A 144,179-nucleotide genomic window follows, 5' to 3' on the forward strand; every position below is an offset into this window, starting at 1 on the left:
TGCCCATTCTGACTCTGCGCTGTGCCCCAGAAGCGGACAGCAGGTCCGGCTCCTAGGTGGAGGCGTGGCAGGTTGCTCTGCATTCTGCTCTCGCCTGCAGGCACCACCCCCGCAGCTCCCATTGGCTACAGTTCCCAGCCAATGGGAGTGTGGAGCCAATGCTTGGGGGGGGTGTAACGCGTGGAGCCCCGTGGCTCCCCCACCAAGGAGCTAGACCTGCTGGCCACATCCGGGGTGCAGCGCATAGCAAGGACAGGTAGGGACTAGCCTGCCTTCGCTCCGCAACACTGCTGACCGGACTTTTAATGGCCCAGTTGGTAGCGCTGACTGGAGCCACAAGGGTCCCTTTTTAACTGGGTGTTCTGGTCAAAAACTGGACACCTGGTCACCATGCCCATATCCTGACCTACAGTCTATGGCAGTTCTTTAGAGGACCTGGGGGAAGAGGCTCAGAGAACTAGCAATGGAATATAGAGCCTTCCACTGTTTTTGCATCAAACACAAGCCAGCTAGGCCTTAAAATGGTTTCCATTAAATTGGCTTTTTTTTGGCCGTGTCATGGGGTCCCTGTAGCAGGGTGGCCACCCGCTCCTGCCCTGAAGGGCTGAGAACAGCCCTGGGGGAGGGCTGTGGTAGGGGAAAACCTGGGCTGATTGGGGAAGTAGCCACAGCTGGGCCATGCCCCAATCAGGCCACAGCTGGCCCTATAAGGAGCACAGGCAGTCTCTCTCTAGGTGCAGAGAGAGAAGGGCTTGACTGCCTGGGACTTGAGTAAAGTACTGGAGTAGAGCAGTGCTGGGGAATAGGGCAAGGGAGCCGGGGAGCTCCCACCTGGAAAACCCCCAGGCTGCAAGCCTAGCCAAAGGCCTGAAAAGGTACTGGGGTTGCAGGGGTACAGCCTGGGGGTAGGTGGAGGCAGCAGGTTCAAACCTCCCTTGCCAATGATGAGTGATATGGACTGCAGTCTGCCCCAGAGTGTGGGGGCTAGATGAGGACTGGCAGTGAACACTGAGGCAAGATGGGGATAGAGGGTGGGAATTCCCCTGGGAGGGGAGCCCAGAGAGAGGGGGTACTGCCAGGGGGCAGCACCCAAGGGAGAGGGGCACCAGGGTCCGGGAGGGACATGGGGCCAGCGACAGCAGGACAGTGACTTGCAGAGGGTGCTCCAACGGCTGGAATGCTAATTCCCTGGGAGACTAGCAGGGGGTGCCGCAGGGGTGAGTCCCACATCGCTACAGTCCCACTCATCATTAGGGTTCCTCCTCCTGGCTGCTCTGGGGATTAGCTTTTCCCAGATCTGCTGCTCATTCATGTGTCCTGCTGCGCCTCTCTCTCTCTCTCTGTGGCGTGGCCCTTCTGCCAGGTCATTATAGTCCTTTCACTCTTGTGGAGTATCAAAGTCTTTCCATAGCAACTGCATAGGTGCTGGAACTACGGGTGCTGGCGGTGCTTCCACATCCCCTGGCTTGAAGTGATTTCCATTATATGCAGGGTTCACAGATTGGTTCAATGGCTCTCAGCACCCCCACTAAACAAATTGTTCCAGCACCCTTGAGCAACTGTCTTTGTCAATCTTCTCATTCACTGCCCAGGTGGTGCCATTTCCCCTGTGGCTGGTATGGAAATCCAGGCCCAGTCTGTAGGCCGGGTTCCAGATCAGGGATCCTCCAATCAGTAGATGAGACCTGTATGATCTTAAGCCTTGCTGCCATTTTCCTGAGCCTTTTCCTACAGCCTCTCCCCTAGGTTTCCCTCCTTCCCTCTCTAATGTCCAGAGAGTGGATGCAGGCTCCCTCACTGCAGCCCCTTTCTGCTGCCAACCTCCTGGTTTTATCACAGCCCTGCCTGTTACTTCTCAGCTGGGCTCTATTCCCAATCAGGGGCTGCTTATCCAGCCTAATTCCCCTCAGCTGTGGCCTATCAAGTTAACTGGCCTCCTTCTCATCATTAATCCTTTCAAGCCTAATGTGGAGTGAACATCCCACCACGCACTGTCCCCCTCAAGACTGCATCCCTCGGAGGTATGGATGCCTTCTCCCCTAGTGTTGCCAGAGCTGGGTCTGCAGGTCATCCCGCTCCTGCTCCAAGTCGCCCACCATGAGAAGCAGTTTACCCTTCTCCTCCATGGTGTCTTCAAACTTTTCCTTCTAGAATTGAATGTCCTCTATAGCTTCGTGTAAAGCCTTCTCAGTTGCCACCAATTTCTGTTGTAGCACCTTTCCTTGTCGGGTAGGCTCTCCCAGCATTCTGTCTCTCAGGGTCTGGGTTCCTACTGTTTTTAGTCTATTCTTTGTATTTGTCCCAGCATCCCTCACTCTTATCTTTGCAGGACCCCTTCTCATCTCTGGTTCTTCATTACCGCATCAGCATTCTCTACCGCACCTGTGCCCATGGTGCGCTCCACTAATGTTTTGTTCTGGTTCCTAGTCAGGACCCTCCCCTTCCCTGGGCCACAGTTGGGTTACTTGTGAGGGCAATGCCTCCTCTCATGTCCTTAGGGAAAATGGTACTCTAGGCAAACTTGGATTTTGGTGCCTTGGCCCCTGTGGCCACAGCGCGCGCGCACACACACACGCACACACACACACACACACACACACACACACACACACACACACACACACACACACACACACACACACACACACACACACACACACACACACACACACACACACACACACAACAGATCAGGGAGAAGGCAGCACCTATCTTCACACAGGTCTCATGATGAGTGAATGGGCAGAAAAGGTAAGGCTGAGAGTGCACTGAATGCATAAAGGTTAAATAGGGTTTTGTTTGCCAGCAGTGGCTGTCTTTTAAAAGTGATGAAGGAAAGCATCCATTTGGGGAGGGGGAAATGATGACATTTTAAATGTTAGACAGCTGCAGAGAATCCTATGTGCATCCTTCTACTGCTAGCAAAGAGGGGAAACAGCAGCAGCCTTAGGGATGAATAGATGGGAGTCGGATGCATGATATATGTAGAGAGAGTTAGCTGGCTCTCTAGAGGGGGTGGAGAAACAGGTTAGTTTGAGGTACTAATGTGTATGTCATGCTGTCTGGAGTGGCTTACAGCTGTGAGTGCCAGCCTCAGGGCAGACTGTCAAAAGGCAGGGTAGAAACCCCAAACTGGTTGCAGGGCCGCCCAGAGAATTCAGGGGGCCTGGGGCAAAGCAATTTTGGGGGCCCCTGCCATAAAAAAAGTTGCAATACTATAGTAACAGGTATTTGGAAATGTAAAAAATAACCAGTGAAATATATTCAAAAATTTATTTTTAATAATTTGAAAATACACAAAATACATTTAAAAACATTAAATGCTTTAATGATATGTATACATTTGTAATTACATAATGGGCTGTCGCTGGGTGATGGTGATGGTTGGTGCCAATGGGCTGTCGCTGCCTGGGGGTGGCGCTACTGTTGCCCAGGGCTGGGTGGGGAGCTGGGCTCTGGGTTGGGGGGTGCCTGGCTCAGAGGGGCTGGGCTCGGAGCTGGGGGTCAGGGCTGGGGGGAGAATGGGGTTGGGATGTGCCTAGCTCAGAGGGGCTGGGGTCAGGGCTGGGGTGGTGGGGGAGGATGGGGTAGGGATGTGCCCAGCTCAGAGGGGCTGGGCTCGGAGCTGGGGGTCAGGGGATGCCCGGCTCAGAGGGGCTGGGCTCGAAGCTGGGGGTCAGGGCTGGAGGGGGTGGGGTCGGGGGGTGCCCAGCTCAGAGGGGCTGGGCTCAGAGCTGGGGGTCAGGGCTCAGAGGGGCTGGGCTCGGAGCTGGAGGTTGGGGGGTGCCTGGCTCAGAGGGGCTGGACTCAGAGCTTGGGGTTGGGGGGTGCCCGGCTCAGAGGGGCTTTCCATGCCGCTTACCCCCGCCTCCTCCCTCTCCCAGAGCCTCAGCAAGCCACGTCCAGGAGCTCCTGCTGCTAGGCCTGCCGGAGCTCACAGCCTTACCATGTGGCTCCGAGCAGGAGGACCTCAGGCCCTGCCCGAGCCACGCCGCTGCAGCGCTGTCCAGGGCTGCTCCTGGACGCGGTGCGCTGAGGCGCCGGGGGATGGGGGAAGGCGGAGGCGGGGGGGAGCCTCCAACAGTCTCGTGGGGACCCCTGCGGGGCCCGGTGCAAATTTCCCCACGTGCCCCCCACTGGGCGGCCCTGACAAGTTGTATGTTCTGTAATTGGATTTCATCAACCCAGTAACAAGTGTGAACTCCTAAAGCACTATAAATACATCAGAGGGATAAATAACTCCTCTCCCTCCCTGGTATTTAAGTTAAGTGCAATGTGGACACAAGAACAAATGGTTATAAACTGTCCATCAACAAGTTTAGACTCAAAATTAGGCAAAGGTTTCTAACCATCAGAGGAGTGAAGTTCTGGAACAGCCTTCCAAGGGGAGCACTGGGTGCAGAAACCTAACTGGCTTCAAGACTGAGCTTGATAACTTTCTGGAGGGGATGGTATGATGGGACTGCCTACAATGACATATGCCTATCGGCAACTGCCAGTAGAAAAATCCCCAACGCCCAGAGACGGGATACTAGATTAGGAGGGCTCTGAGTTACTATGGAAAATTCTTTCCCGGGTATCTGCCCCAAGGGTCTTGCCCACATGCTCAGGGTCTAACTGCTTACCATATTTGGGACTAGGAAGGAATTTTCCCCCGGGTCAGCTTATCAGAGACTCTTGGGGCTTTTCGTCTTCCTCTGCAGCATGGGTCACAGCTCACTTGCAGGTTTAAACTAGCGTAAATGATGGATTCCCTGTAACTTAATGTCTTTAAACCATGATTTGAGGACTTTAGCGACTCAGCCAGAGGTTGTGGGTCTATTTCAGGAGTGGGTGGGTGAGGTTCTGTGGCCTACAATGTGTAGGAGGTCAGACTAGATGATCACAATGGTCTCTTCTGACCTTAAAGTCTATGAGTCTATAACAGTCTTACCATGGAGTCACAGATAGACTGGAATGCCCAGGGGGATGATGTTGCCACCCAGGTAAATTGGACTATGTGATAGATGGTCACTTTACACCAAAAATCACTACAGTATTCAGGTTACTCCTAGTCCCAATCACTTACCACAGGTCATTTGTACTCAGATCTGAAATCAAAGACAATGCCTGTAGCCAAGCCTGTAATAAACTAATTCAAGATTTATTAACTAAGAAAAGAGAATTATTTATAAGGGTAAAACAGACATACAAGAGTTTACAGTCTTAGATTTAGAAAGGTAATATAAGTTTCTATAATAAGCATCTCTATATGTCCTTTAGGGCTGACTCATGCCAAGCAACGTTGGGATCTCTTGCTTATGTCTGGAAATCTTTGCCCCTCAGAGTCCAGACAGTATAAAAGATCCAGTTTCTCCTTGTCAGGGATTTTTATCCCCGCTACCTCGGAATCCAAGCTGATGGGATGAGCGATCCTGCATGCAACCACTTCATTGTGGGGGAGGGAGGGAAGCAATCAACAAAGTCTTTGTTCCACAATGGCCCATTTGGATTCAATAGTCCTTCCTGATGGGCAGGAGATAACACCTCTTGTGGTAAACTAATATTTCACACTTGGTAATTCTTCTCCCCTGACTGTGGGGAATTTACAGTCTTAAACATTTTTATATTTAAACACTACCTTATAATATGGGATACAGAAAATATTATAACTAGGATTAATACATGCAGCATCCTACAAGCATTCTGTAGTCTAAACGCGTAGTTATAACTCTAATATCTATTTTGATACTGCTAACCCACAGGTAAGACAGATTGGTTTCCAGCTATGCATTTGTAAGAGTTCAATGAGGCCTAGGGACCTTAGAATGAGCTGGCACCTGGTGTGCCAGTGTCACATTGTAAACCTGGCTTCTCTGGGAATTCACACCCTCGATTTGCCAGATCAAGTGTCGTATGTGTTAGAAAACTATATTAAATTGCTCTCAGAAGACTGCATCTTGTACATGGGAGAAAGGGGAGAGAGGTGGAAGAAAGGAATCTATTTGAATAGATGAAAGATAAGAGCTGAAATTATTTAAGATAAAATGCAATAAGAAAGATGTATGAGCCATTATTACAGCAGTCCCTGGGAGTGACCTCTGGAGTTCAAATAGCAAAACACTCTGTGTAATAATTCACTGTTTAAACATTCCCACAACATTCCAAAAAAATTGCAACATTCCAATTCCATTCATCTCAGTCCAAGGTAATTTTTTTTTTAAATCTGAGCAACTTTCATTCAGCCATCTTGAGGTATAATATCGTAAAAATAATACATGTATTATAGTGTTATTTATTATTTTATAGACGCTATAAGTATGATAAATGCATCACAGGGAAAACACAGAAGACAGTCCTGAGAAATTTACCAACTCAGGTCTCAAATCTGCAAACATTTATGTACATGCTTAACTTTATGCAAGTCCAATTTATTTAAATGTTTGCAGGATTAGGGACTACCTGGGGATCTTGGCAGCCGAGTGAGGATAAAATATACTTCAAAAAGGGAAGGGATGAGAGTTATTCCAGAGATGCATTAGTGCAAATGAGACCAGAAACGTACCAACTATTTCCCAGTCTGATCACAAATTCATTTTTTCATAGATAACTAAAATATGGCAGAAAGTTCAAATCTGGCATGCAAACAGACCTCACTAAGGCTAAGAGGTTGTCTGATTTCAGGTAGCATGTATCAGGTTAGTTCCTCTTTAAAATGAATGTAGATTTCATTAGTGTGGCCTGGGAATGGAGCTCATTGTTGGAGAACCTGTAGAAAAGTGAGTTTTGAGGGAGGGTGCATGATACACAGGATGGGGGAGGACATTCCAGGTGCATTAGACACATTATCTGGGGAAGGGATTTAAAGAGAACATGTCTCTGTGAGTTTTGAGGAGATTTAAATGTACTTGTCTCTGGAGTGCTCCGAAAGTAGCATCTTCTGTTGACCCATGTTTAACTACCCAGCTCTCCAGGAGAGGAGTTTTACATGTCTTTTGCAACACCTTAGACACAGATTCATTGTGGCTGAAAGGAACCACCTAGAAGCAGCTACAAAGACATTCTTTGCAAGAAGGTTCTAAACTTTACCATAACTACTTGCCTAAGCATCTTTTACATATTAGTGCATGAAGGTACAGATTCACACAAAGAAGATTGGCTTTCTCTACAATTACACTGGTCTACAATTTTTGAGAAGCCGTCTGCTTCAGAGATAAAATGTGCTATTTATTATGTATTTTGATGTGCTGAATTCAAATTTGACAATTAAAACAACTGATTGGCTACTGTTTCTAAGATATTTAAGTTTTTACATTTTATGTCTATGTATATTGTGTAGATAGTAGAGTTTGAATCATAAATTGTAAACATAGGTCTTTTCTTGTGTTTGTGGTTGCTTTACATGATAATATTTCACCTGTCCTGTTTATGTAACACTTTAAAAATCAGCAAAAGGGTTATAGAAATAAAATTTATTATGAAACAAAAAGGCAAAAAACTATTATGTACATTGTTTAGTCCTATTCAGTGTCTACTCGGCGCTTCTTGGCTTGTCTCTTGTATTCATTAAATGGAGCATCTCTTGTCACTGTCCAGCAATAGTCTGCAAACATTGATGGGCTCCATTTGCCCTGATAGCGTTTCTCCATTGTTGCAATGTCCTGGTGAAATCGCTCGCCATGCTCGTCGCTCACTGCTCCGCAGTTCGGTGGAAAAAAATCTAGATGAGAATGCAAAAAATTTATCTTTAGTGACATGTTGCAACCAAGGCTTTTGTATGCCTTGAGGAGGTTTTCCACCAAACAACCTGTAGTTATCTGCCTTGTTATTTCCAAGAAAATGTATTGCCACTAACTGGAAGGCTTTCCATGCCGTCTTTTCCTTGCCACGCAGTGCATGGTCAAATGCATCATCTCGAAGAAGTTCACGAATCTGAGGACCAACAAAGACACCTTCCTTTATCTTAGCTTCACTTAACCTTGGAAATTTTCCATGGAGGTACTTGAAAGCTGCTTGTGTTTTGTCAATGGCCTTGACAAAGTTCTTCATCAGACCCAGCTTGATGTGTAAGGGTGGTAACAAAATCTTCCTTGATTCAACAAGTAGTGGATGCTGAACACTTTTCCTCCCAGACTCCAATGACTGTCGGAGTGGCCAATCTTTCTTTATGTAGTGGGAATCTCTTGCACGACTATCCCATTCGCAGAGAAAACAGCAGTACTTTGTGTATCCAGTCTGTAGACCAAGCAAGAGAGCAACAACCTTCAAATCGCCACAAAGCTGCCACTGATGTTGGTCATAGTTTATGCACCTCAAAAGTTGTTTCATGTTGTCATAGGTTTCCTTCATATGGACTGCATGACCAACTGGAATTGATGGCAAAACATTGCCATTATGCAGTAAAACAGCTTTAAGACTCGTCTTCGATGAATCAATGAACAGTCTCCACTCATCTGGATCGGGAACGATGTTGAGGGCTGCCATCACACCATCGATGTTGTTGCAGGCTACAAGATCACCTTCCATGAAGCAGAATGGGACAAGATCCTTTTGACGGTCACGGAACATGGAAACCCTAACATCACCTGCCAGGAGATTCCACTGCTGTAGTCGGAGCCCAACAGCTCTGCCTTACTCTTGGGTAGTTCCAAATCCCTGACAAGGTCATTCAGTTCACCTTGTGTTATGAGGTGTGGTTCAGAGGAGGATGGGAGAAAATGTGGGTCCTGTGACCCTGATGGTTCAGGAGCAGAAGTTTCATCCTCTTCCTCGTCTGACTCAAGTGAGAATGATTCTGGTGCATCAGGAACCTGTAGTCCTTCTCCGTGGGGTACTGGGCGTATAGCTGATGGAATGTTTGGATAATGCATAGTCCACTTTTTCTTCTTTGACACACCTTTCCCAACTGGAGGCACCATGCAGAAGTAACAATTGCTGGTTTGATCTGTTGGCTCTCTCCAAGTCATTGGCACTGCAAAAGGCATAGATTTCCTTTTCCTGTTCAACGACTGGCGAAGATTTGTTGCACAAGTGTTTGCAGCATATGTGTGGGGCCCACCTCTTGTCCTGATCTCCAATTTTGCAGCCAAAATAAAGGTGATAGGCTTTCTTAACCATAGTGGTTATACTGCGCTTTTGTGATGCAAAAGTCACTTCACCACAAACATAGCAGAAGTTATCTGCACTGTTCACACAAGTACGAGGCATCTCTGCTCACTTTGGCTAAACAGAAATGTGTCCCTTTGCAAAATCAAACACTGACAAATAAGACGGCACGACACTGTATGATTTCTAGAGCTGATATAGGGCAATTTGTTCAGCAGAGTGATGTAAGCTTCGTTATGATTGCATCATCCATGACTTCTAGGAATAACATGATGCAATTCATATCATGTATGACGCAATACCAGCTTCAGATTGCATCATTCATTGTTTTGCCTAAAAAGCAAGTACTGTCCAAACCCAGTCATAGATTTATTCATAGATCCAGTCAAAGATGTATTTTAGTCATTTCTGGTTGAAATGGAGATCCCTTCCCTTTATAACTCACTTATCCTCCGCCATTCCCAAGTCAAGGGTCGTATATACTGACCCAATAGCATATCTTGAAAACTAGAGCCAATCAACAATTTTAAGCATCATTTTCGTTCTCAGTGACCCAGAATTAGTAAAGTTTGACTACATTTATTTCAGAAGCATTTTGGCTGTAGAGCAGTGTTACAGGTAAACAGTTTCCCTACATCTATATGTATGTGCACATACATGTATATTATAACAGTCCTAGGGAGATTTTGCACTCCTCATATTGGGTCAAGAAGATTCTACCACTCTGCTCTGCTAGCTCACATAAAAAACAGCAAGGCTCTTAAAGAGGAAGAGCTCTTATTTAAACTGAAATGGTCCAAAGGGAAAGTTGCTGCCTGCAACAGCACATTGATAAAGTGATTACAGAAATCTGACCACAGCTGAACGAATGTTATTAAAACCATTACCTGCTGGAACTGATTAGTGTACGGGCGAGGTGCTAGAAATAAAACACAAGAGCATTATTATCCAAAAATGTGCATGCTGTTCCTTAACAGCTCTTAAGTCTGTAGAGTACCTCCCATGTTTAAAAGTCTTGAGCCTGAGATCACACAGGAGCGCTCTGCACCAACATGTATCTGGTCACACGCATCTAGAACCATCTGCAGAACCACCACTCTCATTAGGGTGACAACTTGTGCTACTGACAGGCTGAATTCCTAGATGTCAGCCCTCACTGAAGCCCACACAAGATTTTGACCAGTAGCTATTAAAAATACTGAAGGAAAACACTGACATCCTCAATGAAAGAATGGGCTGATCTTTATTAAGAATTAATATACACAGTCTGTGGGCTTCCATGCAAATGGATGCAATTGAACAAAGATCTTTAGTTAACATTTCATCTCAGATTGATCTCAAGTAAGCCACCTGTCAACTTGTTTTTTCCCCACCCATGTCTCTCCCTGGACACAGGATTAGAAAGCAAGAAAGCCCAGTCATTGGCATAGCAGTGATTCTATAAAGATACTGGAGTGAGAGCACACAGTCAAGATGGCTTGGAATGAAGAACTTGCTGCTGCTGCTCTTGAAGAGACTTGGAATCCTCCCATGGACGGGGCCCTCTGACGTTCTTCCAGTCATCAAAGTCAGAGCTTTTCAGTTTCTATAAACAGTAACAAACATAAAGCTATGTTAGGGCATGAGTGCAGTGCTTTAAATAGAGTTCTTCCAAATGTGCTTGTTTCCTATATCACAACTGTAACATCATCCACTGGCTGATTAACTTTCACCCAGGACCAAATGATATTCTATAGGAGAAAAAAAAATCGACAGACAGGAGAAAGAACAGAGAAATATATTAATTGCAATGACTGTAGCTGTAACTGCTCCTCAATATCTAGGGAAGAGCGAGCCATCGGACAAGGCAGAAAAGGTTCTCTTCTTTACTTTTTCTTTTTTTTTTTTTTTTAAACTATCCTATTTTTCAGGTCAGCCCTTTGACTGCAGGAATTTCTAGTGTCGAGGTATAGAAAGATGCCAAAGAACAACCAAAACCTGGCTTTTGCAGAAGGAACTACTCTTGTGAGAGGTACGGGAGGGAAGACAATGTCTGATCATTGGTGCCCAGAGGTATTCTGCCTGTGCAGGGCAGATGGCCTCAAGGGAGTTTGAATCAGCATGATCCCCTTCACTCCATACTACTTTGATATAAAAGAGAGGAATGCACGGCCTTCCAGAATGTGCTTCCTAATTCCAGAAGCCACAAATGGGAGATGGGGCTATAGCCATGTTCCCAACCCGCTTACCCATGTCCCCCTTTGGGGTGAGGAATACACTGCAGGGCTTGTCTATATGGTGTGTTAGTCCACACTGAGGGGTGTCCATTAGCGTGTTACACACTAATTGGCCCATGTGGACCCTGTTGGCATGCACTAAAAGCTTCTTAGTGCGCGTTAATCTGTTTGAAATGGGACGATATGAGCCGTGGTCAGATTTCTGTAATCACTTTTAGTGCATGCTAGCAGAGTCCACGGGGGCCAGTTAGTGCGCAACACACTGTCATAGAAATTCCTGTCCATTCCAGCTGAGGAATAAGGAGAGACGGGCACAGCTAATCAAGCAAGGAGCCCCAGGAGGGGCGATCCATTTATTTCAATTGCAATTGGGTTCGAGCTCATAAGTCAGCAAGAACAAAGAAAACACTTACACCGAAGCATTATATGCAGTTGCTTATGATAATCTATCGCTCTATGATTGGCCAAAATATGCTATCATTACCATACATAATTAGCAAGCTACATGTATCTGCCCCTCTTATGACCCCTTATTGTTCATCTACTTGCTCCCTCCTTGCGTTATTTTGCAAACCAAGCACTTAGTTATCTACAGGACGCAGGCACAGAAAGTTCCATTGTCTCCAGGTTTGGAGTTTGGCTACATTTCCTCTTGAAGGAACTTCCTGAGTTAAGACAACCTATAGCTGATATTTTCCCTTCTTCTTTCTCCCATGTGTACGTGACAAATTTGCCCCTTGGCAGTTAAGTAGAATAATTTTATATCAACACTAGTGCACACTAGAATTTACACCCCTCTAATGCAGACTAATACATTGTGGAGACAGGCCCGGGGTGTGTTAAGTGGCCAAACAGCCTAGCATTAAACAATGTCTAGATTTCCCACATAGGTGCTCTGGGGAGTAGACAGGATCTTTCCCCACCCCCCCTCTAGCACCCCTGTTCAAGGGCATCCACAACTGGATTCTTCATGCATTTCTGTGACTGGGTAAAAAGAAGAAATACCCTCCTGCCCTCCCCTGCAATGTACTGCTGTTGCAGAAGGCAAAGGGATGCTGAGATTCCCCCAGGAGTATGGCTGTAGCAACACACAAGACAGCATTTTGGCACAGGACGTTGCAGTTCTTGCTATAGAGAAGCTAGAGAACCTTTGCAGACTATTTTTTAAAGCCTCTCCAGTTCCCATGTCAAAGAACTACAATAGTAAAAGACAAAAGCTAAGAGAGTTTCTGTATCCAATGCATTTTAGTGCAAAGTTTAATTTCAATGCAGTTACTGAAAACAAGCTGGAAGCAAACTCCGCTGACTCTTCCTTTAGTTTAATGCACTCAGATAGTGGAGAAGTAGCTGCTTATCGCAAGTTTTCTCCTTGACCATCTACTTTAGTTTGTTACTTCCCCTGCTCTCCACCTCCCATTCTCCACACTTTATTCTTGAGATAGCACATTCTGAACCAAGTCCCACAGTGGTATAAGCAGGCACCTCTCCCACTGACGACAATGTGAGTTCTGCTTGTTTACACCAGGCCAAAATTTGACCCATCTCTTCACAGTGCAGCTAGTTGAGAAATGGAAGTCCCATTTCCCACTAGGCACAGACTCTCTCTAGTCAGTAAGTTCCTAAATTTGGAGCTTCACATCTGCTAACCAGCAGACCTGTGAGGGAGTTTGCACCATCATCCCAAAGGTTCACACTGATGGGACAAGGGGGCATTCCGAGTGTTACCGAAGTGGAGAAGATTGTATATTATTAATAATTAAGGCTAAGATTTTGTCATGGTTATTTTTAGTAAAATTTATGAACTGGTCACGGGCAATAAACAAAAATTCATGGAAGCCATGTCCTGTCTGTGACTTTTGCTGCTGCAGCTCCATGGTTTCCCCCACCATTGTGGTGGTTGGGAGCTGTGGGGTTCCCCCTCCACCCACAGCGGCTGGGAGCTGCAGGGTGACCATATTTCCCAAAGCGAAAACGGAACACCCCAGCTGCTTGCCCGAGGTGTCCCCCTCCTGCCGCACAAGGCTGTTGCCTGTTGCTGGAACCCTGAGGTGGGCCCCCTCAGGAGTCTGTCACCTCTCACTGGAACTTTGCAGGGGGCCTCCTATGGCTTGTCACCAGAACCCTGCCCAGGGCCCCACTGGCTGTCAGCTCCGGAGTCCTGCAGCCCTGAGGCTGAAGCAGAGAATGTCACAGAGGTCTCTGGGAGTCACGGATTCTGTGATTTCCATGACCTCCGTGACATAAACATAGCCTTATTAATGATACATATTGTAGTGGGACCCAACCCCCGCCTCAGGATCCAGGCCTCACTGCAATAGGCACTTTACAAATACACCAGAAGACACTACCCTTACCCTACAGCGCTTGCATTCTAATTTGCCTACTGTCAATAGGGATGACAAACAATGAGGGACTTGAAAAAGGGTCAAGGAAAATTTGGCAGCTGTAACAGGACAGGCCTGCTGTTGTTAGTTCATGTTATGCAAAACCTTCATGACACTTCTACAACTTGAAGAAATCTCAATGAGATTAGTCAGATTTCAAAATAAATTAAGCAAGATCCCACAGAAAACACTTGTGCACGCATATACATTCACCAGACTTTTGATATGAGGTAGCAGCAGCTGAATTTTTCATACAGTGGAGTGAGTTAGCATAAGCACTTCCTGAAAACTGTCCTTGCTACTTTATTCAAATTGTGATTAACCAGCCTTTCATTTCCACTGGAAGAAATCGGAACTGACTAGGGAGGAGGAGGAGGAGAGGGAGTTTAGGGAAGGTGCCCCATCATCCCATGCGTCAGCAGCCATCACTTGGATTACAAGAGACCGAATTTAACACCTGACTCAAACGGAAGATTCAAAGAAAATAGACTGCAAAGAACCTTGTGCTTTACAAAGGGAAAGCATTCTGACTTTATAAAACACATATACAATGCAGCTGTAAGTTTAGATTCTCTACCCACAATGCCTGCTCTAGAAATGTTCAGAGATATTTTCAATAAGCAGTTACTGAAAGTGAAATATATTCAGTGAAATTTACAGTATCTGAAGAGACTAGCTAAGGGACCAACACAAGCAGAATACCTAATAGAGGATAGTCTTTAACTAAAGGTCATACTCAATTGTACTGGAAACCTTAGGAAGGCTTTGAAGGGGTCACTCTCAAGACAAAGGGTTACTTACAGCACAGGGTGTTTCAAATATGTACAGTATCTAAGGAAATGAAAACAAGAAAATATTTCAGTAGTCTTTGTTCCAAATTTAGTGGTATCAGGGTTCCTGAAAAAGACATTATGAATTACATAATGAATGACTTAACATACAAGGGATGAGTATAGTCAGAGTAAATAAGTAGATGAAACTATACAATTGATGAGGTCTACTAACTGAGTTTATCCTTGTCAGTTAAAATTAAGGAGTTATAAATCTAATCAATGCACAGAGAAACCATACATTTGTTTGTTCAGGTGTTACATTCATGAACATCATTAATAGCTTGTCACATTCACAATAAAGAGTTTATTTGATGCCTCACTGCAAGTCTAGGGAGAGTAGCTTCCTAAGGACACATGGCAGAATCTGCAACTATTATTAAGGCTGCGATTTGGTCACGGAGGTCAAGGAATCCAGGACTTCCAAAGACATGCGGCAGGGCGGATCCACCGCTTCTGGCCACCGTGGGCAGCAAGAGGGACCCCCGCTGCTCCCAGCTCCCGTGGGCAGCAGGGGGGACCTGGTGGCAGGGGGAATCCCCACCGTTCCCATGGACTGCGGGAGGCAGAGGGGATCCACGGAGTTCCCGGCCACCAGGGGTAGCAAGAGGGACCCCCGCCGCTCCCAGCAGCAGGCAGGATTTCCGCTGCCATGGGCAGCAAAAGGGACCCAGGCAGTTCACAGCTGCAGTGGGAGGGGACCCTGGAGCTCCCAGCCCTTCCCCTCCCAGCTGCCCAGGCTACCCATTTTCTCATGGGTATTTTTAGTAAAAGTCAGAGACAGGTCACGGGCTTCCGTGAATTTTTCATTATTGCCCCGACCTGTCCGGGACTTTTACTAAAAAAAATATCCGTGACAATAACGTAGCCTTAACTATTATCAGTCTAGAAGGGACATGTATCCAATCAGTTATACTTTCAGAACAGCCAAGTTATACAATTTCCCAAATCTGATTATGTCATAAAAGTTTTAAAAAGAAAAGGGGTCCTTTTTTATTCAGGTAAAGGTAAGAAGGAACATCAGCTATGAAAATGGACCTGAAAAAAGTCCTGATTCTCTACGGCTTAGCACCTGTAGTTATTTACATCTGTGCAAAGTGTGGGTACAACTCTACTAAACCAGAACTCTCCACTCACTCACTCCCACTGGTGAGAGCCTTTCACACCCACTTTGTACAGAGGTAAATGACTGCGCCAGTGCTGGGCAATTTGGCCTTCAACTGTTACTGTGCTATTTTTATTTTTCTTAAATAAGCCTGACAACCCTGAAGAGTTAAGTCCTCTTTCTGTCCACTGAATAGGAACAGCACAGGCAGCGGCATTACAAGCTTCCCTCAGACTGGCACACAACCATGTAGCAGGACCACATCTTTGGGTGAGAGGGTAGCTCAACCCCCAAGTTCACTCAGTCTTTGGCTTTTCTGCTGAGTATGCTAATTAGTGCTAGCTGTGATGTGGACACCTGTCCATTAGGACCAGGACTGAGATCCCCTAATTTCACAGAAGTACCACATACAAATGGCAAACTACTTTCAGCCACTCCCAACTTGAGATCTATACAAACTGGCTGTCTAGAGGTGAAAGGCTTTCTACTCTGCTACCAATCCCCTGCACTATTCAATCCACTAAACAGTCAATCACTGAAGGAGATTTAACCAGATCAGATTGACATCCCTTTTGCTACTTGTCTCAAATAGCCCAAAGAATACTGAAAATTAATTGTTTAAAGTTAGAGCAATGTAGTACATCAAACCTACTGATTCTCTTTCTAAATCAGCTAAAAGAACAGGAGTACTTGTGGCACCTTAGAGACTAACAAATTTATTAGAGCATAAGCTTTCATGGGCTACAGCCCACTTCTTCGGATGCATCGAAAGCTTATGCTCTAATAAATTTGTTAGTCTCTAAGGTGCCACAAGTACTCCTGTTCTTTTTGCGGATACAGACTAACATGGCTGCTACTCTGAAATAAACCAGCTAAAAATGCCTCTTAAAAGTCTTTGGCTGACAAGCTGTAACTAGAAGAAAGCTGCAGCTCTGTGAGTAGCTGGTGTGGCTAAACAAGCATTCAGCTGCTCACTACACATTTTGCTTTTATAAGACTCCTGTTAAGCAGGTTTCAATATTAGGGATACTGGATGGTATAAGGGACAGGAAGTGGCCTAGGGAATCATTCATTCCCAGCTCACTGGTTCAAATCTGGTCCAGACTGATGGTGTTTGAAAATCATTACCCTGTGAGTTTGGGTATATGTTGTCCGTAGAGGGCAAGCCTCCACACCACAAAGAGCAAACTGAAGTCAATAAAAATTCATTTGGCCCTGGGAGCTCTCAGCACCTCTGAAAAATCAGGCCAAGTTATTTCAAGTTGGCCACCAAAATCAGTGGTCATTTACAACTGTGACTATAGTGTCTCTGTGCTTCACTATCTCACCTGTAAAAACGAGACAATAAAAACTTGCCTCTCTGAGAAGGGTGTTAGGAGGCTTACTTCATTAGGCTTGTGAGGTGCTCAGATACTTTGGTGATAAGCACCCCAGAAATGCCTATACATAACAAATCAAAAGGGGCAATTACTGCCTGTCACTATGGTAACTGGCATGTAAAATTTCAGATAAAGATGGAAAGATTACAAAGAGAGGAGCATCTTCACAGTTAAAAGGAGCAGGGAAGAGAACTGCATCAAATCAGCTCGGTACGTGTTAGAGCAACAAATTACTTCCGGGGCTATAGCGCGTGTAATGAAAGACCCTATTCTAACGTATAGATGTAGGGGGACAGAGTTAAAATGGGTGTTTAAAATCTCCACCTTATTGCACTAATGAAGCTCTGTTTTTGCAGGAAATCTTTCACAAGGCACTCTCTTTGCTCTTTTTATTTTCCTTAGAAAAGTTTGCTGCCACATTTGTTTAGTGATTTAAGGGTTATCACTTTGTATTTAATTATTATCTGTGATTAATCCTGCTCAGGCTGGAAAGCTGCATGGAGTAATTCTTTTTAACCAGAGGGTGTTTCTTTGTAGTTTTATGTTATTCATGTATAATGCAAGTTGACAAGGGCTGAAGAAGTTGAGAGAAAAGAGAATGCAAAGTCTGAAGTAAGGTTTTTATTTAGTGAAGGAAAGAATGGTTGTGGGATTGGAGCACAGGATTTAGACCTGGATCCACAAAGGAACTTAGGCAGCGTGACGCTAAGCGTTACAGCATTTCTAGGTGAGGCACCTTGAAAATTACTGGAACAACACTGCAATCCACAGAGCCCGAGTTAGGTGCTTATGCTCCCTAGACAATGAATGAAAAGAGATGGATGCCTAAGAATGTGATCCACAAAAGACAGCACACTAGGCAGAGAGCCAGCTCAGATAGCCAGTGGAAGATGCTGATGGGAGATAATTAAAGAGTTATTGGAGCAGGGGGACTGGACCCCTGGGTCACCCACCTCCGAAATGGGGTCCACCAGGTTACAAAGTCATTCTTGCACTCTCCGGCTGAGCGTTACAGCACTGTGACTAATTATATGCCACACAGAACAGCTTTGACAGGCGAGACTGAGGGAGCCCTACATAAGAATATCCCCCAGCTCAGTGGTTAGAGCACTTGCCTGTTCAAATCCTTTCTTCCTCACATTCCGGGTGAGTGATCTAACTACTGAGCTAAAAGTTATAAGGTGGGCACCATGACCACTTCTTTCCCTGGCCTCCAATTCTGAATGGAACCCAAGCCAGTGGACAGCCTCTCAGCATGCTTACCAGATTGGGCCAATGAGTGCATTAGGTGCTCCTCTGCCTATCTTCCCCTGGTTCATAAATTGCAGTGGGTCTTAGATAGGAGATAGGGAACTGGGCACCTAGAAGGAAGCAGCAGTGCACATATCCAGAGGCACAAACTTACGGGAACTTTTACCCTGAACATTTAGATACTAAGTGAGTTTAGGCACCTACAGGGTTCAGTGAGACTTTTGTGGATTGTGATGGAGCCTAATACTGGGACTTAGGTGCCTTAGTCTGGGGTTTAAGCACCTAACTAATTTAGCATCCAAGAGATCTGGGTTCTCTTCTCAGCTCTGCTGAAGACTTATGGTAAAATCCTGATGATACTGAGGGCAATGGGAGTTTTGCCATTAACTCCAATGGGACAGGATCTCACTCTCGGCACATGAGCTTGGGTATGTCACTTAGGCCCAGATCCTCAAAAGGGTTTAGGCTCCTAACTTCTATTGAAATCAGTGGAAATTAAGAGCCTGAATTTGACAATCTGTGCCTTATTATCTCTGTGCATGAATTTCTCCATTTTTCAAATAGGGGCAGTACATCCCTCCTTCACAGGAGTGTGTAAAGCTTAGTTAATATTTGTAAATTGCTTTGAGAGCCTTGGATGGACGGTAGTATGGAGATCCAAATTATTTAACAGCCAGAGTATTTAATGCACTCAGTAATCTGTGGGGTTACATAGCCTTTCCATTTTTAAACTAACCCCACACTGTATTGGCCAGAGGTTTCACCTCCTACACCCCAGAGGGCCCCAGAATACACGCACACAGCAGGAGATCAGCAGTGACAGAAGGCCATTCCTGTATTGCTTTTGGTTCAGAGAATTCACAAGCTCCAGTAATAAAGCCGACAGAACTTGGCCATTTAGTTCTACATTATCTTCTTTCCTTAAACAAAAAATCTGGAAAATTAAAAGCAAAATAGTAGTATTAACACAATGTTAAGTCTGCAAGAACAAGCACTGAAAATTCAGTGAGTTCCAACCTTAACTAGGCCAGGATGCATATATGTAATATTTTCTGTTCCTCTTTCACTTGTTTATGGGAGGTTAGCATATTAAGATACAAGACCTTAGAAATGCTCAGAAAGAGACCGAAGTATTGCTCTTTGTCTCTGAGATGTGCCATAAAATTTACAGCAGGTGCACCGGGGCTAAGGAATTTCTTTACTTTTGAGTGCTTAATCTTGCCATCTTAATATTGTATTAAAACTTTTAGAAGTAAATCCTAGCCAATATTTTACTACTTTAAAGGGCCCCCTTCCAGCAGAACCAGCAGGGCAGACATTTGAGAGGTGTTCTCTTTCTGCCTGGAGTCCACCTCCATGGGTACTCTCTATGCATCTATGTGCCGTGAGATCTGGGGTGGGGTCAGCCAAAGTGTGAGGCTCCCCTGCTGTGCAGCTTCTCTGGTCTTTCCCCATCCCGCATACACTGCAGGATGAGCACGGTAGGAGAATGGGGGCTAGGGGCATAGTCCAATTGTATGGATGGAGTACAATCTGCAGAGCACCTCAGGTCCTTCTCCTGGACCTAGGTGGGGAGAGGAATACAGATTCCTCCAGCACTTCCCTCTATAGCGGTCCCCTGCAGTCAGCTGAATTTGTCAGGGTGGGCACGAGGGAGAAGACCTGCTCCTTTATCTTGCTTTGACTGTAAGCAATTTGAGGCAGTGACCATCTTTTCATTGTGTGTGTACAATGCCTAGCACAATGAGTCCCAATCCCTGATCTCCCAGCACTGATGCAATACAAATAATTAACTAAAAAACACTCTTTCAAATTTATATACTAAAAACAGAAGATGTACTACTAGGGAGGAAGAAGAAAGGGAAACATTTCACATATGAGTGCTACCAGGAGGTTTATCCTCTGAAAATTTTTGTAATATAAAAGTTTCCAGGGGCTTCTGGCAAGTGGAAGGGAAGGGCTGAGATGCATGTCAAGGAGTGAGCCAAGGAGCCACCATAGCAAGAGGTGATTACCTGCCAAACTAATACATGATGGGGGCATCCCTAAAAACTGTCATGTCAGAATAGCAGACGTGTTAGTCCTCCTGTTCTTTATGTCAGAATACAGGCTCCCATAAGACAAGGCTCAAGGAACAGATCTCGAATATAGCTAGGGCCCTTCATTTTCAGTTTTTATTTTAATTTTCCCCAGGAATTTATTAGTGTTCATTACCACAACAACAAAAGCAGGTAAAAAATCAGTACAAAAAACTATTAATTTTTTGGGGTAAATATCGGGGTTTATTTTGATGGACGGAAAGACGGGGAAAAAAGTATTCAGTAAATTAATGCTTTGAATTCCATTCGATCAATGTGGTTTGCTACAGAACTCAAAACACAATGCCCCCTCTGAGTTTATGAAAACAATGTATCTCTAATCCCCAAATAAAACTTTTCATTTGATTAAACAGTTTACTGTTGTAGACTTAAAACTATTAGCCTATAAATATTTACATTTTATAATTGGGCCACACCATTTGCAGCACATACACTCAACTCCAGCCTTGTCTCCTGTGTGTTTTTTAAAAACTTTCAAATACTTCCGGTGTTCTGAAACGTACTCTGATACAGATTTTTGTTTTCTTCCCATTTTAGTGTGTCAAATCTTTAAACCGTTATCTGATAAAAGCTTGAAATGTGTACGTGGTGGGCGTGAGATTCATTAGTATGTTCAGATGTGCATGCACTTCAGACTTTGCGTGTGCCTGCTTGTTTATTGTGTGTATAGACTAATACATAGCCTTACTTCAACAGGCAGCTTTGCATATACACCCAGACTAATTATTATCATAATACATCTATCTCATGCAATATGTATTTTCCTAATAAAACAAGTTATTTTTTATATATTTGAATAATACAAAAGTAGGCTGAAAATCAGAAAAAAAATGAATACTACTTTTTGTAAAACCCCAGAATTTTTTTGGTAAAAATCGGTTTAAACTGAAAACAAAGGGGCTTAAATATAGCCTACATTTAGGCTTTAAGAGCTTTGAAAAGAAAAAATTAAAAAACCCACGTAGCAAATATAACTTAGAAACTAATTCACCCCTCTATATTTGTAAACTGCACTTTCCATTTCTCAGATGTTACTGTTTATAGACCAGCTGTTGGTTTAGGCAGTGCTCACACTGAGTCTTTTTAGTTAGCTCTCTGTCTCTTATCCACACTCTCCTGCAGATTTTCCACTCATCTCTTCCAGGAGCTTGCTAGACAATTTATAGTCCCAAAACAGAAAGGTTTTGTCTCTGTTAGTAATTCTGATTTTGGCCGGATGCAACACAGCAGCTTCAATTCCTCCAGCTATAAATTATTTCTTCAGTGATGCCAATGCCCACCTTTTGCTTTGTGTTTCTGAGCAAATGCCTGGGAAAAAAATATAAAATAAATCTGAACCATTCCATGCCACCTCTTGTTTCTTCATTTTGGCTAAAATTCTGTTTTTTTATTTGATAAGGCTGGTAACACTGCTCCCTTTCCCCCAGGACGTTCTTTTTTCAGGCAGATTTCTGGGTGGCACCCTCAAGCTGTGCAGGATGTAGAATAAGTAAATAAAATAAAATAAAATAAAATAAATAAATATTGCTTGCAAATAAATTGTACCTTTCTTTCTGAGGGATCCAAAAGGATACTGCAATCACTTCACCTTTGTAGACACATCTGGGATGGAACCAGGCAGCCATTTAACTCTATACAAAAATTGGAGCTATAGAGGGAATTTAGGAAGGAAGAATGCAATTACCTAAAGTGGAATTTGGTCAAGTGATAGTGGTTACAGTCCCTTTTGTTAGAAAAGGGGGTCAGGACTTTGGGGTGGGGAGTTATGACACAGCTGTAAAATGGCACTTTTAGCAGCACAGTGCACCTGAGCACGACACTGAGACACTGGCTCTGTACTGACCCAGGGGAGCGTGCTATGGACTATATCACCAACTACTGTACACTTCCTGAAGCACCTTGACTTACCACAACAGTTTCCCAACCTAAGCACTAACCAGGCCCAACCCTTATGAATGAACGAACTCACAGAACATTCAATTCCCATAGTAAGTGGGATTAATTTGTGTGTGTTGCGGAGCGGGGCGGAACCCTGCACGATCCACTCCCCTCATCAGCAACTGGGATTCCCTACAACTGAATGCTCTTACTAACTACTTTATACTCCCATATTCCTAATTGTCACTATAAAGTACAACGTCTTTTTCATCAAAAATATAATCAGTGTTGTGATGGGTTGGATCACAGAAACCCCCTTGGGACTGCCATCTAATGTGCTGAGACTACTTCTAACCTGTTTTCCCTGCCAGCTTGGGACTCCAGAACCTTGCCAGTTTGAGCCAGACATGCTAGCTTGTTACAAACTCAGACCAGGTCCCTCAAAAGCTGCAGGCTAAACTGAAAACAGGTTAAGAAGTGTTCCTGTCTCCAAAACTCAGACACCCAGCTCCCAATGGGATCCAAACCCTAAATAAATCCATTTTACCCTGTATAAAGCTTTATACAGAGTAAACTCATAAACTGTTCGCCCTCTATAACATTGATAGAGAGCTATGCACAGCTGTTTCCCCCCCAGGTATTCATACTCTGGGTTAATTAATAAGTAAAAAAGTGACTTTATTAAATACAAAAAGTAGGATTTAAGTGGTTCCAAGTAATAACAGACAGAACAAAGTGAATTACCAAGCAAAATAAAATAAAACACGCAAGTCTAAACCTAATACAGTAAGAAGCTGAATACAGATAAAATCTCACCCTCAGATGTTCCAATAAGCCTCTTTTACAGAATAGCCTCCTTCTAGTCTGGGTCCAGCAATCACTCACACTCCCATGGTTACTGTCCTTTGTTCCAGTTTCTATTAGTCTCTCCACCCCCAAAAGATACCTATCTATTGAGCCAGCTGAAGACAAAAGGGAGGGGTCTCTCAGGGGCTTAAATAGACTCTCTTGTGGGTGGAGACCCCCTTCTCTCTCCTATGCAAAATCCAGCTCCAAGATGGAGTTTTGGAGTCACTTGGGTGAGTCACATGTCCATGCATGACTCAGTTTTTACAGGCAGCAGCCATTGCCCGCATGCTATCTTGAATGGCTCCAGGAAGACTTATGTGGATTGGAGTCTTCCAAGATCCATTGTCAGTTAAGTGTTTCTTGATTGGGCACTTAATTTGCACATTCCTTTCTCAAGAAGCGGACCAAATGCTTTACTAAGGCTACTTAAATAAGTACACAGCCAATATTCATAACTTTGAATACGAAAAAAACACATGCATACAAATAGGATGAATATATTCAGTAGATCAGAACCTTTACAGAAATATGTTACATGGCATATGTAGCATAAAACACATTCCAGTTCTGTCATCTACACATTCGTAAGCATATTTCCATAAAGAATTATGTGGTGCTACGTCACAAGTGTTATTTCCTATAGTCTGGTTTTCACACACTTGAATTGTTGCCTCATCTTTTTCCATCTACTCCTCCACATGTGTCATATCCATTTGGGAAGACAATTTCTCCTTTCCCCATACAAGAATAGGGAAGGAATTAAACGTGCATTTTAATACTAACATCTGTCACATTGTGATTCCACTGATTATCACGGGGAATCGCTATGATGCATGGATAAGCACCCTTGTATTCATACCCTACAAACTATTGTAATAATCTTTGTAAAAAAATATGCCTTGTGAGGTATCATTTGAAAACTAATAAATTACTGATCATTAATATTCTTGTGATATATATGTACGCAATGCATATTAAGAGTCATGAATATATGCTGGAATTATAACTAAAGTGTGTGTGAACCAGGTATGTCAGGGTGAATTGTTAATCAGGTCCATCCTAAACAAAGGAATTTGCATTTACCTCAATTTACATACATGCAGTAAACAAACTGTGACCGTTGGTGCCTTGGAGGGGCCAGTGAGATTGCTCAATCAGGGTTAAGTGCAAAGAACGGGACAGACGATCCCCCAAACTGGTGGTTATTCCAATAAGGAGATTCACCAAGCCAGCAACAAAACAGCTTCTACAATACCTTACTGGTTACCCAGAAGCCAAAACCACAGCTCCCTTAAAGTTTCCTGGGCTTCTACCCAGACAGCCAAATCAAATATGATGAGGATTACTGAAAATCTTGTTAATCAGATATAAAGTTCTACCAATCCCAAGGGATCAGACACATTACCCACCACATCAATGAATATTTCAGATCTTGTCCTAATACACGCTTACAGCCAATGCTTATTAACTAAACTAAGATGTATAAAAAAAAAGAAAAACGAGAAAGAGTATTGGTTAAAAGGTCATTACACATACAGATATGAATAAAGTTCTTAGGTCAGTTTCACGGTAGAGGGTGCGAGCTGCCGAGTTGCAAAAAGTTATTGCCAGAATCACTTCATCAGGTTATAGTCCAAATAGGTAGTCCATATATAGAGTTTGTTCAAATTCATCCATGAGAATTAGCAGGATACTCCAGCTAATTTTTGATATTATATTTTAAAGTGTGTGGCCAAAGGAAGTTCCCGCCCAGACAAGGAATGGAGGCAGACATTTACCTGTCTCCTGTAAATTAAGCATAATAGAATCAAAACAACAGAAGCCCAATTTGCATAGGAATCAGAATGGGGAAGAGAATAGCATGAGGTCAGCTTCTTAGTGGACACAGCAAGCAGAGCACACAGAAGAGCTTCCTGTCTCTTGGCCATTGAGCTTTGGGAGATATAAGCAAGGGCAAAAAATCATTTTTGGGTATCCATTGCTCGACAGACACCAGGGAACAGAGCTCTTGCAAGTCCTTCAAACAAGGGGGGGTTGAAGTCTCTGAAACTGAATAGAGGTGAGAAGCCTGTTTAAGCAAAGATCTTTTACCTAAGATGACAATGGAAGCCAGTGCCATGTACCTTTTTGGAAGCTCCTGACTGAAGGAAAGTTAGCCATGGCTGGGAAGAAGCATGACTGGTGATGGAAACCATCTTGAACAAAGGCTGTATCTTGCTAGATTAATTTTTAGACTCTTAGATGTGTGTTTTCACTTTTATTTGCTTGTAACCCTTTCTAACCTTATTCTTTTTACTTAGCATCACTTAACCTATGTCCTATTATTAATAAATTTGTTTTATTTTACTATAAACCAACTTACTGCGGTGTTTAAAGGGAAGGATGTATTAACCCCAGTTGAGTCAATAAGCTGTGATGTGTGTTGTGTCTTTAGAGGAACAAGTGAACCATATTATTTCTCTGAACTGTCCAGGGCTGGACACTGTAGAGCACATGGTTTTGGGAAAATTCAGGACAGGGAGTGGGCTAGGGTCACCCTACAAGTAGTAACCAAGGCTAGTGGAAGCCAGAGTGGGGCTGTAGATGGGCTGCTGGGGTGAGAACTGCAGAACCAGGGCTGTCTAGCGCGCGCGCACACACACACACACACACACACACACACACACACACACACACACACACACACACACACACACACACACACACACACACACACACACACACACACACACACACACACACACACACACACACACACACACACACACACACTGACCTGCTTGCTGGTAGGCTGGTGGGAACAGCCCAGGTTGGGAGCTGTAACAGCAAAGCATTGCAAGGCACCCAAGGTTCCATGGCAGGCATGACACAGCCCCGCACTGGTCTGGATTTCATCCCAGAATGTGATGGCATATGAACTGGGTAAAGTTTGGCAAGATGGCACTTAGTGCAGGCAGGCTTCAGGACAGAAACTAGACAGTCTCTGGACCATTCTAATCTCACTGTGAAACATTTTTACATTATTGTAAATATGACACTCTTGGTCATTGCCAAATCTGGACAAATCAGATCCAATCATGCTCTAAAACAGCTGCTATGCACTGTTTAATTGTGTGGTTCAATGTATCTTGCATTGCTGGGTAAACATTATTATTCCCCATATTAATGATTATCATTACTACTACTATTGCTTTTGTTTTGTTACAGAAGGGTAATATGAAGCAGACAGAAGTTAAGTGATTTGCCCAAGATCACAAAGCAAGAGAGCGACAGGTGATAATGGATCGCGGCCCACATTTTTGAAGGTATGTAAGCATTACTGTGCTCAGTATTGTAAAACCTAACTGATTCAGGAGCAAAAGTCTCATTTTCAAAAGGGATTTAGGCACTTAGTAGCCTAAAACACTTAAATACATTTTAAAATTTGGGCCCTCTTGTCTCCTGCCTCCTACTGCCCAGCGCTGTACGCAGTGCTGTTGTGGCTGTGTTGGTCCCAGGATATTAGAGAGACAAGACGGGTGAGGCAGTATGTTTTGTTGGAACAACTTCTGTTTCTCTCACCAACAGAAGTTGGTCCAATAAAAGATATTACCTCATCCACCTGGTTTCCTATCTCTTTACTCAAACAACCCTTCTAATTGTAGTTAGCACCCAGTGTGAACAGGGATTTTTTTAAAGTAATCTCTTTAGTGGAAAGTATGCTATAGTCTACTCCATGAGCATGTCTACAGAATAGTTTAACAAGTTAGTTTTTATTTCCCACTACTCTGTTAGTCTTTAAGGTGCCACCAGACTCCTTGTTGTTACTCTGACCTTGTCCTTCCCCATCCATGAATCTCTGCATTAGCTTCCACTCTCTTCTGCATCAAACTTCAAGCTTCTCCTCAACTCTGCCCTTGTATACAACTCTAACTTGCCTCATTTTCTCCTACATCTACTCCTGATTTCAATTTAAGTTTTCCTCTTCTCCAACCTATGTGTTATCTTAGCCCCTTCCAACTCCACAACATCTTCCATGCTGTCCTAATGCTTGCAATGAACCCCCTACTGGTATATGCTAAAAACTTCTTCAATCTCCTTCATGAAGCATCCAAGCTCTAATGGCCAATCCCCACTATTGTCTTGTACATTTGGTTTCCCTTTTGCTCTTAGACAGTACGTTTTTCAGAGCAGGGGCTGGTTCACTGTTTGGCCCCCACCTAATACTGCACGGTGCCATGTACACTTAGAGTATTATATAAACGTTTAATAACCACTCCTTGATGTGCAGATTACAGACTATGTTATAACAGCGTTCTTCTGGAATCATGCTTGAAAAGCATTTCAAACACAGATACTGTTACTTAGGGTTTTTAGAACCCCCAACAGGGGTAACTTAACTATTTCACTCCAGGCGCTGTCAGGAATAAATCAATGGGAGCACAGCAATTCCATCTGATAAAAGATTTATGAAAGTAAGTGTGCTCTATCTAAAACTGCAGTTTATTAGATTTAAGCACACACAGACATAAGCAATAGGTTTAGAACATCCCAGATATTTACCTAACATCTGGAACCAGATTGCTGGCACTTAAAATTTAAAAGGTTGTAGAGCAGTTTTTAAACTAAGGGCTGGGGGAAAGCCAACAGGTGCGGAGGAGCACGTGGTTCGGACAGAGACATCCCTTAGGGGAGGATCTACTAATGGAGACTCTGTGTCCTAGTAAGAAGGAGAGTATGGAAAATGATAAAATACAGGTAGGATCAGATGAGAAACAGTCAAATGAAAAAAAGTCTCATTCAATTACATCATGTAATGGGAGACAGCTAAAAGGTGACAAATTTTTAAAGTGCTTATATACCAATGCTAGAAGTCTAAATAATAAGATGGGTGAACTAAAGTGCCTCGTATTAAATGAGGATATTGATATAATAGGCATCCCAGAAATTTGGTGGAACGAGGATAACCAATGGGACACAGTAATACAGGATACAAAACATATCAGGAGGACAGAACAGGTCGTGCTGATGGGGGAGTGGCACTATCTGTGAAAGAAAGCATAGAATCAAATGAAGTAAAAATCTTAAATGAACTAAACTGTACCCTAGAATCTCTATGGATAGTAATTCCATGCTTGAATAATAAGAATATAGCAGTAGGAATATATTACCAACTAGATGACCAGGATGCTGATAGTGACTGTGAAATGCTCAGGGAGATTAGAGAGGCTATGAAAATAAAAAACTCAATAATAATGGGGGATTTCAACTATCCCCATATTGATTGGGTACATGTCACCTCAGGATGGGATGCAGAGATAAAGTTTCTTGACATTTTAAACGAGTGCTTCTTGGAGCAGCTAGTCCTGGAACCCACAAGACGATAGACAATTCTTGATTTAGTCCTAAGTGGAGCACAGGATCAGGTCTAAGAGGTGCCTATAGCTGGACCGCTTGGTAAGAGTGACCATAATATAATTAACTTTAACATCCTTGTGGCGGGAAAAACACCCCCAGTGGCCGAACATTGTAGCATTTAATTTCAGAAAGGGGAACTACACAAAAATGAGGAGGTTAGTTAAACAGAAATTAAAAGCTACAGCACCAAAAGAAAAATCCCTGCAAGCTGCATGGAAACTTTTTAAAGACACCATAATAGAGGCTCCACTTAAATGTATACCCTCTTGTGGACTGGTAACTGGTTAAAAGATAGGAAACAAAGGGTAGGAATAAATGGTCAGTTTTCAGAATGGAGAGAGTGGTGTCCCCCAAGGGTCTGTACTGGGTCCAGTCCTATTTAACAAATTCATAAATGATCTGGAAAAAGAGATAAACAGTGATGTGGCAAAATTTGCAGATGATACAAAACTACTCAAGATAGTTAAGTCCCAGGCAGACTGTGAAGAGCTACAAAAGGATCTCTCAAAACTGGGTGACTGGGCAACAAAATGGCAGGTGAAATTCAATGTTGATAAATGCAAAGTAATGCACACTGGAAAACATAATCCCAACTATACATATAAAATGATGGGGTCTAGATTAGCTCTTACGACTCAAGAGAAAGATCTTGGAGTCATTGTGGATAGTTCTCTGAAAACATCCACTCAAATGTGCAGCGGCAGTCAAAAAAGCGAACAGAATGTTGGGAATCATTAAGAAAGGGATAGATAATAAGACAGAAAATATCATATTGCCTTTATAAAAATCCACAGTATGCCCACATCTTGAATACTGCATGCAGATGTGGTCTCCCCATCTCAAAAAAGATATATTGAAATTGGAAAAGGTTCAGAAAAGGGCAACAAAAATTATTAGGGGTATGGAATGGCTGCCATATGAAGAGAGGTTATTAAGACTGGGACTTTTCGGCTTGGCAGAGGTCTATAAAATCATAACTGGTGTGGAGAAAGTAAATAATGAAGTGTTATTTACTCCTTCTCATAACACAAGAACTAGGGGTCACCCAATGAAATTAATAGGCAGCAGGTTTAAAACAAGCTAAAGGAAGTACTTCTTCACACAACGCACTGTCAACCTGTGGAACTCCTTGCCAGAGGATGTTGTGAAGGCCAAGACTATAACAGGGTTCAAAAAAGAACTAAATAAATTCATGGAGGATAGGTCCATCAATGGCTATTAGCCAGGATGAGCAGGGATGGTGTCCCTAGCCTGTTTGCCAGAAGCTGGGAATGGGCAACAGGGTATGAGATCACTTGATGATTACCTATTCTGTTCATTCTCTCTGGGGCACCTGGCCTTGGCTACTGTCGGATTACAGGATACTGGGCTAGATGGACCTTTGGTCTGACCCAGTATGGCCGTTCTTATGTTCTTATGAACGGTATTGAGTAATTAACAGCAGGTTTGCACTGGCCAGTTGCTCACCCACCGTGGAGAAAAAGTGTCAGGAAATAGGTCTCTCAAAATGGCTTCAGAGGACTGCTGCAAAGTACACTTTATTAGCTAAATTTTTATAACTAACTTTTACAAAAGACATAGATCAGAATGACCCAACTGGATCATTATTTCTTCTAACTTTTAATAAGTTTTTAATATTAGAGGTGTTTAGACTCAAGGCTTTTATTTACTTTTAAAAAAAATTGATTAGCAAAAACTGCCAGCTACATTTTAACCTTGTTTTTAAAAGCCTATCTCCAAATTAACCCTTAACTATGCAGTGTTCTATTTCAATACTTTATAGTAGCTAAGTACACATAATATGGTTGCAATTAGCTTAATCACATTCTGGGGTATACACAACCCTCAAATCCAGGGCAACAATGAAACCGAGAATGTGGACATGGCCAAAACTCACTAGAATAATACATTTTCAAAGTAATGCTTAAGGCGTTCACAAAAAAGAGTAAAGAATGAACATGGTAACACAACTACAAGGAAACAACTGTGAAAGACCACTTTACACCATTACTCAAATGATAGCTCCTGGGCTATGTGGAACTAGCGGCCCTGGTGCACTTCCTTGAGGGGCAGTCAATTAGGGGAATGCCTAGAGATTTAGCTGTGTGGCTAAATCCCCATCCACTGCATTAAAATGTTTCCTGCAAGATACTTTATACCAAAGACTTAGTGATTCCCCACGGAGGCACATTTTTTCACTGTATTCTCTGGTGGCTGAGAATGCATAATGCTGGCATTGAAATGTGGTAATAATCAATCAGTCCCTGTGGCACAGAGATAAAAACACCAAGAAGAGCAAATGAACTGCAAACCATTATGGATAGCTCCATTTTGAAGAGGGGGAGAGAGGAGGTTATTTATTTCAGGCATTTGTATGATCCTGATCACAGTAACACTGTAGATGGCTTAGATGAATATCAACCCTCCCAGAAAAAGTTCTATCTAAGGGGAGCCAATGACACTTTAAGCACTAAGGATAGAGATGAAAAGGAGGCTGCCACTCAGCAAGTGAAGAAAGAGTTGGCACTTATGGAAGATCTAGTACAAAGAGACGTGTCTTATACTGGCTTATCAATGTGGCCAGACTGGGGCTTACGTGAATATCTAGCAATAGTGAATTCAAGAGGTGAGGGCCAGCTACTGAGAAGTCCTGGCCCCCTCAAACCTCATTTATAGGATGGTTAACTTAAATGTTCAGGACAAGCACAGATTGGGTGGCAGGTCAGAAAGGGAGACAGTGCCTGGACTAGCTGTGCCCTAGGCTAATTAGGGCTTTATAGATAATAACCAGCATCCTGGCAGGAATATGTGGTACAAGAATATTAAGTTCTTTCTGGCATGGCCTGCTCTTAATCAACTAGTGGAGAGAGCACTCAGTGTAAGTTCTGGGTGGCGTACCCTAGCCTAACGGAAACAAAGGCTTGGATAAGCCAACATTTTCAACAGAGAGAAAAGTCTTGTTGGGAAAGTAAGAACCTTCCTCCTTGTACTAAAGCTCTATTGCCAGAAGTTATCTTAGGAGCTTGTGCCATAATTGCTGCCCAGCTTCACCTTCCTGTAATACTTTGACCTTTCCCCGAGACCCACATCTTGAACCACAGGTTTATGAGATTTTTGAAAGAGGAAGAAGGGAGAACAAGATAAGTTATGTATATATTGTACATTCACTCAACAAATACAGTACTTAAACACAAAAACTGCCCTAACTAAAATCCACTTGCTGTCATACCTACTGCTAGTCTTGGCATGTGAAAGACTAATAATTAAGGCTATGTTTTAGTCATGGGTATTTTTTGTAAAAGTCATGGACAGGTTGCAGGCCGTAAACAAAAATTCACAGGCCTGTTACCTGTCCATGACTTTTACTAAAAATACCCGCCATGACTAAAACTTGGGCGTGTGTGTGTGCGGGCGGTCCGGGATCCCCACAGGTGCAGGGGCCGGGCCCAAATTCAATTAATAAGAGATGTAAATGGCACTAACCAGCTTAGCAGAGATAATACATATATTATTTCCTTTCACTCACAAGGCATCTTGTGTAGGAAGCAGCCTTCCCAAACCACATCCCCAAACCTCTTGCTCTGCTGTTTGAAGACTGAGATGCCATTTAATAATTTTGCAATATTTGCCAGCAGTCTCACTTGATAAGTAAACAGTTACACATTCCTCACCCAGGGACAAATGTTGCCGCCTCCTCCATGGATGCCAGGGTCATTCCATGCAGCAAAACTGATGTAGTTCTATTGTGCAAAGTATGGGGCATGAATTGGGTGGGCCATTGGACAGGGGATGTGAACCCATTGCATGTGGTGGAGTTCAGTCATATTTCCTCATGCAGACTTCTTATCTAATCTAATAAACTATGCAAGGTGGAAGTGGATCAATACCATTCATCACCTCATCTGACTCTCTGTGTATCACAGGCTATTAAGTTTCACCCAGTTATCTCTGTACTGAGCCCAATAATTTATTTGACTAAAGCATGCCTTCCAGAAGGGAATCCAGTCTTGATTCGAGGACATCAAGAGATGGAGAATCCACCATTCCCTTTGGATGTTTGTTCCTGTAGTTGATCACTCTCACTGTTAAAAATGTATGCCTAGTTTCTAATTTGAATTTGGTCTGGCTTCAGCTTCCAGCTACTGGTTCTTGATATGTCTTTCTCTGCTAGACTGAAGAGCCCTTTAGTACCTGGTTTGTTATCCTGGATACCTTTGCTAAATTCCAACCCAGGTAATTATGTTTTGTCTTGAAAAATTCTTACTGCAACTATGTATTTGCAATCGGTTAGTTAAAAGGAAAACTGATAACTCGAAATCTATTAAGTTAAAGAAAAGACAGAGAGAGAGGATGCTAAAAGTAATTTCAGGTTCTTCACATGCTCCTGAGTCCCTCTTCCTGCCATTTTTTTGGGGTTTTACAATCATATTTTCCAATTTAAAAATATTTTTCTCTTCTCTTCTGCTGTTGGAAAGACTCACACAAATAATAGGGGAAACTAAGTAAGGCCCCAATCCTGCAAATTTATGTATGTGCTTAATTTTAGGCTTTGACTTCAATGGGAGTATTCCTGTAAGTTAAATTAAGCACAGGCTTTAAGTTAAGTGCTATGCTGGATCCAGGCCTCAATGTAGGGACATAAAGTGATTGCCCACAAAGTACAAAATCTGAAAAGAAAAAAATACCCTAATCTCTTTCAGGTATAGTAATCTTCAGGGTAACATATAATTTAGTAAATAAACAATTTCAAACAGAATTGTGATTAAAAGTTGACTGTGACCCTTTACATTTGCAAACCACTTTAGGTCCTGGAGGATGAAAGATACTGTAGAAAAAAAATTATGATTAGAAAGAATTTTTTTTTTGGGGTGTTCAAAATGAATTATTTGATAGGGAACAATGTGCCAATTGGGAAAATAATTCCCCTCCTTCCTTTAATTTTTTAAGTGCCACTTTAGCACTTAAAAAAAAAAAACTCTAGACCTCTGTTTTAGCACAAGTTATATACTACACCTCTACCTTGATATAACACAACCCGATATAACATGAATTCGGATATAACGCGGTAAAGCAGCACTCCGGGGGGGCGGGGCTGCACACTCCGGCAGATCAAAGCAAGTTCGATATAACACGGTTTCACCTATAACGCAGTAAGATTTTTTGGCTCCCGAGGACAGTGTTATATCGGGGTAGAGGTGTACTTCGCATTTTTTACAGTTTGTTTAACAAGGCTCATGCATGGAACATTCACATTAGTACTAATTTCAGCTATGGAAAGGGCAATGATTTATTAGGCAAATGCGAGCAGCAAGGACTAGCTAGCTGTGTGAGAACACAAGGCAAAAGGGAACGTGTGTAAAGGCAGTTTGCTCCTTTGGCATGTCCCAAAGCACAAGATGGATGGAACCAATGATAGACCCGAGAGATTAACACTTCAGTATAGATTATACACACAAATGGTTGCCTCTACTGCAGTCCTTGAAATAACATCAATACCAACTATGCTCCTATGTGGGATAAACTGAACTTCGCACAACTATTAAGTTATAGTGAAAAAAAATGTCTTTACATGAAACTTGTCACTTTAAATCATGACTTGATGATATCTTAACTCACAAAATTCATATTGAGTCAGGATATAATGTTACAGTACATTGGAACTATCTTTGCCCTGTGAGCCAGGACTCAAAAGGCGGTAGGTAAGCTTTAAGCAGTAATCTCAGCATACCAAAAGAATTCAACACATATATTCCGATAAGAAGAAGAAGAAGAAGTCAACAGAAGGTTTTTATACATCAGACAGTCAAATTTCAAGAAGGACAGTTGTCTTCAACAGCAGCTGTGTAAATTAATGCTGTTAGTATAGCAAAATTGTAAAATAATGCCCTTCTCCTTTGAGTATTACATAATAATTATGCAACCTTTTTAGGGCCCTTGGCATTTTACTATTACTGTCCTTAATAAGAGGCACTATTATAACCCTCCAAGTAGTTCTATATATAAAATTCCAAGATGTTCTTAAGCAGCCATATTTTGGGTAGCCTAGGGAGTAGTGTAGGGAAAAGGTAGACTATAGGGTCCACAGAGGAGAAAGTTTACTGTACTCAAGGAGAGAGATGACAAAGGACTTGTCCAGTAATCTTTTCAGTAGGAATGGAGAGGAAACAATGGATTAAATAGTCAAACACTCTGATACAGCCTAATCCTGTGAGGTGATATACAACCCTGCTGGGGCACTGAGCTCCTTTAACTTGCACTATAGTGAGAATTTAGGATGCTCAGCACTTAGCAGGTTTGGGCCCATAGTAAAGTTTTTATAATTTATATACTTTTATATATTTGTATTTTGACATTAGAGATGGGCCCCGAACTGATATGAATCCACCTTAATTATGAGGAATTTCAAATCCTGATGCAATCCAAACAACATATATTGGTCCTCTCTCTATAATCAATCACACTGGAATGCAAGATCTGAATGCTGTGTTGTTTGGTAAAGTTTGGCTCTAGATCTGAACTCTGTGGCATGGGGCTCATCTGCAGTTTAGATTAAAAACCAAAAATTAAGAATATTTCAGTCACTTCTGCTAACAGGAATGAGCCTCACAAGAATTACCTGAACATGCGTTTAAGATTGTGTTATGCCATTTTCATTTGATTAACATTGACGTCCCCTACAAGAGTCAGTGCAATTATGGCCGTTTAAATATGGTCCTTCAACCATGTACTTAATTGTGGTTGGGAGAAAGTGTGGCTTATCCAAACACACGTACAGTTCCATTCTGAGCTTAGAGTTATACATCATGTTAAAAGGACAGGGACTGAAAATGTTATTTTCATTGCACTGTGGTTCTTTCACATTAATAAATCACACCAGAGTTAGAATGCATATAAGGGAGCGCACAAGACTAAAGGCTCCCAAAAGGCAAACAGAACTGTCATTAGTGGATTGTAAATTATGAATTTCAGGCTGGGATTTTCCATTCATACTCAGAGTATGAGGCTTTCTGCCCCCTAAACAGTACAAAACAAAGTTATTTGTAAAAAGTGCAATGCCCCAAATTTGTTTCCAGTCATCTTAATTTAATAACTTTACCATACTAGAGAAGGAAAAGTCTGTGTGCTTCTTTTAGAAAAGCAAAAAAAAGAGTACATATTATTATTCTGATATAGATAATTCATGATGGATGGGATAGTGTGATAGAACGGTTTTATTAGTAAGTCCAGTTACTATTAAGGATGTAAAAATCGGTTAAAAAAGTTAACTGGTTAAATGATTAAAATTATATCGTTTAATTAACCATTAACCGAGGTAGCTCCGGCATAGCGAGGTCTGGGCCTGCTTCGGATGGCAGGCCTGGTGCGGCTGTGTCCCACCGGCCGTCCTGGCGTGACTGGGGCTGGGGTCCTACTGGCGTGGCATGGCTGAGGTCTCTCTGGCCAGCTGCAGCCGGGGCATGGGTGCCTGCTGCCTGCGCGGGGCCGCCAGGGTTAACGGTTAAGGTTGGTTACCCGGTAAGCCTAATGCTTACTGGTTAACCTTTTACATCCCTAGTTTCTATCATTTGAATATTTAAGTAGGGTGAAATCAAGTACTTGAAACCCATGTGTCAGGAATTTCACCTGCAAATAACTGTAGGCAAAAAACTGTACCCCAAATTATTTGTGCCCTTTTATCCCTCTCCCCCCTCTCAATAACAAAACAAACCAAGTGCAGAAACAACGAGCAGATAATTTGTTGCATTGAATTTTATAAAACTCTACAATTACCTAAAAAACGTTTTCTATATATCAGTGTCATAATTTTAAGGTCTAATATCTTGGAAGGGACTGAGCCTGAAACAAACACCTTTTATCTGTGGAAAGGGATAACAGCTTTCCTCAGTGATAACAAACCCATTTCCAGCCTTGAAGACTTATGAGATACTGGACATTAAACCTGTTGCTAGCTCAGGCCTCCATCTTAGAGCAGTGTAATTGTGGGAAGAAATAAATTTGGGAGAAAGGAGGAAATATTTCTCTGTGATATATATATATTTTGATGGACAAAAGGGGAATGGCAGCTGTGTGAAAACTGCACACATGTTTGGAATATAAGTAGTAGTTATGGAGGCAGATAGATTAGTGGGTAGTGTCAGCTAGGCAGTCACATGGTGCTGCAATTTCTCACAAGGATCTCATCACATCATATGTAGCATAAATGCTGACATGCACATATTCTATCCAAGTCCAACGTAAGCTTTACTTTTATAGACTAGGCTAGCCACAGAAACTGTTAGCTTCATTTGTAGTGCTGTACTTGGCAACTGGAGATCAAAGCAGGGCTGTGTTTAGAAAGAAGCATTGCATGTTCAAAATCTTTTATCAAAAAACCCTAGTTTTACTGGACAGTAGTGAATTAAAGGCAAAGAGTTGGTTTAATTTTAATTATGGGCAGGCACACCTGACCAACAGCTAGGGTAGGCAAGACAAGGCTACAAGACCTGAGCAAGAAGCCTACAGTACCTCATATTCAGATTCCAATGTTATCTTATTCTTTCTGATTCTTTCTTCCAAAGCTGGATCCATCTGTAAGGCAAACGGAAAAGACATCCAAAATGTTTATTTATAAAATATACCCAAATTTGAAAGAAAAAGAAATTTCTCAATCTTCTTTTAAAAATAAACTAAATGCATTGCCCAGATACCATGGTGATGGGTGCAGTATATGAACCCGAATAGAACAAAGGTCAACAGATTCTAGCTCTTTCAGACTAGCCGGGGGGGGGAGGGGGGAGAGGGACTGCCCTCCCCCTCTCCTTCATTGTTCTCCAAGTACAATAAAGTAATCTTTATGTTACTTAATTTTGTATTACCTGAATTTTATTTTACTCTGCCCATAAATTTTCAATGTACCACTGTTGTTTATATTGCAATGCGGGGGGGGGGGGGGGGGGCTGGCTTCACAGCTAGATGCTAAGAGTATTAGTACTCAGGAAGCAGTTGAAGTTTTGATACTGGAAAGGTAAATTCCTCATTTCCCACTCCAGCAACACTGTATTAGCTGTCCCATTGCCAACTCCCCCATTCCAATATCTTCTCTTCTGTCAAACAAATGTGGAAATGATAATAATAGTCAATACACATTAGACTGATGTTTTTGCTCAGATGAACAGCACAGGTCCATGGAAATGTCCTAAAATGGTTTGAGTTCTTTCAGAACTAACCCAGAGAGGTGTTATGGGCAACTATTCCTCTGCCCTGAAAGTGCGCTCTTGCCTTGCTGCAAGGCTCTCTCTATCCTTTCCCCAATATTATTCAATATCTGTATGAAGACACTGGGGGAGCTGGTTACACACTGAAAAATGTCAGCAATATACAGATAATACCCCACTGTATGTCTCCTTCACTTCAGATGTAAACAGGACCAACTCTCTGCATTCCTAATCCTTAGCACAGATCAACACTTGAATGAAGAGCAGCTGGCTAAAACTGAACCCAGGCATGACAGAATTGGTAAAGGTAGGTGCTCTGAGCACCTGTCTCCTCCATAATATTTCCCTTGATCTAAGGCACCTAACTGCCGACTGTAAAGTCAATATATAGCCTTGGGGTCCTCTTGAATATCTAAGTTCCAAAAGATGCTCAGACAGCTGTGGCTGTGAAAAATTATCATTACCATCTGTGAATGGCTAGAAGACTTAGGACATGTCTACACTACAGCTGCTACAGTGGCACAGCTATGGAACTGCAGCTCTGTCACAGTAGTGCTGTAATGTAGAAGCTTTCTACATCAACGGAAGGAGTTTTTCTGTGACACAATACATCCACCTCTCCGAGAGGCAGTAATGAGGTCAACAGAAGAATTCTTCCATCGACTTAGCTGCATCTACGCCGGGAATTAGGTCAACCTAACTACAGTGCTCAGAATTTTTCACAGCCCTGTGGGACGTAGCTAGATTGAGCTAATTTTTAAATGTACACCAGGCCTTAGTCCCCTTGCATGAGTCACAGATCTAGCTACTGTAATACACGTATTTGTGACTTCCAGACTCTACTGCAGCTCATTACATCTGGGCATTAAGCCAGACAGACTAAAAAAGCTAACCTGGTACAAAATGCAGAAGCCTGTCCGGTGAGCAAAACAGGCTTCTGTGAAAAGCTCCGCTCTCCACACTGCGGGAGAGAGAACTCTCTCTGGAGCAAGAGGAAAAAACCTCTGGACCTCAGGGCTAAATGCAAACTTCTCCTTAGTGTCCTCACAATAGCTCTTCACATAGTCCGCACACACACAGGGGAAGGTGGAAATTAATTCTTATGCTTTTCAAGCTACTTCTCCAGATGGAGAAGGGAGCGGGGACTGGGGGGCACTCAGATATCATGGTGGTGAGTCCCATTATAGTACCTACATAGTTCAATCTGTGTTTTTATTTCAATTACAACAGGCAAAATGTACCTATATGATTATTTTTGTTTTGACTGTTACCATAAACATCTCAATATCCCCTATTTATCTGATTTATTTTACTTATGTCTAGTGATTCTAGTTCATATGGCTACATTTGTGAAAACTCAGGGGATCACTGCTGCTGCTCCACTCCAGGCCCCCTCTGCTCTCAGCCCACTTCCTTGTGCATTAATTCCCCTCCACCTGAGGAAGGAGAGGGGAGCATCTAAGTCTAAGACACAGAAATCCTGCAAATTTGTAACTAGCTTGACTCAGTCACAGCAATGTTGCCCAAAATAAACCTGGTCAGCCAAAGAAGCCACCTGAAATTGCTCAAGCAGATGTGCAACAGGTTGCCCCCTTAGGATGCCACCTGATGTGCTGAGATACCACTGATACCATTATGCCAGCCTGGGTACCCTTTTTACCTGTCTTGCTTGAGCCAAGCTATGCTACTAAGCCTCCTCCAGCACACACACAGGCAGGGCCACACCAAACTGCAGGATGAAACAGACACTGAGATCAGTTCTGGGAAGGCTCAGCGTAAGGGACTTGCCCCAGCACTCAGGTGTCCCCCTTCCTTGGGGTGCAGACCCAAAGATAGGTTATGAAATCCGCTTCCTCCCTCAATGTGGAGGAAGGTATGCACAGCCAAGAAATAAGTTTATTAACTACAAAAGGTGAATTTTAAGTGAATATAAGAGATAAAAGTCAGAACAAAGCAGATTACTGAGCAAATAAAATGAAATACGCACGCTAAGCTCAATATACTTAAGAAACAGGTTACAAAATGTAATTTCTCACCCTAGATATTGTCACAGGTAGATTACAGAAAGTATTGAAAGGCAGCTGCACTGGCCTGCAGCTGGAGATTTCAGGTATATCCACTCTCAGACCGGACGCCCTCCCAGCCTGGGTTCAACCCTTCTCCCGTCAATTCAGTTCTTGCTTTCAGGTGTTTTTCACTGTCTCTTTGGGTGGGGAGGCAGAGGAGAACCACGATGATGTCACTCCCCTGCTTTATATAGCTCTTGTGTATGGCAGGAACCCTTTGTCTCCCAGTGGAAGAACAAGTGTTCAGATACAGAAATATCACAGGCATACGAATTGGATAATCACATTCAGTAAATCATAACTTTTCCAATTATATCTTACATGAGCCATCTTGCATATCTCAGTTATGTCATATTCATATAATAAGCATATTTTCATAAATATGTAGTGAAACGTCACAAGATGTTATTCTGTTAACGCTCACTGGCAAGTACACAGAAAACGCTTCTTCATTATAAATAAGAATTTCATTCAGTACCTTAATTAGAGAGACTGGCTAGATCCTATTCTGAGCACACACTCTGTGTGTGGCTCCTGTGGAGCCCATGCTGACCCACTGAAGTTATAAAAGTTGTTTTGTAGGAAGATTCCCAGCAATGACAATAAAATAAGTATTCCCTCTTACCTTTTCCATTTTTTTGTTTCCCACACATTTACCCAATCCAGCAAAGTTGAATGATTCTAGACTTCAAGGATTCTGCCCTACTTTCTCAACTCCTGCTTTCAAGACCCCACATTTCAGTCACCAGGTCTAATCAGAAGAGTTAAACAAGAATACATGTCTTCGGAACCAATGCATTGATCCTGATGGCTGACCATGGAGAAAACGTCTCTTACAAAGCTCCACTTCCCACGACTCCAAGTCTCAGTGAACCACATCTGCAACATTATGGAAAGGAAAGAAAGACAGAATGGGCATATCTTCCCTCTAATAAAGCATTCATTAGTACATGCTACAATTATGAACAGCATGTCAGCCATAACCAAGCACCATCAGAGAACATTTAGAGTATGGCTATGACCAGGAAAGTAACTATGTCAAAATGACAATGGCAACTCCTTACTCTATAGATCTCCCTGTAAGCAGTCAGACCTCCCCATTTCACAGACACAAACATAGTTGTATTTCCATTATCCTTGCCTAGCCAATACAGTACAGTGAGCTGGAATCTATTCTACTGCACACATCAGCAAAAGAATCATCATCTGAATTTTGAGGGCAGAATCTTGATGCAGACAAAGCTCTGCTGAATTCTCAGATCCCAGTTGGAGTTTGCAGCACTGGCCTGGCAGCTTGAAAATGTTCTTTGGTTTATAAAATGGACTCATTTGAAATGGAATCACTGAGAGAAACTAACAATCAAATCCAGGAGTCCATCCTTCCACACCTGGATAAGGAAGGGGGCGTGCACAAAGGTAGCTATGCAACATTTTTGCTTTCTTGACCTCGGAGGCTGCTGTGCATTACACCAGCTGACCAGAAGCCCCTATGGGCCATTCTAGTGGCCAGAGATTGTCAAGGTGCAGGAAGAACAAGACTGTGTCCAATGCACCATGGGTTAAGAGGCACAGTGTTCCTATGCCACTGAAGAATTCCTTCAAATCCTCAGGGAGTCCTTTCAGATGGGTTTAAGGTAGAAAGCAGGCTTTGTATTTTACTTTTCTAGGAAGTATTTTTTTAAAATGCCTGTAGTGGGGCGGCTGCCCCACTCCTGGTGAATTTAGGCTGCAGCAGGCCAGTGAGCCTGCGCAGACGGGCAGCCAATCAGGGCCAGGCTCAGCCCTATAAAAAGGCTGCTCAGGGAGAGAGCAGGCAGTCTGTCCCAGGCCTTTGAGAGGGGAAGGTCTGTCTCCAGAGGTGGGAGACTAGCACCGTGGACAGTACAGTGCTGGCCAGGCTCGGGGAACAAAAGGGAGCTCTAGCCCATAGCCTGCCAGGCTGCAGACCCTGAAGGGAAGGGCCTAGTGGGTGCAAGGGCCGTAGGGGAAGCGGCCCAGGGAAGAGGACAGACGAGGGGAGAGAAGGAGGACAGCAAGGCTGCCGCCAGAGGGTCCCTGGGCCGGGACCCAGAGTAGCGGGCGGACCTGGGTCCCCCCCTTTCCCCCTTGCAGTACACCCAGCCATTGGCCATAGGAAGCGGCCATCATAGACTACGCCAGATCCCTGACAAGAGGGATTAGACTTTGGGGTGTGTGGTTGGACATGGCGGCTGGGGCGTAGAGAGACTGCTGATCAACCCCCCTCGGAAGGGGGTGTGGATGGACTGAGGGGCACTGCCGGAGGGCAGTGGTCCGGAAAAGGACGCTGCGAGTTGATGAGCAACGCGGGTCCACACGCCAACCAAGGGCGAGACAACGGACGGGACACCACAAGGAGAGGGCGCTCCACTGGACTGAGCTAATTCCCAGAGACAACCAGCAGGAGGCACCAGGTGGTGAGTCCCAACCCTGCTACAATGCCTACTTACATATAAGACCCATTCAAATTAACATTATTTGCCAGAGAGTTTTGCACTGCATAGGTTCATTGAAACTATTTAAATGAAAAAAATCCTAAAAAATTGATTGAAGACCAAGTTATTTCCCCAGAAACCTGCCCCAATTTACCCTTCCATTTATTTCTGAATTTTATCCTTCCCAACACTCAACTGCAGTGATCTGACAGGAACCCAGGATTTTCAGAAGTGCCCAGGCATTTAAGATCAGTTGGAAGATCAATACCTGCCTAGATACATTGGAAATCCTACTAGGTGCATGTCTACATCTTTCGGTATCTACATACCTTTAAAAATCTGTACCCCACTCTTTAGCTTAAGGCTGCCATTATCCAACTGGAGCCAGCTGATAAATGCCCTTCCAAGCACTGGTCAGATTTTGGGGGTGGAGGAAGGGTGTCACTTGGGAGCAATGTGAAGCACTTCAGTGCTTGCAGCCCGTCAGCCCAGCGACTCCTGCAACATGCTGCTACTAGAGTGTTGGCCTCTTCATGTACTTTTGAGCCAAAGGAAATTTTTGTTTGTGACAAGAAGCTGTTTGGCACAAATATAACTAACTGTGCTAACACTAAAAATACTCCCAAGCTAAACACCTTACGCTAATCCTGAGTGACCATCATGCCTCACTTTAGTCTAGTAATAAAAAATAGTCTCAGAGAGATGACTGTGAAATTTGTGCATGCAACTAACTACCTCAAGGCGGAGCTGACCCTAGGGGATGGCGAATCAGGGCAAATGCTCCGGGCCCCACGGGCTAGGGCCACATGGGCAGCAGGTGAACCACTGGTTGGGGGAGGTTACCCCTAGCCCCACCCCTTCCACCAGAGGGAGAGTGCACCGGGGGGGGAGAGTGCATGGCGGCAGCGTCGCAGCCTCACCAGCCCCAGGAAGGCGGGTGGTGTGGTCGCAGTCCCCTGAAGCCCAGTGGTGCTGCTGAAGCAAGGCCCTGTGGGGGCCAGAGTGTGGCCAGGGCCACACCTGGCTGTTTGCAGGAGCACCACCTCATCCAGCCTCCCCTACCTGCCCCCAGCACGTTTGGTCCTGGAAGTGATGTCGCTTCCGCCCCGGGCCCCAAAGCCCCCTAGGGATGGCCCTGCCTCAAGGGCTAGGGAAGAGGTAGCTTTCCAAAAAAGACCTTTGACACTGAGTGGAGGAATCCAAAGCAGAATGGAACGGATGCTGCCAGTCATCATCCAGAAACGATGAAAGGGAAGTTTTTTCCTAATGTTCAGAGTAGAATCACAGTAACCAATTATAAACATGAGCTTAGAACGGGGGTTTTAAAAATGAATTTTTGCAACAGCAACTCACACTCTTCTAGTTGTAATTGTAACATTTATTTGTGTGCACACATGTACCGTTTCTGGTCAGGGGCTCTGGTGCAGATCTAGGCTTTAGGACATTTTTGGGACCAATGTTAAGGGCCCACCTACACTGCAAAATGAAACTCCATAAGGGTACAACTGTGCTGGAACCAGCTCCCTTTAGCATAAGTAGCTGTAATGTTGACTAGATTTTAATCTGGTAAACTGGTAAAGTTACATCCAAAGATTGGCAAGCACTGACCAAATATTTGTACTTCAGAACTTCATGGGCTATAAAATCTTTCCAAGTGGGCAGCAGAAGATGTTTCTGTGTTAAAACTAATTATTTAGGACTCTTACTACTAAAATATGAGTTTCTTGCCTCCCATCCCCCACTTAACAATACTAAGTTAAAAAGGATTTCAACTTTCATTCTGTAAATAGAGAAACTCTCGTGGTTGGATTTACTGAACAAGGTTTAAACCAAGCTTTTTTTTTTTTTTACCTGCTCACTCCAGTACAAGCAGAGTGGACACAATCTTTTGGAGTATGACTAACACCAGGGCAAGGCCCAGAGTGTGACCATGTACACTAGAACCAGATGAATTCTGTTCCACCCAAAGTACTTTATTATCTGAAATAATCCAGAGTAGCAACAGTTGAAGCCTTACAAGTGGGGAAACAGCTTCTTGGAGCTCACACATCATACTTCTACTCCTATAAAAGGCAAAACAGCAATTCATTTCAGAGATTCAGCCAGGTTGGATCTTTCTTGAGAAAGGAGAGGGGGGAAAATACACTTTAACCTCTTCACATGGATCTCTGACATCAGGCTACTGAACTGTGGTTTATGAGCAGATTTAAAAGCTACAGGCAAGAAGGGATAAATCCCAGAGCTTAAAAGTGCAATGTATAATTACACGGAAGCAACTAAATTAGATGCTATTTTACTTCCCAGGAGGCAAGGGAACAGCAGGGAAGGGTGTAAGTAATATAGTGAAAAGACAGAGAAGGTATTTACAAAATACATTTACCTACAGTTCTTTGTAATACTCTTTAGTTTTATTATATTAATCCAGGGGTCGGCAACGTTGGCACGCGGCTCGCCAGGGTAAGCACCCTGGCGGGCCGGGCCAGTTTTATTTACCTGCTGATGTGGCAGGTTTGGCCAATCGCAGCCCCCACATTGCTCGCCAGTGCCGCTTCGCCACCCCACATCGGCCTGAGACGGCGAACCGCGGCCAGCACATCGCTCACCCATGCCGCTTCTCGCCGGCCCCATTGGCCCGGGACAGCGAACCGCGGCCAGTGGGGGCCGCGATCGGCCGAACCTGCCGCGTCAGCAGATAAATAAAACTGGCCTGGCCCGCCAGGGTGCTTACCCTGGCGAGCCGCATGCCAATGTTGCCGACCCCTGTATTAATCATTTCAGCTGTATAAAATATAGAGATGGGCCCATCTCATCACTCTAGATCTGACCACCTCCAACCACCAGAGACTTCTGAATCCAGATTTGAACTTTATGGTTTGGGCCCATCTCCAAAAAAAAAAAAAAAAAAAAAAAAAAAAGTGGGTCTATGTAGGAACTCCGAACTTGCCACACAAGGAAGGACCAGTAGTCCAACTGATAGCTGACAATAGCCAAGCTTATGATTCAGAAAATTGCATATAAAACCCTGTAAGGCAGCAGTTCTCAAAACGTGAGCCATAGAGCACTGCTGATCTGACAAGAGCTGCTGGTCAAGTGGTGTCAGCACTCCTCCTTATTTCCAGCTGTCAAATTGCATTGAGAGAGGCTAAAAATACATTAAGTTCTTCCCTACTATTTTTCCATGTGAACATCTGCTGTAATTGCAGGGGTGTTATGTGGTCAGGAATGGGAAGGGAGGTGGTCTGTGCAATCAGAAATGGAAAAGGAATTGTGCACGAGACAATTTATTAAATTTCAGTCCATATAATGAAAAAAAATTGAGAATCCCTGCCATAAGCATCCAAATTAGCAATACCATAGATGGGGAGGGATCAACTCGTGCCCCAAGATATGAAGACTTATGGCCCTTCTAACTGTGACCTGGTCAGTTTATAGTGGGTGCTATTTTTCTTATTTCTCTCAATTTTTAAAAATATACTAAGCTGAAGATCACAAATGAGAGTGTTTATTTGCCCCCTACTTAACTTATTGCTAGATTTGCCCTCAGAGCCTGAAATAGGGGATGGATGGAGGGTGCTTTGGCTGCTACTTGAGCACCCTCTAGCTGTTTGGCATAATATTTAAATGTTTCTATATTTTTCTCACATACGTGGGCCATCGGGAAATGGCAGGGGTTGTCAGCCCTCATCTCAAAAAAAATGTTCTCATGGAATTAATCAATTATTTCTATGCCCTCACATTCTGCTTCATTTCTAGGTGCACACTGATTTATTTGATTTATATAAACAAAACTAGAGGCCCCCTTCCCAAGCTCTGGGCACCCAGCCAATAAATTTAATTTCACAGTAACATTTTAATACAATGGACTGTTCTTTCCCATGTATAATAAATATGATCCAATACATAAAATAACCCCCACTACTAACAACAAGACCTGCAATCCTCCCCAAATGCCTTGGGGGCGGGGGGAAAGGTGGGCCTTGCAGCATGCCCTGAAGGTTAACAGATTCCAAGCACTGTCCATGCATCTTTCCCAGATCAGACTCAGCAGGACGTAGCTCTCTAAAAGGAGCTTTCAAAGCCAAGTCCCCTGAGCTTTACTACATCTTGATTTTTCTATACCTCCAATGGTAGGAAGGAAAGAACTTGCTGTGCCTTTTTGTGCACTTTTTCATGCATTTCTGGCCCTTCAGTGATCCCCCTTCTAAAGATGTAAGCAAGTGTAGATCTCTCTAAGGAATTAGGCAGACCTGACCATGAATGCCACAACTTCCCAATACTCCAGCACAAGGCATTTTGAGAAAGGCAAGAGTTGTTCAGCCTGCCTTTTTCATCAAGGGACTTGGTGCTCTTAGCCCTCATTTCAGTCTAGAGGAAATAAAAAGCAGGCACATGTGCTTTCCTTTGAGGCCAAAAAGTGGACTGTTGTGTTGTTCACAAATAGCACAACCCGCAGTAGGATTTTACTCTGGAGTTCTGCTGCAGCAGAATTTGATGACTCAGCTAAAATAAAATGGTGATGGGTGGAGGGAAGGGAGCGAGAAAAGTAAGACACCCATCTTTAAAATATTAAAAGACAATTCCTCAAGGTGCCTTTGTAAAGCCTCTTTAATATGCTGTACCTGTCCTGTTACAAACCACTTAAACAGCCTGAAGTGCAGGATTTAAACTAAATGCCCTTAGGGTATCAGCTGAGAGAAAGGAAATGTTATATAAGGCAGAGCTTCAAAAACTCTCTCTCCTTTTTCCTTGTCTCCTCAAAGTGGGTATAATTTATGAAAAATTCATTCATATTTCCTTCTAAAAGAACTGAAATCTTTAAATGTTGATTATACCATATGCTATCTTATCTGCAAGTACTCTTTGTTAATCTAACAAACCTCTCTACAAAATTCCTTTTGCTGCTAATTTTTGTCTGACATTTATATTTTCAAAATCTGTTTTTATGCATTTCTAATTTTCCCATCATTGGTATCTGGCTCCTATTGTTAAAACGTTTGATCTTTTTTAGGGTATACAAAGGTACCTAACGTTCCACTCTGAAAAATAACTGTAAAAATGTGTTTTCAAAGACATATCTGCTCATTAGTGATAAAAAAAAAAAGTTTGCACTCCCTCTATCCCTGCAGAGCTAACACAGGTAAGGGAGAGTGATCTGAAATTCTATTCCTTTTTGTGCATCAACAGAATTATTTCCTAAGCACTAACTATAGGGTTAATCAGATACACTTGCACAAGCCTTGTGAAGGCAATGGAGCCACGCATGTCACTGAAGACAATCTTTATTACTAGTATCAGGGGGTAGCCGTGTTAGTCTGTATCCACAAAAACAACAAGGAGTCCGGTGGCACCTTAAAGGCTAACAGATTTATTAGGGCATCAGCTTTAGTGGGTAAAAAAACCTCACTTCTTCAGATGCATGGAGTAAAGTTACAGATGCAGGCATTATATAATGACACATGAAAAGAAGGGAGTACCTCACAAGTGGAGAACCAGTGTTGACAGGGCCAATTCGATCAGGGTGGATGTAGTCCACTCCCAATAATAGATGGGGAGGGGTCTCACTGGTTCTCCACTTGTGAGGTACTCCCTTCTCTTCATGTGTCATTATATAATGCTTGCATCTGTAACTTTACTCCATGCATCTGAAGAAGTGAGGTGTTTTTTACCCACTAAAGCTGATGCCCTAATAAATCTGTTAGTCTTTAAGGTGCCACCAGACTCCTTGTTTATTACTAGTGAATATATGCAAGAAAGAAAGCATCCCCAGATCCCAGCATGAATTTGCAGGACTAACAGTTTGAAAAAACATCTCTTAGCCTGGATGCCGTTCTCCCAGAGTCACTTTTCATAATATTTATTAAAAGGTTGCTTTTTAATGTATGTGTCAGATTCAGAGCTACAGCCTAAGTGCACACAGTACAAGTCAGTAATGGGGAGAAGGTGCAACTATGGCATAAACTTCACCTTTACACTCTTAATCATGCTAACGTTCTATACAGCACCAGTTCCCTTCTGCCAAGTTAGGGCAACCTAAGGGCTGCTCTAATTTTGACAAACAACTCCAGGAGATAAAAATGCAGCCGGAGATAAGCATGGCGCAGGAGCATCCTGGCTACGTCCCCATGCCTCCAACAACACCTCTGTGCACTGCCATACCAGCTGCAAAGAAGGGGAGTGGTATAAGAGCCTTTACATTGGCTCTATGCTTCTGGAGGACCACCTTTGCACTGATGACTTCCCCCATGAGTCAGTTAACTGAAGGTGGGTCCAGTTTATACTGACAATGCAGCAAAAATAATGGCACCACATACTAGAAGTTCTGGCCCATTATCTTTTGTGCAGCTAGCCAATGCAGATATGCAAAGGAAGTCGTTTAAAAGAAATACTTGACAACGGAGTATGCCCGTTAGAAGAATTAACTTCAAGGGCTCTAAAGTCCCAATTCAGGAAATAATTAAGCATGTGCTTAAATTTAAAGTACATGCTTAATTCTCATTGACTTCAGTAGGACATAAGAACCCTTCCTGATCAAGGATGCTTGATCAGGGTCTAAAAAAGGAAAAATTGATTTTATTTTTTAAAAGAACAGATGTGTTAAAGTAACGTTTTTGCCATCCTAAAACATACTTCATGAAAATGGTAATGACTTCCTGAAGTAGTACGTGCTAAAGGAATTAGACCTTTTATTAAACTGGCTCACTTTCCTGCTATACTGAGAGGGAGAAAAACCCACACTCTCTACAAAGCTCACTGAACAGCGTATAAGTAAAAATGGTTTCTATACTGACATCTAGTGAAGTTCTACAGTAACAAAAATAAACTCAACTTTGTCCTAACACTAAACACTCAGATTTTCATATTCACAGTGATTTATTAACTAATTAGTCCTCACAACACCCTTGGAAAATAGTTGCTACATATTTGTAGAATTTTATGCTTTAGAATTAAACTATAATCCCCTTGAAAAGATATTTGTATTTTGAATATTTTTTTTGTTAAATAAAAAATAGTGTACATGTTGGCAGTGTCTCAAACACTCTGATGGGTACATTAAAATACCTAGAAAGATTAGATTGGGTAGATCAGATCTAATTACATTTAAACATAACTGGTAAAATTGCCAGTTGTCTCACATTGCCAGTAGGTGTTCTTATTAATTGGATAATTTGACTCTTTTTTTAAATGCAATTTATCTATTTATAGCAAAATGAAAGAGAAAAATAAATAGCACAAGGAAGACAGTGCCATACTTACAGTTTTTTATTATTAACAGTAGAGCCAAGCAGGGAGCAGATTCTCTCCACTCTGGCCATTATGCTATTTTTGAGCAGTAGAGGCCCAATACAGTAATCTTAGCTAAGTTAATACTTCCATTAAAGTTAATGCAAGTTTTGACTGACTAAGGACTTTAGTCATAGGTAAGGCTGCAAGTTTGTCACGGAGGTCATGGATTCCGTGACTTTCCATGACTTCTGCAGTGGCCGCTGTGCCTGGCTCGGGGCAGCTCAGGCGCACCGGCCACTGCTGGGGCAGTCTCAGCCCCCCGACCCTAGGAGCATAGTTTGGGCATGGAGGAGGCAGGGGCATGGGATGGGGTGAGGGGGGCTCTGGGCAGTGCTAACCTGGGGGTCTCCCCAGAAGCGGCAACATCCCCCTCGCTCAGCTGCTAGGTGGAGGCGCGACCAGGCAGCTCTGCAGACTGCCTCTGGCCAGAGTGCTGGCTTCACAGCTCCAATTGGCCAGGAACAGAGGGGACAGAGCACCACACCCAGGTGGTGTGTGGGTTACACCAGACCACTACCACTTCCCCACTGGGGGAGAGAATGCAAGTTCACCTTTCTCCTGCTCTTATCAGGCAGCTTCCTAGAGAGGTGAAACATGACATCATACCAAACCCTAGACTCTTTACCATTCTAAAAGCTAAGCTGCATTTTTGCACCTTATCAAAAAGATGCAGCTTACAACTGCCTAACACCACTCACAGTGGTACTGATTCAGCACTGACTCCAGGGGAAATGCGTCACCTCCTGAATCACCAGTGAAGCCGTAAATGACAAGTTCAGGGACAACTACTGGAAGAGAGTGACAGGTTCTCTTTTTCCCCCTCTCAATTGCCATTGTATTTCCAAAGGGTTTGGGTTCTGCTACTTCAGAATTCTGCAGAACATTCATCAACAGAAAAACCCAAATTAAAACCACAAAGAAACATAAAAAGTAAGGTCATCTAGACACAGCTCACTCTTAAAACTGTTAGAGAGATGAGGTAATCTCTCTTCAGAAGAGTTCTGTGTAAGCTCAAATGCTTGCCTCTTTCACCAACAGAAGTTGGTCCAATAAAAGATATTACCTCACCCACCTTGTTTCTCTGAAATCCTGGGACCAACACGGCTACAACTCTTAAAACAATTCACAGTCTAGGGACCGATACATCAGCTCTACATTTAAAGTGCTTCTGTTCTTGAGTTTTGAGCTACTCCTCTGGTATCTAATGTTGTTGTCACTTGTTTTGCAATAACAGTCTGCCAAGTAAAATGGGTCCAGGGCTGTGTTCCTTCTAGCTGCACGGTTGGACGGCCACCCAGGAGCGATTCAAGTGCCGCCCAGTTGATAAACAGTGCGCACACATCCGGCAGCATGTGTTCAGGTGCCTCTTCCCCTGTTGCTTTGCAGCCATGTTGCTCTGTCCTGCTGCTGCTCTCGGGACCCTCCTGCTGGTTGTGCAAAGCAGGGGGGTACTGATGTCAGTGTCCCCCTCTCTTTGCCCCTGTACCCCATCTCCGCACAGCAGGGGATAGGGGACAGCTTGGCTCAGGATTGGAGCTGCAGCGGTCTGATCGGTGCGCGAGTGCCTTTCTTAAAGAGACAGTGCATGGTTTGAGACTTCCCCAACAGCCAGCTCTGTCTCAGAGAGAGATACACACACAGTCTCTTTCACATTCACCTCCCAACACATATTTATATTATTGTTACTTCTTGGTACCTCCTGCAATGCACATATATTATTTGTACATTTATTCTCTTAAAGTGTGTTATTTTAGTGTTTTGACTGGTCTATGCATTTCATAATGTTTATTTCTCTTGCCTTAAATTTAATTCTTTGAGTAGTGAGTTCTAAAATGCCTAACCTGTCCTGGCTGAAGTAATTATCCCTATGGTAACTTTTTAAAAAAAATATATATATCTAGATTTTTTTTGTTTCTGCTGGTGGCTCACATCCGCACATACTGTGGTGCACATGACAAAATTTATTCCGCACATGGATGGGAAAAATTAGAGGGAACATTGGTCCAGGGCCCTGCTTCAGTCTACCAAACAAGACAAATAATGGAGATACAGTGTGTGAAAGGCTGCTAAGCATCATAAGTACTTGAAAAAGACCAAGGGAAACACTGCTGAATATTAAATTATGCTTTAGCAAAAATGTGTTTTGAGATAAATTATATGCTAGGGGTTCATTTCAACTGCAATGGAAAAAGACTACTAATTAATTATGGAAGTGTAGTAGAACTCAAAGCAACCAACTAGAATTGTTGGTATTGCAGAAAATTTAACCACCTCAAAACTAACAGCATTATATATGCTGATGTTATTTCCAGCTAGCATGATATCCAACTCAATTTCTACAAGGTAATTTGATATGAACCTATTTTTGATAAAGAAAAAATAAAGCAAACTAATAAGGGAAAGATGTTTTTGTGTTTAAGCACAAGGCTGGGAGACCTGTTTCTATTCCCAGCTTTGTCAAAGAACAGCTTGGTGACCTTGGGCAAGTCACTTGACGCCCAATCTTTAAAAGCATGCACTCATTTTATGTAAGTGCACAAGCACACTCTATGTTCTGTGTCTCTACATCAAGGCATTTTATGTAGAAGTCAGGTATGAGCAGCAATGTCCACATACTTTTGTGTGCATATGTCTGAAGAGGTAGACCTTTGATACTGAAGACTTATCTAGGATCTTTGGTCACATTCAGAAAAATTACACTAGTGCAGCACTAAAAGTTTTGTAAATCACAAAAGCCAGCTAATTCAAAGCTTTAAGGCTCACACAGCAACCTTAACTCTACCCCACTGAGCATATGTATTATGATCAAGGTCTCTTGGTATTATTACACAACTAGGGTTACCATATGTCCTGGTTTGACAAGATTGTTGTCCAGGAGGCTTATGTCTATTTTAGGTATTTATAAGGGGCATATGGCCTTGTCATTTATATATCAACTTTTTAATCTGTTTCACTAGGGTGGTTCTGGTCTAGTTTTTCCTCTCCCCATCTACATTCTATTGGTGTCAGATCCAGCCAGGCTCGTAAGACAAAGCCTCCTACTGCATTAACTACAAGTAGTCAAGCTTGGTGCAAGGAGATAACACAGGGTCAGGGAGGGAGCAAACTACTCCCTCCAGATTGCCCTGTTGGAAGGTCTCCCACTGTGATGCAGAGTAAGTTTTAATCCTAAAGTGTAGCACCAGGGTACTCCCCTTATCCTGAATAGGATTTGTTTACCACTTTTTTTTTGTTTTTTTGTTTTTTTCCAGTGCGACCACCACTGTTGCTGAGCTAAGGAGAAGCCAGATCAGAGTGAGGGCTTTCACTCCACAATAGCGTATTGGGAGGAGTTGTAGTAGAGCTGCTGACCTTTACAGGAGCAATAACCAGTGGAACCACATAGACCTGGCCCCAAAACTCCCTCCTGTGGCACACAGATGGTGTTGATCTCTACAGAGTCAAAAATCTTACTATCTCCACCACAGCTGAGAGGAGGGGCAACAGTATTAGTCCCTTTCTGAATTGGGGGAAAATGATGCACAATCTCAGCTGATCCATAATCCAGTGCATGGTATCATTAAATTCAATAAGAAAGCATCCAGCAAAGAGAGGGAGTGGCTCAGTTAAGCCCAGGAACGCCAAGGAAAGTGAAAGAATGATTCCTGCTGCTGCCATAACCTATGCGAAAGTCCAGGAGTTCAACATTAGTAGCTGGGCTCTAAACTCTGTAATGGGAGAGGGAAAATAAACAGACTTCCCCATCCAGACAATCCTTTTGGAAGAGCTAATGCTTGAACACTTGGTATGATTAACAAATGGAGTATGAAAAACTCCTTTCATTCCTCTCATGTTGCAAGTCAGAACTTACTAACTTGGATGATTCAGAACTGTGAACTAAAATGAGATAATGGGATCCAAGATCCCTTTGCTAATAGAAGCAAAACTATCATAACAGTATCATGTCCCCCACCAATCAGAAGCAAGGCTACTGTACTAAAATATCAAACTACCTCAAATCCTCCACCAAATAGGCAATGCTTGAAAACAGAAGTATGTTTTAATTCAGTAAAATGCCTCTATTAAATACAGACAAATGGCTGACACAGCTTTGGGTTTTGTAATAAGAACTCATAAATTTGTGCCTCTCACAAGCCCTTTAAACCACCAAACAACATTTTAATGTGATTTTTTTAAATGACTTACAGCCAAGCTCATTAATGAATTTAGTCTCTGAAAAAATCAACTTACACTAAGAAATTAGCTGATGTTTGTCTTTATTAGACTAGAGAGTCAGGCCAACCTGACCTGCTTAAGGAGAAAGAAAAAAAAATGAACAGCAGTCATCATCAATCCCCTGCCACATGGCATTAGTGCGATTAGCTTGCTGAAAACCAATTAAAAACAAGCAGCACAGATAGATGAGAAGACTTAATTATTCTTCAGAGTTCAGTGACAGACAATGCAAGGACTCTGTTCCCTAGCTGACAAACTGAAGTTATTTTCCTATCCCCCAAGACCCCCACCAAATAGGGAGTGTTCAGACAAAAATACACAGATCTTTTTAAACAACCTGCTATGAAATTAAGGGACAGACAGGCAGAGAAAAGCTCTTTCCAGAATCTCACTGTGCCTCAGGGAAAAAACAACATATAGTGGAATAATGCAAAGAGACCCTCCACTTCTCTCCCAATGCCTATTCATCAATACTAGTTTGCTGACAGAGCATCCTGGTAACAATATTTAGTGTACAGTGCTTCTGCATGTATAAAAAAATTAGATTTAGTTAGGCAGTGAATAAAATAAATATTTTAGATCAATGGATTGCTAAAAACATGGAGTTATAAGTTATTCAAGAGTTTTATTATATTATTTTTAATTTTAAGTAAATGATGTTGGTGAAGGGAATTGGCCTACTTGAATTCCAGAAGGTGAGTCGAAACCTACATGGGACAAAAGGCTCATCTCTTCCACAGAACTCAGAAGAAAACTGATTGCATGGAACAAAAATAAATAAATAAATAAAATGAAAAAGCAAAAATGGAGATGTGTTGGGCTGACTTTGCTAAAGAATAAAGTCCTCTGTTTATCTTGAGGACAAGCTGTAGTTGCATGATCTTCACCCCATCCACCTGCCTAAACTCTAGATCAGGGGTAGGCAACCTATGGCACATGTGCTGAAGGCGGCACACGAGCTGATTTCCAGGGGCACTCAAACTGCCTGGGTCCTGGCCACCGGTCTGGAGGGCTCTGCATTTTAATTTAATTTTAAATGAAGCTTCTTAAACATTTTGAAATCTTATTTACTTTACATACGACAACAGTTTAGTTATAGGTTATAGACTTATAGAAAGAGACCTTCTAAAAACATTAAAATGTATTACTGGCACGCGAAACTTTAAATTAGAGTGAATAAATGAAGATTCGGCACACCACTTCTGAAAGGCTGCCGACCCCTGCTCTAGGTAGATGCTTCTAAACGTGAGAAAGACATCAGACGTTAGCCACACTGCTGAAACTTGCCTGCAAGAAGGTATATTGTGATGGTAGCTTTTAAGATGTGGATATCTATTAGGAACTGAACTGACACAAAACTTATAATGGCCTTCAGTCACTCTCCTGGGCTGGATCTGTACCAGTGACAGAGATGAAAGGCGCCATATGCTACTAATGAGCTATTTCAATCCCATAGGTTTATAATAACCCATTGACTTACTACCATAATTCATTGATTTCCTATGAACAAAATGTGTTGCTGAGACACAAAGATAGAGGGCCAGAGTCTCAGATGGTTTAAATCTACATAGCTTCACTGATTTCAATTCCCTTCTCTGCCAGCTAAATCCTAATGCCAAGCCTCTAAAGAGAGGTTTCTTGTGTAGTTTCATTATACACAAAATGTGTACAAAGTGCATTTTCTAACACATCTGGAGGTCTTCAAAGGAAGAAAAAAAAAGGGCAGTTCACAGAAAGGAGGCAACAACTATCAGAGCAGCTAGGAATATGCCTGCTGGCAGAAGAAAACCTGGAAACTTACAAAACATTGTTGCTATCATATGTATTTTACATTGTAATAAAATATTGACATTCCAAACTCCATGATTAGAAAAAAAAAATGGTTTCATCCATGTATTGTTGATGCTACTGACTTGCACTTAAAGCTTTGGTCTTATCTTCATTTCACCTGCTGCATTTGTTTTACAGGAAGAACGCACATGAAACACATTTTCCAAAAAAATGGAAAGTGACGCACAGATCATCATACATTAAGTACATTTCTGGGAATATTTATTTTCCCATAAGAGAAACAGGCACTTCCTGCTTCAAGGATATTGCCAGAGTCTGTAGTGCACAAAAATCCAGACTAGAATTTACATATGACTATCTCAGGAAAAAACAGTAACCACTAGATATAAAGCTTACAAATAGTATCTAACAGGCAGTCCCTATTACATTCTGATGATTCATTCGGGATAAGGAGAAACTCCCAGACTGGATTTCTGGTCCCTCCTGAGATGCATGCTGGATTTATACCTGTTGAGATTCCCTCCGAGACTTTTTCCACTCCACTTACCCAGAACACCTCATCTGGTTCTGGGAGAACACTTTATCCAATACTTTGGAATCCAAAAGCTTGGTTTGAATCAGGTCTTGTCACTGAGGTGTCTTTATTGACATTTCATAAAGCTACACATGAGTTGATCATGCCCAAATATCAGGAGGTGGGTTAGGGTGCCCCACAATTCCAAAAGCACATAATACATGAGATTACAGATGCAGACTAAACACATATACATTACATAAACAAATCCTAAACTATCCATAAGATACAAAATATGCTAGTAAACAAAGCTGCAGCTGCAAACTTATCACACATTACTCTTCTTACCATTTCTTTATCTACTAACTACAAGTTTTTTACAAGGTCACTTGTGAATTAATATTTTGTCCACTGTTAACCTCCGTTTCCTTACTTCTATTCTCTTTCACTGTCCCTGGCCCTGATCTAATCCCAAAGGGACTGGTCAACTTTGTGCTCCCATTTCATCCTTATCTGTCTCATCCTGACCCAAATCACTGAATGGAGATTACTTGAGCAATTTCTACCTGAAATAATAATTTACACTCAAATAGTGCCTTCTATATGAAGATCTGAAAATACTTTAAAAACATGTGAATTAATTAAACTCTGAAACCTCACTATGAGATACAGCAGCATTATCATCTCCATTTTACAGATGGGGAAATTGAGACTCATTGAAATTAAATGACTTGTCCAAGTTCATAAAGGGATTCTGCTGCACATTGGGAATAGAATCCAGGAGCCCAATTCTTTCTGAACAGGATATAGGTAAAATGCCTATTAAGGTCAGTAGGGGTTACTTAAACCCTGCCTGGATGGGGACCGAGAGAGATCATGGGGCCTACCTATGGTCTCTTGACTCCCATTCCTGTGCCTTAACCACCAGGTTGAATGCCAACAACAGGGACCCCAACAATAGGCTGAAGCCCTAAAAATGAATGGGACTACCCTGAATATAGGCACACTGCAGTATTGCCAATCCTAAGGGTTCAAAAATAATGAGTCAGCCCCCCCAAAATCATGTAGTTGCTTAAAATTTTAAAATATAGTAAATATTTGGGTTTTGTCTTTGCCTTTGGACAGTGATTCTCAAACTTTTGTATTGGTGACTCCTTTCACACAGCAAGCCTCTAAGTGCGACCACCCCTTATAAATTAAACCCCTCTTTTTACATTTAACACCAATATAAACGCTGGAGGCAAAGCAGAGTTTGGGGGTGGATGCTGCCAGCTCACAATCCTCCCCTCCCCCATGTAATAACCTCACAACCCCAGTTTGAGAACCCCTGCCTCTGAATTTCTGAGCCTGTAGGGGTCATTTTTTCCAGCTTTTCGCCACAACCATGAGGGCTAGAATTGTCCTTTTGTAAAATTAAAGCTGAAATTCTCATGTAATCGCTTGACTCCAGGAGCTGGGCTTTAATAACAACAAGTATTGTGAGACTCAGGCCATGGTTACACTCAAAACTTCAAAGCGCTGCCGCAGCTGCAGGTACTCCACCTCCACGAGGGGATTAGCTTACAGCACTGGGGCACCGTTTACACTGGCGCTTTACAGCGCTGTAACATGCTGCTCTCAGGGGGGTGTTTTTTCACACCCCTGAGCAGGAAAGTTGCAGCGCTGTAAAACGCCAGTGTAGCCATAGCCTCACAATAAAGTCCTAAGAGTTGTCAATAGCACAATTACTCATTGGAACAGCCTACAAGTCATCTCTAATCAACGGCTAAATGCAACTCAATTGGTCAGAGGGATTAGCTGATGGGCTCAAAGCACTGCCATTCTCCCTGGAGCTGAATGTACTGCTTCTGCACTTGTACTGCTGATCACTGCCTCCCCTACTGGTTGCCTGCATCGGAAAATGGCTTTTCACTCTGGGGAGAAGATGACAGAACACACATGTGACAGATGAGTGGAAACATTGCTTAATGCACTATTGGAAGGCACTCAGATACAATGGTGATATACATGGTATAAAAACCTATATAGAATAGAATGGGGCATTTGGAATCAAAGCTGGATCTCCCGCAGCACAGTGCAGTAACTAAATGGCCAACAGGACAGCTGTGAAAAGACATTCCTATGTCTCCTGTTTCGATGATCCAAAATTTGATCTTCAGAGAAGGTATGTCATGGTTTGGATGGCTACAGTACCTGTCTATTAAAAAAATATTCAGGTTCAAATTCCTGTCCTTACAGAAAAGTTTCCTGGAATTTAATAGAGAAGAATATTTTTTTTCTATAAAGTTTTTGAAGGATTCAACGGAATTCTATAGCAGGAATAAGTTTCACTATTAAATTGAATATATTGGTTGGAATAAAAATGATATAGAAAGGATCTCATTTTCTATTAAAGTCTATACGGTTTTTAGAGTAATTTCTATACAAAGCCATTGCTTTTGCTCCATTAAATTCTATAGGACTTTTGCATAAAGATATTTATTTTTCCTATAAGCAATTTTGCTTTGCATCTAATCTTCCCAGAAGTGGGAATAATTAGGCAACCTAACAGGAGTTCAATTTAAATGTTATCTGGATTTTTATTGCAAAAATTACTTGCGTGTCAATGGAAGTTTTCTTTTCTGAAGGCCAAATCCTCAAGTCCCTACTCAGGCATAACTCCCATTGGTTTCAGGAGGAGTTTGCAGGATTATGGACCTCAACATATGGCCCATGGTAAATAAACAAATTGGAATGTTCAGTGTACTGACATAATGTGAGTAATCTCGTTATCTGACTCCTGGGTAATTTAAATGGCTCAGCTCATTCTAAAACATGTTTTTGCTGAGGAAAAGGATGGGCTTTTACCACTCTCAAACCCAAAGAAGTTACTCTAAATAGCTATAACATCTGTTGTTGGGACACTGTCAGTTCAATGGCTGTTACACACTGACATTACTGTTCAGGCCATCATTTTAGCTAGCATGGCAATACTTTATCAAATGCAAAAATGTCACACACTAACCTTCTTCCCAACTCCTGGTATCGGACAACAAGCTAGAAAGGTATTAATAACTTAGGAATGTCCTTAATGGGGTCGTCTGTTCATTAAACCATAACAGTGAGAAAAGAAAGTGGTGCTTAGTTGCATTATTCTTGCAACAAGGCCAGCTGCTCTACTGCAGGCTCCTCTCAAATACTGTTGTGGAGTGAAAACCCTCACGCTGATCTGGCTGTCAGTTAGCTCAGCAACAGTGGTGGTCACACTGAAGAAAAAAAACCCAGGTAGACAAACCCTATTCAGGATAAGGGGACTACCCTGGTGCTACAGTTTAGGATTAAAAATTTACTGTGCATCACCGAGAGAGACCCTCCAATAGAGGTGCCCAAACCATGCCTAACCAAAGCCTGCATTAGAAAATTGCCAAGAGACCAAGTTACAGTACCGCTTGTCACAAAATGGAGAAGATTGTACTCACAATGAAGCAGCTACAATCAAAAGTGGAACCAACTGAGCCTACAGCTCTTAGTATGCAATGCTCCCATTCACAGTATCCTGGCCATATGCACTTCCATGTTGAGATAAAGGTGGGAAGAAATGAGCTCCTGGATTTTATTCCCAGCTCTGCCACAAAGTCCCTATATGAACGCAGCCAAGTTACCGTATATACTCGTTCCTAAGCCGAATTTTTTTAGTAAAAAAGGGAAGCACCACAGAAGGGGGTTGGCTTATGAATGGATATAGAGAGAAAAAGTGGGACACAGCCCCTCCCCGCAACAGAGGGAGCAAGGAGAGGCAGCACAGCCAGAAGGGAAGAATCGGGCCAGAGTCTCTCTGCTTCTGGCCATGCTGCTCTCCCCCCAGCCTCCGAAGCAGCTGCAGCCCCAGGGCTGGCAGGCTGCAGCCATGCCGCTCGGCCCCGCCCCTCAGAGCAGGCTGTGGCCGCACCGCCCGGCCCGGCAGACCACCCTGTGGCCACGCCGCCCGGTCCAGCCTGCTGGAACATGCTGTGGCTGCGTCGCCCGGTCTGGCCCGCCAGAGCAGGATGCGGCCATGCCGCCAGGTGTGCTGGAGCAGCTTCAGCCAGGCCAGAGACATCCTCCCCTGGCCCTTCCCAGATAAGGTGGGAAGGGATGGGACAGGGAGAACGTGGGAGTCCCAGGCTAGGAGTGGGGGGGGGGGGGGGGGTGTCATGTGGAGGGTGGTCACGGGGGTTACTCCCCTGACCCCCCAGCTTCTCCCCCCCCCCCAAAAAAAAAATTTCCCCACCAATTGCTGTCCCCCAATGCAGGCACAGCTGTAAGGCTGTCTTTCAAGAACCCCTTGCAAAACCTGATACAGGAGGTATGTTGGAGGTGGGACTGTACCATGCAGAGCTTCAGAGACTCTGGGCAGTGCTGCCTCCCAAAGGACAGCCCAGGGAGGTGGTGTTGGACCCCAGGGTCATCTAAGTTCTAAGGGCTTTTCCAGGGCCTAGAGCAGCCAAGGATTGGAATGGAGCTAAGGTGCTGTCTAGCTACATTAACCCACCAAGTTCTGTTCTTCACCTCTTAAAATAATCCAATGATTTTTACAAAAAGTGCCATGGAATCTTTAATGATTACAAAGGGTTAAAAGCTCATTTCTACATCTCACTGGAAAGTCAGCAGCTGAATGACTCCGAGCACTGCTATGACACTCTCTACCTTAAAGTAGCACCCTGGAACCACCATATTCACCAGGGTGATACGAGTATGATATGTTTTGTATAAAGTATATATTGTGAGGTATCATTTTAAAAGTCTTGATCTGTTGAATATTAATATCCTGTTGGATTGTATGTACTATCATTGTATGTGAAGTTATGAACCATTACTGTTTGTGTTACTGAAATACGTTGTGAGGTTGGGAACACCCACAACCATCCTTTCAGTTACACAGGAGTAGGCATCAATAGTCAGACAGCGTTAATGGCTCATCAACACCCATCAAGAAAAGAATCCACTATCCTAGAGACTTCTCAGGCTAGGTCTACACTACCCGCCTGAATCGGCGGGTAGAAATCGACCTCTCGGGGATCGATTTATCGCGTCCCGACAATCGATCCCCGAATCAGCGCTCTTACTCCACCAGCGGAGGTGGGAGTAAGCGCCGCCGACAGAAAGCCGCAGAAGTCGATTTTGCCGCCGTCCTCACAGCGGGGTAAGTTGGCTGCGATACGTCGAATTCAGCTACGCTATTCACGTAGCTGAATTTGCGTATCTTAAATAGACTCCCCCCTGTAGTGTAGATGTACCCTCAGAGAGTAACTCACATCACAGCAAAGATCTTTCCGGCAAGCTGAAAGGAAATACAAGAGAGACAGTGACATCATCACTTGGCCACTCCCTGCCCCCAACGCAACACCTGGAAGACAAAGACTTTCAACTGCAGAAGAGTAGTCCCAGTCTGTGTATTGAGGATTTGTAATCTGCTTGTACCATCTGTCAGGGTGAGACACTACTTGATTCAAATCCTGCTTAGTTTGTAGAACTTAGACTGTGAATTTATTTTTGTTTCTTAAGTAGCCAACTCTGATCTCTATGCCTACTACTTATAAATCACTTAAAAAAAATCTATCTTTCTGTAGTTAATAAACCTGTTTTATATTTTACCTAAAACAGTGTGTTTTGGTTGAAGTGCTTGTGAAATCTCAGTTTACAAAGGCTAGTGTGAGTCCATTGCACATTGAGGGAGTGGCGAACTACTTAACTTACACTGGCCAGGCTTTTGACCAGTGCAAGACAATACAATTCTGGGGTGCAAAGCTGGGGGGAATTGGCTGGAGCCTCACTATTGATGGTTCATGAGTGGCTGGAAGATCATTCATGTAACACAGTTGGGTGTGTCCCTGCCCATGGATGTCTGTGTAAGTGCAGTGCCTATCAGAGGTTTGTAGCTTGACATCAGCATCACAGTGTGAGAGGCATCCCAGGCTGGTGGGTTTGAAGGGCTCAGCAGTCATACAGTCCAGGTTGTACACCGGGGACCCAGTCACAGCCACACACTGGGGCATTGATTCAGAAGTGAGAGTACCACTCAGTGAATCACCAGCACCACTTGCTGCAGTACTCAGTGAAAAGTTCCATATCTAATATACTTACTTCCCCCAGTTATGGGTTTTCAGTTACAGTACAAGAAAGATTCTTTCCCCCCATCCCTTTAGTACAAGTTTCATATATGCGGGAAGACTGGGAGGGGAAGAAGGGTCCTCTACCTCCCTCGGGGACCCTAGAGCAACCCTCAGTGGGTATGTCTAAACTGGGAAAATATGTGACATTTTAAAATGTGTGAACTAATACATGTTGATTAACACAAAATTTTAAACACCACTTATAACGTAAGAGAGATATGGTTTAACACTTTTAAAAAGTGTGTTAGCTGGTCTTGGTCAACCCTACGCTCCTCCTACCCCACCTCACTGCCACCTTGGGTTGACCAGGACCATTTAATACCATTTTTTAAGGAGTAACACCCTGTTTACCCTAGGCACTAAGTGGTATTTAAAAGCATGTCGGTTAAAACATATTAGCTAGCAACTTCTAAAACATCACCTATTTTTCTGGTCTAAATAGGGCCATTGTAACCACCATCCTTCTGGCAAAATCACCCTCCTTCACTGTAACTCATCATTGCTCCCCTTTAATCAGTCAGAGGGGCATCTGCAGCTAAGCCATGCAAGATGTAGCAGCACTCATCTTACTTTTGCTCTCCAACCTGCCACCCAGGAAAAGTTTTAAAGTTTCATTATCATCATTATTTGTTTTGTGGCGTGTCTCCCATGGAGCCCCAACCATGGATGAGGGCCACACTAGCTGGGCACGCTACAAATACCAAATCATACTATTTTTCCAGTCCTCGCTATTTTTTGGTGCTCTCTAAATTTGAAAAAACAACAAACCACTTAACTTACCTTGCTGTGGAGTTTTTGAGCATCATAACGGATTTGAGTGAACTCACGGAGACCAAAGGACCCACCAATAATTAGGAGCTGAAATATTAAACAAAGAAAGAGCACTCACTAAAAAGACAGCACAGTACAACACACACTGGACTACTACAAGAGAACACTGACCTGCACCCATTGCAAGTGTCAGGAGGCCTCACATTCTTCCCAAGGCAGAATAAAAGACAAGGGGTGCATCACCTGATAAGCGGGGGCATCAGAGCTTCCATCCATGATAGTCTGTCTATGGATCTCACCAAATTTCTAATTTATGCAGAAAGGACTGTAGGGGGACTCCGATTTTCTCAGTGCCTGTTCCCTCCCCATCTTTCACCCTTACAATCTTCATATATAAATTGTTTTTCAAATGGCTCCTTGATTTGTCAGCAACAGAGGACACTGCTACTGGATTTGTTCTCACTATTTTCATACCAATGACAGGGAAGTAACAATGCCCAGTTGGTTTATTCTTATGCCTGGGCATAAAAGGACCCAATTAAGTTTCTGGAACAAACAAGCAAGATTGGAACAATGGTCCTGTCGTCATTTATGATGTTGCTGAAGAAATCAAACCCACTGCACTTGTATCTTCATTATTGTCCCATTTATTTTGTTGGAGCTCCCTCCACACCACTGAAGCTTATGGAAAGGAATAATAAAGGAAGAAATAGGCAAGGCAGAGTCTCATGTCAGCATGAAGCAAATCATGAAATGATTTGTTTTTACGACAGGCAGAGAGACGTCACAAAGTGTAAACATCTATTTTAACCTTTAGAGAGCCCTGCCATACTCAGACAAACCTAAAGATCAAGTGCACCATTAAGGGCTGGTCAAGTAATCTAGTTGCCACATGGAAGATCAGAGTTCTGACTCTTGCTCTGGCCTGACACACTCCTTCTGCTGTTCTCTGGCAAGGCCCATTGGCTGACATACAGAATGGGAGGGCAACAGGCTTCAAAGAGAGGCATGTCTGAGGAAGGCAATGGGAGGGGGATGTTCTGAGGACCCCAGAAGAAAAACTATCCTGTATTTTCTCTCTCTCTCTCTTCACTGCTAGTTAACTCCTTTCCTGCAGGCTGCTGCAATTCACATGGTAGCAGTTCTCCATACAATGCTGGTGTTCAAATGAAATGCATCAGGCTCATAACACAGCACGACAACATGCTGAGTCTCATACTTGTTAAAATCATGCTGCATAGACATGGTTAAAAATGTGTGCCCTTCCTAACTAGCACATTACCCCTGACAGATTATTTCAGTGATGCAGTATTTGTTGTTTTTGTTTTTTAATGTGACTTTTCTTCTCAGTTTATTCCTCCTGAAAGGTGCTGGCCAAATTGATTTTCCACTGGAAGAGGTCGGGCTGCCCCACAACAGAAACAGCAATAGGTATAACCTCCCCTCAGAAGCTGAAAGGTGACAGATTGGTAGCACTGGAAACTGAACCCTTATGGATAGCCTTAGAAATGGGCACCCTTTGGCAAGTGGCAATGAGTGCTCAAAGGAGTGAAGTCTGCACAGTCTCATTCTAATCTTGATCTTTTGGATGTACACCTCTACCTCGATATAACGTGACCTGATATAACATGAATTCAGATACAACGCGGTAAAGCAGTGCTCCCACGGGGCTGCGCACTCCAGTGGATCAAAGCAAGTTCAATATAACGGGTTAAGATTTTTTGGCTCCCGAGGACAGCGTTATATTGAGGTAGAGGTGTACATGACAATTGGAGCCAAATGTAGCAGTGGCTTTTGTGATATGGACACCTACCTGATAGGAACTGGACCCAGAACTACAACTCATTTCACAAAGCCAATCAAAGAACCATCAAGTGGTAGCAAATAATTTTCAGTAGCTAACAACCTGGACCATTATGAACCAAACTGGGCCAGATTTCTGACTCCACCATTCAAGGAAGTGATGATATTGTTGTAGATGCTGGATCAACAAAAAAACATACTGCAGAAAGCAGGGATTTACATGGGAAAAGCTTCTGCTCACTAACAAATATTTTGGTAATAAGATCTGAGAAGGAAAAAACAAAAACAAAAAACCCAATATGCTGATTCAAAGTGGTTTTAAGATCTGCCTAAATATGGCATGGGTGATTAGTCAGCAAATACATTCATTCTTCTCGTTAAAGTTCAATTGCATGAAGCACTGAGCATCTCACAGGATCAGGCAATAACTCTAACCAAATGTGGGTTGAGTCACAGCATTTATTCTCATTAAAACAAGAATCTCCTTTGAAACTGGTCCTCTTTCATAGAAAATGACTAGTGTGTTAATTAACAGCCCAGTGATTTACCTCACATTCTTAAAGCTCTAATGAACAGACTGCAAGATTGGTTTCAAGAAGTTTATTGCTATCACACACAATAGTTTACCAGCTGGAATCACTCGAACATACAGTATGAAGAATGCAGGTCTGAAGCAGCTGCACTAGAAAAGTATCTGGTACCCAGTTGTCAAACTACTCAGAAATCAATAATTAATCTCGTTAGATCCATTAAGCATTAGTTTGCCCAGCAATGAGCACTCATAAAATTATACTATACAACAGGGGTAAGCAACCTTTCAGAAGTGGTGTGCCGAGTCTTCATTTATTCACTTTAATTTAAGGTTTCGTGTGCCGGTAATACATGTTAACGTTTTTTAGAAGATCTCTCTCTCTCTAAGTCTATATTACATACAACAATAGTTTAGTTATATAAAGTAAACAAGATTTTCAAAATGTTTAAGAAGCTTCCTTTAAAATTAAATTAAAATGCTGATCTTACGCCGCCAGCCTGCTCAGCCCGCTTCCAGCCTGGGGTTCTGTTCACCTAGGCCTGCAGCGGGCTGAGCGGGGCGACTGGAGGTCAGGGCAGAGGGCTGGAGGGGGTGTGGAGGTGCAAGGCACAAGGCTGGGTGTGGAGGGGAGGTCAGGGCAGAAGGCTGGGGTGCTCGGCTCCTGGGGGTGCTCCCAGCCCCCTGCCCTGAGCAGCTCATGGCAGGGGGCTGGGAGGGATATGCCCGGTTCCACCCCCTTCCCCAAGGCCCGTCCCTACCTCTCTCTGCCTCCTCTACGGAGCAGCGAGCACGCTGCCGCTCAGCTCTGCTCTGCTCCGCTCCCCCTCACAAGGGCAGTCTCTGGCAGGGAGAGGGGGGAGGAGGAGGGGCCGGAATGCACCACGGTGTGGGAAAAAAACGGGGGGGGGGGGGGGGGGGGGAGCTTGGCTGCCGCAGGACCAAGCTTCTGCCTCCTGCCCCAGCAGGGGAGAGCGGTGGGCGGGGGGGGGAGGTTGAGTGGGGCTGGGGGCCAGGATACCCCCCCCACCGCTCTCCCCTGCAGGGGCAGGAGGCAGAAGCTTGGTCCTGCGGCAGCCAAGCTTCTCTCCTACCCCTTCTTCCCCCAGCGTGGCGCTTTCTGGCCCCTCCGCCCCCTCCTCTCACCGGGCAGGCAACGTGCCACTCAGAATCGGCTCGCGTGCCGTGTTTGGCAAGCGTGCTGTAGGTTGCCGACCCCTGCTATACAATGTATGTTCACTTTGTGTCTTATTCACATTAACGAAGGACTTACAGCTAGCCTGTTCCTCATAAGCCAAGCCCTACTAAATTAAGAATGGTCAATATACTGTGGTTTGTGAAGCCACTCTTTAACCAAAAGGAAATGACAACGCACACTCTTACTTTGCTGCATCTAAAACACTGTATATAATATGATTTAATAATCATCACCCTTTTGTCTGTGCCATAACGATGGAAAAACACTCAAAATTTCATGAAACAATAGTCATACCACGCTGTATATGTTCTGTCTTGTCTTGATTGGCAGAGACCATTTACTATATACTACCCAGCACACTTTCAGCTATATACAGTACATGATAAATAAAAATGCTACATACGCAAACAGACATACAAAAGGGGGCTGGTGAATAGAGTATCTATTTTTCTTGAAAGTCAATATCTGAACTGCACTACCTAATTTAGATTGTAACACCAAGATGCCGTCTTCCTCCAAATATAGTACAGCACTGAGCACTACAGTATTAAATAAAATATAATAATCATCAAAGGCCTAACTTGAGGCTCTAAGCAAAACAGATCGGTGGTTTCAGACTTGTACACATTACTTGTTTGTTCAGATCACAAAACCACCACCAGCCTCTGCAGTGGAGAGGCTATGACTCAGGTGGTGTGACTAATTTACTCTGTTCCTTAGAATACAGTTCCAAACCTTTACCTGCCCTAATTTTACTGACATCACCATCATATCATGAAATCTAAAGAATGTTTAAATTCTGTTTACTTTTTGCCCTTCACACAGTGAAACCAGACGGGTTGGTTCCATTTTCTCATTTCCAAATCAGAAATAGTCACCTTCCCTAACAGGGACCATTGGGTGTGCCATAATATAAATATTTCCTACCACCACTAATAATAAATAATAATTCTTACCACTGTTACAATTATGTATATAATGCTGAGCAACTGAAGGAGGAGCAGTAATTAAGTACACACTGAAAATTAAAACCAGGGTGGATTTGAATCACTAGTGAGGAAGACTCGATTTAATCATGGATTTCTACATAAAAGTGCATTCTTGTTGGTTGTTAATACATATTGTTCACAACTCAGAGATGTAGGTTTCATTTTTAGAAGGTACACACTCTACATGTTTAAAGTGATTTATTTTGAAAACTTTTCAGAATAGTTTTACAGCTATATCAGAAAATGAATGATTGTTTGGTTATTTCATTTACCAAAAGGTAATTGAAGCAGATATTTATGAACTCATTGGGAGGTGAACTATCTCCAATTCAACAGGTTAATCATTAATATTTGGAGGATTTTCTTGCCATGATGTATTAGGAGGAGAACATCACCAGACAGACATTTAAATTGTTTTATTTAACTAAAACAACAAAGTTATGCATTTGGATTTTTTCTTCAACAGCAAACATAATATTTTACAAAACAAGCATATGGATTTTTGAAAAATCAAGTTTGTTTTTGTTAAAATTGTTTTTAACTAAAATAGTTAAATGAAATATTAAAAAAAATTAAATTGGCTATGTCAGACAGGTCAACATGAGAAACTTAAAATATTGGCTTCTGCAGCTAACTCAGTCATCTTCACCTTCATTTTCCTGTTGGTTCATAATTCGGAAAAGAAAAAACAAGCTTTCCTGCTTTTTCAGGTCCCAAACGATTTCTCAGTTTGGAATGAATTAGTCCAAAGAAAGAAAATAGTCTTTCTACACCGGCAGAAGAAGCTACTGCTGTTAAAAGTGAGATCATCACTTCAACAGTCTCTGAATCCAAGTGCTTAAGTGACTTCCACCAGTTCACTGGTGTGACTTTCTTTAAAACATCATCAGCAAACATATTTCTTGAATGGTTCACCCTTAGCTCTGAAGTTTATTATAGTTGACATTATGGAGGAATGATTGCTGGATGTCCATGTCAGCCAACTTCTCTTCAGCAGTTTTGACCCTGGTACCGAGTATCGAGAATATCTGCAAGAAAATGAGCTGGAGATAGTGCTTGTTCCATTTGTTTTTTTAATGCTTGTAATTTAACTATCATTTGTGATAGACCCAGGCCAGTTGGGTATAGCAGAAGGCAGATATACTGGCCACTGGATTAAGTTTTCTGTTCCCTGACTGACCAGAGCAGGGGCTGCTCCAGGCTAATGAGAACACCTGACTCCAATTAACCTGCAAAGAGTCAGGTGAGGCCATTAAGCTAATGTGACAACCTGACTCTAATTAAGGCCCCGCTGATACTATAAAAAGGGCTCACTCCAGTCAGGCAGAGAGAGCCAGGGAAGAGAAAGTGCGGCTGAAGGGCTGGTTAATGAAGACACCCTCAAGTTCTTGATAAGGGAGCCCTAAGGTAAGGGTGAAAAAGGGAGACGCAGGAGAGCTGTGGCCCAGGGAAATGTAGCAACTCTGGCAGTGAAAGGTTGGCTGCCAACAGCTGCTACCATTGGAGTCCCTGGGCCGGAACCAGGAGTAGAGGGCGGGCCCAGGTTCCCCCTAACCCACCACTTCAGGAACACCTCCTGGGAGGGGACGTCAGGTCCTTGTCAGGACAGGAGGCTAAACTGTTCTAAAACAAGCCCCTAGGGACAGAGACTCTGGGAGTTCTCTCACCAACCTCCTTGCTGGCCTATGATGAAAAGGGCTCTGTAGACTGTAACCCTGGCCCTAGAGAGAGAAGGGCTACATGGAGGGTCACAGAGAGCCACTGAGGCTAGCATATACCGCCTAGAAGCGCAGGACCCATGGGGGCAAGGTCAGAGCTCTGCCATACATTGCCTATTTTTCTTTTTAAGATCTCACTCAGTTCCTTCCAAATTTCAACAGCATCAGCTGTAAAACAGCTATTTCCCTGCATTTTGTTCAAGGCTACAGAAATATGCTTCAGAGTACTCAGCATGTGTTCAACATTTCTCTTAAGCTCAACGTTGAGAACTTTGGCTGTGGGAGTGCCATCTATTTTTTCACGATTTTGTTCACAAACTCATCAGATTAGGCCAGTTCTTGATATAGTGCTCAAAACAGTCCACTGAGTTCCATTGCACGTCTTGTGGGAGAGTTAGCTTGGTTCCTCGCATTTTTTCCAGAGCAGCTGCTGCAAAGTGGTTGTTATGGAAGTATATTGCAATTTCAACAACATTAGCCTTTATTTCTGGAGCACTGAAGTCTTAGGCTAGGAGGTGCATCAAATGAGCACTGCAACGGTATGTTATTCGCTTGGGACTCTTTTCTAAATAATTTCTTCTCATCTTGAATACATCTGCAGCATTGTCTGTGACCAAGATGCATACTAGACATTTGAATTTTTTTTTTTCAGTTTGTTGTAACTTTTATTGCTACTTCTTGTGAGTATTCTGCTGTGTGTGCATTTCCTGATGTATCAATTGTTTCCGTAAGGAAGACATTCCCTTCTTCTGTTGTCAGACAAGCACATACAACAGGATCATTGTGGACATTGCTCCACCCATCAAGACTCAAGTTAACAATTTCACCCTCTAGACCTTTTGCACACTACTCAATTTCTCTGCGACATCTGCTCTGTTGGGTGGACTGTATCCTGGTCTTAATCACTGAACCATGTTAATGAAGTGTGGGTTCTCAATCATATGGAAAGGAGAGTTTGTTGCATAAACAAATGGGGCAATTTTTTCCATCAACTACCTCTTTGTAATCTGCTGGTTCTTATCACAAACTTATCTATGGTTGTTCCTGGATGATGGAGATTTTTTTTTTTTCTTTTTGCTACAGGTGATATACTGTGGCTATATGACATACATGATATGACAAACACTATCATTGGCAGATAACTCTGAAACTATAGAAAGTGATGGTGATCTTGAGGGTGGATAGTCTTCAGAATCCTGTATGTTGAGGATGGATTCTCCTAAACAAAATAAGTCAATGCAGTTATTTAATATTACTCTTTGCATTCACTGACACTCAGTACTACTTTAAAGGTGAAATTGTAAAAGGATTTCAGCTATTTATCACAACTGCATCTAAAATGATACTCTACGGTACTAACAACTATATTTTTTTGCTCAAACATGAGAATTCAAGAATAGTCCAGAAGGAAGACAGGCAGTCCTTAAGAAAGAAGTATGAAATAAAGTTTATCAACCTGAAGATCCTGCATGTTCAGTGCGACAGGGTCCGCTTACCCCACACTAGCCCAGGCAGGGTTAAGCCCATGTTATTGACAGCAGAAGTCCTGCCTCCCTGGCAAGACTGGGCATGCTCCAAGTGCTCTAGTAGTATAAAGGGCGGGAGCCCAGCTCATTCTGGGCTGGAGGCTGCAGGGGAAGGACGTGCCTGGGAAGCTCCTGCGGCGGGCCAGCCACAGCCCCTGATTGCACCAGGAATCAAAGCCCTGCACGGCCTGCCTGCATCCAGGCGATTGGAGGAACCCTTGGAGATGACTGGCCTTGCCAAACACAGAGGACCCGACATCTCCTGGGAAACCTCAACACAGATTCTGGTAAGAAGTGACCCTGGTAGAGTGACTGAGTGGTACCTCCCCGCCCTCCCCCGGGGAAACTCAGCGTGTTTCAGTAGGACCCCCCTGCTGAGTCAGTGGCAAGGCACTACGCCACTGTTAGGGCCCTGAGTGGGGCCCAGTGGAGTCGGGTGGGCCCGGCCCCCCTACCGGGGCTGCCACACCCCATAAGGGGTGCCCCAATCCTATAGACGCTGGCCACTAGGCCCCGCATCAAAGGGCGGCTCTATAGACTCTGGCCGCTAGACCACGCTGACCTGCACTGAAGGGCTGCTTTATAGATTGTGACCGATGGGCCACACTGCCCTGACTCTAGGGGCGTGGACCGTCACATTCAGACATGTTCCTTTCATCACCTTCACCGCAGCTTCCTCCTGAGAAGGAACACTTCTCATGATGTTTCATTCTGGCAACCAGGCCTTGCATTTCTTTGTTGCACTGTTTGCATTTTGCACACATGCCTGTCTTACCCACAGGTAGAGGAACTTCATTAAAATATTCCCAAACTGGGTCTCTTTTATGGTTTGCAGCCATTATAGGTTTTCCCTTCTAGTGAGAGTGGTATGGTAGATCTCAAATCAATGAAGACTACACTCAAAGACCTCAAGACTTCTGGAATATGCTGCTCAAACAGTTCCACTTTTGTTTCTACTGCCTGTCCCTCCCTTCTCACATTTATCTCCAGACTTCTCCTTATCCAAATCTATTCCACCCCCAACAATCTTCTATTAATTGAACTTTCTGAAACTTTGCACTTTTAGAGAGGTAAGGGATTGACTGTGTACGCAAATTTGCAGAGGGACAATAGGGTTGAGGCCTGTTATTTCTCACCTCTATTTTATTTATTCGTTCATTTAAAAATATTTTTGCTGTTAACAAGCATGTTATCTCTGGAGACACAAACCCACAGTTTGAGAACTGCAAAACTAATCATCTCTGATGGTATCTTCTAGACTGAGCACTGAGTCCCATTGGGTGGATAGAAAGATTAACCTAAATAATGTATACAGAAGCCCTTGGAACCCCATAAGATTGGATCCCTAATCCATGAACTAATTTACAAAACTATTCTTAAACATTACATGAATATATTGTCTTGTACTATAGAATTTATAATCCTTATTCGATGATGAGATATCTGAGCTATAATGTATCCTAATTAAAAATTTTAAATTGATAAAATGGTTTTTGAGGGAAAAAAATCTAATCTGTTATAAATCAAAACTGACTTTAAAAGAAAATCACTGATTTTTATCCACCCTGATTAAAACACATTTACTCACCCCAATTCTAGTAACCTGCAAATTGCTGCCCCACATTTAATCAGATGACCCAGCATACCCTATGCTGTGGACAACCCAACTGGAGAACAGAACCAACTTGAAAAGCTCAGATAAACCTGTGTTTTGTTTTTTTTGTGAGAAAGCTGTTAATATTTTACACTTTATAGAATGTGCAAGAGAAGAAATAAAAAAGGTTCTGAATTCATTACATACTGAAATGTGCCCCTGACTAGTTATTTTGAAGCATTCAACATATGGATCTAATGGTGGTATTTTTTCATTTTTTTTTTGACATCTAAAGGTCAGCTTTAAAAATACATACATATAACTTATACAATACTTTGCATACTAGTAGCACTGCCACCATAAATACAGTCTTAAACGTTCCAAACTGGATTATTCCTATATGCATCAATGATTATCTATAAAATAACCCAACATTTTACCGTAATCATGCATGCACAGAAGACTAACATGTTGCAAAGTAGAATAAAAGAATGTGACATAAGAGTACCATCTGTCACATAAATTCAGCAACCTCAGTAAGCGTTTTATGCAAAAACAATTGACATTAAATTCTCCTTAACTTTATTTTTAAATCTACCCATTCTCTTCTCTGTTGAAGTGTGTTATGCAAACAGTTATGGATGGCATTGGGCTGATTATTAAGGCTGCATTTCAGATGGAGGATGCTAGTGCTTGTCACCAATTAAAATGGAGTTGTTCACTGATGGCATGAGAACTCCCTGACTTACTGCACTTCCCTGAGTTATCCTGAACAATCTAAAGCAGCCACCCTTAGTCTCTTGGGTTAGCAAAATAACAAGAGCCAATTTCTCTGACATCACCTAGCAATTTGCTGTATTATAGAATCCCCGTTGCTAAAGAAACTCATTCCTGCTGCAGCACCGATTGTGAAAGCCAACTTACAAAATTACATTTGCTTTGTCATAAATCCCTAAATTAATCACATCACAATATTCAATACTGGCAACTCAGATCATGCACTGGTGAAAAGAAAGCAGGAAAATGTTATGAAATATATTACTGGAGCAGTAATATGATAATTTTCAAGCCAGTCTTCTCCAAGACAGCTGCTGCCAAAGCCTCAAGCTCTGCATTGTGTAGCTGCAAAACTGGAAGTCATGAAATTTTTTTTTGGTTTGCAGTGATCAGAGTTAAAAGGTTTTGGGGGTTTCCTTTTTTAAAAACTGTTGTGTGTGCAGTTCAGTGCTGGTGAGAGGTGCCGGCTGGACAGCCCTGGAGAACGAAGTCCTCTATTTATCCACTAAACAAGTGCAGCAGCACTGCAAGCTTCCATCCCACCAAAACAGCTATCTGGCTCAACTCTGAGCTGGAGGGATGCCCCTCTAGGGCAAGGCGATAGTTTAGTCTCCATGGACATTTCAAATCATTGGTCCCTATGCTGTGACTGCTAATAAGGGAGACAATTAGTGCCAGCTGTAGTGGTGGTTTTGTACCATGAACATTTGTCTAAATGGGAAGTTTACTGAGACTCCCAACTCATTTCGTATGAACAGCCTCCAGATGGTAACGTATAGTCCAGGGGTGAGCAAACTTTTTGGCCTGAGGGCCACATTGGGTTCTGAAACTGTATGGCGGGCTGGGTAGGGAAGGCTGTGCCTCCCCAAACAGACTGGCCACCGCCCCCTACCCGCCCCCTCAGAACTCCCAACCCATCCAAACCTCCCTGCTCCTTGTCCCCTGACCACCCCCTCCCAGGACCCCCTGCTCCTAACTGCCCCCTGGGACCCTACCTTCTACCCAACCCCCCCTTGCTCCCTGTCCCCTGACTTCCATGACCCCGATCCACAGGCCCTCCAGGACTCCCATGCCTATCAACTCCCTGTTCCCTGACCGCCCCCAACCCCCACATCTCTGCCCCCTCCAACCGCCCCTGCTCCCTTGACTGCTCCCTGCCCCTTATCCAGCCCCCCCCCCCCCCCCTTACCATGCCGCTCAGAGCAGCAGGACTGGCAGCTGCACTGCCTGGCCAGAGCCTGCCACACTGACGCTGCAGGGCAGGGGGAACTGCAGGGGAGGGGCTGGGGGCAGTCAGTCAATCTGTGTGTGCTAAATCCAAGTGTGAAGACAAATGGGACAGAGAAATGGATTAGGGGTAAAAAAAAATCATCTCACACAAGCCTAATTTTTCCCCTCCCACCTTATTTCTTCTCCCCTTTCATTTGAGCAGAAATCTGGGTGGGATCGTTCAGTTTGGTTCTCCTCCCCACAGAAGGGGGAGGGTCTCTAACTCAGGACTCCTCTTTGTGGCAAAAAGATTAACCTGATTTTCATTACAGGCCATAGAGCTTCCTTTTGAAAGGTGCTAGAGTGCCTTGAAAAAAAAAATATTTGATGCAAAGCACAAATTAAGAAAAAAATGTTTAGGAATTGTGTGTTAGCAGATGACAACCAATAGAGAAAGGAGTGAACATCATTACAGTGCATAAATACTTCTAGCTTAGAAATCAGCAATAGCCTCTCTTCTGCTGCAACCTACCCAAGTTGAAAACAAGGGCCAGCCCTGCTGGGAAACCTACTCCTTAACAAACATTGCAACCTGTTGTTCTGACTATTCTGCCTCCTGTAGCCACTGCCAGCAGAATTCTTCTGCACTGTTCATACACAACTAGAGAAACACAGAAGGGTGTATATGTGTATTTCATGAGCAGATAAAATATACCAAGTAAAGGGCCCTGCTGACAACCCTAGGGCAGCAACTTGGTTTAAAAAAAAAAAAAAAAAAAAAAAAAGGCAGATTGTTCTATTCAAGATTGGAGGCAATGGCATTCAGGCCTCAGATTGCAGGTCTCAGCACACAGTACTCCATCTTGTTCCAAGCAACCAGATCATCTGAATCAGTTTGGAGCACTGCATATTGGGACCATATTCAATGTAGTAAGATGAGGCCCTGAAACATAATCCCTTGTATCAGAGGCCTGGTATGAGACTTAAGGCCTGAACTAAAGTAATGGTCAAGACTTTAACATAAGCAAAGTTAAACTGTGAATCAGAGGCAGGCACTGCTCACAGAAGCTGGCAAGAAGGTGGCTGATAGTGCACGTATGCACATACCTAAAAGGTACTAAGCACTAGTAAGATAAACATGTGCCAGGATGGTACCAGAACATTCCGGTACTAACATTCCACATAGATAATAAGGAACAGGCTGACCCATCCTAAAGACAGGGTCAAAAGGATAATATGATGGATAGAGTTGTTTTGTTCGAACCAACATGTACCAGGAGAGACAGCAATATGTCAGGAGTGATGTGTGACTTGTTTGTACCTGTGTATAAGAATGCACCCTTGAGTGGTTGTCTTTTGTCTGGCTTACGGGGCAGTGAAGAATCCTGCCACTGACTGAACTGGTCCATTGTCAGGGAGCACATATATACGAGCAGAACTGTCGACATCTGATCCAGGGAGTTAGAGACTGCGTTTCATTTGACAATAAACCTGGCCTGGTGCCTTATCGGAGTCTGTGGTCCATGGGGTTGCTCTTGGGGTCTACTGTGCCAGCTATCTGCGCAGAGCTGGGGCAGCACACAGAGGGAAACACACACACACACACACACACACACACAAAAACTTATCATTGAACACAGCAGAGCATCACAGCGGTGATGCTGGACGACATTCGAGATGCGAATGGCTGGGGGCCACATTGTAAAGCTCGGTTTTGTCACACGCTGTAGACACTGCGGTCTATTTTTTTGGCAAAAAAATCTTGTTTATTAAAATGTCCATTTCTTAACGTATGGGAGAACGCAGAAAAGGCATTTAATAGAAACCAATCTCAGAACAACAGAGGAAACAGCAACCCATATGTTCCTTTGCGTGAGCATTAGCAAAAATGGGCTTTTTCAACCAGACTGTTGTCATCTTGCATTATACACAGTGCATGGACTGGTCAGGTGACAAGGGAATTTCACTCAGCAGCTGCAGCTGTTTGGAGAATAAATATGCTGTGGTGGTCAAGCACAGCTTACTGTTACAAACAACACTGCCCCTTTCTTTAAAAAAAAAAAATAAAAAGGGAATCCTAGTACCATTTTAAAAACTAAGTTTACTGCCACCCATAAATCATAGGTGCAAATCCAGCTAAGGTTTATTGTGACCAAGGCTCTTTCCATCTGATCACACATTGGTGGTTTCTGAGCGTGAAAAGATGCTGGTATAAGTTCAGTTACCATTAGACTAATAGCTACATTACAAAAAACAAAGAAACCATCACCACTGTTGCCATTAACTGTCCCGCTAGTTGTCAGTATTAGGACAGGGCTAAAAACTGAATGAGCCACGGAAACAGAACTAACCTCCTGCCCCTCTCTGTGATTCCACCTGATAAGGACAGAGACATATTGCAGGGCTGTACAGAGGAAATGGGGCGGAGGAGGAGAAGGAAGCCAACATCGCCACTACTGATGTGTATCTTTTCTGAGGATAAACAGAGGACTTCAGTCTACATGACTCTCAGGCTGGCCCATTCTACCAGCACTAAATTCACACATACACAATCTCTTCAAAATGAAGTTGGGGTCCTATTCACAGAATAAAAGAACATTGCTTTGTTTTCGGAAGACATTCATTCAGAAACTCTCTCACATGCCCTGGACCTAAATCAACGCACTGAAGGACTAAGGAAAGACACTGTACGTCAGCTAATTCAGGCAGCCGTACTAGGTTACCAAACTAAGACCAGAGCTGAACCAGCCATAGCAGACCATTCAGGTGTGCACACTAGCTTCCAGCATACCATAGGCTGTTTCAAAGGATGGTCTCACCTAGAGCAGTGCCATACTCCAGAAAGGATGCAGCTGAATAAGAGTTTAGAAGCAGTGGTGCAGCAGGGACCCAGTACAGAAACTCATCTCATCATTAGATTAGAGGAGCAGTGCTTGGAATAATAGCCACAGACACATACCGGTGACAGCATGTGAATCAGTGGTTGGGAGAAATTGTTTTAAAGACTAAAATAGCATTAACAAAAGATTTTTATCCTCTATGTACAGCACTAGTAGGTGTTTGTTTACATATACATCAGTTTACCTACAAGACTCAGAAGCCAGTTTGGGTCTCAAGGGTAAGTATTAAGGCCCATTTGTTCTTCATCTACACATTCTAGGCATATGAAGATTTCAGTTCAATATGTTTCATACAGTAAATTGTATTTTGAACAGAAAAGTCATGAGGCAATAAATATAAATTCCCTGAAGATTCTGAGATTCACCTTCTGTGAATTTTTAGTGGAATGCTATGTGAGCTTAAGGGTGCCATGATGCTGGCAGAGCATCAAGAAGCAGAGGAAATGCTCCTTGTGTGTTTGTAATGGGAGTTTTGGCACTTGATGCAATAAGTGAAGACAATGTAGTAACGATCTGCGTACCCAGAAATTAATGTCAGCAATGTCCCTTAGAATTTTTATTCATAGCAAGAACCTTTCTCAGTTCTAGGATGTGCCATCTTCACTTAGATCCTACAAGGTAATGGAAGTGAAATGTGCTCAGCATATTACAGGATCAGGCATTGAGAAATTCACCTACTTTTTGGAGTCTGAACCCACTTCATTAAGAGATCCTCAGATTGTTTTTTTAATGTATTTAAATAAATGGCTGAGTGGCTTCACCAAACCATTAGGCCTGCAAGAGACTGCCCACCCAAAAAACACATTGCATGGTAAAAAGGCAGGCTCCAGAATGCAGACAAAAATCTTTCTGAACACTAGTCAGAGCTTCCAGAGCTTTCAACTAGCGATAAAAATAACCCCAAAAAACATATAAATCCAAACTGTCCCGCCAGCAGAATGTTTATTAATTTAACCAGACAAATAAGTCTTTAGTAGGAGCCTGGCAGACCACTGTCATTCCTTGATGGTGCTTAGAAGTACTGACCACTTATTCCAATGCTGCTGGTGTGTTCCTTCCTGGCTGAACTCTGTTCCCTGCTCTGTATGTGACACAGACAAAGAGCAAAGTGCTGATTAATAGGAATACACAAAATGGCAATGCAACAATATGCACAGCACTTTCAATGCCAGAGGCAGAATTCAGAGGAAGAATGGGAAACACAAGCCATTTTTATTACAGCGCAGAGAGAGAAACCGATAAATGTAAAGAAGACAGAAGAATCTACCTTTATCAGGCTAGAAAGTGCAATAGTTCAAGATGCTACAGTTGAGACTATATCTCTGTATGCAATAAAAAGTTAGAATTCAAGGTGCATTTTAAAAAGGTCTACCTGCTATGACTCAAGTTCAGAGCCTCAGGTTTCTGTTTTTCTCTTACAATATCTGATGGCAGAGCAAGAATCATAAGAAGCTCCACATTTATATTCCTTATACAGCTTTAGGTGCTTAGAAAGTCATTGGCTGTAGCAGACAAACGAAGAACAATTAACTTGACTCTTGGCTACTACTGTGAGCGTAGGAGGTGATTTGCAACACTCATTTTAAAACATTATTTATTTGTAATTTTTAAGTGAGTACGTATTTTCTTAATCATTTGGAAAAACAATCTGTATTTGTCTGAAGGAAATGCATTTCCAGTCACCTTTAAATGTGTTAATTGCACTGGAAAGTAATCTTACATGCTCAGTGTCTCGGAAGAGTGTATGGTGCCAGCTCCATTGGCAGTAGTACCAAAGAGCCTTGCTGGCACAGTATCATCTCAAAGTGTCACAGGAGGAATGGGACACTGACAGACATATCCCTATTCAGGCAGACAGAGTTATCTGTGGAATAAGAAACAACACTGACTGAAAGCTAGGACCCTTCCGCTGTAATGGAGAACCAAGTGTCATACAGGCCTGCATGATAACCTGCAGGTGGTAATGAAAGAGTTAATCCCCCTGTTCCGTTCTGAAATAGGAAAGGGAGAGAGATGGATACAGCAGGAAATAAAGATAAGTACACTAACTGGATACACAGGCAACACAGCCTTCTTCCTCACAATAGCAAGTTCAAGTTACAGCTGCAAGGTCAGTGGAGTTCATTCCAACATCTACACAGATGTTACCATCTTAGTGCTTCAGGACTCTACACCCTCTAGCATTCAAGCTGCTAAATGTTGTTCCATGCCAGGTTACATCACTTTCCTAAGCACATGTTGCCTTATGCCAGGCACTGGTATCACCATATGTCAAGTTTGTAGAATTAAAGAAAATGAGATTCACTGATTTATCTTGGGGGTGAGGGTGGAGATCTGTCCCTGTTCATTCCATTGATTTGTTAATTCGCACTCTCTACAGTCCAGCTGGTGTTGGGAAGAAAACACTCTTTCCTGCTAGGATAATGTGACTGAGGAACTTTGATGATCAGAGGCTGATAATTTGAGGCTTTAAAGATCACTTAAATAAGAAAACCTCTGACTCAAAGCAGATCAAAATTATAAATTCACCCTGAAAATGTGTAAATATACAAATATACAAAGACCAACAGTCTTTAAGATTATCTTTTTCACTCAGATCTGCAGAAAGAGTGGCAGATTAGACTTCAAGTTGTAAAATGAAAGACAATGAGGTTCATTTCAAGGCAGTTTGAATGTATTTTTAAATGAATTTAGTGCTGATGAAAGGGCTGACAGACCTCATGACTAAAGACCTCTTTTTATCAACAAAGCAAGTATGGCACAGGAAACAACATTCCAAGTTTTCCTCACAGTAGAACAATGCTATGTACCAACAACTTCTGAAGAAATTAAGCATCTATTCTTTTTGGTTGCAAAGACATTGTTGCCTCAGTTCACAGTTGGTATCTTCCTGACTATGCACACAGATCCAGTGCCACTGCTGCTGCTCCTAGCTTCCCAAACAGTATGAGTGAAGTTAACAAGATTCTGTTTAGCTTCACTGATGCTATTCAGAACTCCTTGAGCAGATGTGAAATTAACAAGAATCATATCCTCACCACTCTCTTCCTGCATTGGAAAGCTCTGGAAAGCAAAAGAGGGGCTCTGAAGTATGTACAGGGGGAGAAAAACTTTAAAGGGAGGGGGCTAGGAAAGAGATATAGTACGAGACTCTCACTCCCCAACCAACAATAAGGCATCCCCAGGGATAAGAGCTATGGTTATTAAGTGTTGAATTTGTTAATAGCCTTTTATTTGAAATGTCACCTTGTCGTTGCATTAAGGAAAGGGGGTAAGTAGGAGCCCCTGATTTACCTTCTTTACATCATTGTTTTACATATCTCTATCAAGTCACCTCTTTGTCTCCACTGTAAAAGGATTAAATTGTATACTTTAATATCTCCTCAGACAGAAGCCCTGCTGTGGGGCTAAGAATTGCTATTGCCTTTCTTGATCCCCTTCCATTTCTACTTTATCTTAGCTTTTTTGAGATGTGTTGACCAAAACTGAACAAAGTTTTCAAGGTGAGGGTATACCATCAATTTATATAATGGGATAACATCAGGATTATTTTCCACTATTTTTCACTCACCTTAAAAACCTTGTTTGCTTTTTTGACCATCACAATGCATGTAGATCTTTTCACCGAGCTGTCCACATTGCTGGCTAGGTCTTCCTTTTTGAGTGAAAAGAATGAGGGGTACTTTGGCACCTTAGAGACTCAAACATTTATTTGGGCATAAGCTTTCATGAGCTAAAACCCACAAGTACTCCTCGTTCTTTTTGCTGATACAGACTAGCATGGCTACCACTCTGAAACCTTTTTGAGTGGTTACATTTAAAACTCATCAGCACATTTGAGCACTTGAATTATTTCTGCCAATATGCATTCTTACGCTTACCTATACTGAACTTTATTTGACATTACCCTGCCCAATTGCACCACTTCGTTTGGTTACTCTGGAGTTTAATTCCTTTTTCTAATCTTAGTTATCCTAAATAATTGTGCAGCATCTACAGTTTTGCCACATCACTCATCTACCTATTCCTTCATTTAGAAGTACAGGCAGCACAAAAAGCCATTGCAGAGCTACAGCTCAGTAGTAACTAAACCCAAGTCTCACACACACCCCTCTATACCAGCAGTTCTCAAACTTTAGAAACTGAGAACCACCGTTTTGATTTGAAATTTTGCCACAGACCTCCAAGCCCCCACCTCTCAGACCCCCCTCCCCTTTGCTTGCCCTCCCCCTCCCAGCATTAGTGCTGCAGCACAGACGCTTCCTACATCTAGGGAAGGGCACTGTAGTTAATCTAACCCGCTGAGAGGTTAAGCTAAGTCATTCATAACCGAGCAGCGTCTATAGTGGGAGTAGGGTTGGCCTATGTGCCTAACAGGTCTGAGCGATGCAGCCAGGTAGGGAAGGCTCTATGTGAACGAACGAACACCAGCAACACCATCGTCTAAGCGCCTGATTTAAACAAACCAAGTATCCAACAGCGCAGCCTTTGAACAGCGCGCTCGGAAAGTCTTTCACAAAGAAATCGGGGTTTGCCCGCCCCGGTTAGCGTCTCCCGGGGTCCGCCACAACCCAACCCGCTCAGGCGGGGCCTGTCCGCTCTCAGCAGCGACCCGGCTCCGCACCGAGCACCGGCAAGCGGAGAAGGGGACCCCAGCGCTCCGCTCACAGCGGGGCTCGGAGGCGAGGTGCACCGGGACAGCGCCTCCTGAGCCGGACACGACACGGCGGCCTCAGCCGGGCTCCCCCGGGACCGGAGCGGCGGGGACGGGAACCGAACCGGTAACGCCCCCCACACAGACACAGCCTGGGCGCGGCGGAGCCTCCCAGTAGCGGGACCACCGACCGGCTCCGGAGAGCGCTATTGGCCCCGCGCCATCCACCAGGCCCCGCCCCCTGCTACTCACCATCATGGGGACCCCATATCGCAGCGTCTTATTCTTCACGAGCGGCCGCAGCCTCTCCAAGCCCCGCCGCAGGCTCCGCGCCGCCGCCTCCTGCATTTGACCCCGCCCCAACACTTCCGGGAGGCGCGGTCCTTTTCAAAACCAGCCCCCCGCGGACACCGCGCCCTGAGCAACTCGGTTCCGCCCCGCTGCAGGGAGGGGCCACGCTCAGCGCAGGCGCAGCCATAGCATGACGTGAGCTTCGGGAACGCGGCTGGACAGACCCGCATCCAACCCCCGGCACTCGCTGCGGGGCGCCCCGCTCAGAGAAGAGTCGGGGGGGGGGGGCAGTGTAACATTAAACTGTTTCCGGTGTAATTTGCGGCAGGTAGCGGATACTGCAGGGAGGTTCCCCATGTCGCAGCGAGCAACTTCCGCCCCCCTCGCCCCCGCTCCAGGGGTGGGCGGAGGTGGAAGGGGGGATTGTGGAGCATGAACGTCACAGCTTTAGTGTGGCCATGTGGACAAGCCCTCATTAACCAAAGGGGAGGGAATAAGGGAAATTGAAGGCGGGCGGGAGGAGAGACTCTAATTCCTTGAGTTTAAAATGCTGAAGTTGGTTCGCCCTGTCATCTACACAACCCGCAGGCCTCAGGCCCTGGGATGACATACCTCTGATAGCATAGCAGAGGAGCAGTATTACCGCAGTATCGGAGTTGTCAAGACATGGACAGGAATAAGTGCATTTAACACCCGAGTCACCCTTATAGTTTGTGGCCTCACTGCTAACAAGGTGTGTTTTTAACTGCGGGGGATCTTCCCGGCTCTTTGAGCTCTGCATTAGCTACTCCACTAAAAACAATGGGGGAGACAAGGCACTTCAGTTTCACCACAGGGTAAACGAGGTGAGGTCAACATTATGCCTCTGCCCAACTAATGCAAAGAAGTAACAGAATAATTTATGTAAAAATATCTTTGATTTTGGCGAGAAGTACGAAAAGCAAACTTGTCAGAATGAAGATCATCACCGAAACGTATCAGAACAAAATAGGCAGCAAACCTAAAGGCTATAAAATTAAATCTTCAACTAGAAATGTAAACAATTCAGAAGAAAACACATGTGCACAGCAAATGAAATAATAGAAGAGTAGTGTGTTTCCGTGTTTACAGAAATAAGAATTTTTAATACATTTTAAATTAAAGTGTGTGTGGGAGGGGAACCATATGTTACTTTGGAAGTCCAAAGTGGCATTGAATGTTATAGTGGGATTCTCAAAAGCCTCTAAGTCCTTTTGTCCCTCAGAGAATATTTGGGAACCAAGTTCTACACACAAGTGGTGATATGAAAAAGCACTAGGGTACAAGATAGAGAAGCAAAACAACAGTGACTAAGGTGATCCCCATTGGCAGATCAAAAGAAACTGAAGAAGTTTTGATATCAACTCAGGAAATCAGTCAGACTTGGTATGCATATGAGCCTGAAGAATAAACTTGTGTCATAAATTAAAAAATGTAAATTACAAAAGTGAGATGTGATTGCTGAAGCTACTAGCAACTATTTAAATATGAATTACTATTTGCTAATAAAAATATAAAAAGCACAATGACATCTGCACAATTATAATGATGACATGCCAAGAGTAATAAAAATAGCATTTTTAAAAGTAAATAATTTAAAGGAATGAAACTACATTTACAGTGCATTACAAGAAAAAGGCAGTCCAATTCAGGCAATCTGAACAGCAGCCAAGACAAATTTGTGAACTGCCATGAGGCTTTATGCAGACATATAAACAGATTAGGACAGGAGCGCCAGAAGCTTCCTAGAAGTGGGAGGGCAACTGTCACCGAAACCATGGCCCTGGCCCCTGCTCTGCCCCTTCCCCCGAGGCTCTACCTCCACTCGCTCCTCTCTGCCCCTCACCCCACTGCTCGAGCTTAAGGCAGATAAAAAGTGATGGGGTCATTGCCCCCAGCCCATCCTGTTCCAGCACCCCTGGATTAGGTTTTTTTTAAAAATCAAACAAACAAAAAAACCACTAATACCATATATGACAATTATAATTTTTAGGGGGGGGCTGTACCTGTAAAATATTTCACCACGTCCAGTCTTTTTTAGCAGCTCAATATATCACTTCAGATAAAGCAGCACAGCCTTATCTAGGCATTGGGATGCACTGTGCCCTTGAGAACACAGCCCTGGGAAGCGGGTGCTGAGATGTATCTTCCTGCAAGGGAGGAAAAAGCCCCTCTGCCCCCCAACATCCTATTTTTGCAACCACTGCAGAGGGCTCACTTCATTTGAGGTAACTTTTATCCCTTCTACCCCTCTCTATCCCTGGAGTTTTCCTTTCTGCTGCTGTCTGGCAGGGCGATGACTCACTGGTGTGGCACCTCCTGCTGGCCATCTTGGGAATTAGCTCTTTCCAGCCCAGCACGCCCTCTGCAGGCTGGTGTCCCATCTGCCGCTAGCCCTGTGTCCCTCCCAGACCCCAGTGCCCTTTGCCCAGGGGTTCTGCCCACCACAGTACCCCCTCTCTCTGGGTCTCCCCTCCCAGGGGAACCCCCAGCCCTCTAAACCCACCTTGCCTCAGTGGCTACTGCCAGTCATCATCTAGCCCCCGCTCCCTGGGGCCAACTGCAATCTGAAAACCACTCATCAGCAAGAGGGTTAGGACCTACTGCCTTTGCCTATCTCTGGGCTACCCCTCTGCAGCCCCAGTACCTTTTTAAGGCCTGCAGCCTGGGGGTTTTCTAGGCTGGAGCTCCTCAGCTCCCTCTGCCTTTCCCCAGCACTGCTCTACCTCAGGTACCCTTCTCAGCTCCTAGGCAACCAGGTCCTTCTCCCTCAAGAAGCTAGAGAGAATGTATGCCCTAGCTTCTGGCCCACTGCCCTCTTATAAGGGCCAGCTGGACCCTGATTAAGCTGGCCACAGCTGTGGCTGCTTTCCCCATCAGCCTACCTTTTCCCAGCTGCAGCCCTCTCCAGGGCTGCTTTTACCCCTTCAGGGCCGGAACAGGGTGACCACCTCGCTACACAGTGCTTCTACCTCTTTCTTAACCCAGACTCCTGCCCCCATCCCAAGGGTTGCCAATCCTCCAGGATTGTCCTGAAATCTCCAGGAATTAAAGATAATTCCTAGAAGATAATAAGGTGATAAGTAACAGTCAGCATGAATTTGTCAAGAACAAATCATGTCAAATCAACCAAATAGCTTTCTTTGACAGGGTAACAAACCTTGTGGATGGGGGGAAGTGGTAGATTTGGTATATCTTGACTTTAATAAGGCTTTTGATGCGGTCTCGCATGACCTTCTCATAAACAAACTAGGGAAATACAACCTAGATGGAGCTACTGTAAGATGGTGCATAACTGGTTGGAAAACCATTCCCAGAGAGTAATCATCAGTGGTTCACGGTCAAGCTGAAAGGGCATAACAAGGGGGTTCCACAGGGATTGGTTTTGGGTCCAGTTCTATTCAATATCTTCTATGATTTAGATAATGGCATAGAGAGTACACTTATAAAGTTTGCAGACAATACCAAGCTGGGAGAGGTTGTAAGTGCTTTGGAGGATAGGATTAAAATTCAAAATGATGTGGACAAACTGGAGAAATGGTCTGAAATAAATAGGATGAAATTCAATAAGGACAAATGCAAAGTACTCCACTTAGGAAGGAACAATCAGTTGCACACATCCAAATGGGAAATGACTGCCTAGAAAGGATTACTGTGGAAAAGGATCTGGTGGTCATAGTGGATCACAAGCTAAATATGAGTCAACATATCACTCTTGCAAAAAAAAAAAGCAAGTATCATTCTGGGATGTAATAGCAGGAGACACAAGAAGTTATTCTTCCGCTCTACTCTGCATTGATTAGGCCTCAACTGGAGTATTGTGTCCAGTTCTGGGCGCCACATTTCAGTCCAGAGAAGAGTAACAATTAAATGTCTAGAAAACATGACCTCTGAGGAAAGATTGAAAAAAAAATGGTTTTTTTTAGTCAGGAGAAGAGAAGACTGAGGGGAGACATGATAACAGTTTTCAAGTACATAAAAGTTTGTTACAAGGAGGAGGGAGAAAAATTGTTCTCCTTAACATCTGAGGATAGGACAAGAAGCAATGGGCTTAAATTGCAGCAAGGGCAGTTTAGGCTGGGAGCCAGAGTAGTGGGCAGGCCTGGGTCCACCCCCCTCGCCACTGGGGAAGTGGCTGGACAATTGACTGTTGGACATTAGGAAAACTTTCTAACTGTCAAGGAACTGGACTAGATGACCTCTCGAGATCCCTTCCAGTCCTATGATTATCTCTATTTGAAGATTATGTCATGTGATGAAATCTCCAGAAATATGGCCAACCAAAATTGGCAACCCTACCTGTGATGAGGGATCCACTCACCACACTGGCGCCTCCTGATGGCTGTCTCGGGGATTAGTACTGCAGGTCGGTACGTCTTCTCCCAATGGTGTCTCGCCCGCCATCATGTCTGCTCCCAAACCCGCATCACTCCAAGGACCACAGCATCCCGTTCATGGTTTGAGCGTTGGCCTGCTAAACTCAGGGTTGTGAGTTCAATCCTTGAGGGGGCCACTTAGGGGTCTGGGGCAAAATCAGTACTTGGTCCTGCTAGTGAAGGCAGGGGGCTGGGCTCAATGACCTTTCAGGGTCCCTTCCAGTTCTATGAGATAGGTATATCTCCATATATTATTAAGGAGGGGAAGGGGGAGAGATAGCTCAGTGGGTTGAGCATTGGCCTGCTAAACCCAGGGTTGTGAGCTCAATCCTTGAGGGGGGCCATTTACGGAACTGGGGTAAAAATCTGTCTGGGGATTGGTCCTGCTTTGAGCAGGGGGTTGGACTAGATGACCTCCTAAAGTCCCTTCCAACTCTGATATTCCATGATTCTATGTCACAATCTCTGCTTCCCCACCATCTGAGGGCCCTGCAGTCAACTGTCCAGCCACTTTCCCAGTGGCGAGGGGGGTGTACCCAGGCCTGCCCACTACTCTGGCTCCCAGCCTAGGGACCCTGTAGATGGCAGCCACGTATTGCATCCTCTTCAACTCAATACATTTTCCTGGGCCACTTCCCCATGGTCCCAGCACCTTCTTCACCCTCGCATCAGGATGCCAGTCCTAGCACCCAGCCAGTAGCTCCCTCTACTCTCCATTCCTGCCTAGCACGGCTCTGTCCAGGGCGCTAGCTTCTCTCTATCGGCAAGGCACCTAGTCCACGCTCCTTAAGCTCCAGGGAGTATCTGGCCTTGCACTGCCTGGGTCTCTTTTTATATGGGCCTGTTGGGCCCTGATTGGCTGCTTCTCACAGCCCCTCTCTTATTGGCTGCTTCCTGCACAGGCTCTTTAGGGCTCTATAAACCCATTGCATCCCAGTGTGGGGCAGACACCCCATCACACTACCCATCCCTGATTTTGCACCTCTTCTTCCCCTGCCTCTAACTGCTTGACCCTCCTGTGTGTTCAGGTTTTCCCTACACACAGATTCTGCCCGTTTCTTGCTTCCGATTTCCCGCCCAAACTTCCGAGGGTGCATGGAGCTGCCCCATTGTCTCTTGGGTTCATGCTGCATCTTCACCAGAACAGGAGCAGGCTCCCCTGTGAATCATTACAGACATAACTTCCCAGCAACTCCAATGATGGGATTCACTCATAATAATAACAAAAGAATGTGGTGCCGCCATACATCCAGCTCCACCATATGGCCATGCAGAGCTTTGAGTGTTTTGTTTGCTTTTCTTCTTACTTTATTACCATCTTGGGAGCCAGGCAACATTTCTCCTCTGCTCTGTACCATGCTAATTGCACTGATGGTGTTCAAGTAGATACTAACAATACTAAAGGGGCATTAGCATGTTAAAAATGATATTTTAAAACAGTCCTTACCTCTGTTACAAGTATTGCCCTATTACAACTAAACAGATTTTGTAAATTCTGCTTTGCTTTTCAGTGCTAATGCTATTTTGTTGACATGTTTTCATTTCAGTTAATGGATATGAGTGATTCCAATAACTTTTAAAGTATACAGTCTGAAAAGCCTGCGTGCCTCAAACTGGCAAAGAAGTCACTGTCTTAACTCCACAACCCTGGGCCTCCTTCCTTATCACTGCTCTCTAGGATGGGCACTCAGGTAGCTCATGGTGGGAGCCATGAGGGAACGTATTCTTAGATAACACCACTACATCTGAACATTTCATGTAGCTTAGGACTCACAAGAGTAGATGTGCGTGGTTCACTCCACTGCAACGGAGCATTTCAGTAGCTAAATTTGGGACTTTAGGAACACTAGTATAATTCCTGTTTCTCCACTAGATGGCATCAAACATCTGAACATAAGAATGGCCATACTGGGTCAGCCCAATGGCTCATCTAACCCAATATCCTGTCTTCCAACAGTGGCCAGTGCCAGATGCTTCAAACAGAATGAGCTGAACAGGGCAATTATCGAGTGATCCATCCCCTGGCATACAGTCCTAGTTTATGGCAGGCAAAGGTTTAGGGACACCGTGAGCATGGTGTTGCATTCCTGACATCTTAGTTAATAGCCACTGGTGGACCTATCCTCCAGTAGCAAAATTTGGGACTTTAAAAACTGGGCAAATTAACCTGTTGATTGTACTAGTATACTTCCTGTTTCGCCACTAGACGGTGTCAAACATTAGTGCAGTTACTTCACATTGTCTCCATAGAAAGCTGCAGAAAGTTTCTGCCAACTGTGGCAAGGGGGTACCAGAGAGTAACTAAGTCCCTGTCCACACAAATCTTTAATTAAGTTTGTAGCCACTTACTGGCATGGTCAGCTTTTAAATGTGGGTTGTGTCTGGACACCAGGAGGTTAAATCTCAGTGGTTGTAGCAGCTAACAATGGGTCTCCGCATCCCTGCCTGGTCTGGCACAGGGGTGCCTTTCTGTAACCAAATCAGCACACTTGGTTGTTTGGGGCTTTTTGTTTGTTTGTTTTGCAATGCAGATAAGACCGCTCCCCCACCCCCCCATTGTATAACAGGATTGGCCAGTCCTCCTTCCTCCCAGCAATCTGGGCTGGTGGACAGCCTAGAATGCATTGCCCCATGCACTTCTGCTCTGTATTCAAGTTTTCTGGACCTGGAATATCCTACTGAGATCCCATGGGATAACTGCCTAGATTTTCCCAGAATGCACTAATACAAACATTGTTAGGCAGCACAGAAAATTTGTCAGTGTTGCTTATCACCTGTTAAGATGCCTGTTGCCTCGAACCAGGTACAAAATCACAACTACAGTTATGTATGGAGGGACTCGATGCAGCAATTTGCAGCCACTTTCTCATCTTCCCCTCTGCCTCCAATTGAGAGAGACTGAAGATGGTCCCAAACCAAAATCCTGAATCCATTTGGATTGCATTATGGTCCTGAGCGCCAAATTCCCAGCTCTTGACTCCCCATAGTGTGCAAAACTCTGAATGCGAGCTTTTTGATTGGCCCATCTCTTTGTAATGGGCTGAACCAAATCCCCAGATCCAAATATTCTCAAAACTCTGGGAAAGTTCAGATCTGGATCAAACATCACCACTGATCCCTCTCACTATAATAGTCCAAATCCTGTGTTCAAACATGCTGAATCTTGGGAATGTTTGGATCTAGATCTCGAATTGAAGCCTGATTTTATCAGGGTTTGCCCATCTCTATTCAATACTCCAGCTAAACTACATGTCAGACAGACTGGTCAAAAAAAGGAAACTGATCTTTATAGTTGAGTTAGCCCTGATTAAACTCCTACCTGCCTTGCTTCACACATGGCATAACCACATTCTGAAATAATCCATATAAAATACTTCATTCACCCTCACTGAGCAGGCTGGATGCTCTGGCTGCGTGGTCTGGGTGAGCCGGAGGTTGCTATAGCTACAATGCAGGACCTTTCAAACCATTTACAGGTTTCTCTCACGTTTATTTCTTTAGTTGTCAATCTGCTGCATTCGAACTGAAGTTCTCACCCTTCTCTTAACTGGTAAGGAAGCTCTTCGGGGCAGGGACCATCCTTTTGTTCCCTGCTTGTACAACACTTAGCACAGTGGTTTTCCGATCCATGACTGGGGGTTTACAGGCACTACGGTAATACAGTCCAATAATCATGATAACCATTCCTTGACAGCAATTCTGGTGGTCCTGCAGCAGCAATTCAGCAGTTCTGTATTTCAGAAGCCAATGGAAATCCAAAGACACCCACTTTGGTATAGCCAGCAGCAAAGCTGAGGCCATTTTAATGCTGCTAAACACTGGTGGGATGGAGGGCATACAGGCTGATACTCTTTCACTTAGGGCCTGACCCTGCAGCCATACTCAGGCAAAATTCCCTTTGGAAGTTAGGGAAGTTTGCCTTGAGTGTCAACCTCTTTGAGGTCACAGAAAGAAAGAGAGAGAGAGAGGCTCTCAGTATAACCCTCAGCAGGGCCGGCTCTGGCTTTTTGGCCGCCCCAAGCAAAAAAAAAAAAAAAAAACCTGCGGCAGGGTGCAGGGGGACCAGCTGGGGAGTAGGGGGGAGCGGGCAGGAGAGAGAGAGAAGGGGGCGGCCAAGGCTACAGCAGGGGCGCTACCACGCAGCCCCTCCCACTGCGCCGCCTCCTGCCGCCTGCCGCGAGGGCTCCGCTCCCGTCGGCGGGGAGGGAAGGAAGAGGACTGCCCTGCAGGGCGTTCTGGTTCTCCGCGCCGCCGCCCCCTACAGGGTGGCCGGAGTGGAACAAGAACAAAACAAAAAAAAAAGCAGCCGTGCCGCCCTAGGATTGGGCAGAATGCCGCATCGAACAATCTGCTGCACCAAGCACCAGCTTGCTCAGCTGGTGCCTGGAGCCAGCCCTGACCCTCAGGCTGATAAGGAGCTTGGTGTTACCAAGTGGCCAGATGATTTATCACAGAGAATCCCTCAGGGGGATTTCTCCTTCAAGGATCTGAGAGGAGAACATGGTCTTTATCCCCATCTTCCCTGAGACTGTATCAGCTCAATCAGCCAGCGACCAGATGTCATGAAAGAGGCAAAGACTGCAGGGAATCATTTGAGAAGAGAACAAACCCTTCTGCATTGCTTAAAAAACAAACTGGTGTGAACTTTGATAGTTGCTATGGCATTTACAGCCATGAAGCTAATCCTATGATGTTTTTCAGAGAGGTGAGGATATGGGAGGAAAGGGTTGTCTTTTTCAGCCCTGGTGTCCTCTGGGTTCTGGCAGTTGGAAGCCCGGGGATGATTTTGCACTGTGCATGCATGCTATGCAATGCATTCCAGTTGTGAGATGGGTCACACACATACCTGGGTCAATACCATCGCCGGCTGGACTGTCTGTTTTATGGGGAGTATTTGAAAAGAAAAGAAAGTTCAAGTGAAACTCTCTGACTCGGAGTGTTGAGCTGTTTAAAACTTGCCTTTTTGTGCTTCTGTAGGAAACATGTGATAGGAGGACCTGGGTAGGATGAAGTGAGGTTCAAACACAAATTCAGCCTCTTCTGGAAGGCTGAGTTCAAAGCCCACCAGGTCACAGATTAAATGGGTTTAATCTCATCCTAATTCTCAGTGATTTTTTTCCACTTCCCCAGACCCATCCCGCACTTCGGTGTGATTTACAGTCTGAGTCAAACTGGGCCAAGAGGACTGAGCCCCCCTGACAAAGCTAGAAGAGGGCAACATGATGGGATTAGGAAGTGATGTAGCTCATCATCCAAGGAAGGCAGTGCACTGGCAGAACTGTGAGGGAGAACAGGACTGGAATAGCAGAGCGTGTTCCAGTTCAGGATTGATGTGCATTCGGAGACCCAGGGAGGAGAAACGTGTACAGCACCTGCCTGCACTATTTATAACTGAAATCAACACTATTAGTCTCTCATTTGATGTTCAAAACAGCACCTTTTTCAACCAGATAAGGACAAGTTACAGGTGTGTTGTCAATTGGCCAAACATTGCTTTAAACTGTGCATGTGCAGTCCCAGCTGGCTTTCATGGATGGATCATTCTTGCCTCTGAGGGCAGAATTTCTCCTATAATGTTTAACTGACTATTAAAGCTCATTGACTAATGCAGTCCTCAGGCTCCAGCTGCCACCAGTTTTTCATTTTAGTCACACGAATCAACACAGCCATGAGTAATAAAACAACAGGTGCATAACTTTCTGTAGGCTCTACAAAAACAAAGCTATAGAGCTTGGACCATCTGTTATCATGGCACGAGTGTGCATTTTAGTTTAGATTAAGAACCACAATGAATTTCTACTAGTAACCACTTGTGTGCGCCACATAGCACCAGGCAGTTGGTGCAAAATGTGTCAGGTGCTGCCACCCATGGAGTTGTATCACCATAAGGTGTTGGCAAAATGTCAGCATTTCCCAGGAACACGACTGCGTTGTGCATGCTACTGCAGCAAAGGGGTTCAGTATATACCAATGGATTTGAAAAAGGACTGAGTGGAAGTGGGAGATTGAGAGCTTCCTTAGTAATCAAATGAGACCTGCACAGCCTGAACATCTGGACAGCATCACAGCAAACCTAGATCACTGGTTCCCTGCATCAGTCAATGAATTAATTACAAAGAATTGCTAAGTGTTTCAAACACAGGGCCAGCTCTAGCCACACGTGGCAGACATGAGTACAGTTGACAATAAGAAGGGACCAGGGCCGGCTCCAGGCACCAGCTTGCCAAGCAGGTGCTTGGGGCGGCCACTCTGGAGGCGGGCAGCACGTTCAGCTATTCGGCGGCAATTCGGCGGACGGTCCCTCACTCCTGCTCGGAGCGAAGGACCTCCCGCTGAATTGCCGCCGCAGATCACGATCGCGGCTTTTTTTTTTTAGGTTTTTTTTTTTTTTTTTTTTGTGCCGCTTGGGGCGGCAAAAACCCTGGAGCCGGCCCTGGAAGGGACGGTGAGATGATGTAGGAAAGAAGCAGCTGAAGGGGAGAGCCTGCAACCAGGAGGTGCATAGGGAAAAAGCAGAGAAGCTACTGCATGGGGGTTGTTGAAGGGGTGAGGTGCGCTCAAAAGGAACAGCTGTCTTTGAAGTTCTACATCAGGTCATGGCAGCGAGGAAGATGATGTGTCAACCCCCACTGACACTTAAAAACCTACTAAGCTGCTAATCTAAATTTCAAGCAGATAGTTCAAGGAATTTAATGTCCCATACAAAGGATCCCCGACAGCCTGGAGCCCTGACTAAATACAGAGTGAAGAAGAAGAGAATACTATTGAGTGGAATCATAGTAGGAAGAGATGGACAGATCTATTGTAACCACTGAGTCTATCCCCCAGGCTTGGAGTCAGGACTCTGGAATTCTACTCCCACTTCTCTCACTTTTGTGACCTCAGGCCACTGACTTAGGCCAACATTTTCAAAAGTAGATATCTAAAACCAGGCATCTTAGTCCATGTTTAGGCACCTAACTAATTGGCCTGATTGTCAGAGGTGTTGAGGACCCTCAATTCTCCTGGCAGTTTGTCACTATTTATATTAGTAGTATTTTTACAGCAACATAGGTGAGAATGGTGCTTTCTAGACAGATAAAAGTCACATTCCCTGTCCCAAGCAGGTGATAAGCTATGGGTTGCAGGATGAAGCCCTCATGGCCCAGTCCTGTTCCCAAGGAACTCATGGTACAGCCCCCAATGACTGCTAACATGCATGACAGGACCCTTAGATTGTTAATGCCACAGGATTTGGGACCAAATTCAACACTGTTAAAGGAGAACAGTGGGAGCAGCTATGCCAGAACTGAATTTGGCCCCTTGTCTTCCTATGTGCTCACTAAGTACCATACACATCAATGGTACTATATAAATAATAATTGTAAAAAGGATCCTGATTCATTGAGGCAACACTAAGCTGTAGAAACAGTTCTGCACTTCAGTGGTGATTCCCCTTTTATTAGGGCCCGGATTGCTTTTCCACGTTAGACAGGCCAGGAGCATAAACAAACTATGCCTGATGATCAAATATACAATGAAAAGTAAACTGTAGCACATCTGGTGAAGACGCTCTATGCCAGGGGTGGCCAACCTGTGGCTCCGGAGCCACATACGGCTTTTCAGAAGTTAATATGCGGTTCCTTGTATAGGCACCGACTCTGGGGATGGAGCGACAGGCGCCAACTTTCCAATGTGCGGTGGGGTGCTCACTGCTCAACCCCTGGCTCTGCCACAGGTCCTGCACCCTCCCCTGAGCCTGCCATGCCCTCGCTCCTCTCCCCCCCCCCCCCCCCCCCAGAGCTTCCTGCATGCCACAAAACAGCTGATCGGGAGGTGCAGGTGCTGATCGGCGGGCTGCCGGTGGGTGAGAGGCACTGGGAGTGGGGGAGGAGGGAGCTGATAGGGGGCTGCTGACATATTAATGTGGCTCTTTGGCAATGTACATTGGTAAATTCTGGCTCCTTCTCAGGCTCAGGTTGGCCACCCTTGCTCTATGCTGACGGGAGAGAGCTCTCCCGTGGGCATAATAAAACCACCTCCACGAGGTAGGTAGTAGCTATGTCGGTGGGAGAAGCTCTCCCATTGACACAGCACTGTCCATGCTGGCGCTTCTGTCGGCGTAACTTATGTTGCTCAAGAGGGTGGCTTATTCACACCCCATGTGACATAAATTATATGAACGTAAGTGATAGTGTGTACAACTTCTTAATGGTGTTTCCATTCAGTGACCAAATCCTCCAAGAAACCAATCCATCTAATGAGATGATTAAGAACATAAGAATGGCCATACTGGGTCAGACCAAAGATCCATCAAGCCCGGTATCCTGTCCTCTAACAGTGGCCAATGGCAGGTGCCCCAAAGGGAATGAACAGACAGGTTATCATCAAGTGATCCATGCCCTGTCACCCAATCCCAGCTTCTGGCAAACAGAGGCTAGGGACACCATTCCTGCCCATCCTGGCTAATAGCCATTGATGGAGCTATCTTCCATGAATCTATCTAGCTCCCTTTTGAACCCCATTATAGTATTGGCCTTCACAACACCCTTTGGCAAGGAGTTCAATAGGTTGACAGTGCGTTGAGTGAAAAAATACTTTCTTGTGTTTGTTTTAAACCGGCTACCTATTGATTTCATTTGGTGGCCCCTTGTTCTGGTATTATGAGAAGGAATAAATAACACTTCCTTATTTACTTTCTCCATACCACTCATGATTTTATAGACATCTATCATATCCCTCCTTAGTCGCCTCTTTTCAAAGCTGAAAAGTCCCAGTCATATTAATCTCTCCTCATACAGAAGCCGTTCTATACCCCTAATCATTTTTGTTGCCCTTTTCGGAACCTTTTCCAATTCCAATATATCTTTTTTGAGATGGGGCGACCACATCTGCATGCAGTATTCAAGGTGTGGGTGTACCATGGATTTATATAGAGGCAATATGATATTTTCTGTCTTATTATCTATACCTTTCTTGAGGATTCCCAACATTCTGTTCACTTTTTTGAGTGCTGCTGCACATTGAGTGGATGATTTCAGAGAACTATCCACAATGACTCCAAAATCTCTTTCTTGAATGATAACAGCTAATTTAGACCCCATCATTGTATATGTATAGTTAGGATTATGTTTTCCAATGTGCATTACTTTGCATTTATCAACACTCATCTGCCATTTTGTTGCCCAGTCATCCAGTTTTGTGAGATCCTTTTGTGCACTCTGCCTGGGACTTACCTATCTTGAGTAGTTTTGTATCATCTGCAAATTTTGCCACCTCACTCTTTACTCCTTTTTCCAGATCGTTTATGAATATGTTAAATAGGACTGGACCCAGTACAGTTCCCTGGGGGACACCACTATTTACCTCTCTCCATTCTGAAAACTGACCATTTATTCCTACTCTTTGTTTCCTACCAATCCATGAGAGAACCTTCCCTCTTATCCCATGACTGCTTATTTTGCTTAAGAGCCTTTGGTGAGGGGCCTTGTCAAAGGCTTTCTGAAAATCTAAATACACGATATCCACTGGATCTCCTTTGTCCGCATGCTTGTTGACTCTCAAAGAATTCTAGTAGATTGGTGAGGTATGATTTCCCTTTACAAAAAACATGTTGACTATTTCCCAACAAATTATGTTTATAGATTCATAGATTCTAGGACTGGAAGGGACCTCGAGAGGTCGAGTCCAGTCCCCTGCCCGCATGACAGGACCAAATACTGTCTAGACCATCCCTGATAGACATTTATCTAACCTACTCTTAAATATCTCCAGAGATGGAGATTCCACAGCCTCCCTAAGCAATTTATTCCAGTGTTTAACCACCCTGACAGTTAGGAACTTTTCCTAATGTCCAACCTAGACCTCCCTTGCTGCAGTTTAAGCCCATTGCTTCTTGTTCTATCCTTAGAGGCTAAGGTGAACAAGTTTTCTCCCTCCTCCTTATGACACCCTTTTAGATACCTGAAAACTGCTATCATGTCCCCTCTCAGTCTTCTCTTTTCCAAACTAAACAAACCCAATTCTTTCAGCCTTTCTTCATAGGTCATGTTCTCAAGACCTTTAATCATTCTTGTTGCTCTTCTCTGGACCCTTTCCAATTTCTCCACATCTTTCTTGAAATGCGGTGCCCAGAACTGGACACAATACTCCAGCTGAGGCCTAACCAGAGCAGAGTAGAGTGGAAGAATGACTTCTCGTGTCTTGCTCACAACACACCTGTTAATACATCCCAGAATCATCTTTGCTTTTTTTCCAAAGCAGCATCACACTGTTGACTCATATTTAGCTTGTGGTCCACTATAACCCCTAGATCCCTTTCTGCCGTACTCTTTCCTAGACAGTCTCTTCCCATTCTGTATGTGTGAAACTGATTTTTTTTTCCTAAGTGGAGCACTTTGCATTTGTCTTTGTTAAACTTCATCCTATTTAACTCAGACCATTTCTCCAATTTGTCCAGATCATTTTGAATTATGACCCTGTCCTCCAAAGCAGTTGCAATCCCTCCCAGTTTGGTATCATCCGCAAACTTAATAAGCGTACTTTCTATGACAATATCTAAGTCGTTAATGAAGATATTGAACAGAGCCGGTCCCAAAACAGACCCCGGCGGAACCCCACTCGTTATGCCTTTCCAGCAGTGGTACAAAATTCAGGTAATTAACTGACAAAGACTCTAAAAGCAGAGCTACTGTTTTCTATGACCTCTAAGCATTTCAGAGCTGGGGGTCCCCAAATCCTGGATCAGGAGGGGGAAGAAGCCAAGTGACAAGGGCCTTCTGAAAGAAATGTCTCCCCAAATCAGGAGAGCTGGCATTATTGAAATATAGTTTCTGAGAGCAGATTCTGTTTATTGCTTACCTCTCTTTCTCTTGTCCTATACTTCTCCTCTTGGATGAAGCTAGTGTTCCAGCCTGAACTCTTATCACCTCATCTTTGCAAGCCACGCCCTCTATAAGAAGAATCATTCTCAGCTGTTAGTCTCAAGGTGCCAAGATGGCTCCTCTGAGTCTCCTTTTAAAAGGACATTGTCAAGTATTTTTGGCCCCAACTTTAGGTTTTGTAATTAAGTGAAAAAAAGAGGTTGGGAGCAACAAAATATTATGAATAAAAATATTTTCCAAATGTACACAAACATATATATTTTTTCCAGTGGAAAATGTTTGTATTTGAAACTTCCCTGGCAGTGTTAGGAGCCCAAAGGACAGCACTGAGCAGTACAGGAGAAATAGGAAGTAAAAGTGACTAGAACCAGAAAGTGAAATCAACCAGTCTAATTTCACTCTCTGAAGGGTAAGCAAAGTGCCCAAAATAAACAAACTGCACCAGTGGGGACCAATACATTAGATTTTAAAAACTCCATTTTAATCATTAAAAATGTGGTTAATTACACAGGTAACAATATTGTTATTATACTTTTTATTTCCACAGTGTCGCTTTTCTTTATTCTGATCACCGTTGGTCAGGTAGCTTGGCCAGGGCGGGGAGGTAAGCAGCAGTTTTGAGGACTAGAACACATTCTGAACTATGAATTAGCCACATTGATGGTTTGATTCTCTTTCACCGCCTTGTCCCCATTGCAAAAAAAAAATTTATCTTTTTATAGTGCTAACAGCTTGCACCAAAGGAGTGTCCTGCAACCTCAAGAATGTCTCCTCTCCCCAAAGGCTTGAATGGAGGAAGAATGCTGCTTGCCTGGATTAAAATAAAGCTAGTTATGTATGTGGTTTAGTAAAATATTTTGAGAAAGCATTTTCCTTAGGAAAGGTATGTCACTGGAGCCCTGATTCCATCTGGGACTTCCAATGTGATGCTTCATAGGAGATCAGATGCAAGATGGCAGGTTGGGGTGATGGATGGATGGCAGTTGATCAGGGACTATTTGCTATTACCTCTTAATCTGACTGCAATGTTCCCTCGCCAAATGAAAGCTCCGGGAGATCTCCACTCAGTTCCTTCCAGTCACTGCACATACCTGCGGTCACAATGCTGATTTTGGCAGCGACCCTGGGAACTTCAAAAAAATGGAGATTGCATGGCTGGTTTAGGCAGTAACATGAGTCACTGCAGGGCAACTGAGTGTGCAGTACTGTATTGTGTAATGTTGTGTCTGGGCGGCAGCAGCTCTGGCAACTTCAGAATAATGGAGACAGGGCCGGCTCCAGCTTTTTTGCTGCCCCGAGCAGCAAAGGAAAAAAAAAAAAAAAGCCGCGATCGGCGGCACTTCGGCAGCAGCTCTACCACGCCACTTCGTTCTTTCCCATTGGCCGCCCCAAGCACCTGTTTCCTGCGCTGGTGCCTGGAGCCGGCCCTGAATGGAGAATATGATGCTGATCCTAGTAAATCATCGCGGAACAAACCAGGGTAATAGAGAATGTGATGCTGGCTCTATGCAACTACACCAGGAACCCAGGATAATAGAGTGTGGTGCTGGTTCTGGGTAGCTATGCCAAGAGCAGTGGAATAATTGACAACGCGGTACTGATTGTGGGTACCAGCCGGGGTAGTCAAGGTTAACAGAGAATGTGACTTTGGATTTGGGTAGGGATACTAGGAACTACAGCTTTTTAATATTCATTGTAGAGATTATGAAACATTAGAAGCATGTTGTAAAGGTTTCATTGTACACATGTGCATCATTGTAGGGGGATGAGGTTAGACCATACCGTAAGGATTGAATTTCTGGCCATCAAAAGCCCTTAGAGTCTGCTACCTTGCCAAGAATGCAGCAGTTGTCCCAACCTCTTCACAGGGTTCTCATTATTCCTTAATCGATCTGGGCATATAGATACATACACGTAACAAACTGAGGCCACGTATGTACAGACATTAGGCATATCAGTGGGGATCAAACCCAGGACTTTCAATATCAAGCCCACAATTTCTATAAACTTGAGCTAATGGAGTAGCTTGCGTAGCTGGTTGTAATTAGCATGCTGTTATTCTCACTGTGGCTGACCACCAGCAGGAGACAGGATTATCCACATTAACAGCCTGATTTTCAGAGGCACTGAGCACCCAGAGCTCCTCCTGCCTTCAGCTGGAGCTGCTGGTGCGCAGAACTTCCAAGAATCAGGCCCTAAGTCAATACATTACACATGAATCCTTAGACTCTTTTGTCTTCCTCTTCTGCATAGCTGGTGGGGGAAGAGGGACCTAGATTTTCCTTTTCCATGCTGGTGTAGCCGCTGAACTTAATTCCTGGTTAGGTGATTGAATAATGGAATTGGCGTACCTGCTCCCTTCTCCACCTTCCCTCCACCACAGAAACCATCATCATGGGCATAATACATCTAAAGCTTATGCTTAGATAAATTTGTTAGTCTCTAAAGTGCCACAAGTACTCCTGTTCTTAATGCTGGGCTGGTTGGTCAACCAGCCTTGCCCCTTTTCTATCCCAAATGACTGAAATAAAGAGATTGTTATGTAACAAAAGATGCCATGGGGATGTACATGGTGCAGCATCCTCTGCTTCCTGACAGGATTCCAAGCTGCCCTCTCCATCCCAAAACAGCCTCTGAGGCAGGGGAACAAATGTCAATTCTTCTGGTTTATTCTCTGTCTAGATAGTTTTCGCCTTCCTGGCTTGGCTTTAAATTTAGACTGGGTAGATGGCTGCCAAGGGACCCATATGTTGGGTTCTGTGGTTCTGGGAAGAAAGACTGCAGGAAATAGCAATTTGCCCAAGGGATTCCCTCTCACCACCCTCTCACTCCAAAAGTCCCTCCCCAAAACACAGGTTGCCAGAGGCAGCTGGCTAGTCAGCCAGAAGACAGATTTAACACCCCACTGAAAAGGAAGGGAAACAGCAAACCAGGGATGTGAAACTGGTGACTTGGGTAGGGGAAGTAAGAGAACCAATCCACCAGAGAACACCCCTGCATCTACTTAGTAGCTACCCCCAAGCATTAGCCCCCACCCCCTGTTGTAACCAAATAAAAATCACCATTACACATTTGTTTTCTAGGTAAATTTGGTATTGTTGGGGGGAAGGCAGTCCTCTGATCTCTTAAATTCTAACACAGAAAACTGGTGGTCGTAGAACAGCAGTACCTTTCACTTGTCCTTCGAATGATTTAGAAACCTGGTAATTACAGAAAAGAAGATTGGTAGGAGCTTGTTGCTGGTCTTAGAGATGCAAAAGTCAAGCTGAGGTTCTGCTTCCTTCATTTGGTACGTCCAGGGGGGCAGTCTTGACAGAACTGGAGAGGAGAGAGAGGGGAAGATAAAAGAATAAAAACAGTTCCAGTCAAGGAACTTCACAGTATGATTCCCCTCCAGTCCCATGCTCTCGTGCCCCAAAAGTCAACAGTTCTCTGTGGATCAAGGAGCACAGGGGGCCTTGGGAGAAGAATCCAGGTTAGCCACCACACTCGTCAGCACAATGCTATAGTTCAGCATCATTTTGCCAAGCAACAGTAGTGACAACCCTTCGAGAAGGATCAAGAGCTTGTCTTCTCATTAAAGTGGGTTTCCCCCAATGTTCTTGGGTGAAGAAAAGAAGGCGAAAGAAAGGTGCTGTAAGAGAGGAAATTAGAAAGAAATAGAAGAAACCCAGATAGCGAGAGAAGGGAGCATGTTGGGCACAGCTTAGACGCGGGTATGCCTACAGGTTCGCGAGGTGCCTGAGGCTGAGGCAGCCGCAGAAGTGGATGGGGACTCCTCATCTGTCGTGTCTTCCTGCTCTTCCTTGTGGAGGCCGAGGTTGATGTGGCTCTGCAAGGCTGCTGGGGTCAGCCACTCCTTGGGGAGGCAACTTTGGAGAAAAGGGATGCACGAGCTGAAGTAAGCTAGGCGATTCACCCAACGGGGGATCTCCTTCCCACACAGGATCTGCAGAGCAAACAGAAAAGGAACATGGTTACCAACACCAAGGCATGTGTATCATGAGGCTGCTATGAAGACGACCACCTCCTCCTCCCCAGTCAGTCAATGGCCTGGATTCCTCAGTGCTCAGAAGATTCCTGTTTGATTACAGGGGCTATCTTTTGAGGTCACAGCCAGCCTTAAACTCAAACAATGTAAGCTTCTTCTTGGGGTGCCTTAGGCAAACTCCCAATTGACTGGCCAACCCAACCTGTCCCTCAATCAGCAGGTTTGGGGAAGGTGGGGAAAACTACTCCTGTCCTCTCTCTCCCCCCTCGGCATTTTGAGACCTTGTTCTTATTTGGGGCTCATAGATCAGAAAGCCAGTCCTGCGGGTAGCTCTCAGAACACAGTTAATGCCATTTTCACTCTGTAATGCCAAAAGATTTGGACTGACATTGCCCTGAGCTTCATTAAGCTGATGGTTGGCCGTAACCAGGTGAATGGATGATTGTGAGGAACTATTCTGTCTGCTCCCCACTTTCTGTAACATTGATGCAGTCAGGTTGATTAATCTACAAAGTAGATTTATGCCACAGCACCTTGAAGTTCTTTTCTTATTGTAACTCTTAGCCCCTCCTTTCTTCCTTAAAATAAACTACTGAAATAGGAAAAAGAAACCACCAAGAACAAATCCCAGTATCTTGTGGGTCCTACACAGACCACAGGCATGGCATGTGTACTGCCATGTTTTGTTTTGTTTTGCTAATAACCACACAAAATCTGACATGATGGCATGGGATGGCTCAGGGGATTATTTTTGTGACACAGACCCTTTCTTCCTTAGGCCATGAATCCAAATACATTTTTACTGAACAACAGTAGCATGTGGAACTACTTTAAAGTTTAGAGATAAGTGTAGGAAACCCAGGGCATTGGTACTAAGCATCAGAGAAGTGAATAGAACCATATCCCTTGAGTAGTTCTTTTGCTGCCAAAATTACTTGTAAATACCCAAGTTATGTAGGAATCAGTAATGTTCTACATTTTCATTTTGGGGACAAATTCCTACCTCAGTGACTTCCTCATGGAGTCACCACTCCTCCCAAATTTCTAAACACCACGGCCACATCTTCTCATGGACCATACCCTTACTACATGGGTTTAAGAATAGTTAACAGGAAAGGATCTGTAGCCCAGACTGATCCACAAATCACAGTTTGAGAACCACTGAATAAGACTTTGTCAGCAGGTCATTTTAGTTCCATCCAGGATCTTAAGAAAATTCATTTTTAAAATTATATTATATAAATTTAGCCCAACATTCACCTTTGAAAAGCAAATATTTTACTTGAAGCCTGACCAGTACCTCCAAACCTAGTACCATTGCCTCCATTTTTGGTTGCATTTCCCCTCAATCCCTTTTCCAGCCCCAGTAGCTCTGGTAACATACTGCCTCCTTGGAAAATGAATATATAAAATAAGGGGCCGTTTTTTAAAGTATGCATTTAATTCTGGGGAAAGGCGCTGGATCAAAGCTAAGAAGGAATCACAAAAATACCATTAGAACAATGAACATAGTAGTGGAGCTTCTGGAGAATTAGTGCTAGAAAAAGAGCAGCAGAAGGAAGGAGAGGTTGGAGTGGCTGTTTTGTTTGATTCCTTTCACTAAGCAGCTCAGAAAACTGTGACAATTGCTCCTGCCATTCCCTATGTGGCAATGATGCTGGGGGATTTTGCTTTTATTAGCTTTTTCACAGGGCAAATCAGTGAAGCCAGGAGGAACTGTAAAACGTACTTAAGGACATGTGGGCATCAGGCCATCACTCACCAATTAGGGCAGTTTATGGAGTTTGAGGGCAATGATGAGGCCTAAGATCACGTCTACACTAGAGGTGCTACAGTGGTACAGCTACAGCAGCTCTGTAGTGTAGATGCTTCCTACAGTGACAGGAGGGTGTCACGGGGCAATCCACTGAGAGACCATTCAAGCTTTAAACACAAACCAAAACCACTCTAGATCTCCTTTGCCACCACCATATTGTACAGTACTGTGTTTTTCCAGCAGGCCACAGCCTGCAGTGTTATTTACATACATTTACTGTCCAGAGTCAGCTTCCCCACTTGCTTCTAGGGCAGGGACTAGTACTAGCAGCAGCCAGTCTTGCCTATCTCTGCCTTCCTTCAGCTCCCTCCTCTTCCCCAGCACTGCCTTTCGGTCTGCTTATCTTATCCTAGGAGTTGGAGTTGCTTCCCCCTCAATCAGACCCTCAGCTGTAGCTCTCCTCAGTGAAGTGGCACCCTCAGTCAACTATCCGCCTTCCAGTAAAGTCCCCATTAATATATACTGGTGGAGACTGGAGTGACAGAGTGCTAAGTTAGCTCCTGACTCAGCACACCCTGTTACCAAGGGGATTTTCCGTAGCCGTAGGTAATCCACCTTCCCGAGTGATGGTCACTAGGGCAGTGGAAGAATCCTTTCATCAACCTAGTCTTGTCTACACCAGGGGCTAGGCCGGTATAACTACAGCGCTCAGGGATGTGAAATTTTCACACCCTGAGTGCTGTACCTATGTCAACCTAGCTTTTAAGTGTAGACCAGGCCTGAGTAGTTCCCCTTCCCTCAGAAACATGCCAGTCTGAGTCTTCTCCATCACCAAAGCCACCTTGTTACTATTCCACAGTGGAATAGGAATCTCAACAAGGTAGCAAAAAGGAACTTCAGGAAATCCTAACAGTAGTACAACCTTTTCCTTAGGTTTGAGCTGCCTGCTTTGCAATGTATTGTGGCTAGAGTAGTAGTACATGCCAGTCCAGAGGTAATAGAGAAAACCAGATTTTAATGAGATTAGACCAACTGAACTTAATTAAAGCCGTACAAGGCAAATGAAGAGGGAGAATTCCAATATTTGAATACCTGGAAACTCTGCCCATTGTAGCTCCCCAGGCAGTATAATCAGTTAGAAACATTACATCAGGAGAACAACTCATCTACCCTGATGGCCAGACACTGTTTCCAGCAGTGTAACCTTTTCATGGGTGTCACACATGCCAGACAATGAGGTGTACTTTCCCCTCCCCCCACCCCGAGAGGGGCATTCCCTTCTGTGGAGGGATGTGTACAAGTCCTTTTGAGACACAACAGGTAAACTGTCTTGGATCAGAAACACTGGTCTTGATTTCTAGATCAAAATAAACACCCATCATGCTTTCAAAAGGTACCTACTGGCTGCCCTAGGAAACTTAAAAGAGCTGTAGTGAATCCTCATCTGGATTCCTGTCAGGCTTTGCAGAGTCCCTGGGAGCAGGACAACTGTATTGCAATGTGGATAGAATAAGGAATGCTGTCTTTTCCAGTTTGTCTGAGGCTTTGAGAAGGCAGTTGAGGCTCCTAGCTGATTCTGCTAATTGGGACAGGGAGCCTTGTTACACTAAACAAGCCCTTTAAGTTGACAGTAAAGATGCTTATCCCCCCTTAGAAAATGAAGACAGGGAGCTACAAGGGCTGGACTAGGCTGCATCACACTGAACTCTGAAGAGGTAGAATGAGGATGCTTAGGCATCCATTTGAGGAAGAATACAGCTTGCGTAATACTAATGTACCTCTCAAATGTGCCTCGATTTAAGGAACATCACATGAAGGCCTTGTCTACATTACCAAGTTTTGTCACCAAAACTGCCATTTGTCAACCCAAACAGTTAGTGCGTACACACTGCAAGGCAACTTTTGCGAGGGAAAATGCCCAGTTTTGGTGACAAAATACATCCATACTCACAATAGATTTATGTCTTTTTCCCCTACATTTTTTTTTTGACAAAGTGCAAGTGTAGACACCATGCTTCATTTCATTGCTTTAATGGGCCTCCAGGAGGTGTCCCACAATGCCCATCCTGATTGCTTTGGTCAGCAGTTTGAACTCCACTGCCCTACAGCCAGGTAACTAACTATCATAGAATATCAGGGTTGGAAGGGATCTCAGGAGGTCATCTAGTCCAACCCCCTGCTCAAAGCAAGACCAATCCCTAGACAGATTTTTGCCCCAGATCCCTAAATGGTCCCCTCAAGGATTGAACTCACAACCCTGGGTTTAGCAGGCCAATGCTCAAACCACTGAGCTATTCCTCCCTCAAAGAAGCCCTGGGGATTTTTGAAATTCCATTTCCTGTTGGCTCGGCATGGAGAGGTCTCATTGCATCTTCCCCAGTGACCATGGCAGGTTATTGCAGCAAACGCTCTCCCGCTTGGACCACAACGGAGCTGTTGGATCTGCTCAGTATATGGGGACAGGAGGCTGTGCAGTCCCAGCTGCGCTTGAGTCATAGGAACTGGGATACCTACTGGCAGATTTATCGAGGCTTGTGCGAAAAAGGCTATGATCGGGACACGCTGCAGTGCAAAGCGAAGATTAAGGAGCTGAGGCAGGCGTACCATAAGGTGAGGGAGGCAAACCGTTGCTCCGCTGCTTCACCTAAGACCTGCAGGTTCTATAAGGAGCTGGATGCTATCCTCAGTAAAGATCTCACCTCCATCGCCAAGAGCCCCGTGGATACTTTGGAGGGCACGGAGATGGCGGAAAGAGGACCTAACCCAGAGGACGAAGTTATTGATGAAGAGGTGGAGTTAGAGGAGGATGTGCAGCTCCTGGCAGAGTTGCCTGGTGGAGCAGGCAGCCAGGAATTGTTCTCCACTCCAGAGGTACCTAGTCAGTCTCAGCAGTTGCTCTTAGCAGTGAGCAAGAAGCAGGAGATGAGACTCCTGGAAAGTGTCTGTGGCTTGTGTAGTGCGGAGGTGGGTTCAGGGCAAAGAAATGTGGGAGGCTGGCTGTGTTTCTGTGAGCTGGACATTTCCCTGTGTAGCTAATCAATACAGCAGAACAGGGTATTGATGCGCGCCGAGATCTCACGGGAATCCTCCTGAGAGATCTCCAAGAAAGTTTCCTGGAGGTACTCAGTAATCCTCTGCTGAAGGTTTCCTGGCAGAGCAGCTTTGTTCCTTCCCTCATTGTAGGAAACTTTCCCGTGCCATATGGAAATCACTTGTGTGGGGACCAAAGTGGCACATAGACAAGCACCATAGGGAGCAGGGCGGAAGCCACAAGCCTGGAGTAGATGTACCCTCATTTCCCTGCTTACCTTTAGCAGTGAGATGTCTGCTAGAATTACCCCACATGTGGAAAAGTGTTGGAGAATTTTACAATTTGTTCCCTAGAATGCTGCACCATGACCCTTGCAAAGAGTATGTGCTCTTTTCCCCATGTGGAGCACCCCTTCCTCCCCCCCGCCAACATTCGCCATGCTTTGGGTGTTCGCAGAGATGTGTGCCTGGCTAGGGTCAGTGAGAAAGTGATGGCAATGTTGCAAAGGTGTATTTAATTAAAATGTTTCAGTGCTGTGCGTACATTTAACAATCTCGCTTCTGTGCATCGTCCCTTGTGCTTCACCAGATGTGGCCTTCGGGAACACCCCACACACCCCTGCCAAGCGTCTGCACCAGAAAAGAAAGCGCCCAAAACTCAGCAAAGAAGACATGTTCCGGTCCTGCAGTGCTCCAATGCAGAAAAAAGGGAACGCAAGGAGTGCTGGGAAGCCAAATAGCAGGACAGAAAAGAGAATCATGCGTTTGTTAAGAATGCTACTGAGCAGATGATTAAAGTAATGGAGGAGCAAACGCAGATGCTGAAGTCTTTAATAATGCAGCAGACTGAGCAGATCGGTGCTCGACCTCCACTGCAGCACATTCAGAACTCTTTTCCATGCCCCCCCCAAACTCCTCCCGCACATTTCTTTCCACCTTCCGGGACTTCTCGGTTTCCTCTTCACTCCACCCCCTTGGACAACTTTCACAATGATAGCTGGACCTACACACAGTTGTGAAGGTCTGCCCTTCCCTGGTTCCTCCTTTCCTGCCAAGCATCTGTGTGTTTGTGTGTGCTTTTTCTTGTGCAATAAAAGCAAATTTTTATAATGGTAAATCATCTCTTTTTTTCTACAAGGTGAGATTGCAGGCACTGCCAATACATGCACAGGCCTTTTAATCACTTTATTACAGGAATATAATGCCCCAAATGTCACCATTGCCCCCCTAGGAAAACTACATGTAATGTAACAAAGCAACTCACACAGAGATATACGTTACTGGTAGTCATTGTCAAAGTGCTGCCTCAAAGCCTCCCTGATTTGAATAGCTCCCCTCTGGGCTCCTCAGTAAGCCTTGGTATCAGCCTGCTCAAAATCAGTGGCCCAGGAGTCTGCCTCAGCACTCCACCCCTGAGCAAACCTTTCACCCTTAGCTTCACAGAGATTACGCAATGTACGGCACGCGGCTATGACCCTGGGAATATTCTCCTCAGTGAGGTCCAACCTGCCATAAAGGCATCACCAGTGCACCTTTAATCTGCCAAAGGCACATTCAAGTGTCATCCAGCACCTACTGAGCCTGTTGTAGAACTGCTCCTTATTGCTGTCCAGGTGTCCCGTGTAAGGTTTCATGAACCACGGTTGTAAGGGGTACACAGGGTCTCCAAGGATCACTATGGGCATTTCAACCCCACCCCCCATAATCTTCTGGTTAGGAAAGATGTTGATGTCAGTAAAATGCCCACGGTGATCCACAAGCGCCTGCAACACCATGGAGAAGTACCCCTTCCTATTGATGTATTCCATCTCAAGGTGGTCTGGTGTCAAAATTGGAATGTGTGCGCCATCTATCGCCCCTCCACAGTTAGGGAAACCCATTTCTGCAAAGCCGTCCACTATTTCACGCACATTTCCCAGAGTCACGGTCCTTCATAGCAGGATGTGATTTATTGCCCTGCACACTTGCATTAACACAGCCCCAACGGTCGACTTCCCCATTCCAAATTGATTTGCAACTGACCGGTAGCAGTCTGGAGTTGCCAGCTTCCACACAGCGATTGCCACACACTTCTCTACTGAGAAGGCAGCTCTCATTCTGATGTCCTTGTGCCACAGGTCTGGGGCCAGCTCCGCGCACAGTTCCAGGAAGGTGCTTTCCGCATCTGAAAGTTCTGTAGCCACTGCTCGTCATCCCACACCTGCATGACGATACGACCCCACCATTCAGTGCTTGTTTCATGAGCCCAAAAGCGACGATCTATCCTATGCACCTGCTCTGTGAATGCTAAAAGCTATTTAAAGTTGCTCCTATCCATATCGTGCAGAATGTCAAGCACCTGCGAGTCTTCCTCAGTTAGGAACTTCACAATTAACTGCACTGCCCTCCATGAGGTCTTCATGACACTTAACAGAGCATAGGAGAGCAGGGCGGGATCCATCCCTTCTCACCAAGATGCCGGGGTGCACAGCAAAGAAGGGCCGCTGAAAAAAATGCCGCAAAAGAAAGCCAGAAGCCCATGGAGTTCTGGGACAGAAAGCAATGCATCACGGGACATTTAGATGTCCCAAGATGCGCCGCAATCCACTCCATCATCCCACAAGACCTAGCGACAGAAGGACTGTGGGATAGGTACCCACAGTGCATTGCTCACATTGTTGATGATGGTGCCCCCACTGTGGACGCAATCTGCCGACAGAGGTAGCAAGTGTGAACACGAAATTGCGATTTTTATTATGTAGACTTTTGGGTGTCGACATCACTTTCGTTAACACAAATTGGTAGTGTAGACAGTGGCCATTTGAGAGGTACAGCTACTAGAGAAAAAGTCCCAAATACACATCCCAGGAACAGTTTTTCTTGTTCATACAAAATCCCTGTGACTTGTATCCATTCACTGCTGTTGGCCCTAGACCTTCCACAGCTTCTGTATTCAAGTCTGAGCTATTCGTCTTGCCCCACTACATTTTGGTGCCATGGGGGCTCTTACTGCTCCTACAGACAGAGATTCAACACTTTGGACTAGCAAGAGTAGGGATTGAGAGTCACTGCTTATCCCCATGTACATCCCTGATATTCCTGCATCTTCCACAATCTCCCTTATGGGTTAACGGCTCACACTAAAACCTGCACACTTCATGCATTGCCCCCATTTGAGGCAGAAAACTTCTGCAGCAGCTGTGTGTACTTACTGCCACTAGGGGGCATTTTACAGTAGAGAAGTTGGCTTTCCTTTACTAGAAGTTCTTCTGGGGGCGTTGGCTAAGAACTGCAAATGCCCCTGCTGCTGTCTGGGGAGCCAAGTGGAAACATAATTCAGACATATAGAGCAGAAGCCAAAAGTGAAGGAGAGATGGGAACTGACAGCCTGGGATCTAGTTCTGGGGAGCTGTCAAGTCCACACCAGCGCTTCAGCTCACCAATCTACAAGTGATGCAGAAAATAGAGAGAGCCTCAGAGCCCCTGAAGTCAGGCCCATTTCCCATTCCCATCCTCCAATGTATCTGAGAGTTGAATTCATTTAAATGAAGGAAAATAGCAGAAATTTATAACATCCACCATATGTTTAAAGCACATGTTATTGCTGGCAGCTGCATCCTTTACTACTGCTGAAACGGACAGCTGGATAATCTGACCCACATATGCCAAAAATGCTACTTCACAGGCAATAGGAGAGTGACAAAAGGTGTGATAAAAAACATTTGGACTAATGCAAGAGGAAACTATCGTCCCTAACTGGTACTATTCAGCCAGCTGGTACTATTCAGCCAGCTGAATAGTTCCCTAAATATCACTGGTATTTAGGGTTAGCCCAATATCCCCAAATACCCCTGTGATATTTGGGATACCTAGAAATGTACTGGGGACCTAAACATGAGAATGGGGGATAAGGAGGGAGTACGGTTAGCAGGAAGGTGAAAGAAGAGCCACAAGAATGATTAAAGGATTAGAAAACCTGCTTTTTAGTGATAGATTCAAGATACTCAATCTATTTAGCTTAACAAAGAGAAGGTTAAGCGGTGAGTCTATTACAGTCCATAAGTGCCTACATGAGAAACAAATATTTAATAAAGGGATCTTCAGTCTAGCAAAGAAGGTATAATATGATCCAATGGCTGGAAGCTGAAGCCAGACAAATTAATCCTGGAAATACATTTTGAGCAGTGAGGGTGATTAACTATTGGAACAACTTATTGAGGTTCTTGGTGGATTCTCCATCACTCCCCTCCAATTTTCATATGCTCCTCACTCGGCAGACCTCTGAGGTCTACAGGAAGGGAGTCTTTGTCCTGCAAACCTTAGGACACCTGCAGAGGGATGGGACTGCAGACAACAGGAGGCCTGAGCCTTTTCAGACCCTGACAGACTTACGTTGGCTTGTTGGAGGCCTGAAAAACTCTCTAGACTCACTTGAGGCAGGCACATCTCAGCAGTTTGGGTGTGTATTACCTTTCAAGAATGAGAGCTTTTAAGAACAACACCGTACAATCCTCACACATTATAAAATGCAGAGTGAAGGTTACACTTCTCAAACACGACCCCCAAACCATCTTAACTCTGTCTCCATACCTGGGCCCTACAAAATCAGAAACTCCTACTTCTTAATCCACGCACTACAGAACTTCCTTTTACTGGTGACCACAAAGACTAGAAAGCCTCAACATTAAGCATATAATTGTTGTGCTGCTTCACAACCTTCTTTAGGATCATACTTAGAACGCACACAGAATTTTACAAATTTCTGATTAGACAAATAACCCAGTGAAGGCAATTATTTCCCACACCTCATTAAGGGCCTGATCCAAAGCCTCATGAAGTCAATGTGAGTCTTCCCAAGGGCTTTGGCTCTCACTCTAAGGGCAGAATCTGGCAAGGAGCTGAAGGTATTCAGTACATTGTAGATGGCGCTCATCAAGCCCTCAGAACCAGGCCCTGTGATTCAATGTGGCAACCAGTTCTACCGATGCCAGGAAACAGGCTAGCAGGTCTCCTTTTACAAATGTCATGTGCCCAGATTATGCTATTGTGCAAACGTCATGTGAAAAGAGAAAGAGTTACTGTGTTGACAACGCAGCACAATTAACATTCGGGCATTCATAGTTTAAATTTTAGAATCAATGCTCTGTGGTGCGTGCTTTTAATGCTCTGCATGCAAAGGAGGGAAGATGGCAGCCTGGCATCTCTATGAAGGCAGAGTTACGGGAGCCTGGGTACCTTGTGGAGAAGTGCAACTTGAATTCCTCATTTCCTGGTTGTCTAACATGAGGTTTGTTTGTTTCAAATAACATTCCTGAAAGGCAACATGTACTCAAGCATGAAACCATAACTTGAGATGTAGTGAAAAACAATTTCACATAAGAACTGCCATAATGGGTCAGACTAATGTCCATCTAGCCCAGTATCCGGTCTCTGACAGCGGCCAAACCCAGAGCTTCAGAGGAAGTGTATAGATAGGGCAATTTTTGAGAGATCCATCTTCCCCTCAGCTTCTGGCAGAGGTTTAGGGTTACCCCAAGCACAGAGTTACGTCCCTGATTATCTTAGCTAATACCCATTGGTGGACCTATCCTCCATGAATTTATCTAGCTCCTTTCTGAACTCACTTATACTTTTGGCCTTCACAACATCCCCTGGCAAGGAGTTCTATAGGTCAATTGTGCATGGTGTGGAAAAAATATTTCCTTTTGTTTCTACAATAGTACCTCAGAGTTATGAATACTTTGGGAATGGAAGTTGTTTGTAACTCTGAAATGTTTGTTACTGAACAAAACGTTTTGGTTGTTGTTTCAAAAGTTTACAACTGAACATTGACTTAATACAGCTTTGAAACTTTACAACACAGAAGAAAAATGCTGCTTTTGACCCTCTTAATTTAAATGAAACAAGCACAGAAACAGTTTCATTGCCTTGTCAAATCTTTTTTTAAAACTTTCCCTTTTATTTTTTTAGTAGTTTGCATTTAACACAGTACTGAACTGTATTTGCCTTTTGGGGGGGGGGGGGGGAGGGGGAGGGGGAGGGGTCTCTGCTGCTGCCTGATTGCATTGTTCTGGTTCCAAATGAGGTGTGTAGTTGACCAGTCAGTTTGAACTCTGGTGTTTGTAATCTGAGGTTCTACTGTATTCAACCTGCTGATTATTTTTTGTTTGTTTGTGGGGAAAGCAAATAAAACTTCTCTATTCACTTTTTCCATATCATTTATTATTTTCTCTCTCTCTATCATATTTCCTCTTTCTAAACTGAACAGCCCTAACCTTTTGAGTCTCTCAACATATGGAAGCTGTTCCATACCCTGGATCATCTTTGTTGCCCTTCTCTGAACCTTTTCCAGTTCCATTATATCCTTTTAGATATGAGATGACCAGAACCAGACACTCTACACCATGGATTTATATTGTGACACATGAGGTTTCTGGTCATATTTTCTCTCTCTTTCCAAATAGCTCCTAACATTTTGTTAGCCTTTTTGACCACTGCTGCGCATTGAACTGACGTTTTCAGAGACGTATCCATGACGTCTCCAAGATCTCTTTCCTGAGTGATAACAGCTAATTTAGAACTTATCGTTATATATTTGTATTTTTTCCAAAGTACATAACTTTGCACTTATCAATGCTGAATTTCATCATTTTGTTGCCCAGTCACCCAGTTTTGTGATATCCCTCTGCAACTCTTCACAGTCAGCTTTGGACTTAACTATCTCGAATAATTTTGAATATGCAAGCGTTGCCATTTCACTTTTCCAGATCATTAAATAATACGTTGAACAGTACAGGTTCCAGTACAGACCCTTGGAGGACCTTGCTGTTTACCTCCTTCCATTGTGAAAACTGACCATTTACTTCTGCCCTTTGTTTCCTATCTTTTAACTAGTTACTGGTCCATGAGAAGACCTTCCCCATTACCCCATGACTGCTTAGTTTCCTTAAAAGCCTTAGTAAAGTTTTCATGTTGGAATTAATTGTAGACTAAATTTGTTTTATAGTTACTGTGTAAAAACTTGAACTTTCACCCCAGGGAGTGTAACTAGCCTGCAGAGATCAACAAAATAGACTGAGTGGCAACATGCCATAAAGCTCAGGCCAGACTGCATTCAACGTGCATGCACTAAAGAAGCAGTACTGTGAATGGGCTTCATCTCAGTGTAGAGAACAGCTGAGACTAGTAAATGAGGATGACTGGACTCAGGAGTTTGGTTGTTTTCAGGGAATTGGTATCCTAAGGCCAGCAGGGAAAGGGGTGAGAAGCTTTAAAATCAGTTCAAGCAGGGCTATCCAGGATGCCCAGATTCCCCCGTGCAATCACTTTCTGGTCCACCCTAGGTACGAGATGGTCACTCATGGAGATTCTCCCTGGAATCCCAGTCACTTTCCTCATGTAAAGTGAAACAAGCCTCTGCACTGTCACAATGAACCTAGAAAGGAGGTTGCAAAAGAGAAAGAGCAGGAAGAAATGATGGGTCTGCCAAACCATCACTCATACTCCCCCTGCCCACTTGCAGGAAACATGGCAGTTGCATCTCCATGTCCCTGTACTAGAGGATATAGCTACATGTACATAGGAATCCATGAGCAGAGAAGTTATGAGAGCAGAAAAAAAATCAGGGTCAAATGAAACAGCTGGCTTCTAGGGCTGTGGGTGATGAAGTGCTATTTCAACCTAGCCAACCAGGGCTCCAATTGAGATACTCAAAGGCTGAGAGTCTGGACTATATGCCATCTTGATGAACAAAACAAGTCAAATCCACCAATGGTATCAAGCTGTTCAGCTGTAAACCAAGCCTGCCCTATGATGATGTTCCCCTGTGTGAAACTCATTGAGACTAGGATTTTAAGTACAGCAAGCAGCTGCAGGATGACAAGATCGGTAACAAGTGGCCTAATAGCAGAAGGTCCTCTAGGGAAGACGGAGTATAATTAAGACTGGGACTACTGGTGACACTTAGAATTAAGGTTATCATACCAAATGGATGAACGACTGTAATTCACTCAAGCTATTGCCAGGGCACACAAAGGAATTCTTCTTTTCCAGCAGGTGTTCCCGCCAGGCCAGCGGCTCAGAACAGCCACAACTCAGAGATTCACCCCTTGGAGTGTGGATTCCATGCTGAACATGCCTTCTAGGCCAATCCCATTGAGTGTTGTGATGAGCTCACCACCAGCCTCTTCCCTGAAGGGTTGACTGACACTCCAGTTTTTCTTTTCCCAGCTGCTCTTCTCTAACAACTATACTGAAGCGACAGGTTGGTGGAGTGGCGGGAGGCAAGGAAAGATCAGAGGTAGAATCCAGCACCTCTTATGAGTGAGGGAGGATTTGCTCCCAAATAAGACTCCCAATCCTGCAAAAACTAACGGCCACACCTAGGTAATTTGCTTACCCTTCTGACACTTCTTACTTATCAACTGGCTTTTGTTATAAGTCGGCTGGGCAGAATTTGATTTTTTTATACATGTAATTTCAGTGGATAATGTCAATGTTTATTTTTAAGCATTTTCTTTTATTTTTATGGTTTTAAATTTTCACAGTTGTGGGAAACTATGGGAGGTCCAGACAATAGAGGGTCAGGCAATAATTATTTAATGAATGTAGTTATTGAGATTCAAAAAGTTTAAGCTTTACAGCCATTGAAATAGAAATCGTCAACGTCACATGTCAAAATATACAAAGTAAATATTCTTAAATCAAACTCTTAGAACTCAAGCAGCATTTTTCTTACTTTGCCTATCAGTAAATTTCAGTTATCATCAATGGAAATATTTTTGTGCCTGTGTTTATGGTAAAATTGACATTTATTGATACAAAGCTAGTCCTGCCGAGCTTAGTTATAAGGATTAGTTTTTTTCCTTGCCATCTAGAGCTGTGCAAAAGAGGAATATGTTTTCATGCCATTGCACACACAAAAATGTCATGCTGCTCAGTAGCGTAGCTGGGGGGGAGCAGGTGGGAGCGGCCTCTCCCCTGAGCACTCACTCGGCGCTTCCCAGCACGTCCGGGTCTTTGGGCTCCGCTGCGTGCATCTTGCGGCGGTGGCTCCTGCTCCCCCCGCCCTCGCTTTGTGGCGGCCGGGTGACGCTCCTCCCTGTGCCCGCTGGGGGGCGCCTGCTACCTTGCGGCTCCAGCGCGGGTTACCCACAGGCAGCTCCGGGTCTTCGGCGGCAATTCGGCGCGGTGGGTTCTTCCGCAAGACTTGGGTTTTTCTTTTTTTTTTCCTTCTTCTTCGCTGCTTTGCAGCAGGTGGCGCCTTTTTTTCCTGTGTTCGCTCCCCCCTGCTGTTAGAACCTGGCTACGCCACTGATGCTGCTATGACCAGGAAAATTCAGGCCAGATCCTGAGTTGGTGTAAATTGGCATAGCTCCTCTGACTACAGCGGGATTATGCCAATTTACGCCAGTTGAGAACATGTGCCTTTATTTTAATAAGATACCTACAAATTTCATATCATGTAATTTGCTTGACAATAGGACCACTTTAAAATGGAAATGTGAAATTTAAGGGTTTTCTGTTCTTAATTCAAAGTTCTTACCCACAAGTGCTGATAGACGGGGACTGAGGCTGGACCAAGAGTGAGCACAGGCAATTATAAGAACGGCCATACTGGGTCAGACCAATGGTCCATCTAGCCCAGTATCCTGCCTCTGATAGTGGCCAGTACCAGAGCTTCAGGAGAAGTGTACAGAACAGGGCCATTTTGGAAAGATCTACCCGTCTTCCCCTACCAGCTTCTGGCACTCAGAGGTTTAGGGTTGCCCCAAACATGGGCTTACATCCCTGACCATCTTGGCTAACAGCCATTGATGGACCTGTCCTCCATGAACTTATAAGAACATAACATAAGAACATAAGAAAGTCCGTACCGGGTCAGACCAAAGGTCCATCTAACCCAGTATCCTGTCTACCGACAGTGGCCAATGCCAGGTGCCCCAGAGGGAGTGAACCTAACAGGCAATGATCAAGTGATCTCTCTCCTGCCATCCATCTCCACCCTCTGACGGACAGAGGCTAGGGACACCATTCCTTACCCATCCTGGCTAATAGCCATTAATGGACTTAACCACCATGAATTTATCCAGTTCTCTTTTAAACTCTGTTATAGTCCTAGCCTTCACAACCTTCTCAGGTAAGGAGTTCCACAAGTTGACTGTGCGTTGCGTGAAGAAGAACTTCCTTTTATTTGTTTTAAACCTGCTGCCTATTAATTTCATTTGGTGACCCCCTAGTTCTTGTATTATGGGAATAAGTAAATAACTTTTCTTTATCCACTTTCTCCACATCACTCATGATTTTATATACCTCTATCATATCCCCCCTTAGTCTCCTCTTTTCCAAGCTGAAGAGTCCTAGCCTCTTTAATCTCTCCCCATATGGGACCCGTTCCAAACCCCTAATCATTTTAGTTGCCCTTTTCTGAACCTTTTCTAGTGCCAGTATATCTTTTTTGAGATGAGGAGACCACATCTGTACGCAGTATTCGAGATGAGGGCGTACCATCGATTTATATAAGGGCAATAATATATTCTCCATCTTATTCTCTATCCCCTTTTTAATGATTCCTAACATCCTGTTTGCTTTTTTGATCGCCTCCTCACACTGCGTGGACATTTTCAGAGAACTATCCACGATGACTCCAAGATCTTTTTCCTGACTTGTTGTAGCTAAATTAGCCCCCATCATATTGTATGTATAGTTGGGGTTATTTTTTCCAAATGTGCATTACTTTACATTTATTCACATTAAATTTCATTTGCCATTTTGATGCCCAATCACTTAGTTTTGTGAGATCTTTTTGAAGTTCTTCACAGTCTGCTTTGGTCTTAACTATCTTGAGCAGTTTAGTATCATCTGCAAACTTTGCCACCTCACTGTTTACCCCTTTCTCCAGATCATTTATGAATAAGTTGAATAGGATCGGTCCAAGGACTGACCCTTGGGGAACACCACTAGTTACCCCTCTCCATTCTGAGAATTTACCATTAATTCCTACCCTTTGTTCCCTGTCTTTTAACCAGTTCTCAATCCATGAAAGGACCTTCCCTTTTATCCCTTGGCAGCTTAATTTATATAAGAGCCTTTGGTGAGGGACCTTGTCAAAGGCTTTCTGGAAATCTAAGTACACTATGTCCACTGGATCCGCCTTGTCCACATGTTTGTTGACCCCTTCAAAGAATTCTAATAGATTAGTAAGACACGATTTCCCTTTACAGAAACCATGTTGACTATTGCTCAACAGTTTATGTTTTTCTATGTGTCGGACAATTTTATTCTTAACTATTGTTTCGACTAATTTGCCCGGTACAGACGTTAGACTTACCAGTCTGTAATTGCCGGGATCACCTCTAGAGCCCTTTTTAAATATTGGCGTTACATTAGCTAACTTCCAGTCATTGGGTACAGAAGCTGATTTAAAGGACAGGTTACAAACCTTAGTTAACAGTTCCGCAATTTCACATTTGAGTTCTTTCAGAACTCTTGGGTGAATGCCATCTGGTCCCGGTGACTTGTTAATGTTAAGTTTATCAATTAATTCCAAAACCTCCTCTCGTGACACTTCAATCCATGACAGTTCCTCAGATTTGTCACCTACAAAAGCCAGCTCAGGTTTGGGAATCTCCCTAACATCCTCAGCCATGAAGACTGAAGCAAAGAATCCATTTAGTTTCTCTGCAATGACTTTATTGTCCTTAAGTGCTCCTTTTGTATCTCGATCATCAAGGGGCCTCACTGGTTGTTTAGCAGGCTTCCTGCTTCTGATGTACTTAAACATTTTGTTATTACCTTTGGAGTTTTTGGCTAGCCGTTCTTCAAACTCCTCTTTGGCTTTTCTTATTACATTCTTGCACTTAATTTGGCAGCATTTATGCTCCTTTCTATTTGCCTCACTAGGATTTGACTTCCACTTTTTAAAGGAAGTCTTTTTATCCCTCACTGCTTCTTTTACATGGTTGTTAAGCCACGGTGGCTCTTTTTTAGTTCTTTTACTGTGTTTCTTAATTTGGGGTATACATTGAAGTTGGGCCTCTATTATGGTGTCTTTAAAAAGCGCCCATGCAGCTTGCAGGGATTTCACTCTAGTCACTGTACCTTTTAACTTCTGTTTAACTAACCCCCTCATTTTTGCATAGCTCCCCCTTTTGAAATTAAATGCCACAGTGTTGGGCTGTTGAGATGTTCTTCCCACCACAGGGATGTTGAATGCTATTGTATTATGGTCACTATTTCCAAGCGGTCCTGCTATAGTTACCTCTTGGACCAGCTCCTGTGCTCCACTCAGGACTAAATCTAGAGTTGCCTCTCCCGTTGTGGGTTCCCGTACCAGCTGCTCCATGAAGCAGTCATTTAAAGTATTGAGAAATTTTATCTCTGCATTTCGTCCTGAAGTGAAATGTTCCCAGTCATTATGGGGATAATTGAAATCCCCCACTATTATTGAGTTCTTAATTTTGATAGCCTCTCTAATTTCCGTTAGCATTTCATCATCACTATCACCGTCCTGGTCAGGTGGTCAATAATAGATCCCTAATGTTATATTCTTATTAGAGCATGAAATTTCTATCCATAGAGATTCTATGGAACATGCGGATTTGCTTAAGATTTTTACTTCATTTGATTGTACATTTTCTTTCACATATAGTACCCTTCCCCCCCTCACCCCCCCCCCGCACGACCTGTCCTGTCCTTCCGATATATTTTGTACCCTGGAATGATTGTGTCCCATTGATTGCTCTCAGTCCACCAGGTTTCTGTGATGCCTATTATATCAATATCCTCCTTTATCACAAGACACTCTAGTTCACCCATCTTATTATTTAGACTTCTAGCATTTGTGTACAAGGACTTTAAAAACTTGTCACTGTTTATTTGTCTGCCCTTTTCTGATGTATCAGATTCTTTTTTATGTGAATGTTTATCATCTGATCTGGCCCCTACTTTATCCTCTTCCATCCTCTGCTCCTGACTATAACCTGGAGATTCTCTATCATTAGACTCTCCCCTAAGAGAAGTCTCTGTCCAATCCACATGCTCCTCTGCAGCAGTCAGCTTTCCCCCATCTCCTAGTTTAAAAACTGTTCTACAACCTTTTTAATGTTTAGTGCCAGCAGTCTGATTCCACTTTGGCTTAGGTGGAGCCCATCCTTCCTGTATAGGCTTCCCCCATTCCAGAAGTTTCCCCAGTTCCTAATGAATGTAAACCCCTCCTCTCTACACCATCGTCTCATCCACGCATTGAGACTCTGAAGCTCTGCCTGCCTATCTGGCCCTGCGCGTGGAACTGGGAGCATTTCTGAGAATGCCACCATCTAATTCTTTTTTGAACTCTGTTATATTTTTGGCCATCACAACATCCCCTGGCAACAAGTTCCACAGGCTAATGGTGCATTGTGTGAAAAAGTACTTCATTTTGTTTGTATTATACCCGCTGCCTGTTAATTTCATTGGATGACTCCTGGGTTTTGTATTGTGGAAAAGGGCAAATAAAACTACTCTATTCACTTTTTCCAAATCATTCACGATTTTACATACCTCTGTCATATCCCCTCCCCCCTTAATCATCTCTTTTGTAAGAGGTCTGCTACTAGGGTCCTTGATTTCAAAAGGGCAAATTTAAAAAAATTAAAGGAAGGGAAGTGGACTAGACTGAAGAACTCAAGGATCTGAATGTGGAGGAGGTTTGGAATTACTTTAAGTCAAAGTTGAGGAAACTATCAGAACCCTGCATCCCAAGCAAGGGGAAAAAATTGTAGAGAAGGGTTCCAGACCAAACTGGATGAACAAGTATCTCAAATAGGGTATCATGAGAAAGCAGAAAGCCTTTAAGGAATAGAAGAAAGGATGCATCAGCAAGGAAAGCTACCTCTTGGAGGTCAGAAAGTGTAGGGGAAAAGTGAGAAATGCCAAAAGCCAAGCAGAGTTGGACCTTGCAAAGGAAATTAAAACCAACAGTAAAAGGTTCCTTAGCCATCTAAATAAAAATAAAACAAGGAAAGAAGCGGGACCGCTAAGCACTGAGGATGGGGTGGAGATTAAAGATAATGTAGGCACGGTAAAACACCTAAATGAATATTTTGCCTGTTTTTAATAAGGGTAATGAGGAGCCTGGGGGCACTGGCAGCGTGACTAATGGGAACGAGGTTACGGAAGCAGAAATCATCACATCTGAGTTGGAAGCCAAACTCAAATATCTTAATGGAACCAGATCAGGGAGCCCAGATAATCTCCTTCCAAGGATATTAAAGGAACTGGCACATGAAATTGCCACCCCAATAACAAAAGATTTTTAATGAATGTGTAAACTTGGGCGGAGGTCATACCCTATGACTGGAGAACTGAAAATATAGTACCTATATTTAAGAAAGGAAAAAATAGTGACTGGGAAACTACAGACCCATGAGTTTGATCTCAATTGCAAGCAAGGACTTAGAACAAATTTTGAAAGAGAGAATAATTAAATCCATAGAGGTAAATGGTAATTGGGATAAAATACAATAGGCTTTTACAAAAAGTAGATTGTGGCAGACTAACATAATCTCTTTGAGAAGATAACCAATTTTCTAGACAAAGGCAATGCAGTAGATCGAATCTACCTTGATTTCAGGAAGGCATTTGATGCAATTCCACATGGGAAATTATTAGTTAAATTGGAAAAAATGGGGATTAATATGAGAATTGAAAGGTGGGTAAGGATCTGGTTAAAGGAGAGATTACAAAGGGTCATACTGAAAGGTGAACTGTCAGCCTGGAGGGAGGTTATGAGTGGAGTTCCTCAAGGATCAATCTTGGGACTGGTCATATTTAACACTTTCATTAATGACCTTGGCACATAAAAGTGGCTGTGTGCTAATACAATTTGCAGATAACACAACATTGGGAGTTATTGCTAATACAGAGGAGAACCAGAATATCATACAAGAAGATTTGGATGACCTTGAAAACTGAAGTAAAAGAGCAAGGAAGAAATTTAACAATGCAAAGTGCAGGTCATACACTTAGGGATTAGCTATAAGACTTTTTGCTATAAACTGGAGATGTATCAGTTAGAAGCAACAGAGGGGGAGAAAGATCTGGGTGTATTGGTTGATCACAGGATGACTATGAGCTGCCAATGTGATGTTGCCATGAAAAAGGCTAATGCAATCATGGGATACATTAGGCAAGGTATTTTCAGAAGAGATAGGGAAGTGTTAGTACCGTTATCCAAGGCACTGGTGAGACCTCATCTGGAATTCTGTGTGCAATTCATGTTTAGGAAAGATAATTTCAAACTGGAACAGGTGCAGAGAAAGGCTTTTAGGATGATTAGAGGTATGGAGAACCTACTTTACAAGAGGAGACTTAACGATCTTAGCTTGTTTAGCCTAACAAAACAAAGGCTGAGGGGAGATATGGTTGCTCTCTAGAAATACATCAGAGGGAAAAACACCAGGAAGGGAGAGGAGTTATTTAAGTTAAGGGCCAAAACGGACATGAACAAATGTATATAAACTGTCCATCCGTAAGTTTGGGCTTGAAATTAGACAAAGGTTTCTAACCATCAGAGGAGTGAAGTTCTGAAAAAACATTCCAAGGGGAGAAGTGGGGACAAAATAATTAACTTATTTTAAGACTGAGTTTAATAAACTTATGGAGGGGATGGCATGATGAGATTGCATACAGTGGCATATGGCCCATCCACAACTGATATTAGCAAATATCCCCAATGGCAAGAGATGGGACACTAGATGGGGAGGGTTCCAAGTTACTACAGAGAATGTTTTCCCAGGTATCTGGCTGGTGGGTCTTGCCCACATGCTCAGGGTCTAACTGCTCATCATATTTGAGGTCGGGGAGGAATTTTCTCTCAGGTCAGATTGGCAGAGATGCTGGTGGAGTTTCAACTTCCCCTGCACCATGGGGCACAAGTCACTTGCTGGTTTGAACTAGAGTAAATGGTGTATTCTCTGTAACTTGAAGTATTTAAATCAAGATTTGAGGACTTCAGTAACTCAGCCAGAGGTTATGGGCCTATTTCAGGAGTGGGTGGGTGAGGTTTTGTGGCCTGACCAGGTGATCATCTGGCCTTCATGTCTATGACTAAATTGAACAGCTCTAATCTTTTTAGTCTCTCCTTATATGTCAGCTGATCCATACCCTTAATCATCTTTGTTGCCCTCTCTGAACCATTTATCTGTTAATCATTTTCACTGAGCTGAGAGAATCACTCAGTGCAACCAAGAGTGGAAAGGTTAGTGATGAAAGAATAATCTTAGACTTTTATATAGCATCTCTCATCCCAAGGAATCCTAAAATGCTTCATAAACTTAAACTGATGTAGAAGCTATTCCTAGAAATCTGCTCATTTCACTGTCTTAATGTAGCCAAACCTGAAATAAAACAGCTGCTGTATTCAACAGCAAAACTACACAACCTTATGGCAGGAAATAAAGAAAAATCACCTCCAATTGAAACTGCAGGAGGAATTTATGGATACAGAATGTCATTATTAATGAGTTTCTGTGGAATGCTGTAAATCATCATGGTACATAAACTAAGAAAAAATATACAGCCCCTGCCCCCAGCTAGCCACATTCAAAGCCCCCTGAAGTCAGTTGGAGTTTTTCCATTCACTTCAGTGGATATTGGACCAGGAACGAAACAAGCAAACACTTGCTGATGTTCTTTGTTTCTCTGTTATTTCTTCCTGCGGCCCATCCCTCCTCCTAACTGTCTCTGCCCCCTGCCAACCATTAACCAGAATAGCTCATATGTGTTTGCTGAACAAAATGCCATTCCCACAAACACATTCCATGGGCCTCATCTTTGGAGAGCAAACCAACAGTAATTACCAGCTGAAGAAACCTTGGATACTATTTGACTGGGATATGCTCAAGTTCAGCTTCCAAAAACAGCTGCATCTTCAAAATCGGAAACCGATGCATTCAGCTTTGGAGTCGAATTATTCATGGACAGCTAAAAAGCGGCTTTCTTGTTTGACCATTCCTTGATGCAGCAGACCTGCCTTGCTGACAATCAAACAATTTTTAAGGCAATCAGAACACTGGGGTACGTTTGTTGCACACATCAGCAGGTTTGCCTTGGTTTAGAAAGGAAATACAGATCGCAAGAGGCCAATTAGTATGCTCCAGCCATCCGCTCCTCAGCACAGCTCTACCCTCCACCTGACAATAGAACAAATTGCCCCATCTCAACATGGCTCCAACTGCCCGTATGAAAGATGACCCATTTACCCACCACACTGAAAGCAAAAAACATAACTCCACCTGTCCACATAACAGGTATCTTAAGACTGCTTAATCCCCACTCCACCATGGCTTCAATTACACAGGGCACAAACTTGTCCAGCATGATTCTATCAACCAGTGACAGACCTACACCCCCCTCCCCGCCACACACCACCACCCCTATCAATAGAGAGACCTTTGCCCAGAATGATAAGGGTGGGGTGGGGGGACAAAATCTTGTATCCTGTCTGGTTATGGCTCCACCTGCAAATCTTGTAGCATCAGGAATTGCCAGATACTTCCCAGAGACAAGATCATTGAGGGAATATCTTTTATTGGCCCAATCGCCGTTGGGGAGAGAGATATGCTTTCCAGCTACACAGAGGAAACCTGCACAACACTTTGTAAAGATGACCCTGGGAGCTTAAATTCATAACTTTGCTAGACACTAAAAATCATGATCTTAATACAGACACAATGTATGGTTTATTAGAACAATCTGTAACCCCCTTTCTGTGTTATGATTTCACGGGTGTTAACAGGCCACTTCATCTTGAATGGTCCCTTAGAACAGGGGCGGGCAAACTTTTTGGCCTGAGGGCCACATTGGGTTTCTGAAATTGTATGGAGGGCTGGTTAGGGGAGGCTGTGCCTCCCCAAACAGCCAGGCGTGGCCCGGCCCCTGCCCCCATCCGACCCCCCCTGCTTCTTGCCCCCTAACGGCCCCCCTGGGACTCCTGCCCCATCCACCCCTCCCTGTTCCCTGATGGCCCCCCCCAGGACCCCTGCCCCATTCACCCACCCCCTGCTCCCTGTCCCCTGACCGCCCCTGGAATCACCGCCCCGACTGCCCCCCGCTGCCCCATCCAACCCCTCCTCTCCTTCCTGACTGCTCCCCCGGGACCCCTGCCCCCATTCAACCCCCCTTTTCCCTGCCCTCTGACTGCCCCGACCCCTATCCACACCCCCGAACTCCCCTGCCCTCTATCTAACCCTCCCTTCTCCCTGCCCCCTTACCGCACTGCCTGGAGCACCGGTGAATGGTGGCACTACAGCTGCGCCGCCCAGAGCACCAGGACAGACAGCCATGCCGCCTGGCTGGAGCCAGCCATGCCACCGCGCAGCACAGAGCACCAGGTCATGCCATGGCTCTGCAGCTGTGCTGCCCCAGGAGCTCACAGCCCTGCTGCCCAGAGAGTTGCGCCAGCGGCTCAATAAACTGAGGCTGCATGGGAGGGGGAACAGCAGGGGAGGGGCTGGGGGCTAGCTTCCTGGGCCAGGAGCTCAGGGGCTGGGCAGGAGGGTCCCGCGGGCCGGATGCGGCCCGTAGTTTGCCCACCTCTGCCTTAGAATATGTGATAACTACTTATGCTAAACTATCTGTTCAACCTTGTACTTAGCTGTGACGCTCTGAGTACCTTTCCCAGACCTGAAGAAGAGCTCTGTGTAGCTCAAAAGCTTGTTTCTCTCACCAACAGAAGTTGGTCCAATAAAAGGTATTACCTCATCCATGTTGTTTCTCACATATCCTGGGACTGACATGGCTACAACAACACTGCATACAGATACCTCCCACTAAGATTCCATTTGCATGGTTTCATCAGGTGTGCCTGCCCAAGCCAGCTCCATCTGCCCCCATAATCTTGATAATCTTAACATGGTGCCAGCCACTAGCACCCTGTCCACTAGACTGCTAGTTTAGCTCTCACATGTTAACACTCACACTAGCCCTCAGGTTGCAATACCCCGCATAATCCCTCATTCAGACTCCATCTGACACAATCTTAGCAATTTCAAAATAAGCATTACTGAGGATGACAACCCCAAAGAATTTGGGGTTTGGATGTTTACCAAAGTTCAGAGAACCCAACTGCCTTTGTGAGTTTCTGGGCTAACCCTCATAGCAGGATGCTCTGAGTGAAGCGATGCTTAATCAGTTGAACCAGAACTCACAAAAGATTTCTAGCTACAAAGCTCAGTGGTAACTGGTTCTGACAAGCTTGGAATCTCACAGTTCAGCCCTAGTAAGGACACTGAAGTATTTTATTGCAGATTGAACTAAACCAGCTTAGGGGTTTAGGAGCCTCTTTCTTCTGGCAGCCAACTAAGGCTATTTAATAAAAAAATATATATACTTTGCCCCTTAAAGCACCTGTCCTCAGAGGATCTGATGCACTTTGCAGATGTTAATTAGGCCTCACACTATGCCCATGAAAGAGGGAAGTATTATTGTCACCATTTTACAGATGAGAAAATGGAGACAGAGAAGTTTAGCAAATTTGTCCATTGTCACACAGTGAGTCAGCGGCAGAGGCAATGGAACACAGGAATCCTAGCTCACAATCTCACGTTCTAACTGCTGACCTCATACGCACTCTCCTTCCATTCCTGTTGGTGTTGGTAGCTGCCAGCAAGCATGTCTTTCATCTGTGGGCAATCACAGACCTAGCTGGGGCTGATAAGTGTGCTAGCCTCCCCTCATTCTGACTAAATAGGAGAAGCAATTAAGTTCCTTTATGGAGTAAGACAGATAAAACAAAAGAAACTACCACTCAAAGGCTGGCAGATAAGCAGCCAAGCTTTTGAATGCTTCTCTAAATCAGACCTCTGAACTCTAGGTATTGGCTCATTACCAATTAATAGTGAGAATCCAGAGTCTGTATGAGCCAGTAGCTATGGCCCCAAGCATGTCTGAGCAGCATTGGTCTTGTGACATTATGAGAACTGCCTAGTAGGACACAAGCTTCTTCAGTCACCTTCCTTTTATTCTCCCCAAGGGGACACTCCTCACCCATGAAATTTTCATCATCATCTCAACCCTTTTTTTTTTCTAAAGTAACTATTGCCACTACTCTTAGTCCCAGAGCTTTGGTCACCAAAGTGGGCACCATGTTCGCCATCCCTAAAATCAGCTTCATATACGTACCCATGATCCACCAGCCAAAGTATCTTTCTAAATTCCCTCTCCATGATCCTGTCCAACTCCAGAGCCATCAGGCATCAGCAGAGAACTAATTCCTCAATACCATTCACCACTGCCCATTTAGGAAACTGCTCTTTGGCTCCACTTCCTGAGCCAATTTGGGTGTGAGGAAGGTGTGATCACATGATGAAGAATTTCAGATAGGGAGGGGAGGATTAACACTGCCCATAGACTGGCGAGAGGTGGCCAAGGTATACGTGTGTTTGTGTGTGTGTGTGTCATAGATATGCAAAGGTGGGAAGATCTTGTTATAGATGGGGAAGGAAATGGAAATGCTTTCCACATTCCCACACTACTTTTCCATTTGGCCAATTTTGAAACAAAGCAAAGCAGCTCTTTGGTCTACTGGTTCCTAGATTTCCAAATAAATCCAGCAGAGACAGAAGAAGGAGCATTTGGAAACTTTCAGTGGAGCATACTGGAATTTTTGCTAAGGATAGAATCAGGAAGTGCAACACCACTGAAGTCTGTGAAGGTGCATGAATTTGTCCCAACACGTTCAGATAATCAGTTCAAGGTGCTAATCCAAACCAAACTTCTGAACCTTGCCAGGTTCCACTTGATCATTCCACTAGCCCACACAGTGATGATGCTGGACAAATGGGGAACCTACTGGCTTGTGAGTGGAGGAATAAAGGAGGAACAAGGCAGCAGCAGGTGCAAAAGGAGGAAAAAAACAAGCCTGGTAAGAAGGGAATCGGTCACTGAGATGATACTGCTTCCTACAAGTGATTTTTACCAATCAAATCTAAACAGATAGTCTTACAAATATAGAGACTTTGAAAGAATAATCGCATGGGAGTTTGAACCTAATGTGCTAACTTCAGGATCAGTTTCAGTCTCTTTAAATAGTCTCTCTAGGTTTAAAAAAATATATGATAATTTAGGAGGTGATTTGGGATGCTTAACTCTCACCTCAGCATCCCAGAGAGCTCTTTCAGAACAAAAACAACAAGGAGTCCTTGTGGCACCTTAAGATTAACAAATTTGTTAGTCTCTAAGGTGCCACAAGGATTCCTCGTTGTTTTTGCTGATACAGACCAACACGGCTACCCCTCTGAAACCTTTCAGAACAAGTTTTTCAACCACGCAGCTGAATTCTGCTATCATTGATTTAAGCAGAATTATTGCCCATTCACACAGGCATATGTGAGCAGTGTTTGGCCCAATAGCTGTCAGGGATTCTCTGTCTGTGCCCCAGGAGACCTGACCTGGTTGGATTGACTGATTCAGCCTTTTTCTACTTGCCCCCATTATTTAAAAAAAAAAAGCAGCAGCAGGAGGGTTTCACAGCAACTGTAAGACAGATAAATAACTCCAGGCTGGGAGGCTGCTACAAGATGAAGAAGGTTGTGACCTTTTCTGTGGCACTTCAGATAAATTACGCATACAAATCAAAAAGAAAATCATTCCCCTTTCAAGAGCAGGGAGCAAAGAACCAATAAATGAACCGACCACTGGCCTTTCTGTCACTGCAGCCCTGCAGTGTACTTCCAATATGAATGCCCTTTAAGATTAAAACCAGTTTGTGGTTCTCAATCCAGTACCTAATTATAGGGACATCAGCTTGAGGATGCATCATCAAAAGGGACAGTTTGGAGCAGTCATGCATGATCTGTCATAAGGATCACAGAGCACACTTTTGTACAGTTTAAGACTTGCCTCTACCCTAGAAGAATTTGAAAGGGAACCAGGTTATTCTTGCACATTCACATCTGAAAATCCCTGCTGGAGGCTGCCACATTCACGAATTTCCCACTCCCTTCCCAGATGAACCATTAAGGTACCAATAGGGGCAGCTAAGTAAGGTTGCAGCTAGAATCATTTAGATGCCTAATATGTGGGTGCAGGCCAGCAGTTAGACATCTAAATGACATCAACTGCATCCACACTATTTGCATCCACAAACAATGGTGGGCATAAAACAGCAAGGCAAGCCAAGCTGAGGCCTTGTTAAAAGTAAATCTGTCCTACTGTAATAAGAGAGGTTGAAATCAACGCATATACCCCCTTTTCTCCTCAACTATCAAGTGTTTCCAAAACTCAGCTATCAACTGGATCCAAATCTGAATGTTGTAGCTCAAATTCCTGTCTCAGATTGTAATTGGGCTTCTGTCTGAGGGAGCTCAATCGATCAGCTGAGCCCGAACAATGGGAAGAATGGGTGTTTTATTAAGATTGGACTCAGAACCTAACCCATTCCCCATGGGGAGAACAGAGCTCCTACTCCTTTCTGTCCTCTTTCTGTGGCAACATGACCTCTGTCTGCTTAACGTGCCGTGGAGTCTGCCTTCAGACCACGTGACCAGACGGTAGCCTCCAAACTTCCAGCCAATCATCTGTATGGACACTAATTAACAGGGCCACAACCAAATGAGAAAATTAAGAAGGCCAAACACAGTCAGCTAGCACACGGCTGTCCATCTGACCCTTGAGGCCCACCAACCATATTTGTGAAAAATTAAATGTTAACTCTTACATTGCCAACTGGCTTTTGGGCTGTCTCAGCTCAGTCCTTCTGGATGAGATAGTTCTTTCCCTAGCTTCATAGTGCCACCCCTGATTTTGTCTGCACTGAGAGCACCACAGGTAGTATTGGCCTGACACATAGTAATAATAATCATAGTAGAAGCAGGAGTAATACCTAGATCTAATCTAGCAGTTCCAATAAGTAGATCTCAAAGTGCCAGTATCATTATTCCCATTTTATACATGTGGAAACTGAGGCATAGAGCAGTGAAGAGACTTCCCTAAGGTCACCCAACAAGTCAGCAGCAGCACCAGGAACAGAACCCAAGTCTCCAGAAGCCCAGTCCAATGCACTATCCACTAGGCCACACTACCTCCAAGGAATGCCAGTGTGCTGTAGGAAGTGGCATTGATGATTCAGTAGGTAGCACTCTTGCTTCCATGTCAGAAGTGAGTCAATGCCAAGCATGGTGTAAGGGCACAGTAGTCTTGAAAGTGCCATCTCTTGGATGAGAGGTTGCAAGAGAGGTCCTGACCACATGTACCCACTTGAGCTCCCTGGGGGATTTTTTGCATGGGGCTGTATGTCTAACCTGGTGTCCCTAATCAACTCCCAGTCTGAGCAAGTAATTACATTCTGCTGACCTAAATCCCCACCTCAATTTTTTTCTTGGTGTAGTGAGGCAGTGTGGCTCCCCTCCGCCCCGAAGCGGGATGAGCCCTGGCCAGCACCTCTACACTTCGATATTCTTCTTTACTTCCAGTTCTTCACTTTTGCATAATGTAGCTATGCATTATTAAATAGATGCAGTGGTCTGCCTCAAATGAAGAGGAGCCTCTGTGGGGGTGGGGCTGGATAAGAACAGAAGGGGACAGGGATGGATAGAAGCAAAAGGGGTGAATAAGTTGGAGGGTACATAGTCTCAGAGGAGTGGGGGGGACAGAAGCCAGGGGATAGGGGCTTGAATAAGGGGAGGAGAGCTGGAGGCAAGGTGCAGTAGGAGCATAGAAGGAGGGTGGGTGGAGAATTGGGGATGGATAAGAGCAGAAGGGTGAGAGCTGGGCTGTGATGGATAGGAGTATGGGGAAAAGAGACAGGCTGGGGGCATAAGGGTCTATAACAACTAGATTACATACCCCTTCAGAACCTGAAATTGAACTGAGGAGTCCTGAGTCTCTAAATTGTCTGCTCTCAGCCAATATCTGTGAAGCCTACTGGCAAAGCGTGTTTCTCTGCCATCCTCCACTGATTGGTCTATAGAGAAGATAACAGCCTACTACTGCTACTAGTTACTCTGTTAGCCTCTGCTGTTCGCCGCTCAGCTGGTTCGCTGCTGACTGCCCTTATATACCAGTCAGGCCCACTCAAGGCCCACCTGGAACAAAGCACTCCCAATTCACACTTTTCAAACAAGCAAGCAAGCACACGGTCAAACTGACCAACTGTCCCAGCAGCAGACACTCAGATACTCACCAACACAGCCCCCCTAATGCAGCACTTAGCGTACCGCCTCTCGGACAGCTCCCAGGCAAACTCCCTCTGTTAACCTCTGCTGTTCGCCGCTCAGTTGGTTCACTGCTGACTGCCATTATATACCAGTCAGGCCCACTCAAGGCCCACCTGGAACAAAGCACTCCCAATTCACACTTTTCAAACAAGCAAGCAAGCAAGCAAGCACACGGTCAAACTGACCAATTGTCCCAGCAGCAGACACTCAGATACTCACCAACACAGCCCCCCTAATGCAGCACTTAGCGTACCTCCTCTCGGACAGTTCCCAGGCAAACTCCCTCTGTTAACCTCTGCTGTTCGCCGCTCAGTTGGTTCACTGCTGACTGCCCTTATATACCAGTCAGGCCCACTCAAGGCCCACCTGGAACAAAGCACTCCCAATTCACACTTTTCAAACAAACAAGCAAGCAATCAAGCAGACAGAACAAGGAGCAATGGTCTCAAGTTGCAGTGGGGGAGGTCCAGGTTGGATATTAGGAAACACTATTTCACTAGGAGGGTGGTGAAGCACTGGAATGCGTTACCTAGGGAGGTGGTGGAGTCTCCTTCTTTGGAGGTTTTTAAGGCCCGGCTTGACAAAGCCCTGGCTGGGATGATTTAGTTGGGAATTGGTCCTGCTTTGAGCAGGGGGTTGGACTAGATGACTCATAGTCTCATAGACTCTAAGGTCAGAAGGGACCATTATGATCATCTAGTCTGACCTCCCGCATGATGCGGGCCACAAAAGCTGACCCACCCACTCCTGGAAGAATTCTCTCCCTTGACTCAGCTGTTGAAGTCCCCAAATCATGATTTAAAGACTTCAAATCGCTGAGAATCCTCCAGCAAGCGACCCCTGCCCCATGTTAAGGAGGAAGGCGAAAAACCTCCAGGGCCTCTTGAGGTCCCTTCCAACCCTGATATTCTATGATTCTCTGATTCTACTGCCCTTTACTGTGAATGCAAAGATCCAAACCCTGCTGATGATTCCGGTGGGTGGTCAGTATGGCTCCACATGATAGAATTTGTTTTTTCAGTTTGTTTGTTTAATAGGAAGTTACATTAAAACCCACATGAAAAGAATATTAAGTCAAGCAGTCAAGCAAAGTTAAGCAGTCAAAAATTAGGAAATGCCTAAATTAAAGTTGCCTGCACAACCTTAATTTGGCCCCCTTATGTGTGTGTGATTTGAGAGAGAAATAACATATATGAAAATACAGACTTTATATAAACTTTAATTATTTTTCGTTTAAATGGGATTTATCATAAGAAGCTTTAAAGTCTTTCCCCTAGAAGACTGAAATTTCAAAGAGATAAGCTGCATGACCTGTCACTCATTTTAAAAATAGGAAGGTTGCCAAATGATCATGTTTACCAGAAAAGTCAGAGACATCTGTCAGAAGATGTTCACATGTAATTTTAATGTTGCTGATGGATGTTGAGAGGCTGGCATTTTTGCTAGGGTCTTTGCAACCAGCTATTTTTACTGAATTTTGAGCCCTCACTTTTGGTAAGTTGGTGCAAGATATCAGCAAAGGCTTTCTCCCCCGAAGGGGACAGAGAAGAGAGAGAGAGGTTAACTTCCTCAAAAGGGGTCTTGCGCCTCTTTCATTTTGGATATTTTTGGGGGTGACAAACTCACCCCCACAGTGCTTGTAGTATGCAACAATAAATATTTTTAAAACTGCTGGCTTAAGCAGCTCTTTTTCAAACTGATGCTGGCCTAAAAATTACCTAACCTCTGATCAAGGTATACTTCATGCCTGATTTGCCCAAAGACTCAGGGGGAGGTGCTGTAAGGTGGAGTGAGTGAGAATCGCAAACTATAAAAAAGAAGGTTAAAGCCATGGGCCTTTGTCCATCAGCTCAACAGGCCAGCCGAGGGAAGTCTGACACTCCTGGTATACAAAGCAGGCCACCTTTGGGGAAAGGAAGTGAAGACAACAAAATCAGATTACACCAGCTTTTGCCCAGGCTCCCAGCACCAAGCACTGTATCGGCTACATCATCATCTGGTTCCCTGACTGCAGCTCCAGCTCCTATTCCATGTGAGTCCAGAGACCATGAGAGCTAAAGAGTTCAAATCCTGTTATCTTATGTATTTTATTTTTCCTTTTTCTGTTTTTGTCTTATTTTATTAATCGGAGGATGTCCCGGCCTTTTAGCAGCATTTTAGAAGATGAAAGCATGGATGTGTGTGTGCCTATGAGTGCCTAGAATGTTCACACAGAAAAGGAACTGGAAAGAAAGTTTAAACAACCCTGAACTCAGTCTCTTGAAAGCTATTGATTGAATGCATGTTCCATGTTCTGTGTAGAGAACTAAAACACTTTAAAACTGTCAGCTGTAAATTGGCAAATAAGAATTGTCAAATTTCGTCTTTTGCACTGCCTTGGATGAAGTTCTTTAGTTGGAACTTATAACCAGACAACCACCTCCTGAGATGCCTTTTTATGATTTATAGGTTTATCTGTTGTATAAAATAAATCTGATGATTTGACTCCCATCCAATATTGCTGTTAACTTGCTGATTTGGTAATTGTATTTCTTAATTCAATTTAGCAGTGTTAATAGAAGTTTCCTTTTAGCGATATGCTTTCTTGATTTTATTTTTGTTTATTAATACTAATAAAATGTATATAACGGACACTGAATCTTCTCTCTTTCAATAGACAACATGGACCAGAACCATTGAAAATCTGGGTGTATGTCAGCCAGTCATCAGCTCCCTCCTAAAATAACCTTTGATTCTCACAATTATGACACTGCTTTTAATTACATGAGCACATACCATTTTTCCACAAGACCCCTGCCTCATTCAGTGCAGAGGATGGACCTGCTGTGGGGATCAATCAAGACTGTGTAGTGACAGAGGCTTTTGTCTATAGGACCTCTGCTTCATCTGTTGCAAAAGTTGGAAAGTGTATAGTGAATCAGGTAGGGGATTGCAGGCAGAGAAGAGCATTCTCACGGTTAAGGCAATTGACTGGAGAACTGGAGTCTCTCTGCCTCTGCCACAGAGATCCTGTGTGGCGCTGGGCAAGTCAATTAAACCAAACTTTACACAGATGGGCACTCATTGTGTGTTTCTCATTTTCTGAGTGCCTGACCTGAGACCATGGGTCTGATTTGCAGAAGTGCTGAGTACTCACAGCCGTAACTGAAGCTGTGCTTTGAATATATGAAGCGCTCTATAATGCTAAGCACTCTGAAATCAAGTCCTGGGTGTCTCAAAGTGGGCATCCAAAATTAGGGGATTTTTTTTTACCTTAATCTCTCTGTGCCTCAGCTCCCCACCTGTAAAATGGAGATAAGGGTGTTGTGAACATAAATTCATTAATATGTGTGAAGCACTCAGATACTACAGTGTTGAGTACCATAGAAAAGTCTATGAGGAAATTAGTAAGTCAGTCTTCAGTGCAGGGTTCGGATGATGTGGGGTAAATAAGACCTGGGGTCACATACGGAATGCGGAGGATAAAAAGAAATATCGAATAACTACCCATTAACTGAATGAGACTGGGGTCCTGTGGTAAAAAACAGGCTTTAATTGCATGATCACATACTATCATAAGGCATGTGCACAAGGGGGCTGAATTAAGGTTGCATGGGCAATTTAAGATTGCTTTTAAAAATTATGTACATTTTACATGCTACTTAAATATGGCCTTTCAGTTCCTGTTGAGTGGCCAATACAGTGTGCCAGAGCGCAGGTACCCCTGCCCTATAGCACTATTTCAGCTCCCGCCTCTTTACCACAGATACATAAGTTATAGGTGAGCAATACAGACAATACCTACTTGCGATTAACCTGCTGTATTGGATCTCACTACCCTCCTGATTGCATGCTTTGAAAAGCTTAAGAACAGCAAAGGACTTTTGCAACATCACAAGGAGGATTAAAGCCAGAGATCTGGTTATGGCTGTGCTGGCCCCAGTTCCCACATGAGCATTGCCTTGGGTCTTGAAGCAGTAAAGATAAGTAGAAAATAGCTATGCCAACCTCTGCTAGAGCGGTGGAGAAGTGATTGCAGTTCTTGTGCATAAGATGGTATGCATTGCCCTTGTACTCCTTGCCCAGCTCCTCAATAATCTTATCCACGTCCTCTTCTGTGAAATCAGTGGTGCCCAAGGCAACGGACTCTCTAGTTTAAAAACAAAACAGGAAACATGGGAAGACACAGTGAAAAAGGCTGAATGAACACAGGCTAAAGAGAGAGAAAACAAGACACTGGCAAGTCATTTAGGCTTTAAATTTGGCAGGATTGGTTTACATGTACATAGTGCTAGTGAAAAGTTCCTAAATGACCAACACTGCAGGCTAATGTCCTTTATTTATCCACAAAAACAGGTACAGCCCAAGCAGCGGCACTGAGACCTTCCCTACACACTGCCCTGCAAAAGTGCCTTAACTCTGAGCTGCAGAGACCACTTCTCTACCCATTCAGTCCGGGGTCCATCAGCTGAGACTGCCAAGAAGTGTGCCAGTTATGGTGGTGGTTTCTGTGATGTGGACTTCTGACAGTAGGAACTGGATTTAAAATTCTCCGCCCCCACCAAGCTCATTTGACATAGGCCATGGATCTCTGAGGGTAAAATCCTCCAGTCAGTCAATTTCTTCTGAGCCAAATTTGAATCAGTGATCTAGGGAAGACAGGCTCCATCTTCCATTAACTGAGCCACAGTCCCAAAATCTGATCACCTTGAATATTTTATAACGGGGCATCTAAAATCCTCCCACTTCTGCTCTAGAAAGTAATGTATTCCCACTCTGTCAATAGGGAACAGACAAAAGAGAAAACTTCCAATAGTTCCTGGTTTTGTGGAAAGCATAAAAAGCAACGTGTGATGTTCTTGTGCTCCTTTTACTGGCTCTGCAGCAGCTACCAAGGTACTCATCTCAGAATTTTGCTGAATGACAAAACTGGAGCACAAAAAGAAAACAACCAAATTACAAAAAAGAACTGTGTTCACGTCAAACTGCACTTGAAAACAGAGGAGGAAAACACTCTGCGCACTCTCTCAGATATACTGCCCCACATCCTTGTGCACAACCTTCACCCACACCAAGAGTCCTGTTGGACTGCTTTTGAATCAGGAGCAGGTGGAAACATGGTGGGGGTGGGAGCAGGTGATGGGAAGATGAGACTCAAAATGGCAAGGCAGGACTGATTTGTTGACCCTAAATAGGCTCATTGATAACTGCAAGATGAAGGGTGTGTGGAGAAGGGCCCTTACTTGAACTTAAAGGTCTCGCCAAGCTCTACCGCACTGCCAGGTGTGATCTCGAAAATCCCACTGAAAGGATAAGGATGCCCTCCATAGGCAAATTCTGACAAGGAAAGAAAGAGACTGTGAGTAATCAAATGAAGGCTGTATCAGGGAAAGTCCACAGCAGCTGTCTGCATGGCTTAATGTTAGCCATGGTGTTAGGGCCGTTGCCAGAGTCAGTTTCAGTCAGGCACTAAAATCCATCCTCCTAGTCCAGTTACATATCAGCCCCAGGATACCCTCACAACCCCAATTCCCAATCATGCTCCAGCTCTGCTAATGCTATTAGTTGGCCATAGTCCTAGACAATCCCTGTGTGGGGCTCTCTGAGCCTGCCTGAATGGATTTGGTCAGCAAGCCAAGGGGGCAGCAAAGCTTATTACTAAGGTGAAGAAATCCTAAAGTCATTTAGGAAGGTGATGGGACTGACGCCCAGTTAAGAAAACTCTTCCATTCTTCAGTAAAGCAGAGGGTTACCAAACACTGCCCAGCAGAAGGACACACAGGCAGTTTACCAGGAGTCAAAAGTCTGCACCTGATTTTTAGAAATCTGAGCTAATTGCAGCTGCACTCATCTTTATGCAGTTCAGACATATGGAAACTACAGGACCCATCATGTCATGCTCCATCTCGAGTCAACTGTAAAAGCTGCTTGGTTCAAGGTGGACCATTGCATACTGGAACATGTAATCTGTCATGTGGCAATGGTAAAAGAAAAAAAATCACAGAAAGACAGACACTCTCGTCTAACACTGAACAAGGAGCTTTATTCATATAAGGAAAAACAAAATTACCCCTAAAGCTATTCTGTCTCTCTCTCTCTGCTTCACTGCAGAGCTCCAGTCTAAAGCCTTCCTTCCACCCAGCCAAAGGTGCTGCCTCTTTCTTGTGTACTGAGTACTTTCACCAGTTTCAGTCATGTAGGATCTCAGGCTGCAGCTACGTCCATGACAACAGCTGGTGTTGTCCAACATTCTTCCTCATGTGGTTTTATCAGGATTGAGTCTCCTGGCTTAAGGCTGGATAAGCTTTGGGCTGCATTCTAACAGTTAGAGAAGAAAGCTTCTTAGATTTGGCACCTCTCAGCCACTGCAAAGGATTTCCGTGGTACATATTCTACATTAGGTTTAATTCTCAAACAATGCATGAGAAAACTCTAGCATGTAAGGGGCACCTTTCCTAGATCTTTGCTGTTTATTAAAGGTCTCAGTGGTTTGTGATCCGTCTCGAGCATGAAACTGCCAAGACCCTATATGTACCATTTGATCTTCTCACATGCCCATATGCTTGCCAAATGTTCTCTCTCTGCTTTGGTTTTAGGATCTGAAAGCCATCTGGAACAATATGCTAAAGGCTCCCATTAGAACCCCACAGTAGCAGCTGAAATCTGTGGAGTCTGTAAACTTGGAAACATCATAACATATCAGTACCTGGGATGTGGTCAATAGATTCTTTAGATCCTCAAATGCTTGTTCTTATGCTTGGTTCCAGATTCACTTAGAGATGGTTGTTTTAAGGAGTTCATAAAGAGCTTGGCCTTTTGAGGGTGGGTAAGATCTGAATTTTCTCCAGTTTGTTTTCCAAAATTTTATCAGACCAAGAAACCACATCACTTTTGGTATATTTTAGGTGGTAACATTTCAATTATAGCTTTAGCTTTTTCTGGATGTGCCCTCCCCCCTCTTCTAGCAATTGGAACTGTTCCTAGGTTTGTTGTAACATTGCCATCAGAACTTGTTGCAATACTGTATTATGCTATGTTCTTTCTCTGATTTCCTAGGAGTTATAGCATCATCCAGAAAAGCTTCCACTCTCTCCAGGCCTTGCAGTATCCCACTCCTTTTCCATGGGAAGATTTCTGGGTGCTTGTGACCCTGACTGGGAGGCAGCAAAGAGCAATTCCTTCTGAATAGCTTTGCAGAAAAGTTGGAACTGTTGGGGTGGAGAAGAACTTGTCTGAAACCTAGTGAAGAAAGCATTGTTGCACCCATTAACTTGGGGATAGTATCTTCTGGGGTGAGACGAATACCCCTTTCCCTCCTTACTGTTTAACTGAGCCTCTTTAGAGCTATGCTAATAGTTTTCCCCCTTGCCTCATGACACTACTGGGGCACATCACTCCGGTGGTTCATTACTGCTCTTTATTGTGCCATTCCTCTCCATCCTATCCAGTTCTTCATTCATTTTCAGGAGCAATGGGATGGGCACTCTCCAGGTGGTACTGCACACAAAGGGTACATCCCCTCTTCTAGTAGGATCTGGAATGGTTCTGTTTTAAGCAGGCTCTGTCTGTTGAACATCATGCCAATGTCCAGTTTTATGAGGGCCATCTTAATGATTGTGGTTTGGTCTAATTTACTTGCGGTAGTCTCATTAACACCACATGCTCCTTGCCTCTGTAAGTAAGTTTGAATTGACTGAGGCAATGGATCTGTTCCCCTGGGCTATTGAACACTGTCCTGGGCTACTCCAAGTTAGGACTAAGGCTTATCTTCTTAAGTCTCTTTACAAGATAGTCACCTCTACCCCTGAAATCAATTTTAAATTTAACAAATGTTGCAAATCTTGAGATTAGATCCAAATCTATTCACAAACGCTGTCTTTGGACACAGATCCTAAGAAACATGAATTATTCCACTCTTGCTTGTACTCCTTCATTCCTTTGCTTTGATAGCTGCTCTGCTAATATCCCTGTGACTTGCTCTACCTCTATGTACCTCCACCAATGGCTCCTAGGCACTACAACAATAATAATAATAATAATCTGTCCTGTGCTCTCCCCGGCCACAACTGCCACAGTTCTGTCCAGGAACTCAGCATTCTTAAGAGCCATTGTTATGAGGCTTCTTTCCCCCTCTCCACCTTGAGAATTTTTTCATTGCTACTTCTTGCACATTGCTCTGACTGCTACCTTGCTGGGTGACTTGCATTTTCACTAGTTCAGATGGCCATATCTGTTGTACCACCTTGTTCCAGAGGACCTCAGACCTGATTCTTTTGAAAGCTCCTTGTTTAAAATCCCAACTACTAGATGTTCTCTTACGTGCTCTCCCTGACAGATACCAAAGTCACGATGCTCTGCTTGTTCATAAAAGACCTTTAGAAGTGCCATAAAAGCATAGCCGTTCATATAGTACTTTCCTTTTTGGTATTAAATACTCACCAACCCTTTAAAAGGCAACATAATAGTTATTCTTATTGATTCCTCAGTGAAGGTAAGTGATTTCTAAACATTTTTAGCTTCAATCCCCAATGCATAAATTAATGAGCTGACTTGTATTTTACCACAAACTATGTGGTAAGCTTCAATATCTAGTAAAGTGGTCCTTCCCCTTAGGCCATTCTGGGACTTATGAAACTGAAAGTCTTGGGCAGGGTTGAATTTTGACATTTTATTTTTCTCGCTGATGCAAAATTACTGAATTTCTGAGACCATGTCATTGGACAGTGAGAAAGCCACTTTTCTGGGATTCTTTCTTCTAACACTGAACTAGGAAATGTATTAAAATAAGGGAAACTGTATTATCCTTAAAGCTACTCTCTTTGTGTCTCTCGCCTTGCTTCACTTTGCCTATAATGTTCCCCAGCCCCTTCTTGCCTAACATCCTGCTACAGCTTTGAAGAAACAGTACTCTAGCTTTGCAGACAGCACATCTATATTGAAAAAGAGATTATTTGCATGAGCTGCATACCATACTTTGGACACCCCGGTCTAAAAATAATTGGCTGAATTTCTACTCCGCAGAGCCCCCTCGCCCCACAAGGCACAAACCAGGGCACCCCTTTCTTATAAAAGATCATAAGATCAGTAGGATTGTCCCCCCAGACTCAGATGTAACTAAAAAGAAAGCTTCATACCTCTGCCGTAGATCTCGATGCCGGAGTGGAAGACCCCAATCCCCAAGGTAGAGGTGTATTCATTTATCCAGTACTACAGTAAGAAGAAAGGTAGATTTAGAAGCATTAGTGGAGCATAAATTGAACATAGGACCTTGGTCTATTATATATCCTGGTGTCCTTTCCTCAAGGCTATTTCTCTGGAGTCTGGCAAGGACCAAACAAACAAACTCTTCACTGATAGAATACCAACCCCTTTGGATGTGGGAGCTGTGCTTGCCCAACTGATGGGGTGATGTCCAAACAAACTGTTCATCTGGACTTCACAGTGTGGGACTTTCCCCTGGGTTTAGATGTAAATATACCGTCTGTACTATGAACCCACCAAGAACCAGCTGCTGCAGTAGGGGATGTTGGGTGGAGGGAGGCATATTTATCTGTCTCTGCATTTTAACAACATTAGTTAACACAGAGTTAAGTCTGTTAACAACAATTTTTATACCACCCATCCATCTGAGGCTTTCAAAGCACTTTACAAACACCAATTTATTTAAGCTCACAACACCCATGTGAGTTAGGTAAATACTCTCCCCATTTCAGATTTTTTGTATTAAGGCATTGTGTGTGTGTTTACTTAGGTAGCAAGCTTTTTGGAGGAGGGAGCATCTCTTCTCACATGTTTATAAAGCACCATTCCCCACTATCTGTACTACATAGGTAATAATTTTGCAGAACAGATGTGGAAACAAAAACACAGTGAGGTTAAGGTCAACATTTTACATAGTGCCAGCTCATATGAAATGCATCCATTTTCAGAAGGGCTGAGCATTTGCATCTCCAAAACCAGCCCAATGGGGTCTCATATTGATTCACAAAATCAGTAGCCAACCTCAGAAAATTCAATGAAAATGAGATCATTGCTTCCAAGTCAGGACATATGCATTCCGCCAAGGGCAGAGGAATTCTACAGTCCAGCACATATTTACTCTCTCTTCTCCTCCTCCAGATACTTCCTAGTGATTCAGAACATCATGGTCAGAGTTTCTTTAAGCCCTGCTAGGACGGTTAGCCTCAATCATTTGTCACTCTCCCTGAATAATCCTGTAATGAACTGGTTAGTATACGTGTACCACTACCCCCAACTGTGTCAAAGACCCTATAATGCTAACACCTACAGGAGATTCTCTCTCAGCTCACATAGTAGGGAGTCTGTGCTTTTGAAGCCACAATATTTAAGCTGTATCCCTTCTATCTCTGTGGGGTCTGCATGGCCATGATGTGCAGCAGAGTAGGCGCTTCACAGTTGGCAGGTAACCACAAATTTGTTCCACTTAATCCACATTCTGAGTTCTACTTGTTTACGGATTATTGATGATGATTGAATACTGACTGTATTAGCTCTGTGAGATATCTGGAGATGCATTTGACTACAAATTTATATAAAGTGTTGCATTGTTATACTTGGTGCAGTCCCAAAGGTGACTAGGAGGAGGTTCAACCCAAATACCATAAACCCCTAATTCCAAAATGCCTGACTAGCAGTTTCTCAGACATTACAAGCCTGTTCCCCCTGTGAGGAAGCCCCTAGTGCTTCTTCTTCTTTGCAGATCTTTGCCTTAAAACATATGCTCCCATTTCAGGAGAGCAGCTGGCAAACTACATGAGCCTCTGTAGTCCCTCAGCCCATCTGTCACCTCTCCCATTACTAAATCTCCATTTGTCTCCTCATTAGGCAGGCTTTTTAACTGAACTTTGTGAAGTGCAGTGTTTATAGAAGTGATGGCCTAAGAGCATGGGTTTGGAGCTAGGTGAAGGTTGGGAACCTCTGCTTGTGCCCCTTGTTCTCAATTAAAAGCAAACCCTCCCTTTGAGCAACAGACCCCATTTCAGGGAAGGAAGGGAGGATCCCCCAGTCGTCGTCCCATTCCATAATTTCTACTCTTCTCTACCAATTTCTGTTTCTATCTGTGACACCAAGCAGCCCTGTATTCACACCCTACACACTATTTAATAATCTTTGTTCAAAATATGCCTTGTGAGGTATCATTTGAAAAATAACAACTTACTGATCATTAATATTCATGTGCAACATATGTACACAGTAGGTATTAAGAGTTACTTTAGTTACAATTCCAGCATATATTTGTATGTGTGAACCAGGGAGTTGTTAAACTGGTCTATCTTAAACAAAGGAATGTGTAAAAAGCAACAGAAGGTCCTGTGGCACCTTTAAGACTAACAGAAGTATTAGGAGCATAAGCTTTTGTGGGTAAGAACCTCACTTCTTCAGATGCAAGTAATGGAAATTTCCAGAGGCAGGTATAAATCAGTATGGAGATAATGAGGTTAGTTCAATCAGGGAGGGTGAGGTGCTCTGCTAGCAGTTGAGGTGTGAACACCAAGGGAGGAGTCTGGTCCTGAAATGGATGTGCAGGTGAATGAGCCATCACAGGACCTAACCAGATCAGCTACAACATCACCAGCTCATTCACCTGCACGTCCACCAATGTTATATATGCCATCATGTGCCAGCAATGCCCCTCTGCTATGTACATTGGCCAAACTGGACAGTCACTACGCAAGAGGATAAATGGACACAAGTCAGATATCAGGAATGGCAATATACAAAAACCTGTAGGAGAACACTTCAACCTCCCTGGCCACACAATAGCAGATGTAAAGGTAGCCATCTTACAGCAAAAAAACTTCAGGACCAGACTCCAAAGAGAAACTGCTGAGCTCCAGTTCATTTGCAAATTTGACACCATCAGATCAGGATTAAACAAAGACTGTGAATGGCTATCCAACTACAGAAGCAGTTTCTCCTCCCTTGGTGTTCACACCTCAACAGCTAGTAGAGCATCTCACCCTCCCTTACTGAACTAACCTCGTTATCTCCAGACTGATTTATACCTGCCTCTGGAGATTTCCATTACTTGCATCTGAAGAAGTGAGGTTCTTACCCACGAAAGCTTATGCTCCCAATACTTCTGTTAGTCTCAAAGGTGCCACAGGACCCTCTGTTGCTTTTTACAGATTCAGACTCACATGGCTACCCCTCTGATAAAGGAATGTGTGTTTACCTCAATTTACATATAAACAGTAAACAGACTCATCAAGCTAACAAGGGATGGAGGCAAACCTCACACTAACAAGTGGGGGAGAAGACAGCATGGCGTCTACATCCAGCAGGAGAGAGAAGGTTGGTCTGGGTTTTACTAGTCAGAAGAATTCATTTCAAAGGTTTACTGGGCTATAAAGATGGGGAGAAGCAGGTTAACCTCAAATGATAATCAACTGATTGTATACAACATTACTGTATTATAAAAGTGTACAGAGTGAGTTTTTTTCGGATGACACACTGGTGATTAATATAATTGTGAAATGTATGTATTAACACAATGTAAGGAATTATGGATGCTCACTGATATTAGGCTGTATTGTCTGCCCAGACAGTGGGGAATGGCACAGTTACCTACCTGTCTCCTATATACATTAAGCATGGTGGAATCAGAAACAATGGAAGACCCATTTACATAGAAATCATATAGGAACCCCACAGGAAGAACAGAACAGCATGAGGTCATCCTGCCTCTTGAAGCAAGGTCATTGAACTTGGGAGATATAAGCAAGGACAGAAGCTCTCTTTGGCATCCATCACTAGACAGACAGAAGGGGCCAGAGTTCTTGGAGGCTGAGAAAGATGGGTCCTTAAACTAATAGGGGGCAGATAGAAGTCTCTGGAACAGAATATAGGTGAGAAACCTGCTTAGGCAAAAATCTTTTCACCTAAAATGACAAAGGCACCAGCATATGGGCCTCTGGAAGAGATCCTGACGAAGGAATAGATGATTCACCATCTTGCTTGAAGACTGTGGGTGAGAAATGCCATCTTAAATAAAGCCTTGAATCAAATCTTTAGGCTTTTAGATGCGTGTTTTAATTTTTATTTGGTTGTAACCCTTTATAACATTATCTCTTATACTTAACTCACTGAAAAACCTATCTGCTTTTGTTAATAAACTTGTTTTACTATTAAACCAATATTGTTGTGTTCATACTAAAATGAACATCAGCTCCAGTTAATGTGGCAAACTGGTGTGCTTTCACTTCTTAAAGGAGCACACAAATCATATTATTTCTCTGAATTGTCCAGGGCTGGACATTGCAGAGCACATGGTTTTGGGAAAATTCAGGACTGGGAGTGTGTTGGGGTCACTCTGCAAGTAGTGACCAAGGCTGGTGGAAGCCAGAGTGGGGCTGTAGACTGGCTGCTGAGGTCAGAATTGCTGAACCAGGGCTGTCTAGCCCAGAGACACACAGGGTGTGACCTGCTTGCTAGTAGGATGGTTGTGAGTGGCCCCGGTGAGGAGCTACAGCAAAGCATTGTGAAGCACCCTAGATTGCAGGACACAACCCCTCACTGGTCTGGATTGCACCCTAGAAAGTGACGCTATCCTCATTCTCTAATTGCTGTTCATCTCTCTGCCAATTTCAGTTTATTTATCCCCTATTTCCCCCAGTTTCCTTCCTCTATTCTCACTGGCTGGCTGCTCACATGCTCACTTCTTTCTGCTAAGCTTCGGAGAAGCCCTGGAACTGAGCCTGAATTCCGAACCTTCTGAGGGCCACTCACCACACAGTCCAAGAGCATGTGCTAACTGTGTTGCCTCCACACCTCAGACTAAGCAGGGGACTGGTCCTGCTTTGAGCAGCAGGTTGGACTAGATGACCTCCTGAGGTCCCTTCCAACCCTAATATTCTATGGTTCTATAAGTAGCAACAATGCCTCACAGCATTTG

At 43.9% G+C, this 144,179-nt stretch overlaps 2 protein-coding genes across 12 annotated transcripts in view; both read right to left on the reverse strand.

Moving 5' to 3' along the window:
- Window positions 1-5,122: 5,122 nt before the first annotated feature.
- On the reverse strand, window positions 5,123-82,317 carry LOC103306399 (cytochrome c oxidase assembly protein COX16 homolog, mitochondrial). Of its 9 annotated transcripts, none has more exons than XM_065592970.1 (6): window positions 82,041-82,101; window positions 62,901-62,978; window positions 40,358-40,611; window positions 36,978-37,040; window positions 21,894-21,996; window positions 5,123-10,669 (listed from the first exon to the last, which is right to left on the reverse strand). In XM_065592970.1, the coding sequence occupies exon 6, from the start codon at window positions 8,545-8,547 to the stop codon at window positions 7,546-7,548; it is 1,002 nt and encodes a 333-aa protein (XP_065449042.1). In that variant the 5' UTR covers window positions 8,548-10,669; window positions 21,894-21,996; window positions 36,978-37,040; window positions 40,358-40,611; window positions 62,901-62,978; window positions 82,041-82,101; the 3' UTR covers window positions 5,123-7,545. The 9 variants fall into 9 exon arrangements, 7 of the variants coding, with proteins under 7 accessions (XP_065449042.1, XP_065449043.1, XP_065449044.1 ...); XR_006174245.2 differs by lacking the exon at window positions 40,358-40,611 and adding an exon at window positions 14,486-14,581 and having other exon boundaries at window positions 10,309-10,669; window positions 82,041-82,313; XR_006174246.2 differs by lacking the exon at window positions 40,358-40,611 and adding an exon at window positions 14,486-14,515 and having other exon boundaries at window positions 10,309-10,669; window positions 82,041-82,312.
- A 15,477-nt stretch (window positions 82,318-97,794) lies between these two features.
- The window catches only part of LOC101953652 (deubiquitinase DESI2-like), an 86,657-nt gene continuing 40,272 nt past the window's right edge, over window positions 97,795-144,179 (reverse strand). For 2 of the 3 annotated variants that reach the window (XM_024109224.3, XM_042849367.2), the window contains 5 exons: window positions 139,399-139,471; window positions 135,508-135,601; window positions 134,273-134,414; window positions 101,062-101,284; window positions 97,795-100,653 (listed from right to left, as the gene is read on the reverse strand). In XM_024109224.3, coding sequence (XP_023964992.2) covers window positions 100,508-100,653; window positions 101,062-101,284; window positions 134,273-134,414; window positions 135,508-135,601; window positions 139,399-139,471 — 678 coding nt within the window. In that variant the 3' untranslated portion in view covers window positions 97,795-100,507. Of the gene's footprint in view, window positions 101,285-134,272; window positions 134,415-135,507; window positions 135,602-139,398; window positions 139,472-144,179 lie in introns of all 3 variants that reach the window. The other variant, XM_005305946.5, reaches the window with a different exon arrangement.

Source organism: Chrysemys picta, chromosome 4 (genome assembly GCF_011386835.1).
Source record: "Chrysemys picta bellii isolate R12L10 chromosome 4, ASM1138683v2, whole genome shotgun sequence".
In the NCBI taxonomy this organism is placed as follows: Eukaryota; Metazoa; Chordata; order Testudines; family Emydidae; genus Chrysemys; species Chrysemys picta.

Coding starts and splice junctions, on each gene's coding strand:
- LOC103306399 (XM_065592970.1), bottom strand. CDS start 8,547: ATGTTCCGTGACCGTCAAAAGGATCTTGTCCCATTCTGCTTCATGGAA.